Here is a 144179-nt window from a genome sequence, read left to right on the forward strand (position 1 = left end):
CAGGGTAAGTAGAGGGAGGTGCCCCAATTCCAGGCGAGGGTCAGAGTGCATGCTGTATCACAATCTTACATTTATAGCCGTGGCCTCTGGCTCCTGCGAGAATTCATGATTCTGCACTGTCAATGACCTATTTTTAACCTGGCACACTACATCTTACATAAGTTCACAGGTAAGGGAAAACCATGGAGGCCTCATGAGGTGGTTTTAAAAAAGGAAATGATTGACAGACTTCTTTAAAAAATTGATTCTCTTTATCTGCTATGCATGCGAGTAAAGAAGTTCATTTTTCTGTTGGGGAAAAAAAAAAACCTTTGGTCTCGTGCTCAATCTCTTATCAAAGCAAGTCATTATTTCACAAAATAAAAACGCTGCTCCCTTGCACAAACAGGCTATGACTGTTATTTCATACCCTGAGAAGTATGTGGCCATTATACAATGATTAACCATGCATGGATGTGTCAGCGATATCATGGAGATAGGAGATTTTTAGGATTCATAGCACAGCTAAAGCTGGCTTTTAACAGTGAGTGTACAGGTGAGACAGATACAGAGGCACTGGTATAAGTTGGGGTAGACCATGGCTTGTGACATACATTTTTTTGTGTACAGTCAAGCTAGAAAATAACGACTTATTGGGAGTGGCAAATAAAAGAAGCAAAATAATAATATTATATTAGTAATATATTATTTTAAAAAATGGTATTGCTACTATGACTGGTATACAGCCAACCTGACAAGGCATCCCAAAAACACAGTTTACTATGCTTCAGTTATGAATGAACACAGTGACTGATCTGTATCGATCACTCATTGTGTTCATTCAGGAAAGAAAGGGGCTGGTGAATATTACATATTTACTGGACCCTTTCCCCGCTCTCCATCCTGAAGGAAGGATCCTAATGTGTGCTTGCAGCTGCCAGTGGAGAGGAAGGAAGCCAGCAGCGCTGCGGGAATGGGGGCACACAGGTGGGCCTGGACAGCAGGGGAATATGTATAGTACACAGGGAGGGTAATGGGGGGGAGCAATTACTGAAAATAATCCCCTGTATGCGGCAGCTGAAAGCCAGCAGGTGGGAGAGGAGAAGAATCTGTTGCAGAGAGAGCCATGCAGGACATTGGTTCCAGTAATTGACCCCCTCCACCATGTCGATCATACTCCCTCCCCACATCCATTTGACTCAGCTGCCTGGGCCCCCATGCTGGCCTGGGCCCCGTACAGGAGGACTGGTGGTACCCCCTTATCTCTGGCCCTGACTGGTAGATTGCTATTAACAGGTTGTTTGCACTGGATAAAACAGATAGTAAAAAATTAAATGGCTATCTTCTAAGCAATATAAACACCATTTCAATCTCTCAGAAAATCGTATATTCCCTCAACACCAAACCATTAATACCATACATAATTTATAATTATATAAAACAACAAACATAACAAATAAGACCATCTGATCAACTTTATTGGCAAATGAACATTTTTGTTGGGGAAAATACAGCAGAACTATATACACTGCAAGGATGGTAGCAAACGCCATTGCAGATTCTTGCTTTTTTTTTTTTACTTAAAAAATAATGATATTTACCTTACTGTGTCTTCTCTCAAAATGAGTGCTAAATGGGAGGCTCCACACATCATCACCTGAGCAATCTCAGTGTTTTAATAAGAAAAGCTGCAGTGTCTGCATCTATTCTCTTGTAGAAGAGCATTAGAAAGTAATTCATCAAAACTGAAACTCCTGTTGTATGGGGATATCGGTGATTTGAATTCAATCTTAAAGTGGAACTTTACACAGTAAATCACCTTTTTATGTTTGTTTCTCCCCCATCACTCTTACAGAAATGTAAAAAAATATGTAATTTTTATCTTTTTTACCGATTTTATTTGGCAGCCTAGGCTGGACCCCTATGTCTCCTGGAATTGCTGTGATGTAGCAATTACAGGAGGCAGTGAATTACTAAAGGCATACAAATGCATGCTTCAAGATGCTGTGCATAGGCAGAACACTATATCTGCTCTACCACAGTATACAGGACATGGAAATGCAATTATTTTAGTAAATATAAACTAAATACCTTTTCTGATCTGCAGTTAGAGCAGTCTTCTGACTTCTATCAGTGTGCAGCAGAGCACTGGTTAAAGCTTGTAGGAGGAGTTTTCTTTCTGCTCTAGGAGGATGCAAAACCCCTGACCTCTGTCTGGACAGTGCTGATTGACCCTGTGCTGATCACATGCACTCTCTCAAGAAAAAAAACAAAAAAACTATCTAGCAATACACACCAAACTGAGCATGTGCATATGGCTACGGGTTCAGTCTGTCTTCTCAGGTGGACATTTGAACAAGAGGAGAGGCATAGAAAACAGGACCAAGCAGCCTTTTTACACAATGAGGAGGATTAACCCCTTAGGTTCCACAGTGAGTATAACAAGCATGCTTTACTGTATATACAGACTAATTTTACTGTTGTAGGTTTAGTAACACTTTAAGGACCGCTATAGTGCTCAGCTGCTAGAAATCGGAAAGCTTATGCATATGCACAGAAATCTGTTACACATGCGAAGTTGTGCCTCTGGTCTCTGTCAGATTCAAATGAAATGGCAGAGGGTGGCGGCATATCTGCACATACACCAGATTTTGATATATGGTGGCACAGAAAACAGGTGGGGGAGGAGGTTTTTTAAGCAGTTGAGTTCTGCTTTAAGAAAATTAGATTTACATGTGAATTCTTTACACAAACAGTATTCAGAATTCTTCAGGTTGTCAAGGAAGCCACATATGAATTTGCATTAATCTATTCATATATCATAGCATCTTATACTCATATACAATAATTTTGCATTTAAAGGCCTTATAATTCTTAATTGAGTCAAAAAATATTCACCATCTACTAAAAACTAAATTAAGAATGTTGTATAGAACTGAAAAGTTTTTGTATAAATCCATTTTATTATGACAATACTTCATTCAGGGATAGGTGAAAGCCATCACTTTCAGTTACTGTAGCTAATATCTTGATAAGGGTTACCAGAGGGAATCCCAGCTGGAACACTTGTTTTTTGTATTTATCCATTAACAGTATACAATATTTATATAATCTACTTCAGGGCTAGAAGTAGCATATTGTACTGAAAAAAGAAACTGAGAGTGCCAGTGATATAAAACAAAATGTCTACTTCACAATTTCATTCAAGGAAAGGAATATTTAGCATTTAAATTGGGGTGTATAAACTAGATTCTTCAGTAGTAACTCCCAGCATAGATGTTGGTGTCTAAAATTATAACCCCCTGCAGAAGTAAGTAATGCAGAGTTCAAGGGTCAGGAGTGAGTAATGCAGAAAACACCGGCTAGGAGTACATAATGCAAAGTGCAGAGGGTAGGAGTACGTTTTGCAGAGGGCAGGAGTAAGTTATGCAGAGTGTGGAGGTGAGGGGCAAGTAATATAGGGTGCAGAGGTCAGGAGTAATTAATACAGGGTGCAGAGGTCAGGAGTAATTAATACAGGGTGCAGAGGTCAAAAGCAAGTCATGCAGAGGTCTTTAGTAAGTAATACAGAATGCAGGAGTCGTATGTAAATGATGTATAGTGTAGGGGTCTGGAGTGAGTACTGCAGCATGCAGAGGTCAGGAGTAGGTAATGCAGAATGCACAGTTCTGGAGTAAGTAATGCAGGGCAGGGGTCAGGAGTAAGGAGTGCAGAGAGCAGATGTTGTGGAATAAGTAATGCAGAACACAGACAGTTGCCACTTATGTGTATAACCTGCAGGAGACATATTTGTACCCTGACATGTCCTCTGTGCCAAAATGTCAGCATCCCCCTGTACACAGCACCACACCTCTGCTCTAGATTTGTTCTTTTGCTACCCCACAAGCCCCCTTCTTATAACTAATAGTGACTCTGCACACACCCCGGGCCTTTTAATACCCCCATTTCCACCATGCTTCTTTTTCATCTGTTCTCCAAATGCAGAGTGGTGCAGGCAAGGGACAGTGAAACACAACTACCTGTTCTAACATTCATCCCTGCTGATCTGTATCTTCTATCCAAGCACTTGTATATGATGTCACAAGAGATTGTATGGGATGAATGCAAGATCAGTCATTTTGGGTTTTTTTCAATGATTTGAAAAATGTTATAGATGTTTCCCACTATAAGATTGCAAACTACACTGCTCAAAAAATTAAAGGAACACTTTGAAAACAATTTGAAAAGAAAGTATGAAAATAAAAAACCTTCTTCCTTTACAACCACTTTAGTGACAGCAGGCAGCATTAGCCACTTATGCTGTCTGTGCCAGCCCAGCCATTGTAAGTGTGATGTGCAAGCATGATCCATGTCAGCTCAGTGGAAGAGGAGTAATTGGGTGTCAGAGGACCATGTCCTGGCTCTGACTATAAGTGTGGATTGCCTTATTTAATTTCTAGATACTGAATATTGTATACAGCTGTTGAGAATCATTCTACATAAGAAAAACTAACATAGCCAAGGTACTTTACATCATCATTTATTGTCAGTCTTTGTATTACCGTATTAAGGAAGGTGAAATATAGATGTGTTCAAACACTCTTTAAATCTATTGTCATTAAATTGTACTAGTTTAAATGTTGTACCATGGATTGCTTTGATGATTTCCTTATGTAAAAATTAATTAGACAACAGAAATATGCACACAACAATCTTAAAAACAAATCATAACTATAATTGATTAGTACATTGAGACACTAATACTTATAGAATCTAAATTTCTGCTGGGCAATTGAAAAGGTAGCTGGACTTTCAGAATGCATAGGTCAAAAATACCAGGAGTGGTTCCGAATGATCACATTGTATGTTATGAATGAAAAATCCATTCAGACAAAGCCAGATTGTGGCTCTGCAGGGGTAGTCTGGTAAATGGTCTGTGTCCCAAATTATTGGCATTATTTAATATACAGTAAATCTGGCTACCAGCACTCAGGCCCAGTAGATGGAGTGACCAGTGTGTGGACAATAACAAAGTTTGAAAAAAGTTTTCTTTATCTCCTTATAGATCATAGCAATGAGGAGAATGGAGTGATAGTTAAAGTGTATAAAGTATATGTAAACCTTGAAAAGGAAATCCTCGCATTTGCTACTTTTTGATTTGTTAAATAACCTTTGAGAGCATTTGTTATATCATTTCAAAAAGTGAGAAAAATATACCTGTTGATCAAGTCATAAATTCAGAGCTGCCCTGTGTTGTGTCCTATGTTATAAAGGAGTATTCCCAGTTCTTACCTTGGACTACAGAACAATTAAAGTGATATTAAAGCTTCCATTGTTTTTAAATAAAAAAATAAACATGTTATACTTACCTGCTCTGTGCAGTGGTTTTGTACAGAGCAGCCCTGCTCCTCCACTTCTCGGGTCACCTGCCAGAGCTCCTGGCTCCCCTGCCCCGCTCAGTGCCCCCACTCAGTGGGGGCACTCATGTGAGCTCACTCCCCAGCCACCCTGAATGCCTCTATTGACACAGACAATGGGGCACAGCCTGCCTCCACTCTCTCGTTACTAGATTTGTTTGACAGGAGCAGGAGCCAATGGCTCCTGCTACTATCAGTCTGCTCAGTGAGGAGAGACAAAGCCAGGAGAGGCACAGCTCTCTTGCACAGCGCTGGATCAAAATCAGGCTCAGGTAACTATAAGAGGGGTGAGAGGGGATGCTCTGCAACATCCAATGCATTAAGGTGAAAACATAGAATGCATTAAGGTGAAAAAATTTGAGGCTTCTGAACCACTTTAATCTGCTGGTTGTGGAGATGACGAGAATGGGAGTGATTCAGTAGTTTAATGACAGGCAACTGGGCAGGGCTAACTATTTATTGCAGTTTTATGTTGTGCCAAACCACAGAAATAAATTATGAGCATAGTGCATTCTGTCCACAGAAATAAATTATGAGCAGAGTGCATTCTGTCCACAGAAATAAATTATGAGCAGAGTGCATTCTGTCCACAGAAATAAATTATGAGCAGAGTGCATTCTGTCCACAGAAATAAATTATGAGCAGAGTGCATTCTGTCCACAGAAATAAATTATGAGCAGAGTGCATTCTGGCAGATCAACAGGTATTTTTCTGTACATGCATGGCCTTTAAAGGGACAAAACATGTGTAAATGTGCATTAATTACAGAGATGTACTACTTATGTTTTTATTTTTTTAATTTTTCCCTAACATACGCTTTGAGAAGTTTCCATGTGCATATAAATTATGAGCAGAGTGCATTCTGTCCACAGAAATAAATTATGAGCAGAGTGCATTCTGGCAGATCAACAGGTATTTTTCTGTACATGCATGGCCTTTAAAGGGACAAAACATGTGTAAATGTGCATTAATTACAGAGATGTACTACTTATGTTTTTATTTTTTTAATTTTTCCCTAACATACGCTTTGAGAAGTTTCCATGTGCATGTATTACAGAGATGTAGTGCATTTTTTTTATTTTGCCCTGATAACAATTTAACACGTTTCCATGTTCAGAGCTGGACCTGTGAATCAATTCATAATCCCATTCCTAAAATAACATAGATCAGAGAATTTGAAGGCAACAAATTGTCGCCCACTGTTTCAAAATGTGTATGACACACTTAGGCCCCTTTCACACAAACTGTCCAGTAGGGTATGCCTGTCTGTTTTTCATGCGGATCCAATTGGACCCTCCATTCTCCCCTATGGAGCAGTAGATGTAAATGGATTTGTGTCTGTTTACACCCGCCTACCTTCAATCCGATCCAGGAAAAACAAATGGAAGAGGATCCATTCCCGTCTGTCTGGCTGGATCAGAGGGCAGTTAGGTGTAAATGGACAGCCGTTCTGTTTACATTCGACTGCTCAAAGAGCAGAGTGGGCTGTGTCCATGTCCACTCTGCATAAGCGGAGCGGGCACGGACTTGTCATCCGCCCGCTCCACTCAGCTCAGCCCAGCTCAGCAGGGGATCAGCAGACAGATCCCCTGCTGAGAAATACAGATCTGAAAGGGGCCTAACTTTACCTAATCATTGAAGGTTTTAAGTGAACAGCAGATAGGTGAGGCTTGTTTACACATTATTTATCCCAAATACTCAGATACTTGAACACAATGAAGAAATAGTTCATATATGTAAACATATACCTGCCTCCTGCAAAAGGTTTATATAATATTCATTAAATAAATAGAGACTTTTGACGTGGACATAACACTGAGATCATGGCCTTTTGTCAATCGAGTAAGGTCAAGTTGTTTTCAGGTCCTCAGGCACTGACATTTACTACTTAGACACTATCTTGCCTTTAGTGAGAAGAAAGAAAACCTCTACATTTTTACATCACATTTCCAAGGACATCTTGATGACTCAGTAGTTGGTAATTATGCAGAAAACTTAATTAGTATGATATTGCTAATTAGCAGTATGGCAATGTTCAGTGGAGTTAAAGCTGCAGGAGAAAAAAATAAAACAAATTAATGTCAGTTTTAGAATATACCCTTTTAATTTTAAAGTGATTTGGCATAATTAAAAGAGGAGCTCTATTACTATAATTTCATTCTTGGAAAAAAGTTTTTTTTTTCTATTTTGAGCACTATGTGTCTTTGCCACTGCCTTCATAGCAATAGCATTGCATTGGTTTTCCTTATAGCTTACCAGCATCATAGTATGACATGAAGGCTGTAGATGTGTCTGAAGTCTTTTGATGACCATTTCCTGATCTTGACAATTTTAACAGGACTAATAAATAATTGCTATCTTTATAGGCTACTAGGATCAAAGTTGACACCCAGGTCACAGGTTCAGTGTCTCATTGAGTATGCTGCCTACAAGCCACTGCAGTAAATTTCTGTTCACAGCTGGATTTCCAGTGGCTTCCCTGTGTTTGTAAAGGCAAAGCACAAAGAGATCCAGCTCACACAATACACATTTGTATCTCTACAGTTTGTGAAACAAAAGAACATTTGGCACTCCAAGTGTCCTTGCATATCCTACAACCATCTAATGCCAAGCTTTATCTTTACTGACCTGTTCTTCACCTACACATTAGTCTACACCAATGGTCTCCAAACTGCAGCTCTTTGCTTGCTTCTATTTGGCCCTTGGCCACTATTTCATCCACTGATACGAAAAATGTGGTATAATTCCTCCCACTGACACCAACGAAGGGGCATAATTCCTCCAACTGACACCAACAATGGGGCCCACTGACACCAATGATGGGGCACTTATCCTCCCAATGGCACCAATGATGTGGAACAATTTCTTCCAATGACACCAAAAATGCGGTCAAATGAGCAATGATGGGGCACAATTCACCTCAATTACACCAATGATGGAGCACAATCCCTTCCACTGACAACAAAGATGGGGTCAGTGTTTTTTCACATTGATGTTGGGACCTTCTCTACTCCCAAGGGCCAAAGTTCGGCCCCCCTCTAAAGTCTGAAGGACAGAAATGAGCCAAATCCTCCTTTACACACTCCCGTTCACAGACACTGCAGCTCACAGGGGGAGGCTCTCAGCAACAGAGGCAGTAATGCCATCCCAGCCTACATGAAATTGGCAGCTCTGCTCTGAATTCAGGAGCAGCACAGCATCATTGCCACCCCATCAAAAGAAGCTGCATTAGGTGGATTTCATTGACAGGATTAACAAGTGTTCAGCTCCATTGTTCTGGAACAATATTGTACCTGGTAATTACTAACGTTGGCAGCATGTTGCCTTTAAGTGATCTCATAAACTGAGGGTAGATATACAGTATGTAGCAAGTACCTAAAGATGCCTGCAGGTATGCTTCCATAACCTTAATTTTTAGGAAGCCCTGAAGCCTAGTAACTCTATTATGTAAATAGCGACTTTAGTTTCTTGAATCATGCTTGGACATAGCCCCATCAATCTTACCAACTCACTATTGGTCACTAAGGTTGCAAATCATAACAATGAATTAACATTTTGGCTCAGAAGGCAGGATCAATCACAGTATTTAGGAACCTATTTTATGATTTACATATAAGCACTGCCTAAGATTTCAAGAAGTTCTACAAGGCATGTGGCAATTCGCCCAGGCACCTTTAGGTGTTCCTGAGTTTGCCTGTTTTTGGTGAACATTAGTTCACTTTAAAGAATTACAGTAATCACTACTGTTGTCTAAAATGGCCTCATAACATAACCTAATTGTTCTTTGTGGAAAAAAAACAACCTTTCTGTGATATACTTTTAATGTTAACACCATAGGGCATATTTATAAAGCAATGCATGTGTCATTTACCAAATATTCATTGTAGGTGAATTTTTGTGGTGCATGTGGTTTAAAATACAGGGTATGAATACCACCTGTGAAAGTTTGGTGAAAAGCACATTCACTGCCTTAAAAAAAATCCATAAATACAGCCATGTACAGCTAGTATAGAACCAACTATATTTATATATATATATATATATATATATATATATATATATATATATATATATATTGAAGGAAATAAGTATTTGATCCCCTGCTGATTTTGAATGTTTGCCCACTCACAAAGAAGTGATCAGTCTAAAAACCAAATGGTAGGTGTATTGTAACACTGAGTGACAGGAAAGCAACAAGACATTCACAACAAATGCATGTCTAACAAATTATGCACTGATTTGCATGTTCATGAGGGAAATAAGTATTTGATCCCCTATCATTCAGCAGGATTTCTGGCTACCAGGTGTCTTTCATACAGGTAACAAGCTGAGATTAGAAGCAGTCTCTTAAAGGGAGTGCTGCTAATCTCATTTTGTTACCTGTATAAAAGACACCTGTCCGCAGGAGTAATCAAACAATCAGATTCCAAACTCTCCACCATGGTAAAGAACAAAGAGCTGTCCAAGGATGTCAGGGACAAGATTGTAGACCTACACAAGGCTGGACTGGGCTACCAAACTATCGCCAAGCAGCTTGGTGAGAAGGTGACAACAGTTGGTGCAATCATTCGCAAATGGAAGAAACACAAAACAACTGTCAGTCTCCCTAGGTCTGGTGTACCATGCAAGATCTCACCTGGTGGAGTGCCAATGATCTTGAGAACAGTGAGGAATCATCCCAGAAGTACACCTGAGGATCTTGTCAATGATCTCCAGGCAGCTGGGACCACAGTTACCAAGAAATCAATTGGTAACACACTACGCCGACAAGCACTGAAATCCTGCGTGCCTGCAAGGTCCCTCTGCTCAAGAAAGCACATGTTCAGTCCCATCTGAAGTTTGCCACTGAACATCTGAATGATGCAGAGGAGGACTGCTTGAAAGTGTTGTGGTCAGATGAGACGAAAATCGAGCTCTTTAGCATCAACTCAACTCGCAGTGTTTGAAGTAGGAGGAATGCTGCCTATGACCCCAAGAACACCATCCCAACTGTCAAACATGGTGGTGGAAACATTCTGCTTTGGGGGGTGTTTTCTGCTAAGGGGACAAGACAACTGCACCGCATCAAAGGGATGATGGACGGAGCAATGTACCATCAAATCTTAGGTGAGAACCTTCTTCCCTCAGCCAGGGAATTGAAAATGGGTCATGGATGGGTGTTCCAGCATGACACAGCCAAGGCAACAAAGGAGTGGCTTAAGAAGAAGCACATTAAGATCCTGGAGTGGCCTAGCCAGTCTCCAGATCCTAAGCCGATTGAAAATCTGTGGAGGGAGCTGAAAGTTCGATTTGCCAAATGTCAGCCACCCAACCGTTAATGACTTGGAGAGGATCTGCCAAGAGGAGTGGACCAAAATCCCTCCTGAAATGTGTGCAAACCTGGTGGCCAACTACAGGAAACTTCTGACCTCTGTGGTTGCCAACAAGGGATTTGCCACCAAGTGCTAAGTCATGTTTTGTGAAGGGGATCAAATACTTATTTCCCTCATGAACATGCAAATCAGTGCATAATTTGTTAGACATGCATTTCTTTTGAATTTGTTGTTGCTATTCTGTCTCTCAGTGTTGCAATACACCTACCATTCGCTTTTTAGACTGATCATTTCTTTGTGAGTGGGTAAACATTCAAAATCAGCAGGGGATCAAATACTTATTTCTTTCACTGTATATAAATGTGTAGAAGTTTTAGGCAGGTGTGAAGAGTTACCATAAGAATGCTTTCAAAAATATATATTTTAATCATTCATTTCTATCAATTTACAAAATGCAAAGTGAGCAAACAGAAGAAAAATCTAAATCAATTCAATGTTTGGTGTCAAAGGGTAGTCACTGGTTTGAAGCCAAAGGGTAGTCACTACCCTTTGGCTCAAACCAGCATCAATTCTTACACTTGCATACTTTGTACACTTGAACAAAGTTAGGGATTTTGTAGGATTTGACACAGGTATATGATTAATCAATTATACCAAGCAGGTACTAATGATCATCAATTTCATGTATAGGTTGAAACACAGCAATTAATCGAAACAGAAACAGGTGCGTAAGAGGCTTAAAACTGGGTGATGAACAGCCATACTCTACGACTAAGATGAGATTAGGGAAGACAGTTTTGTGTCACAGGTCATACACCATGGCCAAACTAAGCACAAAAACAAGGCACAATACTGTATCAGCAAGGTCTCTTCCAGGCAAAGATTTCAAAGCAGACTGGGGTTTCATGTTATGTTGTTCAAGCACTTTTGAAGAAGCACAAATAAACAGGCAATGTTGAGGACCATAGACTCAGTGGTCAGCCAAGGAAACTTAATGCAGCAGATGAAAAACACATCATGCTTCCCTTCAACATCAAGCAGTGCCATTATCACAGAAGTGGCAGAAAACAGTGGTTCCCTGCTACACTCATCTACTGTTCAGGGATGTCTAGACAGAAGTGGTCTTTATGGAAGAATTACGGCTAAAAAAGCATACCTCCAACTTAGAAACAAGGCTAAGTGATTCAAATAGGCATGAAAATATAGGAACTAGGGTGCAAAATAATCACAGCAGGTGCTGTGGACTGGTAAGTAAAAATTTGAAATATTTTGCTGTAGCAGGAGGCAGCTTATTCACTGAAAGGCTGGAGAAGGGTACAATAATGAGTGTCTGCAGGCAACAGTGAAGCATGGAAGAGGTTCCTTGCAAGTTTGGGGCTGCATTTCTGTAAATGGAGTTAGAGATTTGGTCAGGATCAGTGGTGTCCTCAGTGCTGAGAAATACAGGCAGATACTTTTCCATCATGCCATACCATCAGAGAGGTGTGTGAATGGCCTCAAATTTATTCTGCAACAGAACATTGACCAAAAACATAGAGCCCATGTCATTAAGAACTATCTTCAGCACAAAGAAGAACAAGAAGTCCTTGAAGTGATGGTTTGGCTCCCACAGAGCCCTGATCTCAACATCATCAAGTCTGTCTGGGATTACATGAAGAGACAGAAGGATTTGAAGCAGCCTACATCCACAAAAGATCTGTGGTTAGTTCTCCAAGATGTTTGGAACAACCTTCCTTCAGAAATTGTACAAGTGTACCTAGAAGAATTGATGTTGTTTTGAAGGCAAAGGATGGTCACACCTAATATTGATTTGATTTGGATTTCTCTTCTGCTCATTTACTTTCCATTTTGTTAATTGATAAAAAAAACTATTAACACTTCTATTTCTGAAAGCATTCTTAACTTACAGCATGTTTTACACAGAACCTTTGCACAGTAGTGTGTATATACACAGTTAGGTCCATATATATTTGAACACCGGCATAATTTTAGTATTTTTCAGGAATTTACCAAAACATATTCAAGCTATAGTTATATAATGGATATGGACTGAAAGTGCACACTCTCAGGTTTAATTTCAGGGTATGTACATCCAAATTGGAGGAAGGGTTTAGGAATTACAGCTCAGCTGGCCAAGTGTGGGCTACACCTTCATTATTTCTTCACTAATTAAGCAGGTAAAAGGTCTGGAGTTGATTCTAAGAGTGGTATTTGCATTAGAAATCTATTGCTGTGAACCTACATCATGGCTTCAAAGGAGCTGTCCATGCAAGTGAAACAAGCCATTGTAAGGCTTCAAAAATGAAACAAATCCATCAGAGAGATAGCAGCAGCATTAGGAGTGGCCAAATCAACAGTTTGGTACATTCTGAGGAAAGAAGAACACACTGGTGAGCTCTGCAACATAAAAAGGCATGGACATCCATGGAAGACAACAGTGGTGGATGATCGCAGGATCCTCTCTATGGTAAAGAAAAACCCATTCACAACATCCAGATAAGTGAAGGACACTCTCCAGGAGGTGTCAAAGTCTACAATCAAGAGAAGACTTCACAAGAGCAAATAGAGAAGGCTTGAAACAGCTCATTATCCAAAGCACACAAAGTCATCTGTAAAACATGGTGGAGGGAGTGTGATGGCATGGGCATACATGGCTTCCAGTGGCACTGGGTCATTGGTGTTTATTGATGATGTTATAGAAGACAGAAGCAGCCGGATGAATTCTGCAGTGTTTAGAGATATACTGTCAGCCCAGATTCAGCCAAATGCAGCAAAGTTGACTGGACAGCGCTTCACAGTATAGATGGACAATGATCCAAAACACACTGTAAAAGCAACCCAGGAGCTTTTGAAGGAAAAGAAGTGGAATATTCTGCAATGGCCGAGTCTATCACCTGATCACAACCCAATTGAGCATGCATTTCACTTGCTGAAGGCAAAACTAAAGGCAGAAAGACCCACAAACAAAGAACAACTGAAGATAGTTGCAGGCAGTTCCAGACTTCAGGCAGTCATTGCCAGTAAAGGATTCTCAACAAAATATTAAAAATAACATTTTATTTATGATTATATTTATTTGTCCAATTACATTTGAGCCCCTGAAAATGTAGGGACTGTGTATAAAAATGGTCACAGTTCCTAAAATTTGTACTTGATATTTACGTTCAACCCCTTGAATTACAGCTGAAAGTCTGCACTTCAAGTTCAATTGGAATGTTTTGTTTTAATATATTCTGGTGGCATACAGAGCCAAAATTATGAAAATTGTGCCTGTGTCCAAATATATATGGACATAACTATATATATATATATATATATATATATGTATATACAAATAATTTTATGGTATCAGTCTGAAACATCTCTTAATGCTGTAAATGAACAGAAGAAATACATACATTGTTTGTTCTTACCATTACTGGATGAGCACTGTAGACCTTCTAAAGATTCTATATAATTTCTACCTAGCCACTCTTCATATGTTTTCTTTTCTTTGACTGGAACAATTTTATATGTAGAGTCCTTGAAGATCAAATCTGTTCGATTATAACGTGAAGAATTAAACATTTTAAATTCATAGCTGCTCTCTCTCCCGTAATATTCCTGTAGAGTAAAAATAAAGAATATAAATAATAGACAACACATTAAACAAGAACAAGCTTCATAAATAGGGCATTGCTTAATTGTTTATAGCTACAGCACTGGCTGCATGCATAAGAGTTTTCATTTCAGTTTTGTAATGGGTTACAACAAACCAGAAATGTACATAACCTCTACAGAAATACAGAAAAGTTCAAGAGAACCAGTAATTCCTAATACAATGTTAATGTGTCAAGAAAAAAAGGTGGAAGGAAGCCTTCATCTATGTTATTTCTAAGGGAGAAAGTTGTAGTTGTTTTCAATTATTATGGTTTGCGCCAATCAGTTTACAAAATTAGAATGTGGAAAAGGTTGATCTCACTTACACCCTACTTTGTCACAACCTATCCTTGCTGCCATGGCATGGTAAGAAGCAGGTAGAATGAAGGCATGCAAGACTAACAGGCCATGTTATTTGAGGCGTTGCACCCCTAAGGGTTTGGAGTTAAAAATGAAAAGATATGCCTTGATTCTCAAGCTGAAACTCTAAAATATGGGTTTTTGCAAAGATTTTCATATGGAAACATGCAGAATATTTAAAAAATGAATATACAGATTACTGGAAGAATCAAGTTCAATATCTGTCTTTCCAATGCTTCCCTCTTCAGATTATTAATACAGTAGGCTCAGTTTTTTAATTGAATACTTTAATTTCCAATGAGCAGTGAAAACTGGACATCTAGACACAATTTAGCATAGTTAGTATGTGCTGTTTAACTTATAACTAACGCTATGGCTAATTTGCTTCCCTAATAGTACTGACATTATTTTTTGGTATGCTGTTTTAATAAATACCTTGCTCGTGTTTTTTTTAAATAATTTTTTATTATTATTAGCTCACGAATAGACAAAAAAACAAACAATTTTTAAAACCAAATAATTTTTTTTACTCATTGTATTGTATTGTATAGAAAAGCAGAGGATACAAGGCTACCCTGATTATGTCTCTGGTCCAACTGCATTCCACGTCAGACTTATTGGACCGTTTAGATGTACTAGATATTTTCCTAATCCCTTTATCATGACTTATTTGGACCCCACCATGCTTAGGTCTTAAATGTCTTAACTTGAACCTAGCCTATACTCTGTCTGTTTGGGAATCCATTAGATATTCATCCAAACTAATAGATGATACTCGCAGCTCCAAATGGGGGATTTCACATGGATTCATTACTGTTTATTTTCTGCTGACCATTCATGGTATTTGAACATCCATGCAAATCCGGGAATCTCACTTAGTAGAGAATTGTTTCAACATATACAATTGAGACACTTAGTAGAATCTTTACTTAAGAATCATGACTCACCTATGTCTCCTACAACATTTTAATCAATTGCCAAAGCCAACTCTATAACAAAGGGGTTGTTATCTTCTCTACGAACCAATAGACACATCCCTTGGCACTGTTGAACTCCTATAACACACATGTTAATAACTACTAAACAAATGATTGCCCAAGTGTGGAATTTCCCATATCCTCAATTTCAAGGAGTTAAATGTAGGATCCAGGGTACATTCATCAATAAAACAAGTGACTGCTATCTTGGAGGGCACCACAATAAATCTATCTCAAAATGGCAACCATGGATTGACTATTCCCCCCTTTTTAAACACACTTTGCATCTCTTACAACTCTGGTAACAAGAGGATAATCCTCACTCCCTCCATTTTAATTTATATAACCCTCCCAAGCAGTCTCTATGGTTCTCTCCCTTACTTCTTCCTCCACTTCCCTATCCCTTCTTTTCCTAACACACTTTCCTTCTCATCTCTTGCTCTTTTTCTGACTTTCTTCTTTCTATCCAGTCTCTCACTGGCATTCTGTACACTAAATTCTGCTCATTCCTTACTCTTTTTCTTCTGTTCCACCCTATTTCTCTTTATGTTGGTTCTTGAGCTTACAGTTTACTCACCCAAATTTTATTGGGGGAACCCATTTCTTTTTACATTTTCCTTATTCAGACTTAAATAGGCTCATTGGTTAATATCATGATACAATCACCCTTTGACAATGTACTTGGTATATACAAATGTGTTCTTCTACAACATTCTCAGTTCCTGTGCTTTCTCCATGCCTGAATCCAACAGCAATGATTGTTTATTGTAAATTCATGTTTTCAGTAATAAATCCTTAAACATGTGTAAGCCCTCTGTAACAATATGCTGCAACTACTACTGTATACTCTGAGAAAACAACGTATGTAATGGTCTGCATTTTTAAAAACAATTCTTTGGTAACAGAAAAGAAGAGAGCATTTGTGTGCTCTGACAGTTTTGCAACACTATATAGATTAATGTTTTTTCAGCACAGAGGCACCATAAGCAAACTATACGTTATTACCGCCATAACTATTGGTGAGATTTTCATGGTTGGTCCCTGGTAAATGCCTGTTTTATGTTGTTGCCCATTTATTAAAATTTATTTTTGTAATTGAAAATGGGCATAAGTAAAAAAAAGAAAAAAAAGAAAAAAGGAAAACAAAAAAAAATACATATAAAAAATAGAACATATTCACTGTTTTTATGTTGATCCCTGTATGGTGTTGCCACAGCTAGGCCCTAGATGGACTGCTTTTCAATTTAATGTTAAAATATTTAATTTTTTTTTTTACAAAATAGTTTAATGCAGGGATGGCATGTGACTTAAAATGTAATGAAAATTCAAATCATTATAAAAATAATTGTGCCGTTGTAATCTTAAAGGATAAGTTCACCTTTGGGAACATGTTACATGTTCCACCCATTCCCATAGCTGCAGCCATGCCTGTCACCCCTCCTCCCTCTGACAGATAATACAGGGAGAAGTTTCCCCGTACTATATGTCAAATTTGAAAACAGCGTGGTCGTGTGGGGATCTGCCCACGCAGCCGCATCATTCAATCACAGACTTCCATGAATGAATGAACTGCAAGTCCCGGCATCCTTATCGGCTGTGGGCTTATAGTTTTCAATGAACTACCATGGCGCTGTGGAGCGCCATGGTACTTCATTGAAGCTTCCTGTCAGGATATCTGCTTGGCCGTACATCCGTACGGCAAGCTGATATTCTGACAGGTCTGCAGGAGACTTGCATGGCATTAGCGATTTGATATTGATCGCTGGTGCAATGCTTTCCAGGCTCCTGTAGACAAAAATAATTTACCTGCAAAAACGTGTGCATTTATTATTTTTGTCTAAAAGATGAACTTATCCTTTAAAGTGCAATTAAAGGTAAAACCTTTTTTTTTTTTGAATAGATTAGAGGGGGATAAAAAAACCTACTAGGTTTTTATTGCTGCCTATGTCCCCATTAGGGTCTTCAGGCTGATTTGTCCTGTTTATCATTATCATCGAAAGTGAAAGTAAACGAAAATCCCACATTTTGAGTTGTCCCTAGAAAGGTAATAGAGGGGAAATTGTCCAGGAGGGACACTAGTTATGGTGGCCTGGGGGTCCCCAAGGAATTCCCCTAATTTACAGGGATTTCCTCCCACTTCCTGTTTTGACTATGGGACAGGAAGTGAAGGGAAATCTCCCCAATGGGACACAGATGACAACAAAGAAACCTTTTTTCTTACCAAAATGAAAAAAAAAAACTAAAACATTTGCCTATAGTTTTACTTTAAGTCAAGTTGTATAAGAAATATTTACACTATGCGTGATTGTAAGCATAAAAAGAGATACAAAGTAGTAATTCTTCATAGAGAAACTACAAAAAGAAAATATGAAAGTTAAAAGGAACTTACTGATGGCATTGTAGAGAGAAAATATAATGATTTATCATAGCATATACTTATACTTACATGGATACCAAACTCAAAATTCTGCCCATCTATCGAAGTGTGTTTTGGGGGATTTGGACAGCAATAGAGCTGAACAGGACTGCAACATCATCTGCACCCACTTTATATTACCATGCTATCAGCAAAAGAAAGGCTTGTAAATGATGTTCAGTGATGTCTATGTGCCTAGCCTTTAATTTGAGACTAGATTATCTCCATTTAAAATTAATTAGTGTCCAAAGATATCATAAAGAACCTACCTGAGCTTTATCCAACAGGCCAAACAATGCATGTCTATTAGTGTCTGGATGAACCATAACTGCATGAGCAGGGACCTGTGCCCAGTTACAGTATTCATACTGTGTCACCTCTGCCCTGGCACCATTAGGACACAACAACTGAAAATCACTGGACTTTAAATTCTTTGCCCACTCGGCTTTATTTTTTCCTAAAAAGAATTAAAATAAATCATACCATATGTCATTATATTATATTTACCAATGAAATATCTCATTTAATATTAACATGCAGTAATGACATAAGTAATAATGTAAAAAACTATTGGTGCCCTTCAAGTTTAGCATCTCATATAGTCCTGAATTTATGGTCTTAAAGAGCAGAAAGGGAACCCCTTGAGCATCTGTTGCCAATTTTTCACACCAGCAGAGGATAGGAAAAAAACTTTCTTACCCCTCAAAGGTAGTCAGATTTAAATATGTTCATATTATTCTTTAACTTTAGGAAATTAAAACAATTCTTTAGTAATCATATCCTTTTCATTTCATTACTGATTTTGGCATTACTGGGTTATGTGGTAAAGCAATCTAGATGTGGCCATACATGTGATTTATACTGCAACAGTACTGTACTAATACCTAATCTTTTAGGACTGATATCAATACCATTCAATATGCCAGTGCTGGTAGCAGCCTCCTCCTTCTTTGCTGCTTCCACATCCACGTTACATTGGCATGAACTTGAAATTGTTAGTAGCACATTCAACTGCACTCTAAAGTCTAGGGCCACATTGAGACTCGATAAGGTAATCAGGGCATTTCCTTCCTCATTGAAAGTGTATGCCAAACCTTGGATGTGGTAGCTGCACTGGTTTTCTTTTCTTTAGCTTTCTTTTCCTTTATTTTACCAGGTCCAGCAAGCAATTCACTGTCTGTCTTAGGATGGCAGCACTCACTTCTCCACCGTATCTATGGAGGAGTAACATAGCCACCCTTGAACAGCAGCATTGCCAACCTAGGAGATGGTAGTTGGCATTAGAGAGACTGGTAGACTTAGATGGACTTTACATTAGCGACTAACAAATTAAACCTTTTATTTTTTAGGTTTCTGATCCTTTTTTATCTAGCGAACCAGCCAGCCATATACTTACTGTCTTAGGGTGGCAATACTCACTTCTCCACTGTATCTATGGAGGAGCAACAAAGCCACTGTTAAACAGCAGCATTGTCAACATACGGAGATGGTAGTTGGCGGAAGAGAGACTGGTAGACTTAGAAGGACTTTACATAGGCAGCTAACAAATTAAACCCTAACTTCAGATAAAACTTGTTAAGCAGTTACAAAAATAGCTTTTTTCCTATTGTTTTACACATTTTAAATAAAAGCTGACCATTGTAAGCACCCCTGTCAGTGTTAAATGAATTGTCTCAACCCTCTAACTGCCACTCGTGCTTACCACCTTGGTCTGTTAAAGAACGTTTTAAAATAACAGACTTATTGGTCCGATCACCATGTAATAAAACTATGTTACATGAGGACATCATCATACATGTAAATTTTTAACTTTGCCTATGGTTCTATTTTAAATCTTTCCAGTAATGAACACAGAACTGATGGTGGGGCAACCTTTCTAAAAACAAGTGATATACAGTTGTGCTCAAAAGTTTACATACCCTGGCGGAAATTGTGAAATTTTGGCATTGATATTGAAAATATGACTGATCATGCCAAAAAATGCTCTTTTATTGAAGGATGATGATCATATGAAGCCATTTATTATCAAATAGTTGTTTGGCTCCTTTTTAAATCATAATGATAACAGAAATCACCCAATTGGCCCGGATCAAAAGTTTACATGTCCTGGAATGTTTGGCCTTGGTACAGACACACAAGGTGACACACACGGGCTAAAATGCCAATTAGAGGTTAATGTTCCACATCTGTGGCTTTTTAAATTGCAATTAGTGTCAGTGTATAAATAGTCAATGAGTTTTTTAGCTCTTACAAGGAAGCACTGACTAGGCTAGATACTGAGCCATGGGGATCAGAAAAGAGCTGTCAAAGGTCCTGCGTAACAAGGTAATGGAACTTTATAAAGATGGAAAAGGACATAAAAAGATGTCCAAAGTCTTGAATATGCCAATCAGTACTGTTAAATCACCTATTAACCACCTCCCGTCCGGCCGTTGTATATAAACGGCCGGTCGGTGGCACTGCAGGGTTGGGTGGCCATTTATAAACGGCGATCCGGTGCCCGCTGTGTCCTCCAGATCGTCAGACGGGACTTCTGTACGAGGTCCCGATCATGTGATCGCTGATTGGCCAATCAGTGATCACATGCAAAGTAGTAAGCAAGATGTCACTTGTGACATCATTGCTTACTACGTGTGAAATCTGTGAATAATCACAGAGGTCACATGGTACAAGGCTATTCACAACAGCCTTGTACCATGTGACAAGCTGTGACCAATCAAAGAAGCTATTACTGCACCAATGCCACAATAAAGCCTGGTTACAATATGCCTGACAACACCATGACATGCCTAACCGGGCCTTTTTGTGTCACTGATGCAGTAAAGGCTTCTTTCTGGCACCTCGACCATGCAGCTAATTTTTGTTCAAGTTTCATCATACTGTGCTCCTTCAAAACAAACACACTGTCTTTTTCCAGGGCAGCCTGTGTTTTTCTTGTGCTTACCTATGGGTTTCCTTTTGTATCCCAAACAATTCTTCTGGCAGTTGTGACTGCAATCTTTCTTGGCCTACCTGACCTTAGCTTGGTATCAAGAGATCCCAGAACTTTCCACTTCTTAATAGGTGATTTAACAGTACTGATTGGCATATTCAAGGCTTTGGACATCTTTTTATGTCCTTTTCCATCTTTATAAAGCTCCATTACCTTGTTACGCAGGACTTTTGACAGTTTTTTTCTGATCCCCATGGCTCAGTATCTAGCCTAGTCAGTGCTTCCACATAAGAGCTAACAAACTCCCTGACTATTTATACACTGACACTAATTGCAACTTAAAAAGCCACAGATGTGGGACATTAACCTATTATTGGCATCGTAACCCGTGTGTCTCACTTGAGTGTCTGTACAAAGGCCAAACATTGTAGAGTATGTAAACTTTTGATCATGGCCATTTGGGTGATTTCTGTTATCATTATGATTTAAAAAGGAGCCAAACAACTATTTGATAATAAATGGCTTCATATGATCATTATCCTTCAATAAAAGAGCATTTTTTGGCATGATCAGTCATATTTTCAATATCAATGCCAAAATTTCACAATTTCTGCCAGGGTATGCAAACTTTTGAGCACAACTGTAATAATGGTTAGTGTGAGCAATGGAGTCGGGGCATTTTGGTTATAAACAACTGTCTGGCTGGACTTAGTCTTTAGACCTCATGCACATGGGCAGAAAACTGGTGCTTTTAGTGAGATTTTTCATATTAATGTCACAAAAATGCCCCAAATCTGTATTCTGCGAAGAGGTGACTGGCATAATGTTTGCACATACACATATGTGCGTAAAAACATCAACATGTGCAAATGCACACGTATGTGAGTACATTAATTCTAGTGGCTAATGTAAATGAATATTCCAGCCAATATAATACGTTTATGGGTGTATGCTTCTAGACACCGTATGCTTCCTAATGTGTATAAGCACGTGTAATTACATGCCAAAAAGAGCATTATTTACACAGAATTTTTCTGCCAGCTCCTGGCAGAAAGATCCAGCGTAGATGCGAATAATTTAATACATCTGTTTGCATGCAACCTGAAGTTTATTTTCCTTGCTACTTTATCATTTTTATTTGTAGTTTTGGTATAATAGAATTATGGTTATAATTGTCCAATACTATTGAATCAGATGTGCTAAAAGAAGCAGTTAAATTGAATAATTAATGCAACAGTGATCGTTGAAAATTAAATTTGCCAGATCATAGGATGGCAAATTGACATAAATGAAGCAACGCAGCAGCAGACATCGATCCACACTTTCCAGACATGCCACTGAAATGGCATCTGACAGGTCTTCTTCCACTGCTTTGTAATTTGTAAAAGGTAATGTATACAGTCAGATAAATACCGTCAGAATGATCAAAAACCGTTGTGTGCTTCACGAATGCCACATCTCCTACTTCTATCAAACACCTACAATAATACATAGGAAAAAAAAATTGTTCATTTTTGGTAAAAGCTGCAAGAATGTACAAAATGCATTATGCTTAGCATGTTATAAATATTCACTGTCATAAACCCTGGATAAATGACTGAAATAGTAGTATGTATGTGCCCTACACTGGTATATTGTTCCTTATTGTAATGTACTTTTTATACACATACAAATGTCTCAAAGCCTAAGGCTACATGCACACTTCTACAAATTTCACATCAGATGTCGAATGGTTCTCTTTCGATGCGTTTTACATTTAGAGTAATAAATATATCCAAAGCATAGGATTTGGGCTCTGTTCCCATTTACAAGCTGCTATCATTTGTGTGGGTACAGTCTATATACTCAAGCAGATTCTAGCCATTTATGTATCAAGATTTTTGAAACCAAAAAAGCAAAAAGACTTATTTACTCCAGTGCATCCTAAAACTGGGTTTCTATATATTATGATCCTAGTGATCAGAAGCCACCCAAATATATGCCTTTCCTTCTGAGGTAAAAACATATTTAAATAGGTGAGATTCATACAGTAATAATCCATCAGCATGGATCGCATTTCTCAGATGTGACTGGCATAAAACTACACATTTGAAAAGTTTTCGCAAGAAAAAAAGAAGAAACCCATTTTTTGGTCAAGGTTTAGCATCTTAGGTAAGCTATATAGAAGTTACATAGTTAGTCTGGTTGAAAAAAGACAAAAGTCCATCCAGTTCAACCATTAAAAAAAAAAATTATAATCCTACACCCACAGTTGATCCAGAGGAAGGCAAAAAAAAACCAGCAAAGCATGATCCAATTTGCTCCTGCAGGAGAAAAAATTCCTTCCTGATCCCCCGAGAGGCAATCGGATATTCCCTGGATCAACTTTACCTATAAATGTTAGTATCCGGTTATATTCTGTGTATCTAAGAAAGAATCCAGGGCTTTTTTAAAGCAATCCACTGGGCTGGCCAGAACCAACTCTTGAGGGAGTCTGTTCCACATTTTCACAGCTCTAACTGTGAAGAAACCTTTCTGTGTTTGGAGATTAAATTTCTTTTCCTCCAGATGTAAAGAGTGCCCCCTTGTCCTCTGTGATGACCTCGGGGTGAATAACTCTACACCGAGTTCACTATATGAACCACTGATGTATTTATACATGTTGATCATATCCCCCCTTAATCTCCTCTTCTCAAGAGAGAATAAATTCAGTTCCTCTAATTTTTACTTATAGCTGAGCTCCTCCATGCCTCTTATCAGTTTGGTTGCCCTTCTCTGTACTTTCTCCAGTTCCCCAATGTTCTTTTTGTGAATTGGTGCCCAAAACTGAACTGCATATTCCAGATGAGGTCTTACTAATGATTTGTACAGGGGTAATATGATATCTCTCTCCGGAGTCTATACCTCTTTTAATACAAGAGAGAATTTTTGCTGCTCGCTTTAGAAACCGCAGCTTGGTATTGCATGCCATTATTAAGCTTGTGACCTACCAGAACTCCCAGATCCTTCTCCACCATTGATTCCCCCAGTTGTACTCCCCCTAGTATGTATGATGCATGCATATTCTTAGCCCCCAAGTGCATAACCTTACATTTATCAACATTAAACCTCATTTGCCACATAGTTGCCCAATTAAACAGTGCATTGAGGTCGGCTTGTAAATTGGAGACATCCTGTAAGGATGTTATTCCACTGCACAGCTTGGTGTCATCTGCAAACACTGAAATGGGATTTATAATCCCAGACCCTATATTGTTTATAAATATATTAAAAAGTAAGGGTCCCAACACTGAGCATTGGGGTACACCACTGATGACCCCAGACCATTCAGAGTATGAATCATTAACTACTACTTTCTGAATACGATCTTTTAGCCAGTTTTCTATCCATTTACATACTGATTTTTTCCAAGCCTGTAGACCTCACCTTACACATTAGCCATGTGTGGGGAACGGAGTCAAACGCTTTTGCAAAATCCAAGTATACCACGTCCCCCGCCACCCCTCTGTCCAAGGTTTTGCTCAGTAGAAGTGGCTACTAAATAAGTGTTTTTGGAGTCTTGCTTATACTTTATCTGAGTGTCACCATTTTTTGTCAGAGCGGCCTACTTGTGAGTAGTAGTGTGGTTTCATAAGTTCAGTAATAAATAGCAACAAATCGGAATCCATTTTGTGTTTTTTGTTTTTGTGGTCTAACATCAGCACTGAATTCGGATTGGTTACTCTGTGTTGCTTCACTAATGGGATAGCACAAGTGGTTGTAAACCTGAAGGTTTTTGTACCTTCATGCATTCTATGCACTCTCCCAGGAAGAAAAAAACCTCTCTAGCAATACACACCAAACTGAGCATGTGCAGAGTGACTCCACACGATATGTCTTATCAGGAGATAAGAGGGGGACACTGGAAGAAGGGGAGGATCAGAGAAGTCAGAATCAAACAGCATTTTTATACAATGCAGATGATTAACCCCTTAGGTTCCACAGTGAGTATACCAAGCATGCCTTACTGCATGTGCAGACTGATTTTACTGTTGTGGGTTTAGTAACACTTTAAGATCTCATTTTTCTCCGCCATTATTATGAAAATACTACAGGCGTTGTGTGTTTGCTACCTGAATGCTCCGTCATATCCATAGTATCGTTCCTCAGGCTTGCTTTCACACTTGTTATCTCCTTTTTCATCACCTTTACAAAGCTGACAGAGGTTGCTTGGAAACTCCTTTTTCTTCATCCCCGGCACACAACTTTCAGAGAAGAAGTCACCTACAGCTTTTGTGGAAAGCGAAAAGGCTTGTCACCATCCTGTTAATATTTATGTTAATATTATATTTGTATTTTCCACCATTGTCTGCTATACACAGTGAGTGTTTTAAAAAGAGGGTAAAATAAATGCCATGACAGATCACCTTGCCCCCCCCCCCCCCCAGCACTTGTCCCTATCAAAATCCATGCAGGAGTTGCTGAGCTGTGTTGTCAGATAGCTGGCGCCACCCACCTAGCTATTCAACAACAATGATCACCTCTTGACAGGTCAGTAGGGAAGAGAGTGTGACAGGCAGCGCACACAGAGGCCACAAAATATTGCCCTCCTCTTAAACTGCCAGACAAAACATTGCTGTGCTGTCCCCTTATCTCTTGTCTTTGGCGAACACAGAGTCTGGACCTGCAGCCTGTTGCAGGCAATGCTGCTGGAGAAAAGGGTTTGATTCACAAAAGCACAAGCTGACAACAGCACAAGACAGGTACAACACTAGGCGGACTCAGAGAACAGTAGTAGCCATTATATGCTATTGTCAGCTTGTGTTTTTGTGACTGAAGGCACTCATTCCCAGCTGCAGTCATTCACAACAAAAGCTGACAGTTTCCACTCTCTGTGCCTCGAACAGTGGGCTGCAGCTCTGGACTCTGTGTAAATTAAATAGGAAAGAGGAGGAGCCACAACAGTGCAAAACAGAGAGGGTTTGTCAGCAATCACGGCGGCGCACGGGTCTGCGCATGCGCAGAACACCAATGCGCTCAAATCGGCAGGCGCTAGGACCTAGGCAGCTGCGGCGGCCGCGCATGCGCACTCGCGATTGTGGACGCACGCCTGGCACCAATGACAGCACAGGGCGCACTATTTAAACCAGCCCTGCACAGACACTAGTTGCTGTATGGTCTTATTACCCTGTTCCTGCTCTTGTGTTCCTGCTGATTGACTTGTTGCCGACCCTGCTTGATCCTGACCTCTGCTGACTATCTCCTGCTCTGATCCCTGGCTCGTTTGAATACTCTTCTGGATATCCCTATTGATCTGAACTCTTGTTACCGAAACCGGCGAGTGACCTGACTACTCTTTGTCTGCTGCCTTGTACTGTACTGTCCCCACTGTTACCAAACCGGCCTGTCTGACCACGCTTCTCTACCCTGCCATCCATCCATCCTGTACGGATCCGGTCACCCCTGCTCAGGCCTATCCGCCTCTTCACGTCAGGCTCTCTACCAGTATATACCTCTGGCGGATCCCTCTACCACAGGCGGGTGTACTCAGGGGCCGTGACCTGGTCTCTGTCTGCTCCAAGTCCATCCCCACCATCAGGGGCCCTGGTGAACAAGCAGACTGGGGTTTAGACCCTGCGCCCTGGGGAATCCTGTCCTGTGGATCGCTAGAGGTACCGCCAGGCAGTGTCTGACAGGGTTGGATCTCAGTGCTGACCAGGAGTGGACTGACAACTCATGGGGCCCCCGGGCAATAGGGGATCATGGGGCCCCTGTGTCCTCACCCACACTCAAACCACACCCAAAAAAGCCTATGAAAGGTACCAGGGGCATCTCATGGGGCCCCTTACTAACCCCGGGCCCTCGGGCAGTGCCCGAGTTCCCAAATGGTCAGTCCGCCCCTGGTGCTGACTGTTACTCCCTCCTTGGGAATGCCCATATTTTTAGGTCTCATGAACGCAGGGCGTTTGCAGTCATTTTTAGGGGTGTCAGGATTTTTTATACTGCTTCCAAACAGCCCTCCATGCTATTCTATGTGTGCACACATAGGGGTTTATTTACTAAAGCTGGTTCACTCAGAATCTCGTGTACTTCTGCACAGAAACCAATCAGCTTCCAGGTTTTATTGCTAAAGCTTAATTGAACAAGCTGAGGTCAGAGGCTGATTGGCTACCATGCACAGGTGCACCAGATTCTGAGTATTCCAGCTTTAGTAAATAAACCCCATAGACTTTTAGTTCTCATGCACACTGGATGTTTTGATAACGCTGGTAACGTTAGCTGTGTAAAGTCACGTTAAAAACTTGAGTTTTTCAGCTTTTTTTTAGCAGTTTTTCAGTAGCGTTTAGCAGGGTTTTGCCACGTGTAGTGGTGTTTTCCCACGTTTTCCCGCAATTGCTTTTTTAGCATTTTTTTCCAAAAAAGAAAATTTTTTTTGGTCAAAAAAACACCAGTTTGTGGCATTTTATCGCGTTTTGCCACGTTTTTCAGCATTAGAGCATTTGTACAGCTAAAAAACTCCTCTAGTTTTTTTCCAGTCAAAAAACATTGATTACAGTCTATGTGTGCTTGGACACAGGATAACACGCTGGGGGGTTTACTAGCTGTAGAAAAAAACATCAAAAGCCAAAAACAGCCGCTGTAAAAACGTCCAGTGTGCATGAGGACTTTGAAACCTTTAGTAGCAGTAGTGTTTACCAGGGGAAAAAAACCCAGGAGCAGCAGTGTTTTGGCAGCAGGGGCGGACTGACCATTTGGAAACTCGGGCACTGCCCGAGGGCCCGGGGTCAGTAGGGGGCCCCATGAGATGCCCCTGGTACCTTTTTCATAGGCTTTTTTGAGTTTGGGCAAGGACACAGGGGCCCCATGATCCCCTATTGCCCGGGGGCCCCATGAGTTATCAGTCCACCCCTGTTTGTCAGAGAAAATGCTTGACGCATGTAAACATGCCTAAACACACCTAAACGTGTGTTAGCACTAGGTGCGTTTAGCATTAAAAGCGTTTATTCATTTTAATGGCCAGATAAATTATTATTCTGGCCAATTAAATTAATTAACGCCCAAGCGCTTGACACTTGTAAACAAGCCTAAACGCATGTAAAAAACGTTAGACATTTTGAAAAGTGTCAGGTGTTTTTTCTGTCAAAACGCTGCTGCCAAGAGGTGGAGTGTTTTTAAAATATCCTGTGTGCATGAGGCCTGAAAGCTTCAGCAGTGGCTGAGCTAAAGTCAGCAATGACAAAAAATAAAGAATTATTTTCTTCCACTGCTCGGATGTTAATGTGGACAAAAACTATGTGCACAGGGACCCCCTGGGGGATTTAAAAAGATTTTCTAATGGTGATACTTCTTCTTTAAAGACCAAATCTAAGGCTAGGTTCACACATATGCAGGTTACGTTTGACCCATTTCTTCATTGCGTTTTGCATTTTTGCACCTGCGTTTTTGATGTGTTTTTGATGCATTTTGCTTTTTTGTTTTAATTTTTTCACATTTTTCTTGGCTAGGCAGATTTAAAACACAAAACACATAAACAAAACAGCAAAAATGCACTACATGCTTTTCTGCAGCATTTCCATTGAAGTCTATAGAACCAAAAACGCAACTTTTTGCGTTCAAAAAAGTCCCTGACCCTTTCCAAAAAACACACTGGGTGAAAACACGAAGATGTGAACATGTCCCATAGGAAATCATGTTAAATGGACTGTACTGTGTTTCTGCAAAATTCAGAAAGCATTCTGAAAACGCTTAGGTGTGTACCTAGGGTAAGTAATAACTCAAAGTGATCAACATTAAGACTGTTTAGTTGTTTCTCTTTATGGCCCCAATAGCTGGCAAGAAGACTTCTCCATCCTGTTAGTTTGTGGCTGGCATCCTGACCCGTCTGCTTTTAGTGCTTGTAGCTCCCTGGTGTGGACTGGGTTTTGCTCATTGCCTTTGAGCATCTGGAACTTTTTTTTCTGGTAACCTTCTTATATCTTGTATTTGTGCCCATACCCCCCCCCCCCCTTTACATTTAGTATATCCAGCCTGTATGGAGCTAAAAGTTGCACCGTACATTCTAAGGCTCCATGCACACTAGCATTTTTTTAAGCTCCTAGAAGCTGTTATTAGCATTTTTTCTACTCCTAGAAGCTAAATTGTATTACCCTATGTGTCCATGCACACTACTTTACGCTAGTAGCGTTTTTTGAGCTTCAGCGTCTAGGAGCAGAAACAAATTTGGTTTTGTAGAGTTTTTGGAGCATTTTTTTTCTGCTCCTAGAAGTTAAATTGTATTACCCTATGTGTCCATACACACTACCTTTACGCTAGTAGCGTTTTGTGAGCTTCAGCGTCTAGGAGCAGAAAACAATTTGGTTTTGTAGAGTTTTTGGAGCGTTTTTCCAGTAGAAAAAAAAACCGAAACGTTCCTAAATGCTACTAAAACACTCCTAGCAGCTTTTTTCTACATGTTCTGTAAATACGCTAATAAAATGTTAACGCTCTTAAATGCTTCTAAACTCTACTAAAACAGTACTTAGGCTCCATGCACACTTGCATTTTCTTTTTAAGCTCAAAAAAAGCAAATTTTTTTCTGCTCCTAGATGCTGAAGCACACAAAATGCTAATAGCATAAAGCAGTGTGCAAGGACACATAGGATAACACTAGCTTCTAGGAGCAGAAAAAAATATGCTGATAATAGCTTCTAGGAGCTATTAAAAAGAACTGCTAGTGTGAATGGAACCTAAAAAACGCAATTACCAGTATTTTTTTTAGCTTAAAACAATGTCAGTGTGGATGGAGCCTTAAACTTTTACTCCTGTTCCACAAACTTGGTGGATAAATGTGTGTGTATGTGTATACCATAGGTGGTGTGGTGGTTTTTTTTTTTTTTTTTTTATGTGGCCAAATATAACCCCCCATTACCTCTACCCACCCCCCCCCCCTTCCCTGAACCTCATAACATTGGTGGTTCAGTCCTATGTTTCACTGTGTAGAATTTCCCCCATTCAGACCACAAATGAGTTACTGTTTCAATAGTTCCTCTCATAAAGAATAAGGTAAGGTTCAGCAATGTTCTTTGTGCTCTGTACAGCATCTGTACTATCCTCCAGACAGGTCACTGCAACATTTGAGGTCTGAGTAAGTGGAATATTTCCTTCCTTCATCACAAACTGGGATACTTAAATCAACCAATAACTGACATAGGAGGACTGGTGTGGTACAGCAATGTCAGCAAGAAAAACCAAAGTACTATGTAGGTAGCCCATGTTCTCTGAATGCATTGACTGGAATGATCCTCTAATGTAAAAAAAAATCTATAATTGTTAATGCACTTAAAATGTACATCTACATTACGTTTTTATATATATATATTTATATATATATATATATACACAGGGCTTGAAAAAGCCACTAGCCCGCTCGCCAAATGCGAGGAGAAATTCTTCTGTGGCGAGCGGCGAGCAGCGAGCACTGATGAAGCATGGAGCGACTGCACCTGCGCTTCAAACCTCATTGTGAAGCCGAGTTCCGGTTTACAACTTCCGGTTTCCGGCTTCTTCGGCTCCGCTGAGAGGAGACACCCTCTCCACCGCCACAGGTGGACTCAGGGGGACTAGGAGTAAGTATTGTATACAACATGTCATATCACTATAACGGAGTACAGGAGAGCTGTGATATACATTACTGTGTACAGTTTTATATTTTGGACTCTTTATTCTAAAGAAAAATTTAATTTCATAAGCTTTAAGGGGGCGTGGTTGGGGGCGGGCGGGGGTGGGGTTGGGGGCGGACCTGGGCAATTTTGGGTGGGGCAACTGGTGGAGAGTAAGTTTTGTGATCGGCTAGTCGGTGTGGACTCGAAATTTTAACCCCTGTATAAACCCGCAGGGACTTCGTCGCTGCTCAAACTCCCTCCAACTCCGTTCCCCCTCACTCAGCTACCCCCTCATCACCCCTCTCCCACGGCCCCACCACTGCTCTGACCTCCACTTCCACCCCACCCTTCATTCCTCATACTGAAGCCCCCCCAACACTTCACACCTTTGACCTTTCTACCATCGAGGAAGTCTCCGAGATCCTCTCTGATGCCTGCCTCACCACCTGCCCCCTCAACCCTATCCCCTCACAACTCCTACGACCTCCCTCCCCCTCCATCCTACGCTCCCTCACCCACATCTTTATTCTCTCCCTCTCCTCCGGCACTTTCCCCTCCCCTCTGAAACATGCACACATCACCCCCATACTTAAAAAGCCCTCCCTGGACCCCAATGACCCAAACAACCTCAGACCCATGTCCCTGCTCCCATTTACATCCAAACTCCTCAAGCGCGTAGTCTACACCCGCCTATGCTCTCACCTCAATGACAACAACCTCCTCGACCCCCTACAGTCCGGTTTCCGTCCTCTACACTCCACCGAAACTTCCTTACTCAAACTCTCAAACGACCTGCTAATCGCCAAAGCTAATGGCCGCTATTCAGTGCTCCTACTCCTTGACCTCTCTCGACCACCCCCTCCTCCTCAAAAAACTACACTCCCTCGGCCTCAGAGATTCTGCTCTCTCCTGGCTCTCATCCTACCTGTCACAACGCTCTTTCATCATTACCTATAATGCTACCACCTCCCCCTCACTCCCCCTCTCTGTTGGGGTCCCTCAAGGCTCCGTCCTCGGGCCCCTTCTCTTCTCCATCTACACCTCCTCCCTTGGCCAACTCATACACTCTCACGGCTTCAACTACCACCTATATGCCGACGACACACAAATCTATCTCTCAACCCCACACCTTACCCCCTCAGTCTCTGCCCGAATCACACACCTACTGAGCGACATATCTGACTGGATGTCACTCCACTTCCTTAAACTGAACCTCTCCAAAACCGAGTTTCTTGTCTTCCCCCCAGCCCGGACACCACCCCCCATTGACTTCTCCATCATGTCCAACAACGCCACCATTAAACCCGCCCCGCAGGCCAGAGTACTTGGTGTCATTCTGGACTCCAACCTATCCTTCCAGCCCCAAGTCCAATCTTTAACAAGCTCGTGCAGACTCCACCTCCGCAACATCGCCAAAATCTGCACGTTCCTAACCCCAGAAACCACTAAACAGCTCACCCACTCCCTCATCATATCACGACTCGACTACTGCAACTCCCTCCTCACTGGCCTGCCTCGCCGCTGGCTATCCCCACTTCAGTCGATCCTGAATACGGCTGCCAGACTCATTCACCTTTCCAACCGCTCCATCTCCGCCACCCCCCTCTGCCAATCCCTCCACTGGATTCCAATTGCGCAACGGATCAAATTCAAAATCCTAACACTGACGTACAAAGCCGTCCACCATACTGCCCCGAACTACATCACTGACCTAATATCCAAGTACCGCCCAGCATGCACACTCCGCTCCTCACAAGACCTCCTTCTCTCTAGTTCCCTGGTCTCCTCCTCCCATGCCCGCCTCCAGGACTTCTCCAGGGTGTCACCCATCCTCTGGAACTCCCTGCCCCAACCCATCAGATTATCACCTACTCTCCTCTCCTTTAGGTGCACCCTGAAAACCCATCTCTTCAGGGAAGCCTACCCCACCCCCTGCTAACTTGCCGACCTCCTCCACTCTTCCTACCACTCCATCCCCCATAGCTTTCTCCTCCTGTGCCACCATCCCCTCCCTCCTAGATTGTAAGCTCGAAAGAGCAGGGCTCTCAATCCCCTCATGTTTTGCATTGTATTGTTATTGTTCTGTCACATGTTCTGTCCCTCTTTGTAATGTAGAGCGCTGAGCGAACTATCGGCGCTTTATAAATACTGTATAATAATAATAATAATATATATATAGATATACATACTAACCGGCCACTTTAGTAGGTATACCTTGCTACTGCCAAGTAAGTATCCCCCACACCATTACAGCACCACCACCAGCCTGGACCGTTGATCCCAGGGGCGGACTGACAACTCAAAGGGCCCCCAGACAATAGGGGATAATAGGGCCCCTGTGTCGTTGCCCACACCCAAAAAAGCCTATGAAAAAGGTACCAGGGGCATCTCATGGGGCCACCTATTCACCTCAGGCAGTGCCCGAGTGTCCAAATGGTCAGTCCACCCCTGGTTGATACAGGCCAGGATGGATCCATGCTTTCATGCTGTTTACTTCAAATTCTGACCCATCTGAAATTTGCAGTGACTAGTCTGCCCATTCTCCTCTGACATCAAGAAGGCATTTTCCTCCACACAACTGCCGCTCACTGAATATTTTCTCTTTTTCAGACCATTCTCTGTAAACCCTAGAGATGGTTATGCATGAAAATCTCAGCAGTTTTTGAAATACTCAGAACAGCCCGTCTGGCACCAGCAACCATGCCACGTTCAGTTAAATCCCCTTTCCTCCCCATTCTGATGCTCGGTTTGACCTTCAGCAAGTCGTCTTCACTACATCTAGATGCTTAAATGCATTGGGTTGCTGCCATGTGATTGGCTGATTAGCAATTTCTGTTACTAAGCAATTGAACAGGTGTACCTAATAAAGTGGCCAGTGAGTGTATATAAACAACGCAACAGCAATGTTTGCTCAGTACATAAGCAGGTTCTGCTTCCTGCTTAGCAGTAAATGCACAGTATACTGAGTAACTTATCTTCTTAACTCATTGAAAGTCTACCATTGTGTGTCTGAAAACAGCCCTCGAATACCATGTAAAGCCTGATATGCATATTGAGTTTTTTTTTTGCTCAACCCAGTTGGCTGAATGAAGAGGAAACTGAGAGACCACTGTACTAAGTGATGTTAGTGCAGCGATATTTCCTGCTGTGCCTTTGTGTTCTGACAGGGGGACTCCCCCCTGCCAGAATACAATAATCAGTGCTTGCAGCCATTGGCTGCGAGTGATGATCGGATGTTGGTTTTCCAGCATGTCCCTTTGACAAAAGCCAGTTCTTAGACCGGCTTCTGTAGGAGGGACAGCTGTACACACGGTCTGAATATTGGCCAGTTCCTGCTGAACCAGCTGATATTTGGACCCTGTGTACCCAGCCTAAAAATCAGAGAAGATTATGGTACCTAGTTACCTTAAGGGCAAGCTCTAATGGGCAGCACAGTGGCTAAATGGTTAGCACTTCCACCTGGCAGTACTAGGGTTGTTGGTTCAAATCCCAACCACGGCACCACCTGCCTGGAGTTTGCATGTTCTCCCTGTGCCTGTGTGGGTTTCCACAGGATACTCCAGTTTTCTCCCATACTCAAAAGACATGCTGGTAGGTGAATTGGATCCTGTCTAAATTGTCCCTAGTATGTGTATGTATGAATGTTAGGGACCTTAGATTGTACGCCCCTTGAGGGTTAGGGACCGATGTGAATGTACAACATATATGTAAAGCGACAGCGCTATATATGTACCTGAAATAAATATTTGTCTTACCTTTGGCAAAATTACAACCTTCTGGTCTGATTAGACCATACTTCTTCAGGATTCCTATAGGGACATTCCAGCCAGCTGTGCGGTTGTACCCTGTGTGGCAAGATTTTCTGCCCTTCAGTTCATAAATTGTGAAGGCATCATAAGGGGTCTTATGGACAACAGCCACTGCATAGTAATTATCAAATGAATCATTTACTAGAAAAACAAACAAAGAGAACAATTATAGTTCAGTAGGTTCTGTTAAATTAGTTCTCCACGTTAAAAAGCACTCTTGGGAATAAGTGAACTCCATCAGTGAAATTCTAATCCTATCCATAAAACATCACAGCAGCGCCAGAAAGTCCACTCAACTTCAAAGCTATTGTGAAGGGAAGGACACCAGAAGCTCTAGGGATTTCAGTCATATTTTAAACACAAAAACAGGCCTGGTAAGCTGCAATATATTACATTTTTTCTTTTTTTGGCTTAGATATACAGCACTTTAGCAGGAAGAACCGTCAGGTGCAGAAGATGAATGCTACAATGAAAATGACAGCCATTAAACAGGTAGGCTGTGTGCCTTGAGTCAGTCTGAATGTAAAATGTTTCTGCTGGTTTGGAGTTTCTCCAAACACATTAGCGGTCTGTGTGATTTAAGTAAAGTTCATGCAAATGCAATGTGAAATATATTTCTCTAATGAAAAAAACGGGATTTTGAAATGTTCAGCCCATTCGTGTTCTTATTTTACATTTCTATATTAAAGTGGTGGTAAACCCACTGAAGTCGCTAGTCTCAGGTGATACACAGAGATAAAACAAATCCTCCTACTTAAAGTGTTACTAAACCCACAACAGTAAAATTAGTCTGTATATGCTGTACACTTGTTATACTCACTGTGGAACCTAAGGGGTTAATCCTCTGTACTGTATAAAAATGCAGATTGATCCTTCCCTTATTCCAGTGTCTCCCTCTTATCTCCTGATAAAACATATTGTGTAGAGACACTGCACATGCTCAGTTTGGTGTGTATTGCTAGAGAGGTTTTTGTTTTTTTTTTCTTGAGAGAGTGCATGTGATCAGCACAGGGTCAATCAGCACTGTCCAGACAGAGGTCAGGGGTTTTGCATCCTCCTAGAGCAGAAAGAAAACTCCTCCTACAAGCTTTAACCAGTGCTCTGCTGCACACTGATAGAAGTCAGAAGACTGCTCTAACTTTTTTTGGGGGGGGAGAGTGCATGTGATCAGCACAGGGCTAATCAGCACTCTCCAGACAGAGGTCAGGGGTCCTGCATCTTCCTAGAGAAAACTCCTCTTACAAGATTTAATTAGCACTGAACACTGATAGAAATCCCAAGACTGCTCTGTTGAGAAAAGGTATTTAGCAGTTTATATATACTAAAATAATTGCATTTCCATGTTCTGTGTACTGTGGGAGACCATATAGAGTGAATGCAGGGTCCTGGGTTTAGTAACACTATAAGTTGTACTTAATTATCTGAAGTCATCTCTCCTCTATAGCTTTCTAGAACACAGAATTCAGACACAACCTGTCAGCAGCACAAAGCAAGGGGCAGATCTGATTTCACACTCTACAGAGTTTAGAGAGAAGAGCTCTGAGACTGATGGGAGGGAAGCTGCACCCCCCCCTCTCTCCTCAAACTACATAGAGAATAAGCATAGCTGTGGCTGTCAATCACAGGCTGTGTGCTGATGCTGTCCTCCCCCACAGCCTTTTTTCAATTTGTGTACAGAAAGCTGTCAGAGGTGGCTCATACAGATAACAGAAGAACAAAGCAGCAGAGAGAAATCACACTCAGTGCTTTGGATAGAGACAAGTACACAGTATAGAAGGATGTGCTTTGTTCAGATTTCGTCTGAGGTTTACAACCACTTTAAGATCTCAGCATTGCGACATATAAATAATGATGGCAAATTCTCCCACATAATCTATACCTGTTTATCTGCAGTCCCTTCTCCTCCAGAGCCTCTCAAAGTACACATATCAAATTGTATTTCTCAGCTTCTAGGAGGCAGGCGGAATCTGATGTCATACATTACGCAGCAAAGAGCTGATTGTAATCTGACACCTGATTGGAGGGAATTGACACACTCCCTTCTACACAGTTTCAGAGAGAAACATGCACATATGAGGTTGTCAATCTGTCAAACACCTTCTGTGTATTGGTGATGGAGTGGGGGGGATGGCATCGCCATGGAGTGCCTGGTGTTGGAGAATACTGTCAAAGTTGATTCATGCAGATAGCAGAGGAAGGGGAGAGCAGCCAAGATCTATACAGGCGTACCTCTGTTTATGAAAGCCTCGGTTAACGTAATTTTCGATTTACGAATGAAAATACATTGAAAATAATGCCTCGGATTACAAATTTTTTTTTCACAATACAAACTGATTAATTGGTTTTCAGTGCATTTACAATTTTTTTTAATCATGTCCCGGTACAGTACTATGCCTTTAAAGTGCACTTTATAAAGAGTTTTGAACAGATAAGACTTTTATTTACTTTTTTCTGACCTCCAGAATGGATTAACTGGTTTTCAATGCATTTGCGATTTTCTTTTTAATCATGTCCCTTTATGCCTTTATAGTGCACTTTATAAAGAGTTTTGAACAGATAAAACTTTTTGGCTACTCTTAAGAGCTGTAACTCCTAAACCCTTCCTCCAATTTGGATGTACATACCCTCAAATTAAACCTGAGAGTGTGCACTTTCAGCCCATATCCATTATATAACTATAGCTTGAATATGTTTTGGTAAATACCTGAAAAAAAACTAACATTGTGCCTGTGTCCAAATACATATGGACCTAACTGTATACGTGATTTTGCGCACCTGTTCCGCCCTGTAGCAGTACTTCTGCTATAGGGCGGACGGAAGCAGTTAAATTAGCCTCAGAACCTGTGTAATTAATATGTGTTCAGTTTTAAAGGGACGAAGTGGCAACCCTACTCCTCCCCAACAATTTTATTCTGGTTAGGAAGTCGTGTGGGCATGATCTTGTAATATTGGCTATCAACTGTAGGATTTTAGTGTGTGTTAGTTGTTTCTGGTTAGTACCTTTGTCTGAATTGGGGGACTTTGGGGTTGATTTACTAAAACTGAAGAGTACAAAATCTGGTGCAGCTCTGCATAGAAACCAATCAGCTTCCAGATTTTGTCATTGAAAGAGCTGAAGTCAGAGGCTGATTGACTGCCATGCAGAGCTGTACCAGGTTTTGCACTCTCCAGTTTTAGTAAATCAACCCCTTTGGGTTCTTGTGAAAATATTCCAGTTTGTTGGTCAATTTCTAAGGAAATGCAATGGATGGTGATACCTTGCACATCCTCTGGCCTCCCTTGCCCAGTTCTCTCTTTATGTGGAAATTTTAAATTGTCATCAAAGAAGGAAGAAAGGAGAAAAACTCCATTTGGGACACCTGTTCTTCTGACAACTCTCTAAGGCGATTCTATTCATTTTGGAGAGATTTGCTGTTATTTCCTGTTGTTTCTCAGGGACAGGCAATGAATTGAAGTGTACAGGCAACCCCCCCAAAAAAAATCTGATAAGAGATTTTAAAATGTCCTACCTTTTCTAAATGTTGTCTTTACTTATGCTTTACATGTCTGGCTCTAGCACCATGTTTTTGGGGTGGGGAGTATGACTTATACTAAAAACCATGTCATAATAATCAAATAAAGCATAGATGGAGAATTTAGAAAGTTCAACATTAAAGTGTATCTAAAGCCAAAGCAATTTTTTTTAAGTTTTGGATCGATAAGGGCAGGGTTAGCATCTTTGTCAGGTTTTGCACTTCCTTTCCTAAAGACACAACCAGATGAGGAAATATAATGAAAAGCAAGGCCTCATATCCACCCTAACAGTTGCTGCAAGACAAATGTTGAGGTTAGATCTTCCAATGAGCACACAGACAGCAATAAAAACTTGGTCAAGATTCTAATTTTTTTCCACTCTGTATAAAACTAGAAAAAAAAGGAAATTTGACTTCATTATGCTTAAACTATTGTGACAGTGTGAGGCTAGGGTTGGCACCTCATCCCTTTAAAACCAACACATTAATTACACAGGTTCTGGGGCTGATTAAGGTGGTAATTAACCACCTCCCGCCTCCAGCTCCCAATGGAGCTGTACAGGAATCACCTGTGTCAGGGGAGACAAGGAAGAACTCCGTAGGACGAACACCCTTGTTTTAACCACTTCAATACCGGGCACTTTTACCCTCTTCCTGCCCAGGCCAATTTTCAGGTTTCAGCGCTTTCACAATTTGAATGACAATTGCACGGTCATGCAACACTGTACCCAAACTAAAATTTTATAATTTTGTTCACACAACTAGAGCTTTCTTTTGGTGGTATTTAATCACTGCTGGGGTTTTTATTTTTTGCTAAATTAACAAAAAAATTCTCAAAATTATGAAAAAAACCCACATTTTTCTTTGTTTCTGTTATAAAAGTTTGCAAATAAATAATTGTTCTTCATAAATTTAGGCCAAGATGTATTCTGCTACATTTCTTTGGTGAAAATAACTTAAATCAGGATTTATTATTTAGTCTGTAGGAAAGTTGTAGAGTTCACAAACTATGGGATATATCTGAAAATTGACCAATCCTGAAGTACTGACAGCCAGTCTAATTTCTTGAGGCCCAAAAATGTCAGAACAGTACAGATATCCCCCAAATGACCCCTTTTTGCAAAGTAGACAGTGTGACGTATTTCATAAGAAGCATGGCGAGTTTCTTGAAGTTGTAATTTTTTTGTCATAATATTTCGGGAAATTAAAAGATTAAAAAAATTATTTTTTACATACTGTTACCAGTGCAGTACAGCGTCAGCATATAACTGGTGTGGCGGTGATCAGGGACATTGACTGGTGACAAAAAATGTTTTTTTCAATTTACCATAGTAACATTGTACTACTTTTGGGAAAAGTAATTTTTTTTTTTACACAATTTGATTGATTCTAGCAAATAATTTCTTTGCTATAAGCAAGCATTTAACTGATTGAAATCGATTCATTCAGGTTTCTTTTGTTGTGATTAGCTGTGATTGGCCATGGCTAATCACATGACACAGATGGGCTGTGATTGGCCTAGCCTGAGCCCATGATGGCTGTGACCATTCACAGCTAGACACACTTGTATACAATGGATGGCATGAAAGGAAGCCATCCATTGTATACAACTGTCATGTGACCTGCTGTGATCGGTCACAGCAGGTCACATGGTACTGGCAACAGGGCCGGTACACAGATATGTCATCGGCCATGTCCAATGTACACGACTGGTGTCAGATCTCGTCAAAGCGTGGCTCTGCAGGCACGCGCAAAGCGTGATCCGGGAAAGACGCCATACGATGCCCTCCCGGAGGGATGGGGTGTTCGCTCGGCCGTCATTTGAACAACTTGGGAGCCTGTCTCAAACAGAGCACGGGTGTATGATTGTTGACTTTAATAACTAATTAAATAACTTTAATAACTAATTTAGTAAACTAATTTAATAACTAACTTTAATTAGAGTCTATAAGAGGTCTCTTGGCTTTGGGCTGAAATGCCCACCTCTGAATCTTTACTTCTGTATGGGGAATACCACACTTAGCACTTTTCCTTCAGAGTCCTCATGACACTGTTGGCAGAGTTGGCACTGTTGGCAGAATGAGACTTAGAATGGTGATCCTTTTTTGCAACACTGTAGAATTTTATAGAGTTTACAGGCCCCTTGGCAGCTTCAGATAATTCTATATAGTACAAATATGATAGAGTTTCTACAAGTACTGAGGTGAAGGGGTGTTGCTTGAACTCCAGAAAAAGACTACACTGGGGGATCTCAAATTCAGCCTTCAGAAGTGTTGCCTGCCCGCCGCTGTGGCAATTTGTCACAGCTTTATTGGCGGTTGGAACTTGCCAACAATTAACATTGCTTCAGCCCCCAACACCAATGCAATTTGACAGTTAAAAATCGCATGATAAGTCACACCTTATTTGTGCCTATGGAACTGTTCAAATTGTTGCGACTCCAACTTGCACCGATTTTGAAAAATATTTCTGCACCATTTTTGGCGATTTCATGTACGTCTTGAAGTCGTGCAGATGTCTGCAAACTGCACATGAAATAGCACTGACTGTTGGCTTTTAAATCGAGCTACTTCAGCTGAAGTAGTGCGATTTCAAAGCCACAATCGGTGTGAACCAGGGTTTAATAGGTTATGCCCTCAAGTTGAATGTTGGATCAATCTAATGCCTGACTGACACTGATGGTAAGGACAGGCCTCTTAGACTATGTCAGATATTTGTGTACGTGTGCTCACAGTATAGCTCTACCTGGTGCTAGTTATTTGTTATATTTGAAAATTTCAATAAAGTTGTGGCCTTGCTCTTTTCCAACGTATTCAGCCTCTGTGTCACTTTTGGGCAAAGTATAGCTACTATTACAAGAAGGGGAGCCTGGAGACCCACCATATGAGAGCCTGCAGTTTGGAATCCATATGTCATTTGATTATCCTAGCGTTATTTGACCACCCAGAGTTAGGATCAACACCTTCTGGTGTGTGGGAAATTCACTTATTACTCACAAATGGTGGAGAAGAACCTATTGGATCAATGTGACACCCTAATATGGGACTCTCATTTATTTACATTTTCTGGACTTTACCATACACTGTATTAGGCTGACTATTACATGTGGAGTTGGGAGAGCACTTTATATATATATATATTTGTATTTCAACTTTCATGTTACATAACATATATGTACTGTATATGTTGTAATTTTATTGAGCAAGCGCCTGCCTATTTATGGTTTTGGTATATAGAGTGTGTATTCACTTAATAGGGGCAGCTACCAGCACTGCCTTTTTGGCAGAATTTGTAGCTTTATTTTAGTACATTAACCCTTAGGCTCAGTTCACACTAGATTTGTAAGCAGGCGTTTTTAACTTTCCTCAAATGACTATGAAAAGTATACACAAGGCAGCACACAGTGTTGTTCACACTGAAGCGTTAGTGTCGCAGCAAAATTGATGCCTCATGTCAAGTCAGGAGGAGTTGAAGCCTTTCAATGCCTCCCATTCAAGTCTATAGTGATGCTCCTCAAACACCTGGCAGGCGTTTGCAGGGCGTTTGCGAGGCATTAATACAATTAACTTCATAATAGGTGTTTGTGGTGCGGTTTTAACGCTTGGAAAACTCCAAAAACGCGCATAGGGCATTTGGGAAGCATTAAAAACGCTCCCCAAATGCCTGTCTAACTCCTGTATAACGCCTATCAAACACTATAGGGGCGGTTGGGAAGAAGTCAAGTGTGAACAAACCCTTACAAGGTCACACAGGTGCCACGATATTGTTTTTTGATTTATAGTTCTTAGTTGGTCTTGACTGAGCCTAGGCATCTCAGCAGTCAATAAAATGTTTCTGAGAGGGTATAGAGAACGATTATTTATTCAAGTTTCTGAATGAGGAAAATCTATTATATTGGTAAAAGAAAAATGAGTTGCGTGCTAGGAATATTTCAGCACTGTTTTTTTGTTCTTTGGGTTTTTTTACTGAAGGAAAATATCTTTTGAAAGTACTATAAAGGCTTGTGGTGCGCATTTTAAAAGAAAGAGACTTCAGATAAACAAGGTGTGTTATTCTTCCTGCATCCTGCAAATGAATTAAATATACTTAATTTGAATAAATATATATTGTATACAGTATTTCCAGTCTTCTTAACATTGGCAACATCTTCATATTAATGGCAGTATCACTTAATAAAGTATAAGGGATACGACTCATTAAATGATTAATTTCAGGTCCATGATTACAGACAATTACTTTGGAAAGTATTGGTTTCCGTTAAAAAAATGTATAGTCATAGTCTAAGCAACATGGATATTTCTTTAGAACTGAATATATAGAAATCAATGCATTTAAATGCAACTCAGAGAAAGACTTTCCACAGGGTATGTTTAAAAATATAAATTCTGTCATTCTCGATTAAACGCTTACCAGAATAACTCTCTGCAGCGGCTGGCACTAACTCATACGTCTTCCCGGCTGTGTAGATATCACCTCCGTCTAATGTTACTGCATCAACTTCTTTTTGCTGAACAGAAAATAGAAGGAACAAATGACCATTGCACATTATACTGATGTTTTATTAGAAGTGGAGCGTGACAGCTGTTGGTTTTATGACAAATTCTCGCTCCTCTCTAAGGCTAGGTTCACATCTGTGCGAGTTGTGCCGCTGCGGATCCGCATGAAAATCCGTGCAGCCGCGGCACTCGCACAGAGGAATGCAGACCCGCGGGCGGGTGCCGTTAGTTCTAATGGCACGCTGCCCGCACTGGAAAACATAACCGTACTGGGAACCAAGGTTCCCGTGCGAGCTGCATTTTTAGAAGAAGTTTAGGGACTTCTTCTCTGCGTGCCACGGGGCACAGGAGTCCATTCAAATGAATGGGCTCTCGTGTCCGTGCAAAACACAGCCCACACTGCGGCATTTATGTGAACCAGGGCTAAAGGCCCATGTACAACCCGTTACGGGTCCTATCTTCCCACACAGTGCACCAAGTGCACTTGCTCACCGCTCTGCCTCTTCCCCACTGGCAGGTGATCACCCCTGGGGCATCGACTTCCATGCATTAGGCTGCTGGAGGAGATGCCCTGCCCCTAAACACACTGCATACTGCACCCGCAGATATCTGTTCCTTCCCTGTCCCACAGTGAGTACAGAGGTAGAGAGACTCTGTGGGAGCGGATGGTGCTGTCACTTTAGCCACGGTTCTGTGTTTATAAGAGACAGTAGATATGAGTGTGCGCAGGGTCAGTGCCGGAGGTGGCGGAATGGCATTCCGCCATGTTCCAGCTGAAAAAAAGCTCTGATCACAACTAGGTCTTATTTTCGGGGTAGGTCTTATACTTTAGCAATTCCCAAAAATAGCACTAGGTCTTATTTTCGGGGTAGATCCTATTTTAGGGGAAACAGGGTATATAAAATTTGGTATAAGTGTAGCGCTACCCTCATGAGGGCCACTTATATGTCTGCCCAGGTTTCACCTTATTTCTCCCCGCAGCCAGGCACAATATTTCATCAGCTAAATACACACAAACACTTACGCTCCTTGTCTTCAATGACCAGTCTAGGGGATGTTTGTTTTTGAGTTTTATTGTAGAACTGGGGATGGGGAATCAGAACTATTCACATTGAGGACACCTGAACCTATCCCTTAATTGAGTATTATTGAAGTCCTGGCTGAGAGCAGATAGCAGACTTCTCTTTAAAATATAGCAGCAAGTAGTTTAGGAGTGAACAAAGTCCCTTTTTACAGTAGTAGTAGTTACAGGGCTGAGCTCCTCAGGTACAAGCCAGTTACAACAGACTGCGGCAGCCTAAAGTATTGATAGGAAAAGGAGAGAGCAGGAGATGGAGACCCAACATAAGGTCTCCCCCCCCACCCCCTTGCTAAAGGGATTTATTGTAGCCACCCCCCTTATTGATAAGACACTGAAAATAACATATCCCTAACTGAGCGCCTCTTTGGGGGTTGCACAAGGTTGTGTGGAGGGCCGACTTGTCCGATCCACGTTCTGGGTAACCCTTGCTTTCCACTGGAGATTTTGGATGGGAGATTTCAGTGTTTATCTGTGGGCGGTAATTTCCATCTTCGTGATTTTATGACTGGGCCATGGCTGAAGTCCCTGATGGAAATACGGCAGATGTTTGTTCCTCCCTTGGACAGTTAGAGGTTACAACAACTTTTTTTTCATTTTTTGCCTTCCTTGACTCATAAGGGATTGGACTTGGGTCCTAGTACTTCTTTTGAGGATACTCCTGAGCCCACTTCACATGCCATCTTGTTAGCTTACAAGTTGTTAAGTCAACCGGATAACATGTTTGTGACACCATTTCTTCTCAAATGGGAGGAGAAGTTGCACAGGACATTTTCGACCGAGCAGAGGGACCATATCTTGTATTTTGCCCATCGATCCTCCGTGTCCAGTAAATATCAGGAATTGGGGTATACATTGCTTACAAGGTGATATAGGGTTCCACTCATCCTGCATAAGATCTTCCCTGAGGCCATGAAAGTATGCTGGCACTGTAAGGAGGATGGCTCGTTCTTACATATCTTTTGGTCTTGTAGGAAATTGACTGTCTTTTGGGCGCAGGTTAGGGACCTTATTAAACGCCTGACTGAGTTTGATCTGGGGGATGATCCTGCCGGATATCTGCTGCTCCATTCCCATCTTTCTAGGAAACGTATCAAATGCTCCTTGTTGAAGCATTTGCTCAATGCTGCTTGGGCCTGTATACCGGCTCTTTGGAAGCAGGAGGCTCCCCCCTCTATTTCTATGTGGTTATCTAGGGTAGAGGACATACACTGAATGGAAAATATTATGGCGATGGTTCGGGGTCAAGAGGCCCAGTTTTGCCAGAGATGGATCCACTGGTCTCTCTTCACCTGCTCAAATGAATATGGTTCCCTGCTGCGCTCGATGGCTTGAAGTCCCTTCGTCATTCTCTTTTTGCCCCTTTGCTGTGGCTTTTATCCCTTCTTCCTCTCTCTGTTGTATTAGAGCGTATGCAGTTTTTTATGGTGGTGTTCTAACCACTGTTTTTATGTATACAATTGAAAAGCCTTCATCAAGTCAAACTTCATGTATATGCATGATTCTAAAGTATACTAACCTGAATCATTTTCATACATTCTTCATGATTTTCAGCAGAGACACATTGGATTGATGGGTATAGAGTCTGGTTTTTAAATGCCTTGGCCATATCTGCACATTTCCACACCTCCTCTGAGCTTATGCTACACCACCGCAAAACTTTCGGTAGTTCTGAAAGATACTACTATAAATTACAACAATCAGGAATTTTACATTTTTTTTCATCTTGCTTGTGTTACATTAGTTTTATTACTTATATGTATTTATTATTATTATATATATAGTCTTATTTATTTTGAAACCCAGCAATGTAATATATTGCAGTTTACTAATCAATTACTGTGATGGCTGCATTAGTATTCTGGTGATCTGGCTAGTAATTCACTTCCTGTCTTCGGGTGGCTTCACTCTATGAAGGAGCAATTGAGCCAGCCTTAGGCTACGTTCACACTAGCTTTGTCAGCAGGCGTCAGACAGGCTTTTGGGAAGCATTTTTAACGCTTCTCAAATGCCTACGAAAATTCTGCACATGGCAGCACACAGTGCTGTTCACACGGAAGCGTTAGCATCGGGTTGCGGAAAAACTGACGCCGCGGGTCGAGTCAGGAGGAGTTGAAGCCTCCCATTCAAGTATATGGTACCGCTCCACAAACGCCTGACAGGCGTTTGCGGTGCGATTGCAGTGCGGTTGCGAGGCGGTTGCAGAGCGTTAATACCATTTAATTTCATTATAAGAGTTTGTGGTGCGGTTTTAACGCTTGGCAAACGCCTATCAACCGCCTCAAAACCGCACATGGGGCGTTTTGGGAGCGTTTGAGGAGCATTAAAAACGCTTCACAAATGCCTGTCTAACGCTATAGGGGCGTTTGGCAAGAATTAGAAATAAAGTCAAGTGTGAACGAGCCCTAAATCTTGCCAAATGTCCCTATAGCGTTTGACTTGAATGGGAGGCTTCAACTCCTCCTGAGGCTACGTTCACACTAGCTTTGTCAGCAGGCGTCAGAGAGGCCTTTGGGAAGTGTTTTTAACGCTTCTCAAACGCCTATGAAAATTCTGCACATGGCAACGCACAGTGCTGGTCACATGGAAGCGTTAGCGTTGCGTCACGGCAAAACTGACGCCGCGGGTCGAATCAGGAGGAGTTGAAGCCTCCCATTCGAGTCTATGGTACAGGTCCGCAAACGCCTGGCAGGCGTTTGTGGTGCAGTTTCAATGCAGTTGCGAGGCATTTGCGGAGCGTTAATACCATTTAACTTCATTCTAAGAGTTTGTGGTGCGGTTTTAACTCTTGGCACACGCCTATCAACTGCCTCAAAACTGCGCATGGGGCATTTTGGGAGCGTTTGAGGAGCATTAAAAACGCTTCCTAAACGCCTGTCTAACGCTTGTCAAACGCTATAGGGGCATTAGGGGCATTTGGCAAGAGTTAGAAATAAAGTTAAGTGTGAACGAGCCCTTAGACAGAAGCATGGTCAACCTGTGCAGAGTTTAGTGTTGGATGCTCATGCAAATTTGGTTAGACTTGACTAACAATTGAAAGCTGAATTCCAGCAAACAGCAGTAATAACAGTAACATTTTTTAAAATACTTTTGGGACAAAGGTTTTACATAAATGAAAAAAATCTGACCATTGTAAGCACCCCTGTCAATGTTATCTGACTTCTGCCCAGATCGCCAGGTGGAAAAAGCTTAACCTCCCTGGCGGTATTCCCGAGTGTAGCTCGGGGTAAAGTTTCAGTACCAAAAGCGGTAACCCCAAGCTACACTCAGCATGGCGGAGGGATTCCCTGCAGCGCTTACCTTGTCCTTCGCTCCCGCGATGTGTCCCCTGCAGCGTCCCCGGCCATCTCCTCTGGCCGATGCCGGCATCCGGCTTCCGTGTTCCGGTCCCTGCGAGCGTCGGGACGTTCGGGGGCCGGAACCGGCAGGAAATTAAAAAATTTTAGAAACTGTCATTTTCTAATAAACGAAAATGACATAGTAAAACATTACTGTATCAAAGCATTTCACATACATTTTGTCCCTACTCCTTTGTCCTGTGCCCTGCCTGCATTTTGACTGTTCTTTCTGCCTTGGCACTGAGAAATGTCCATGGCATCCAAAAAGCGTCCCTTTAGGTCAAAAGCAGTTTTAGACCAGCTAGAGAACAGCGATAGTAAATCAGAACCACTTGCAGAATTCAGTGATAATGATTCGTGGGGAAATTCGTCATCAGATACTGAAAACGATTTTGCGACTTTGCTCAGTGATGTGTGAACTTGGCGCTATATTTCAAATTTCAGTGTTTTTGATTTGATTATATTATTGAATTAAATTTATTATTATTATTATTATATTATTATTATTTTTTATGATTATTTATTAAATTATAATTTATGATTTCGTGTTTCAAGTTTTATCCTACCCGGAATGTTCACTAGACTCTTGTTTGAACAGGTTTCAGTGAGTTATTCCTAAAAATTACAGGCCTAAAAGGCCTACCATATAAAACGCCAAATTTCCATGCAAAATAATGGTACTGCTTTCAGCACCAAAAATCTGAAATAATCATACCACTAGGGAGGTTAAAAAAGAAAATGAACGCAGTCACTATATTTAAAGATTGGTCAGCTGCGATATAGTCAAACTTTGCTTTTTAGTTTAGATGTACTTTACAGTGGTTCTAAAGGCATGAGGTTTTTTTCTATATTTCATGCAATCTCTGCATTGAGGTAAAAAAAACCTTCAATGATCAGCTCCCCCAGCCTTCCCCTTAAAATACTTACCTGAATCCTCTTTTGATCCAGCGCTGTATCCGTCTATAGCAGCGCTTGTCTTCTCTCCCTCTTGCTCTCAGATACAGAGACTGCAATAAGTATAATTTGCTCCTGCTGCTGTTAATCAAATCCTGTGAGGAGGGAGTGGGGTCAAGCCACACTGTGTGTCTATGGATGCACATAGCCCTGCTCGGGGAGCGAGCCTGCATGATTTACCCTCATAGCAAGCAGCTTGCTATGGGGGCACTCAAAGAAAAGGAGGAGCGAAGAGTGCCAGCAGGGACCCCAGAAGAGTAGGTATATTATTATTTTAAGTTAAAAAAAACCTTTATAACCACTTTAAATGTATACATTTCCAAACCAATTTTAAATACACACACACATTATTTGTTTTACAAACATTCAACATGTATGTAAAGATATCTTCCAAAGTTTTGGCTAGAGTGAGGGGGTGTTAATACCCCTGTCAGAATGTATTGTTATTGCTCTGTGTCCCTGCTAGCGAGATTCACCGTCTTTGTTCTGGTGACAATTGTTTCCAGTATAGAAAGTGCTGGGAAATTGAAAATGTTTCCCAGAGTATTACTGGCTTTCCAAAGAGAGCAAAGCAGATATTCTGCTTTTAGGCACACTGGGGGAAATTACTAACACTGGAATGGACAGAATGTGGAGCAGCTGTGCACAGTAACCAAATAGCTAACACTTTGTTGTACATTATACTCCTCACTCCTGCACTGTATACACTATGTTATGCATTATACTCAGAAACTCTAAAATGTGCTGTTGTACATCATACCCTGCACTGTATACACTATGTTGTATGTTATATTCATGACCCCTGCACTGTATATGCTAAGTGGGACTTTTTACTCCTGATATCTGAATTTTATACACTATTTTGTATGTTATAGTACTGACCCCTTCAATGTACTGTATATGCTATATTGTACTGTATACTCCTCCCTCTGCACTGTGTACATCATGTCATACATTATATTGCTGAACTCTATGTTGTACATTATAGTCCTAAACCCAGCATTGTTATTTTATATATTATACCCCTGCACTGTACACGCTATTACTCCTGACCCCTGCACCCTATACAGTATGCTATGTTGTACCTTTTACTCCTAACTCCTGCGCTGCATATGCTATGTTATATACTCCTAAACCCTGCACTGTATACAGTATGTGGGATGTTGTGCTGCCCCCAACAGTATATGGAAAATGCATTTGCTTGTTTACATTTATAGTCTATGCTGTTCTTTAGTTCATTATTTTTGATTATGCTGTCTGCTTATTACCATTGTTGGTATTACTTGTAATTAACTGTATTCTCTCTCCTTTTCTGTGATGTAATTTCCTCTTCCTCATGTGTGGGTTTCTGTATCCTCCTCCTCATGACACACACTGGGGCTAGAAAACGCTTTGAATATTAAATCTACCCGGTCTTGCTGTATTGCTTTCTGCAACATTCTGTATACGTCCCAACTTTTTGAGGAGGGAATGAGGGACACCTATTAGTAAAAGTATATAGGCGTAGGACCCCCCCCCCCCACCACGCCCCCTTAAAGAAGATTTAAAAAAAAAAATGATTAGTTAAACCCACTTTTTGCTTTTTTGTAAAACTACTTTTCCTTTTTACTGGCTTTTGAAATTTACAAAGGCAGAAATTTAGAAATTAGCACTGGGAAACACTTTTTTTGAAAGTTAAAAAGTGTGTTTTATGTACAGCTGTATACATCAGACCAAAATAAGGGACATAGGAGGAGGAAAGAGGGACAGAGGGACTTTGTTCCAGATCAGGGACAGTCCCTAGAAATCAGGGATAGTAGGGAGTTATTAATTCTGTATTCAATAAAGATATTTTAGATGCCATTGATGAAGACTGGGGTGATTGTCTCTGCTATGATCAGGCCAGGCATAGAGGTCCCAGGAAGAAATAGTCACTATTACAATTGGAGTCAAAATAGACATTTATACTCCTGAACTGTATAGGCTATGTTTTATGTTATACTCCTGACCTCTGCACTGTTTGCCCTGTGTGCTATGTTACGCCTGAATCCTGCAGTGTATATGTTATACATTATAATCATAACCCTGCACTATACAGTATAGTCTATGTCAGGGCTTAAAATTTCAAGTCCTGAGCTACTAGCCATGCCTTAAGAGTTACTCGCCACCAACAAACACACACAGACAGAGACACCTGTACACACACACAGACATGTACATACACACACATACAGAAACATGTACACACACGCACAGAGACACATGTACACACACATACAGACACATGTATACACACACAGGCACGTACAGACACACATACACACAGATACATGTACATACACAGAAATACATACGCACAGACACATGTACATACACACAGACACATGTACATACATACACACACATGTACACACAGACACATGTACATACATACACAGAAACACACACACACATGTACATGCACACACACACAGACACATGTACACATACATGTACATACACGCAGATACATGTACAGATACACACATGTACATACACACAGACACATGTACATGCATACACAGACTCACACAAACACACATGTACACACACGCATGCACGCACACTGTTAAGTGCTCTCTCCTCTCCCCTGAAGCCACCACTGGCTGACATAGAGGATCATGTGACCAGAGTGAGCTGAAATTAGGTAGGCACACACACACACTCACATCCCTATAAAAAGTTGCAGTACTTCGTTGTTCACTCACATAGCCAGGTACTGCACTCTAGGGGGAGGCAGAGAGCACAGCACACACTCCTTCCTCTGCTTTCACTGAGCTCAGCTATTAAGCAGTCTGACAGTTCCCAGTGCCAGTGACAGATCCAGCCTGAGCTCCGAGCCTGCTCAGCAAGATGGCCCTGGGGGACACACCATAATTTCCACTCACCACTGGCGAGCAGGCGAGTGGAAATTTCAAGGCCTGGTCTATGTTGTTAATTATACTCCTAAATTCTATGCTGTACATTAACGTACTGTATACACTTTTTTATATATTATACTCTATACTATACACATGTTGAACATTATACTCCTGATCCTGCTCTGTATATGCTTAATTGTGTGTTATACTCTTAACTCCTGCACTGTATATGCTTTGTTGCACATCATTCTCCTGCCTCTGCACTGTATATTCTACATTGTACGATTAGTCCTTACTCCTGGACCATGTGTTATACTTCTGACCCCTGCACGTCATTCACTAAAATGTACACTGTAAACACTATGTTGTGCATTACACTTCTGACCCCTGCACTGTATGTGCCCTGTTGTACATTATACTCCTGACCCAGCACTGTGTGCATTATGTTGTACATTATATTAAGGTAGGAGACAGAATCCTAACTAGTTTAATTACACCAGACTTTTGTCAAACATTCAACCTGTCAGCAGTCACAACAGGAGTCACAGAGTAGCAGTACTCAGCACAAAAGTCATTGTCAAATAATTTCTAAAAAATGTATGCAAAATGTGTTCACAGTGTAATTTGATGTGTATCACTGTATTCTCTGCAAGAGCAGTGGGGTTAACTTTAACAGCTAAACAAATACATAAATACTTTTACTAATGAAGATTACCTGACTGTGTTTCTGTGCTTAATATGATAAATTTACCAGCACTAGGTGGTTCTTATCAAGCAAGTATATATTTAAACTACACCTATATTGTCACAATCAAAGACTGGTTGATATTGATACTTCATATTACAGCTTATGGGAGGTAACAAGGAGCCTGCAGTGACTGTTACACCATCACCAGTAGCCATGTTTCAGGACCAGGGTTGTAGGATGAAAAACTGGAGTAAGAAACAAGTAGGATATTTTCCCCATGTCCTATGTTATTAAAATTCTCTGCTTTATACTATTCCCGGTGTCTTCATACCCTTAAAATCATGATGAGCTGAAAATGATAATTACTTATTTTATGGAAAAACCTTAGGAGTAAAGCATTCAAAGTAAATTCATTACCAAGACAATCTAAAAATCTTAACAGGCTAAATTGCTTTTGTTTGTTTTTAGAGACCTTTTGGCTATTCCCAGCATAAAAGTCATCAATCATAAGCACATTTGAAATTTAGGAAGCAGTCTATGCATTGGCTAATATGAAACAACATCATCCTTACTGTCAGGATCACAGTCTATTCCTGTCATTGCTTGCAGAAATTCATCACCAAGCCAGGCCTGATATGTCTGGTTAGAGACAGATCGAAGTTCTGTTGTGGCATCTCTGAAGATTAGATTACTGCCACCGTAGGCAGAAGAGTCAAACATCTTGAAGCCAGAACTAAAATCATTGTATTTTTGCTGTAGGAAGAAGAAGAAGAATTAATCCATTGTATAAAACTATAAAAAAAAAATATAATGTTTTTTTTCTGTTACATATAAGTATTCATAGGTTTCAAAAGTATTTACCCATGGACGCATAAAATTCCAAAAAATTATTGAAGATTTTAATTTCACATAGTTACACAAATTAGTAAAGAAGGTTGGAATGGAAAAATGTACACATTTTTCCAATTAAATTACAAATAAAAAGCCTGATTGCATTTATTCACTTTGTCTTTGCCACATAACCACTAAGGTGTCCTTTTATGAAACAGAGATCAGTGACAATCCTGAGGATCGTTGCTGAACTCCGATCATTAGTAGTTTAGGAAACAGAGATGATCAGCAGAGAACATGTTCTCTGCTGATCCTCTCAGCACACAGATGGCCAGTATATGAAGGAGCAATGTCAGCCCTTCACTGGCGATCTGTGTTCTCTCTCCAGATTCTCCAGCTCAGAGCTGGAGAATCAGAGGAACTGCAAACGAAGCAGCAGTAATTTACCGCTGCTTACTTACTGTAATCTCGCGAGATTATAGTAACAGCAGCCGTTTTCCATCGTTCAAAGCATCTGTAGATCGCTTCTTCCTTCATTCGGAGAAGCGATTTACACCACTTCATAAAAAGGCATTCAGAGAACTCTCTCCTCTGAAAATGCCGGAGAACTGAGCAGCGGTCATTTACCATTTAAAAGAACACCTAAATAAGCTCTGGTGCAATCAGTTGCATCTAGAAGCCACATGATTACTTGTAAGGGATCCACCTATGTGCAGTTAAAAAGCTCAACTTATGTGTTTTTGTAGAAAGTCACATAATTTGTTAGCAGACACATTTAAACAAGCAGCACCACCGTTATTATGTTTCACCACTGAGTTGTGTAGTTGTTCACCTTGTTGTACAGTACCTCCGACTAGGGAATGCAGAGATGGCCATGTCTTGTACTTTTGTAAAAATTTAATAGCAATAATTTATATTAAAAAAAGACAACAAACAGCACCATGAAGACCAAACAGATTTTGGAATACAAATCTGATGAAGCACCAATCAAGATTGAATTATTAGGCTTTACTCGAACATACGTGGGCATTTTTGTGCACACACATTGACCCACTCTTTTGATGCATCAACATATGGTGCCATGCAATGCTTATTCATTTTTAAAAGGCCTTCAATGCACCAGAAGATGCACCAGCCTTATTTTTCCAGTGACTCCACCAGAAGATGCACCAGCCTTATTTTTACAGGGATTACACCAGAAGATGTACCAGCCTTATTTTTCCAGTGACTGCACCAGAAGATTCACCAGGCTTATTTTTCCAATGACTATACCAGAAGATACACCTGCATTAGTTTTCCAGGGACTACACCGGACGATGCACAAGCCTAATTTTTTCAGTTACTGCACCAGAAGATACACCAGCCTTATTTTTCCAGTGACTACACCAGAAGATATACCAGCCTTATTTTTCCAGTGACTACACCAGAAGATGTATCAGCCTTATTTTTCCAGTGACTGCACCAGAAGATACACCAGCCTTATTTTTCCAGTGACTACACCAGAAGATGTATCAGCCTTATTTTTCCAGTGACTACACCAGAAGATGTATCAGCCTTATTTTTCCAGTGACTACACCAGAAGATGTATCAGCCTTATTTTTCCAGTGACTACACCAGAAGATGTATCAGCCTTATTTTTCCAGTGACTACACCAGAAGATGTATCAGCCTTATTTTTCCAGTGACTACACCAGAAGATGTATCAGCCTTATTTTTTCAGTGACTGCAACAAGTATTCTTAATTATGAGTATACACATTCTGCTATGTGCTTGCACTAACATGGATTATAACACATATGCATAGAGGGGAATAGAGCATCAAAACATATTCCGCATTCTGAACTCTCCCCAGAGCACTGTTAAACTCTTTAAAAAAACTTGTAAGAATATTGAAAAATTACAACTGTTTAGAAAAAGCTGTCTGCAAAACTCAGTGATTGTGTAAGTAGGGCATTAGCCTGATAAGCAGCCACAAGGCCAAAGGTAAAGCTTAGTGAGCTGCAGAGATCCACAACTGAAAAATAAGAAACCATTCATGGGTAACCTTCATATAACTCAAACTCTGCACAATACTGGAAAGTGAAAAAAGTGAGCAATTACTGCAAAAATAAACATATTAAATCTTATTTCACCACTGAGAGATAAAGAAAATGTTCAAAAGGGTTTTTTGGTTTGATAAAAACAACACTGATTTTTTGTTATAGTATAAAACACTATGGGTTTCATTTAAAAAGCAATAGTATGATCTGATCACAGCCAAAGGCCCCTCTGTGTGGTGCAATGCCAACACAGGTTTTCACCCTAAGAATACCATGCCTACACTGAAGCTTGGGAGTGGTAAAATTAATTAGTGGGGATTCTTTTCAATGCTAGGGACTGAGAAAGTAGTCGAGACTGGTGCAAGATGGATGAATCCAAATACATGGTAATTCTAAAAGTTTCTTTCTGTAAGAGATTGGGGTAGCAGTGTAGCTTCGCCAAATGTCTTGCAATGACTCAATCAACTAAACCCCACTCCAGTTAAGACAACGAAAACGAACAGCGCTATGTTGTCTGATAGAGCATAAGCAATTTTCCATGAAGAATATTAAGCACGTTGCAAATATTTTACAAGCATGATAAAAACATTGCAGCAGGCCAAAGCTGCAAGATTCCGGAAGTATTCATATGGAGGAGGGTGGTACTTTAGGTCCAGGCAATAAGGCTAAATCCACTTTATCTGAGAGTGCTCCTATCCTTTAACATTATCTTTACTAAAATAAAATCTAGAGAAACTGTAAGTTCTTCTGTACTGAATCCAACATTCAATGAAAATTGGTCAAGTCTATGTGATTTAAGTTATGTATTATGTAACCTAGTAAGGTTGATCTCTATAAACTAGAAAAAACAGTCAGTAAAGTTTTTTTATTTTATCTAGACTACTGCCTTGATTGGTATTGGTACAAAATAAGAAAATAAACTATATATAAAATGTTTCTCTACCTGTCCTTCATGCAGAGTCTTGTAAATAAGAGAAGTGTCCACATCAGGTCTCACCATAACCGCTCGAGCAGGAACACGGGCTAGGTTGCACTCCCTCCACCTGCTGACAGGTGCTCTGGTACCGTCCCGACATAGCAGCTGGTAATCCGTAGATAAGATATCCTTTGCCCATGCATCAGGGTTTATGCCTACAGAATATTTAACAAATAACACCTATATTAATAGACACAAAAAGATCCTTTTCAAGGAATATGCAATCCTTTTAGTGAATAGTTACAAAATTGGAGTTGTATCTCACCCATCGAATATCTAATTCACCCTCCAAGCAATAATTCAGATACTTGCATGGATAGGTCCATTGAAAACATTTGTCATTCATAGATCTGTTATGCATCCAGTCTTGTGATTTATATATTTTATTCATATATTTTGCCACTCTGCATCGAAGTGTGAGAAACCAGCTACCTAGATCCTGCAGTTCCTCCATTTTCTGTGTTGCCTACCCACCATCAATTTTATCTTCTGGGATATATTCTCACCAGTCACAACATATGCACTATAAGGCATAAATATAAATTAGTGTAGCGCTAAAAATACACAAACTATTGTAATCCAATATATTGACTTTGTGATAAATACTATAATCTTCTCAGTGTTCTTAAATGCCACTTACTACATATATGTATATTCCAAATCCCCAAAATCAATACAAACTCCTATTGCATTAGTTAAATAAACATATTTAAGACGTAACTTCCGGTATCCGAAGTGTCGCACTTTCGGTGCGGGACGCCATTTTCCTGGTTATCAGGAAGCTCAAACACATGTGTGCAGTTTGCCCATATAGGGACAGAAGAATCGCTGTACAAACACATGTGAGTTACCTTTTGTTATTTCTACAATTAAACCCTGGTTATTGGAAATACTACACTATGGAGGATCTTTGTTTTTGACTCACTATTTGTGAGAGAGAGTTTGCAGAGAATCGCTGGTGAGGATCCTATGAGGCACAGCAGTGGAGGTGTGGAGGAGGCCAAATAGGAGGAATATCTGAGAGGTACCAAACCAGGATTCTTGAGGATCCAAAGTGATCCTAAAGGCTTGTGGGCCCTTAGGGGGTCACTGAAAGGAGGTGAGCGGGCATTGCAGCTGAAGTGGAAAGAGTGTGGTTTATTCACGAGTGGCACTTGATATATAAAGACACATTGCATGTATTTAAATATCACTTGGAATAGATTCGTTTGGATTTGAACATTGGACGTTGAATTAAGTTGAAGTGGCACCATCACATGATATTGATTTATATTGTTTTGAAGCGGCACTATCACATTATTTATATGTTTATTTAACTAATGCAATAGGAGTTTGTATTGATTTTGGGGATTTGGAATATACATATATCTAGTAAGTGGCATTTAAGAACACTGAGAAGATTATAGTATTTATCACGAAGTCAATATATTGGATTACAATAGTTTGTGTATTTTTAGCGCTACACTAATTTATATTTATGATTTATAATTGAGCACTGTTTTAGGTATCAGTTTGAGTGTTAGCAGCTTTAAAGTAGGAGGGGATTCCATAGAAGCGCAGGAGGATTTATAATAAGAATATGCACTATAAGGATCTCATCAGTTATGAAGCTGATATAGCCCAAGGACCCATTTACACGAGCAGATGAGTGTTATGCTTCGTATAATGTGCTGCATTTGTGTGTGCTAAAAAAGTAAGACATTTCAAAACAATTTAAAAAAAGTAACAGTGTGATGCAATTTATTAGTATATCACACCACCTCTACACAAAACACATTAGCAGGCACACGTTATACAGGACATAATGTGCACTTATTGTTGTGAATGCGACCTTAAACTATGAATGATCTTCCTGAGCTTCGTGATATCCTTACAGTGCTTTACTCCTGTAGGTCCAGCTATACACCTCCAGCCCCCAGTGCCCACAACAAGTTAGGTTTGTAAAAATAGGGAATATAATTCATTTTGTTCCATTATTCCCATTTTCCACCAAACGTCTGGTGTTCAGAGGCTTATCAAGGCTAATATATATATATATATTAGCTATACTAGCAGTATTTAAAAGCAATTGAATCATTTCAAATTATAAAGAGTTCTACACTGGTCATAGATTGTCTAATGTTCATATGTTGGAAATTGGAGACTCTCTATAGAGTGCTGCCTTCTTTCAGTATTTTAAAAGGAAATGACACCAACACGTCAGAAAAAAAATAAATAAATAAATAAAAAAAACAGAATCACTGAGTTGGAAAAAGGATCACCTCCTCCTAAAAATGACTTACATAGTTCTTACATAGTAAACTTAATCAGCTGTAAACTTAATCAGTTGTAGCTAATCACCTTAATGGCACACAAAGTCATTTGATTTTCAACTGTGATCAGTAGTGAAAGAGCTTTCCTGGAGCATTTCAGTCTCTTGTAGTGCAACTGAAGCAAACAATCAACTATGGGAGGCAAGGCACTGTCAAAAGATCTCCGAGATAAAGTGGTTGACAGACACAAGCCAGAAGATGGATACAAAAAAATATCCAAAGGCGATATCAATGCTTAGAAGCACAGTGAAGTCCATTATTAAGAAGTGGTATTTGGTACAACAAAGACCCTTCCTGGATCAGGACGACGCTCCAAACTGGATGAAAGAGCCAGGAGAAAACCAAGAGAGATTAGAGGTCAGAGTGGCTACCAAGAAGCCTACAGCAACTCTGAAGACGTTGCAGAAATTTATGACAAAGAGTGGTCATTGTGTGCATGTGACAACAATATCACAAATTCTTCAAAAATGTGGCTTGTATGGGAGGGTTGCAATAAAAAAGCCACTTCTCAACAAAGGCCATGTGCAGTCATGACTGAGTTTTGCCAAAACGCACCTTGAAGATTCTGGGGCCACATGGAAAAAGGTGCTATGATCAGATGAGACTAAAATTTAATTATTTGGTCTCAACACTAAATGACATGTCTGGCAGAAAGACAAGACAGCTCACCATTCAAATAACACCATTCCTACAGTAAAGCATGGAGGTGGTAATATCCTGTATGGGGGTGTTTCTCTGTAGCAGGGACTGGAGCACTTGTCAGGATAGAAGGAAAATGGATGGAACAAAATCTGCTGCCCTCTGCCAGAAGGTTGCCAATGGAAAGAAGATTTACCTCCCAACATGACAATTACCCAAAGCACACAGCAAAATGATCACATAGTGGTTGAAGGAGAAAAGGGCGAATGTCCTTGCAAGTCAGAGCCCCAACTGCAGTCTACAAACGGTCACCATCGAATTTTACTGAACTTGAGCAGTTCTCCAAAGAAGAGTGGGCAAATATTGCAAAGTTTAGATGTGCAAAGTTAGTAGAGACATATCCCAACAGACTAAAGGCTACAATTAAAGCAAAAGGTGGTTCAACAAAGTACTGACACAAGGGGGTGATCCTTATTCCAACTTAGTAATGTTGATTTTTATTTACTTTATTTTTTTCTGACATGTTGGTGTTATATCTTTCATTGGGTGTTATAAATTGCACTCAGTAAATACAGCTGGATAAAACAAAAACTTTGTCTGTCTTCATTTCAAGCTGTAAAGCAACAAAATTATTTTAAAGGGGGTGATGCTTTTCTATATCCACTGTAAAGGGAAAAGAGAAACCCTATGAACCAAGTTTGAAACATCCCCTTAGTCCAAAATATTTTAGGTCACAAACTGGAGAGGGTGTTTGTTCTGACTGCACAGCTGCCCAAGGGTCCTCCGGGCCTTAGAGACCTAGTTAAACTAGACAAGGATCTATCTCTCTTTCTATCTATCTATCTGTTATTTCTTGCACAGGCGACTTGGTCTGCACCCCTTTTAAGATGCAATTCAACCATTATCAACATGCCTTGCCATTTTGCTTGTTATATTGCCCAAAGCAATATGGCAAGGGTGATAAAACTAATAATATAGACGTAGTGCTAAAATAAATAAAATAAATTCAATGATAAATATATATATGACATACCATATCGCACAAAATTCAGTGAGCCTTTGTATAAGGGTGAGTGAATGGCTAAATAAATCCAATGATAAGAGAAGTCCAGAAGGCCAAAATGATAATCCAGATGGAAAGTTTGTTGAAGTCCTTTATCAGTAATATTATATTACAACAGTGAAGTTTCATGGGCACGACAGCCCTTTTTTATCAAGGTGACAAATTGTCTTAACATTTGATTCAATAATCAGTCAAATTGGCTCACAGACTTTTTCTTCTCACTAGGACATTGTACCCTTGACTTCCCTGAGCTCTAGATCCCCCCTCCTCCCCCTTCCCCACCCCAGATTCTTCCATAGTTACTCTTCTGGAACAGAAAAATGGTTTTGGAAGAATAAAAATATTACTTGCCATCAGAGTTGTCATGCACTGTGCTGTGTTTTACAAAAGCCACATCTCCACCTTCAACCAGACACCTAGATAAGACAAACAAGAAAAAAGACTTGTGGCCAGTGGCTGCCAAAACAGACCAGTTTCCATGCACCCAAGTATTCTCTTTTGAGACCAAAAGTAAAAATACAAATATATTTAAAATTACTTTGAATTGATATGCTTCTTGCAGACCAATGAATATCCAGTATCCACATCACATTTGTACCTACCTAAAAGCCCCCTTATAATCTTGATACAACTCTGTCCCATTGGTGAGACACATGTATTGACCAGTGCCATCTCCCTTGCACAGCTCACACAGCGAAGGATATAAAGCTTTGTCAGCTCCAGGCACGCAACTTCTGGAGAAGAAGCTGGCCACTCCTATAGATACCACATGTTAGGTTTTCAAAAACATTTCATTAAAATTGTAAGCATGTAAAGCAGTGCTAGAAAAAGAACTTGATCTTACCTTTCTGAATATCACAGGCCATAGCAGACATTCTTCCACTGTCAATAAGAAAGCCAATGGGCACATTCCATCCAGCAGTCTTCTGGAGGCCAGTATGACAAGATTTGGCGCCTTTCAAACTATTTATTGTGAGAGTGGAGTTCTTCCTGACAACAGCCACAGCATAGTATGAAGTACCCATACCTGGAAATCATAATACACCACTGTGATCACACCCAAAGACGTGTAGACATAAGAACATTCACTCAGTCAGTCTCACCCATCTCATGACCATTGTTTGTAGACAAAGCAGTTGGCCAGGACAATCTTCCCTCTCATTTAAGACAAACATGCATATTCGTAAGTAATCTTTAGTAAGAACAGTTGTTCATTGGCCAAATGCATCCCTGACATTTGAGGTCTGTAGTCACCTTAAAATGATTTTTTGAAATAAAAACAATGCCTCCTGAATAAAATAAAAAACACCTTCTATGAAATTATTGGAAAGAGTTCCTAGTCCACAGTCCAGCAATCCAGGTCTTGCTGCTATTTGTATCCATTGTGCAGATGTAGTGTGTAACTGAAGCTCCCAGTTTTGCTGTACAAGTACACAGAAGAGTCCAAACCATTTAGCAATATGTTCTTTTTTTACAGGTCTTATTAAAACAAAATTTATTTTCACATGTGTAACTTCAAAGTTTTGGTCCATTTGGTTTTTTATCTTTAATATCTGAAAACACAAAGTGATCTAGCAGTTGTAGAGCTGGCATGGTAAATTTAATGCAGTTACCTGTGGATTCACTGGAAGCCCCATGAAAATTCTATATGGCAAACTTGCACACTCCCTTTTCTTTGTGTCAGAGTGCTATTGCTATGCCTAAGCATTGCCGCATGAGGATGTGTCCAGCCATTTGCAAATGCCAACTTTTTTAAAAAGTCAGTTTTTGGGTCTAGAGAGTCTGAAGCAATGTGTTTGGGGATTAAATGGAAGCACTGAGCACACATCCTTACCTTGTAAAACAACCATTCAGTTTAAAATAGAATTAGGAGGCAAAATATTTTTGTATATATATAGATGGATGGCTAGATAGACAGACAGACAGACAGACAGCTAGACAGATAGATAGACAGACAGACAGACAGACAGACAGACAGACAGACAGATAGACAGACAGACAGACAGACAGACAGATAGATAGATAGATAGATAGATAGATAGATAGATAGATAGATAGATAGATAGATAGATAGATAGATAGATAAATTTGTGCTCAAAAGTTTGCATACCCTTGGAGATCTGATAATATGTATGTACCATTTTTAACACATTGCCGCCTGGCCTATAGCACATTGATGGCTGTGCGGTCCTCTTCTCCCTGTGACTTGGCGTCATATGATGTCCTGTGGATCACGCTGTGCATGCGCGCCCCCAGGGGTGCACAGCATGGCCGTTCCTGTCAGACTGTGTCCCTCGGACACAGCGCTTCCCCGCTGGAGGTAAAGAGCCAATTAAATTGGCTTTTTACCATCTGATCAGCTGTGACAGGTCACAGCCAATCATAAGTGTAAACACACAGGGATCACTCACTTTTACTATCTTCTCCTTCTCACACACCGATCTTGTGTGAGGAGAACCTAGGAACAGTAAGCTTTTCAAACCCTTTCACTATTGTGCACCACACTGCCTCTAATAAAAAGTCCCTGTCAGTGCCACCAGTGGATCTGTCAGATCAGCCCATCAGTGGATCTGTCAGTGGACCAATCAGTGGATTTGTCAGTGCTGCCATCAGTGGATCTGTCAGTGCCTCCATCAGTGAATCTGTCTGTGCTGCCATCAGTGCATCTGTCAGTGCAGCCCATCAGTACACAGCCCATCAGTGGATCTGTCAGTGCCGCCATCAGTGGATCTGTCAGTGTCGCCATCAGTGGATCTGTCAGTGCAACTCATCAGTACACAGCCCATCAGTGCATCTGTCAGTGCCACCATCAGTGCATCTGTCAGTGCTGCTATCAGTGCATCTGTCAATGCCGCCATCAGTGCATCAGTCAGTGCAGCCCATCAGTGCACAGCTCATCAGTGGACCTGTCAGTGCAGCCCATCAATATACTTGTCGGTGTACCTGTCAGGGCAGCGCATCAGTGCATCCATCAGTGGACCTGTCAGTGCATTCATCAGTGCAGCCCATCGGTGTACCTGTCACCACAGCCATCAGTGTACTTGTCACAGAGTCGACACAACTGCCGCCCATCAGCAGTGTACCCAGCATAGCCACCCATCAGCAGTTTACCCCTCATAAAGACACAATCACCAGAGCTGCAATGTCAAAAAAAAAAAGCAGGGAGCTCTCACCATCCGATTCTGATTCGGAATACGAGCCAGCAGAAAGTAGTGGGTCAGTGACTGAATCAGAAGAGGAAGCAGTCTCTCCTGAAAGGATATTGTGCTCTGAATCAGGCAACAAGCACGCCGTACACCCCAATGGTCAATCAGCAGTCACCAATGCGGCTAGACTAGACCCCAGGATGAAAGGCCCAGTACCAGCACTGCAATATCCCACCAGACTCCAAGAATTAGGGCCCAAACATGTCTTTCTGACACCCTGGCAAACCCACTATGGCTACCTTCCAGCTCAGGATCAGCTTCAATCCCACCTTTCATCGCACAGCCAGGTGTGCAGACTAATACTGAAAATTTTTCTGAAAATGAATTCTTTTATTTTTTTTTCCTGGCCGATTTACTGCAATACATTGTGGACCAGACAAACCTTTTTGCTCAGCAGTATATTGATAATAATCCCAGTACATCCTACGCTCGTCCTTTTCTATGGAGACGTCTCACAGTGGAGGAATTAAAATTGTTTTTGGGCCTTACGTTTAACATGGGGCTTACAAAAAATACCGAACTTCATGCTTACTGGTCCACCAACCCCATCCATCATATGCCCATCTATTCTGCTGTAATGTCCAGGTCACACTATGATCTGATTATGCGATTCCTGCATTTCAATGACAACTCACAGTGCCCTCCCAGAGATCATCCCAACTATGACAAGTTATACAAAATCCGCTCCCTAATAAATTCTTTTGCTAAGAGATTTGCGGAACTTTATGTCCCTGAGCAACAAATTTGTGTGGATGAATCCCTTGTCCTCTTCACTAGCTGGCTGGAATTCAAGCAATGCATCCCCAGTAAAAGGGCCAGGTATGGATTAAAGCTGAACAAGCTCTGCAACAGAGCTACAGGATATGTTCATGCATTCCGCGGGTACGAATGCAAAGAATCCCAGCTCCAGCCCCCTGAGTGCCCAACCTACATTGGCACAAGCGGCAAAATTGTTTGGGAACTGGCATTCCCACTGTTCCAAAATGGTTATCATATCTACCTTGGTAACTATTATACCGGTCTCCCCCTTTTCTGGCATCTGTACCGTAAGAAAACCTTAGCCTGTGGTACCACCCGAAAAAATAGAAAAGGCTTCCCGCAAAGTTTAGTAACCAGAAGGCTACAAAGGGGGGAATCCGCAAGTCTGAGAAACAAGGAAGTGTTGGCCATAAAGTGGAGGGACAAGAGAGATGTTTACTTCCTGTCCACCATCCACAATGACACCTCAGTGGAAATTCATGGAAGACGCGGTCCCATCCAAAAACCTGAATGTAAAGATAACACAGGGGTTTCACATATGTGAGGGGCTTCAGAGTAGAGAAAAACAATTTTTGGTTTTCACCGGGTTTTGTAATTCCCGGATCAGGGTCTGTTAATCCAGAGGCTTTGAAGAGATTGGGTGGGATGAAGCCTCTACCCCTGTGGCCAGGTCTTACCTGACTGAGGCCCTAAGCCTGATGTTCCTTCCTGCTGCCTGGACCAAACCGTGCTGACCATATCTTTGCCTGCTGCCTGTAATGACCCTGGACTTTTTATGAACCATGTTCTTGCCTGCTACCTGAACCAGTACTTTGGCTGTGCTGACCATATCTCTGCCTACTGCCTGTAATGACCCAGGAGTATTTATGGACCACGTTCTTGCCTGCTACCTGAACTAGAACTTTGGCTGTGCTGACCATATCTCTGCCTGCTGCCTGTAATGACCCAGGATTTTTTTGGACTATGTTCTTGCCTGCTACCTGAACTAGTACTTTGGCTGTGCTCACCATATTTCTGCTGCCTGTAACGACCCAGGAGATTTTATGGACCATGTTCTTTGCCTGCTATCTGAACTAGTACTTTGGCTGTGCTGACCATATCTCTACCATTTTTGGACTATGTTCCTGCCTGCTGCCTGGACTATTCATTTGGCTATTGCTGACCACATCTCTACCTGCTTCCTGGACCACTGCTCTCCACTGCAGACAACTACTCTACTAAAAACACAGGTAATCTTCTGTTTACCCATTGTTTAGCTAGGCTGTGAAAAAGTCTCATGCATGTGGTATCACCAAACTCAGGACAAGTAGCAGAATGTATTTTGAGGTGTAATTCTTGGTATGTACATGCTATGCGTTAGAAATATTTTATAAATTGACAAATTTGTTTAAAAAAATATGTTTTCATTTTCTTTCCACATTTTTCAAAAACTTGTGGAAAAAAATTACACATTCAAAAGACTCATTATGCCTCATAGAATATACGTTGGGGTGTTTTCTTTCCAAAATGGGGTAATTTTGTGGGTAATTCCATTGTCCTGGTGGTCCAGGTCCTTCAAAAATGTGATAGGTAGTCAGGAAATTAATAGTGTAATTTATGCCCCTAGAACGCCTAATGGTGCTCCTTGGATGTTGGGCCTCTGTATGTGGCCAGGCTGTGTAAATGTCCCACACATGTGGTATCGTCATATTCAGGGCAAGTAGCAGAATGTATTTTGAGGTGTAATTCTTGGTATGTACATGCTGTATGTTAGAAATATCTTATAAATTGACAAATTTGTGTAAAAAAATATATGTTTTAATTTTCTTTCCACATATGTCAAAAACGTGTGAAAAAAAATGACACATTCAAAAGACTCATTATGCCTAATAGAATATACATTGGGGTGTTTGCTTTCCAAAATGGGGTAATTTTGTGGGTAATTCTATTGTCCTGGTGGTCCAGGTCCTTCAAAAATGTGATAGGTAGTCAGGAAATTAAAAGTGTAACTTATGCCCCTAGAACGCCTGATGGTGCTACTTGGATGTTGGGCCTCTGTATGTGGCCAAGCTGTGTAAAAGTCCCACACATGTGGTATCATCATATTCAAGACAAGTAGCAGAATGTATTTTGAGGTGTAATTCTTGGTATGTACATGCTGTATGTTAGAAATATCTTATAAATTGACAACTTTTTGTAAAAAAAAAAGTTTTCATTTTCTTTCCACATTTTTCAAAAACTTGTGGAATAAAAAGACATGTTCAAAAGACCCATTATGCCTCATAGAATATATGTTGGGGTATTTGCTTTCCAAAATGGGCTAAATTTGTGGTAATTTCTTTGTCCTGGTGCTCCAGGGCCTTAAAAAATGTGATAGGTAGTCAGGAAATTAAAAGTGTAATTTATGTCTCTAGAATGCCTAATGGTGCTACTTGGATGTTGGGCCTCTGTATGTGGTCAGGCTTTGAAAAAGTCTCACACATGTGGTATCGCCATACTCAGGAGTAGCAGAATGTGTTTTGTGGTATAATTGCAACTTCAAAAAATTCACCATGCCTCTTACTAAATAGCTTGGATTCATATTCAGCTGTAGGTAATAACATATGACACAATCATAAAACAAAACATGGCAACAAGTAAACAAATGAAATGACCCCTGTTCAAAAGTCTGCTTACCCTTTGTTTTTAATATTGAGTATTGCCCTCTTTAATATGTTGATTATCATGTAATGAATTTATATTAATTGTACTAAATTTTGATTATTGTTATTGTTTTAGAATATTGATGTATAAATTGTCTCCTGAAGAAGTGGACAGTGTCCAAGAAACACGTTGGGCCTTTTCTTTGCACATTACTTCTTGAACCTGATATATCATATGAGTGAAATGTCCTTTTATTGTGTAAATCTGTTGCAACAGTTTTAGATGTAATTGATTATGTATTTTGGTTAAATACCTTCTCTTTTATATATGGATGAAAAATAAAAAAGGAATTTTAATGAATAATTTTGTGCCACAAATCCCATCTTATGACTTTTTTGATATTGTGACTCAGGGATGTGGCATATCTTTTTTGATATTACCATATCTTGGTTGGATGTAGATATATAGATATATTATAAATACTTTATTTTCTTTTTTACCACATAATTTCTGTTCTCTCTTGGCTATTGGAGGACAGGCAGGCTGTTCTCCCAACACAGCCGGAAAACTGACCACACTGGGAAGGATGTGCTTCTATGTCTAAGCTGGTCAGTTTGAAATAGGAAAGTAGGGGGACTGGAAGGATTACCAGGTATTTCACAACAAAAGCGATAAAAAAAGAACAGGATACTTTATTTTTTTATACAAGTACATATCAGGAATATGAAATGTTGGGGTAACATATTCTTCAATTCTGCCATGTATATGAAGTCAGAATCAAATTTGGAGGCCATTTTCACAGTAGGAAAACAAGAAAAAAAGTACCACCTGAAGCAGATCCAAATTTACTCCATACACTGACACCAGCAGAAAAAGCGAGAAAGAATGTGTGCCCCGATTAAAGTTACCCAAGTTGAAGAGACAATCATTACTGAGAAAGAAAAACCCCAGATTAGTTTTAGTGACAATGCATATATTTACGGACACCAGAAAACAAATGACGTTGGAGAAATAATGATTAGTTCTGTTGGATGTTTGATCAATATTTTTTTCCATGTACTAGGCCAATACAAAATGTAAATATTTGCCCTGCCAGCAAACTCCTTTGTTCATATTGGCATTTAACCCCATGTTATCCAAGTGTATACCTGAATACACTTGGCATGATGTTCAAACACCTACCTTGATCATATACCTCAGCCACCACAGGCTTTAGATTATATTGTTTTCCAGCTCGGTATATTAAATTACAATCAAGAACTACTGCATCTGCCAAATTATTCTGTATGAGACAAGAAGAGAACACATCAATTTATCTGTTTGAGCTTGGAGTTTTATTCATATCAGCATATAAAGTTTCAATTTTACAAAGAGAGCTGCCGAACTACTGTTGATAGAAAATTGTATTAATTGAAAGGAAGTAAATTGTATTAAATGAATTAGATCATAACAGCTGGCACTAATTTTTAGAATGCATGAACCTCATGTCTTAAGTAGTATAATCAGTCATTTGCAAATTTTCATGGTTGAAAGAAATTATATTATAGAATGTTAAAGTGGAACTATGGACACAATTATAAATGGCACACATGATACAGTCTGTCAGTAGCACTGACACCTTACCTTTGTTTCCCTCCTGTAACAAAACCCCTTGGGTCCCTGCTGTTAGCTATTGTTACTTGTTGCCTTTGCAGCTTAAGAGGGAGTTGGTGGTAATTTATGGTTTAAAGTGTAGGTTAACCTAAAATGTCAGTTTTTATATATGCCTGTGTTTTTTCTCCTGTGGATGTCAGTAAATAAACCATCTTCTCTTTTGATGCCTTTGACTGGTGCATCCTGCTTTTGAAATCTGACCAGCATAGAAGCAGATCCATGCTGGTGTGATCAGTATGCATATTGAAGTCTCCTTTTCGAGATGCAGGACACCGTGCTCACACACAGCGTGCTTGTATCTCCTATAGTCAGTATGGTGGCCACAGACCCAAACCCCCCACCTGTCTTTTGCAGCTGCAGCCTGTAGGAACACAGCATGCAGAGACAAGAAATGTATTCCCCACTGAGTGTGATGTAATACTCTGCCTACCCACTTGCTTTAGAAGCATGCCCTCACTGTGAAGAAGAAGGTTGTGTGCTCCTGTGTCTGCCAAATAAAGAAAAAAAATAAGATACCCAATGTTTACTTTGTTTCTGCCTCAGTCCATTTCAAACTACCTATCCATCTAAGGCTACCCTATCCACAGGTTAACAACACTGCCAGGCAAGTTGTCACCATATTACAAGAAACTGGGAATATAACAAACTGACCGACAGGATCAACAGATAATAAAACTATGTTACAGTTTGACTGCTGTGGTAATACTAAAGATAAACTGCATCATATCATTTTTATTTGTCTCATAGTTACACCTTAATGTAAACCTGTACGTAAAGTAATAAAGCGGTTGCCATTGCTGACTCCTTTCTAAAAATGCTAGTTGTCTGAATGGCAACTGGGATAGGAGAGCCTAGAAAAGCACCAGAAGACAGTGGGAGAGAGGGGATTCCTTCTGCCACATGTAGAAATGATCCAGTGGCTAATTAGCTGCTAGGATCACTTTTACATAAAAGTGCTTTGCCAGCTGAAATAAAAGATACCAGGATGATGCCTGAAGCTGGTTAAATCTAGTTTTTGGCTCTATTGTACTAAGTGGAGTGGTGAGTTGTTGTTTTGGTCTGGTCAGGTTTCCGTAAGCTTAGTGATTGATTACTCCTGCCTGTCTCTGAAAAAAACTTCCAAAATATAGTGTGGAAGGATTAGTCCCTGAGATACGATGTGCTTGACTGAGGGCTTGGAGGGCATCACCTACAGAAACTGACATAAAGCGGGATCTTTTTCATTACAGGAGAATGTTGCATGAAACCTGATAGGTGTCCTTGGACATTGTGCTTATAGAAAAGCATTCTTGAGCGACACTTAAGAGTCGCTTAAGAAAGCTTTTCTATAGGGAGGGTGGAGCAGAGTAATACAGCGCAGGTGCGCTGTAAGGTGCTGGCACCACTGCGATTTACCAGCCAAGTTGAGAACTATGTGTGACATTTGACTTGATTAGCAGTAGCTCGCTTTGAGCTGCAATACTCAGTGCAGGTCGCTCCCCCTAGATAGGCCACAGTCTCTCATCCTCTCCCGAATACAGAGCTCCCCCCTCCTCGCAACCCCCCATTACAGAGCTCCCCTCTCCCCCTAGCCCCCCAATACACAGAGCACCTCCCTCCTCCCATCCCCTCAGTACATAGAGCTCCCCTCTCCCCCCAGTATAGAGCTTCCATCACACCCTACCTCCCCCCGTACACAGAGTTCCTCCCTTCTCCCACTTCCCCAGTACATAGAGCTTCCCCCTCCTCCCACTCCTTCACCAGTACAGTGCTTGCCCCCACACCCTAGCCCCAACAAACAGAGCACCCCCTCCTCTAACCCCCCAGTACACAGAACTCCCCCTACCCTCTAGTCCTCCAGTACAGAGCCTCCATTGCAGCTTGGTCAAACTTGCCCCCACATGGATCACTGGACAATGAATGAACGGTAGCAGATAAGGAGTTATTCCTCTGCTCTCCCTGCATGTTCACTGCTACTACAGGTGGTATGTAACAGAGCCTATGGGCTGCTAGTCCTGTCTCTTCTTCTGTGAGAAAGAGTGCTGTTGTGCAGGGGAATAAGTAAGACAAATATCAAGGAATATTCCAGTATCTCTTGGTTTTAATTAAGCTGTAATGATCTTTAGTACAATTAAGTTCCAGTTTAGCTTCCAGAAGGACACAAAAGTGAAGATGCCTCCCTTTGATACACATATGCCTGTGAGTTCTTTTATTGTGTTTGTATAAATCATATATATATATATATATATATATATATATATATATCACATTTCAATATATTTAATGTGATTTGTAGGTAGCTGTTTGTAAGAAATGTGTTCATTGTATACATTTGTGAGACATGTACAAGCATATTGTAATTTCAGTTTATGTGATTGTATTGCAGTCTGTCAGTTTTGTTAGCTAGATGTTGGCTAACCATTAGTAAGACAGCATATATGTAGTAGAGAAGATGCACTTTTAAGTGTACAATAACATGTCTTACCTTTACCATTTGGGTACAGTTGAGTGAGGACTTCCCATCCACACAAGACAAAGGAGGTACAATCTGAGCCTGCGTAAAATACGTCTTCATATCATTGCATTTTTGCATCTCTAGCTCTGATATTGTGCACCACCGGATCTCACTGAGACAAGAGACTGCAAAAAGATAATAGCATAGGTAGAAACAAGTTAAGAAAAGTGTGACTCTTGTTCAGTAATTTTCCCATCCAAAATAATAACATTTGCATACTTTCAAAGCAGTCTTCATAAACTTTTTAACACGCAGGAAATCATTTTCAGGTCCCAGAGAACTCCTGCCAATAACTTCTGTATTTACAACAATCAGTACATTAGCATGACACATAATAGTTAACCAATAATGTCCGCTCACAGTACGTTTAGTGCCTGTACGCCACAGTGAACCTCCTGGTTTTTCGGCCATGCATGCCCCCCCGATGACCTGTGCTGTGATTGACTACAGCACATGTTTGTCAGCAGGTTTCGTCAAATGATTTTTGCCGTGAACCTGCTTATTGACTGTAGCCAATCACAGCACAGCCCTGTGTGTTGTTTGTAAACAGAAAACACGGGATCTGGCTGGTTCTTCCTCCCTGAACTCTTTTCCTTCAGAGAGAGAAGTAATCCAGGTCCTATGTGAGTAAAACAAGCACATATACACTTTCATACGCTTGTTGTCACCCTTGTTCCGTACAAGGTACCATTAGTACGTGGGCAAATGTTTATGTAAATATGCTACTTTTTAGACATTTGTTCATTAAAGAAATTGGCTGCTGTGGCACCATGCGAGCTAATCACAGGGGCTTCCCCCAACAACTTTTTAACATACCATTTATAAAGGGGAGAACTCCTGCTTGCAGAATGAAGAACTACTTACAGTAAAATGAAGGACAAATGCAATGTATTCATCCTGTCTTCCATTCATCCCGACATGACAGTCCTAATTAACACGGCATCTGGTGTCATTGAAAAGCCTCTCTGCATCTATACGACTACAACTATAATCTAAATATGAGAGATGTAGACCTCAACCACCAAATGATGAAGTTGTATTTAGCCTCCCACCGAGATAGACACTGGTACAAAAAAGTGTCTTTATATTTATTTCAGTTGGCTCTATATAATGCTTTTGTTATTTACAACGCTACTAGAAGAAGTGGATCCTTCCTAAAATTTCATGAAGTAATCATCTCAACCCTTTTGTATCTAGAAGGTGCAGCAGCCCAAAGCCCAAATCCAGATGCATTTAGCCAGCTGCATGAGAGGCATTTTCCAGATGTCCTCCAACCTACCCCGACACAAAAGTCACCCAAAAAAATATGTATCTGTGATAACTGCGGAATAAGACTTGACACCTGTTTTTTTTGTCCCTCCTGTCCTGGCCAACCTGGCCTCTGAAACAAGGACTGTTTCCGTCGCTACCACACTATTTATTTTTCACTTTTTTCTGGCAGAGATTTCTTCATCCGCATTGATCGATGTGAATGGAGAAATCTGTTTTCATTCATGTATGCCCAGCATTAGGAGTGTGGGATGGTCAACAGCCGGTAGCTCCTAGGCTTCGGCATATACTTTTTTCACTTTTTTCTGGCAGAGATTTCTTCATCTGCATTGATCGCTGAGAATAGTGGAATCTGTTAGAAAAAAGAAAATTACATGTATGCTTAACATTAGAAGAGTGGGTGGATTTGTGATGGAAGCTTTTAATGTTGGGCCTAAAATGAAGGGTGCCAGTACAATGAGATAATGAGATAAGGGCCCCAATATCATAGGCATAGCTAGCGCTGGACACCCAGAGCGCATGTTCCATATCTCCTAGGTGCTCAAGGTCACGGTACAAAAATCATCCACCACTAAAGCAGCTTGCATTTATGTCCTTGCCCAGGATGTAACATGTATGGGGGAGGAGCAAAGGGCGTGACATCATCTCGCTGCTGTCCTGCGGCAGCACGATTCCTGGCGTGTTGCTGGTGTGTGTGATATGCGATCCTAACTGGCACTCATTTAAGTGCCAAACACTAAGTGTTACTTGCGATTTATTCAGAGAGCATTAGATGCTGTATTCTGTTTTTGCACATATATCCTTGCCATTGAGTGTTCCATTTGGGGGTAAAGAAATCCTTGCTATTTAAAACTAGAAATGTACTGCCCCAGGAGGGAAAAAGTGCTCTATGACCTGACTAGTAGTGCAGGGGTCATGTATATGAGGTGAGCGCCCATCTGATATTTGGTGGTGGAAGCACGAAGAGCACTGGATTTTATGTTATGTGGATATCACTTTTAGTTACACACAGTGTGGATACATAATGGACTTTATCATTTATTTGGGTTGTGCTACACTATTCTGTTTTGTATTTTTGGAAAGCAGTATGAATCTACTTTGAAGTGTGTAGCTTGCAGCTTGCAAAATAATTGATAATTGTTTGGGAATTTTTTTGTTCAAATTTATTGTATTTTTTTGTCTGGTTGCGCTGTTTGATTTATATATATTTTCTTTAAGGTATAAGCCAAGAGGAATCTCTACTACAAGCAGTACTTTTTTAATCAGATGGGGAACAAACCATGCAACTGGGTGATATCAAATTTTACATTTAAATAATTTAAAGTACTTTTAATTCTTTTATTTTTTCACATAACCTCCTCACAATGTAGCATTGTTGAATAAAGTATCTTATAAATTGACATTGTTTCCTTTATTGTCTTTAGACTAGAGAAAAACAGAGTCCCATTGGTTAAATCTAGCTTAGAAAAGAGTAAAGATAAATCTACACCATAAAAACTTGATTGTACAATCTCCTACTACTGTATGTAGTGTGAGGACCTGCCTGACTTGATAAAAATTGCATAGATTAGTTTTGTCCTCATATTACACAGTTTTAGTAAGTCTGAAGGAGATTGTACAGAGATTGTACAATCAGATTGTATAGTGTATGGCTAGCCTAAGGGCTCATGTACATTGGCTTTTGTTATGTACATCTCTTTCCTATTAAATGGGAATGCAAAAGTCACTTGAAGTAAGAGGTCAACGCAGCTCACAAGCATCTTAAAGTGGTCATTATAGTAACTTTACAAGTCTGACAATGCAAGAAGGGCGCCATTAGCAGAGGCATAGCTAGCGCTAGACACCCAGAGCACATGCTCCATGTCTCCTGGGTGCCCCAGGTAAGAACACAGAGATCATCTGCCACTACAACATCTTTCCCTGCGCTGCCTTCAGGGCAATGCACATCTCTTTCCTATTAAATATCATTTTAAATGCAAAAGTCACTTAGTCACAAGTAAAGGGTCAATGCAGCTCACAAGCAGCTTAAAACAGAGCTACACCCAAAAGGAGAGGACCCTCCACTGCCACATTTGGTATCTGGTTTTGACAGGTACCTGCTCCCACTTCTGGCTCAGTTTGCTGCAACGAACTGAGCTGGAAGATCGACCCCCTCCTTCCCCCTACAGTCTTCTGGGATACTTCATATGTCCCAGAAGACTAGGGGACCAATCACAAGGCGCAGCGCGACTCGCACATACGCAGTAGGAAACCAGCTGTGAAGCCAAAAGGCTTCACTTACAGTATCCCTTACTTGCAATGCCAGCGCCGGGAACCCAGAGGCTAGTGAAGAACTAGCCTGGGTGACGCTGGATACCTGGACAGGTAAGTATCCTTGTATCAACAATATTTGTAGCTGCTGTCTTTTAATTTTTGGGGGGAGCCTGGAGCTCCTCTTTAACCACTTGCCTACTGGGCACTGTTACACCCTTCCTGCCCAGGCCAATTTTCACCTTTCAGCACTGTTGCATTTTAAATGACAATTGCGTAGTCATGCAATACTGTACCAATATAAAATTGTTATAATTTTTTCACACAAATAGAGATTTATTTTGGTGGTATTTAACCACCACTGGGGTTTTTCATTTTTAGCGCTAGAAACAAAAAAAAGACCAAAAATTTTGAAAAAAAATGCATTTTTCTTCATTTCTGTTATAACATTTTGCAAATAAAACATCTTTTTACACAAATTTAGGCCAAAATGTATTTTGCTACGTGTCTTTGTTATTATTTAGTCTGTAGGAAAGTTATAAACTCCATAAACTATGGTTTCATATCTAAAAATTTATAGATTCTGATGTACTAATGGCCAATCTCATTTCTTGAGGCCCAAAAACACCAGGACAGTACAAATACCCCCAAAATTACCGCTTTTCAGAAAGTAGACAGTCTGAGGTAATTAGTAAGCGGCATGGGGATTTGTTTGTCATATTTTGTCATAATTTTGTGGAAATTAAAGAAATTTAAAAAAATGTTCACTTTTTTTTTTTGTTTATTTACATACTGTCACAATGCAGTACGGCAGGGGTAGGCAACCTTAAAGAGGTGGAAGCGTATCGGAACAACATGGTAGAAGTCATAGATCACCGGGCACAGCATTGCCTCCGCACACCTGATATAAACCTCTAATTCCTGTACTACCGTGTCGTAATCGTGTGCATTACATGGCAATCATGGGTTTAAATCAGATGGTGAGCAGGCAACATATTACCTCCTCACCACCTGTGAAACACACTTGGATCACTTTTCAGAGAAGCAGCAGTGTCTGCTGCACTTGTAGGTGAGCCCTTAGTTGCATTCAGCAGCAGCACCCTTAGGGCTTGTTCATATGTAAATTTGGGGGGTGGTGAAATCCTGCAGTTGAGTCGCGTCAGTCAAAGGTGTACACATGCCACAGCAGGAATTAAACTTCCTGTTGCTTTTGGTGGGTGCTACCTCCTACCAGTCACGATCCATTTAAGTAAATGAGGCCACTATGCAAGTGCCCCATACTGCATGCTTCTGCAGGGTCCAAGGGGTTAAAGCAGGTGGTTATAAAGCAACACAATGCTGCCTGCTGTAACCCATTTTGCTGTACTGCACAAGTTTTCAGGACACTTGCAGAGTGGCGCCTCATTCACTTAAAAGGGTCATGCTTGGCAGGTGCTACAGCCACCAACCACAACAGTGCATATCACTCCTGCTGCAACTCAACATGTGTACACCCCTGGCTACTGCAGCTAAAGGAGGTGCAGTTGGGGCGAGTGTAGTAAAAACACATATTAACTATGAGGTTTTACCACCACCAAACTGAAAATGTAAACGAACCCGAAATAAGAGGTGGAATGCAGTTGGTATCCCTCTGCATTGGACAGGAGCCAACACTAAAGAGGAGGCATTGACTTATGAGGTTCCTGCTCCCTAATACAGCTCCAATTTTACAAGTAGTCCCTCTGCATTGTACTCTGTTTGATGCTCTGGGATGGCGGGTCAGCAAGCCCAGGCCGTGATCTATCAGTGACCTTGCTGAGATCTACTGGTAGATCGTGATCTACAGGTTGCTGACCCGCGCAGTACAGAGACATCATATAACTGGTGTGGCAGTGATCATGGACACTGACTGGCAACAGAATTTAAAAAAAAAACATTTTTAATTTTAATTACTTTTTTTTTATATTTTTTCTACTACTGTGACCAGAGCAATACAATGTTACCATAGTAACATTGTACTACTCTGGGCAAGTGATCAGGATTTTTTGATTTATTATTTGTACATATTATGACTGCTTATACCAACAAATTACATTGGTATAAGCAAGCATTTTTACTGAAAGAAACTGATTCATTCAGTAGTTTTTGTTGTGATCAGCTGTGATTGGCCATAGCTGATCACATGCTACAGATGCGCTGTGATTGGCCCAGTCTGTACATGTGATCACTGTGACTAATCAACAGCTCGCAGCACAGTTATAAGCAATGAATGGCATGAAAGAAAGCCATTCATTGTTTACAACTATCATGTGATCTATTGTGATTGGTGTAATGATCTGCCATCAGCCATGTCCTGTGAACACAGCCAGTGACAGATCTCAACGGACTAGCATGGCCCGATAACAGGATAACTGGGTTCTTGCTCAGCCGTCATTGTACAATAGGCCAGGCGAGAAGAAGTTAAAATGGTCCTTTTTCATAGAATCAATACCATTTAATATTATAAACTAGTCCTTGAAATCCATTCAAGTGATTGTGTCCAGGCTGAGATGATGTCATCAGATGTCTGCAGACAGAAAGAAGCACTTCTTCAATCTCCTCTTCTCCAGTGACTGGACCGCAACATTGTAAATTTTTAAACAAGGTGAAGATGAAAGACTGCAGGTAAAAGGTTTGACAACTTGAGCAACTAAACAAAACAAAGCAACTCAAATAAAATCAGAGTTTCTAAGAAGCAGCTTAAAGCACATTCAAATAGAATGGATGAGTTTGAAGCCATCTCCACACAAACCTTAAGCCTAGGGTTTTCCATAGACAATAAATGCTTCACTGGGAATGATGGAAAATCATCTAACAATGTCTCTAAACTTACCCAAGCATCACACTGAAATGTTAAATTGGGGGTAGGATTGCATTGTTGATGGTCACAAGAATAACCATTTCAATAAGTGCCGGTGTGACCCGCATCCAAACCGCATGGCATGTGAAATAACTTTGCTTCCTGTTCACATATGCCCAGATTGAAAAAGAGTGCTGACCGATTTCTGCGCAGTGCCTTCATGTTCAGGTGCGGGTTACAGACTAGTGATTTCTTTGGGAACCATTTCTAAACTGCACATGTGTGATCAGGAAAAAATTCTGACCTAATCCTGTCCTGAACCTGATGTAAACCTGACCTGAACCGCTGAACAACTACTGTGCTAAATAGCTGTCAAACCTGAGCTTTAATCTGCAATGCACATACAGTATGTGAATCAGCTCGAAATGAGCAAAAGCCACAGTAACTTTTTCTTTCTTAGACATACTTGTGGCATGTGGTAAGCAAACCACCAAAGTATATACCCATTCACTATAATTTTATATAAGCTTCAACATGGTAATGAAACTCAAAAGTTATTTTCAATCTTCTCAATTTTCAGTTTTGTTAATTCAATACCTGTTGCTCTTGCCATTAATGGTCCTTATTCCGCTACTTCCTGTTATAGGTGAAAATACTGTGCCCTGTCTCTAAATTGTTCTCTTGTGTTGTCACCATCTCACACAGGTTTTTGATTGAAGCAAAAAATATATAAGGCGCTACTAAAATTAACGAATATGATACAAATGACCTCTTAAATCAATAATCCTGATGATGTGATTCCGCTAAACGCATTAAGGCCTGGCCTTCACTTTTGGTCCCTTTTCACGTCGCTTCCGGTGGGTTGGATTTGGTCCGTGGAATGCATGTTGGCTCCGACGGAGTGCGGTGTGGAGTGCTCAATTCCATCCTATTCTTTATGTTAGTGCTGCTGGCACAATTAAATGTGAGTGTATTCATGTTATCCATTTTCCTATCTTAATAAACTACACTATAGAAGTTCTCTTTTCTCTGAGTGTTTGTGTTGTCATATTCCGTTCATGAGAGAGTACTCATGAGAAGATGGTGGTGTTATTTGCTCCCCCTTTCTTTGGCGCTGGTCACAACTGAGGAGTGTGATATGCTCATTGATGATTAAAATCTGGCAAGTTGCTAACCTTACCACATGTGGTAGATCAAAGGATTTTACCATTGGACCGATCAAAGGATTTTACCATTGGATCGAATATTTGTCACTGCTTTTGGGAACACGGTGCACAGAATCTTTGTGGAGTTACTGTATGGACTATTTACATTATGGACATTCTTTGTTTTTTATGGAAATTGTTTTGATTTTTCATGAGATAATGGTCAATGATTCCTTATAGTTTTTTGCACTCTTATTTGCACCATTATTGATTTAAGAGGTCATTTGTATAATATTCATTGGTTTGAGTAGTGCCTTTTATATTTTTTGATTTATATAGTGTGGGTCACACTTAAGAGGGGGTTTCTCTTGAATTCAATTTAGGATTCTAGGTTGGCGCCAGGGACAGACTGACAACTCATGGGGCCCCCGGGCAATAGGGGATCATGGGGCCCCTGTGTCCTTGCCCAAACTCAAAAAAGCCTATGAAAAAGGTACCAGGGGCATCTCATGGGGCCCCCTATTGACCCCGGGCCCTCGGGCAGTGCCCGAGTTTCTAAATGGTCAGTCCGCCCCTGGTTGGCACCCTCTCTTTTTCTCACTCACCAATTTCAATAGAAAGGTTTTTGATTGAGACTGCAATGGCCGTTTAAACACAAATTATGAAAGTGTGGGCCACTGTTGTCTCTAACAGGAAACTCAGCCTGAGAAATGCTATGCTGCCATTGCTGGTGGTACATGTATATAGGAAGTGCTAACATTCAACTCAGAGAGAAAATGTCCTAACAACATTTGATTTTGCTCCTATACAATGGAAAAATACACTCCTATGCTTTTAGCAAAGTTGATTAAGGTTTACTTCAACTTAAAAAAAAAGTCCTGTTAAATAATTCAATAAACTAGCTGATTTTATGAGAGCTGATGGGAAAGATAAAATACAACAAGCTTGCAGTTTTTCTGTTAATATGCAAACCATAGCAGGTTATTACACCATGCAGGAGGAAGACTAGCTGTACTGATAGATCATAGAGATTTTATCTAGACCTGAAAAGAAGTCTGCAAAGCAAAATCTCTTTAATGTATTTATGATGACAGATTTGGGGGACTGAATCGCAGCAGAAGATTATATGTCAATAAACAGACAACACTCTATTGTCTAAGGAAAACAGATTTATTCTGTTTGCAAGAACAAGCAACTCTTACTACACCACTGTGGCAAGGAAAAAGAAAGAAAGAGAGAAAGAGAGAAAGAAAGAAAGAAAGAAAGAAAGAAAGAAAGAAAGAAAGAAAGAAAGAGAGAGAGAGAGAGAAAGAAAGAAAGAAAGAAAGAAAGAGAGAGAGAGAAAAAAAGAAAGAAAGAGCGAGAGAAAGAAAGGAAGAAAGAAAGAAAGAAAGAAAGAAAGAAAGAAAGAAAGAAAAGAAAGGAAGAAAGAAAGAAAGAGAAAGGAAAAAGAGAGAAAGAAAAAGAAAGAAAGAGAGAGAGGGAAAAATAAAGAAAGAAATAAAGAAAGAAAGAGAGAGAGAGAGAGAAAGAGAGAAAGAAAGAAAGAAAGAAAGAAAGAAAGAAAGAAAGAAAGAAAGAAAGAAAGAGAGAGGGAAAAATAAAGAAAGAGTGAGAAAGCGAGAGCGAGAGAGAGAGAGAAAGAAAGAAAGAAAAAGAAAGAGAGAGAAAGAAAGAAAGAGGGAGAGAGAGAGAGAGAGCGCAAGAAAGAAAGAGAGAGAGAGAGAAATAAGAAAGAAAGAGAAAGAGAGAGAGAGAAAGAAAGAAAGAAAGAAAGAGTGATGGTGAAAAAGAAAGAGAGAGAGAAAAAGAGAGAGAACGAAAGATTCTTTATTATTTCCATTATGTAACAATAGTATAAAGAACCTCTTAAAAAGATGAAGAAGGTTCCACAGATGTTTATCACAACCAGTGAAACTCTGAATCTAAAACTAGCAGGTTTTTGAACAAACATTTGTATGAAAATTTGCAGTGCATGCAAAGACTCAATGAATGTAGTTCAAAAATACTTTAAAATTATGTTTATTTTTAACTTTCCATTTTGGAGTGAATGGACTTTACTGCACAAAAATAACATTCACAGTTAAAAATGTGCTTGTTCGAGAAAAAATTTCCATCCTGCTTTCTTCGAATTTTCCTATCACTGCAGTCAAAAATAAACATTGGTTTGAACCCACTAATAATTATAAAATTGTACAAACATTCTTCAAATTTTGAATAAAACTCTATTAGTGTATGGCCAGCTTAGCAGAGGTTGTGAGGTGAAAACACTTAGCTGCTCACTTGTATAGCTGCTCCACATTAAAATGATGTACACATCCACATACACTAGAAATTATTTTTAGATTTAAAAAAATACATTTCACAATACAAAGAAGCCACCAATTTGAAAATAAGAGGGCATTGCAAAGAAAACATCTGTCGACCATAACCAAGCATGTGTAAGTTAGACTTTGGACAGGAAATCCATTCAGTAGACCTGGTGTGAACACGACATAGCAAGTGCTTATACCTGACATGAACAAAGTGCAGGCACACTGAAAGCTCCTCTCCCCTTACTAGAGGGCAAGATGACACAACTGATATGCAAAAGAGTGCTGTGTCAGGGGCTCGAATAGAAGCCTTTAAGTGCTGGAAATGTTTTAGCTGATGGATGCTATACAAAGAAGATTAAACAGTGTAGATGTCATACATTCCCAATCTGGAAAATAAATGACAGATAATGCAAAATGGACTGTCACATAACACACTGTAATGGACAGGTACTAGTGAGGAAAACTATCTGTCTGACATCAGCCAGTCTTATTATAAAGGGAATGGATAATATTGTTTTAACTTTTTCAATGTAAAGGAATTGCTGTATGTTGTATACCAATATCATTTTTTTTTACTTTTAATAGTTTTTTGTATTGAAAAATGTAGGTTTTTAGAAGATACAGTGGCAACCACAGTCATGTATACAGGTAGAAGTATGAAATCATTGATTAACAAATCGAACGATAATTGACATTGCAGAAGATACAGTGGTATACCAATATAATTTTTGTTTTAAATATATAAATGGCACATTGTTCTTTTTTTTTAAGCTTGCCACCTGCTGGTGACTGTTGGTAAATATAGAATAGTCATACACAAATATTTAACTGGACTATGTATATAGGTGAATACAGGGCTTTTTTTCAGCAGGAACTCAGTTCCGCCACATCCAGAACCTGCAGAATGTATGTAATTGCAAAGGGGGCTGGGGTGTGCTGGAGGGTCTATTGATGATGGCTGCAGGGGGATCTATCTATAGTTGCTGGGGTGGGGAGATCCTATGTTGCTGGGGGTCAATAGTTGCTTGGGGGATCTACTGTTAAGGGAGAGATCTATTGATGCTGGCTACTGGGAGATCTATTGTTGCTTGGGTGGGATTTTCTTGAGGAGTATCATTGTTGCTGGGGGAGTTTATTGTTTCTGGGGGGATATATTGTTGCTGGGGGGTCTGTTGTTTCTGGGGAGGTCTGTTATTGCTGGTGGGAAACCTATTGTTCCTGGGGGAGCGGGGTCTTATTTTGCTGGGGGTGTCTTATGTTGCTGGGTGGGATCTACTGTTGAGATAGAAGTCTATTGATGCTGGCTGCTTGGAGATCTGTTGTTGCTGTCGGTGGGGGGGGGCTATTGTTGCAAGGGTGGTATTTTGTTGCAGGGGGTTCATTGTTGCTGGGGGAGTCTAGTGTTGTCAGGGGGTTTATTGTTGGGGGATCTATTGTTGCTGGGGAGGGGTTCTGTTGTTGCTAACTGCAGTGGATCTAACTTACTGGTATTTCACAAAATGAAACTTGGTTCTGATACTTGATTGTATGGTGCTTAGAGGTGGGTAAGGGGTGGAGACAAGGGGTTACTCAGAAAAGGGGAGTTCCTGCACCTAGTCTTTGAGAATAAAAAGCCCTGGGTGAATATATACCAATTCCCCATAACTTTATGACCACTGAAAGGCAAAATGAGCAACATTGATAATCTCATTACCAAAGTATCTGAAAGTCTAGGGAATATATTAGGAAGCAAGTGAACATGTTGTCCCTGAAGCTGATGTGTTGAAAGCAGAAAAAATGGCCAAGTGTAAGGATTTGAGCAACTCTGATAAGGGTCAAATTGTAATGGGTCAGACCAGCTCCAAAACTGCAGCTTTTGTGGAATGTTCCCAGTCTGATGTGATCAGGATATATCAAAACTGGTCAAAGGAAGAAAAACCAGCGAACCCCTGACATGTCATGGGTGGTCAAGGCTCACTGATGCACATGAGGAGTGATGTCTGGCCCATGAAGTCTGATCCAATAGAAGGCCTACTGTAGCTAAAATTGCTGAACAATTTGATGCTGATTCCGACAGAAAGGTGTCAAAACACACAGTGAACTCCAACTTGATCAGGGTGCCCATGTTGACTCGTGTCCATAGCCAAAAGTGCCTACAATGGCCACATGAGCATCAAAAATGGACCACAGAGCAATGGAAGAAGGAGGCCTGGTCTGATTCATTCAAGACTGATTTGAGGAACACAACAACGAATTTGAGGTTTTGGCTTGACCTCCAAATTCTCCAGATCTCAATCCAATTAAGCATCTGTAGGATGTACAGAAAAAACATGTCCGATCCAAGGAGGTCCTACTTTGCAACATACAGGACATAAAGGATCTGCTACTGATAGCTTGGTGCCAGATACCACAGCATACCTTCAAAGGTCTTGAGGCATTCATGCCTCGCTGGGTTATGGTGGGTGGCCATAATGTTATGGCTGATTGGTGTATGGTTTACCTAGTGTGTAGTATGACACCCAGTAGCACAAAGCCATGTGGTGACTGCTGTGTAGAATAATAGTAAAAAACAAAAAAATAGAACCAGTATTTACTAAAATGTAATACCCATCTAGCAATTTTCATGCAGCAGAAAAACACATCTATATTTCAATGCATAGTTCATCCATACATCAATGTGGAAGACAGATAGATAGATAGATAGATAGATAGATAGATAGATAGATAGATAGACAGACAGACAGACAGACAGACAGACAGACAGACAGACAGACAGATAGACAGACAGATAGACAGATAGACAGATAGATAGATAGATAGATAGATAGATAGATAGATAGATAGATAGATAGATAGATAGATAGATAGATAGATAGATAGATAGTAGATAGATACAGTTGTGTTCAAAATATCAAAATAATAGCAGTCAGACATCACTAACCTGATCAATCACTGTTTTTGGTAGAAATGATATTTCTACATGGCAAATAATTTACTAGTAGGTGTAGTAGAGTAATAGAAATCCAACAGACCCAACAGTCATGACATGCATGCTGCTGATTCTGTGTAATTGAATCAATAATTGAAAGGGGCATGTTCAAAATAATAGCAGTGTGGAGTTCTATTAGTGAGGTCATTCATTCTTTGAAAAACAGGTGGCAATTATTGCCCTTATTTAAGGAAGGAAGGCAGCAAATGTTGTACATGCTGGTTACAGTGCATTTCTCTCTGAAATTCTGAGGAAAATGGGTCGTTCCAGACATTGTTCAGAAGAACAGCGTACCTTGATTAAAAAGTTGATTGGAGAGGGGAAAACATATAAAGAAGTGCAGAAAATGATAGGCTGCTCAGCTAAAATTATTGCAAATGCTTTAAAATGGCAACCAAAACCTGAAAGACGTGGAAGAAAGCGAAAAACTACCATTCGAATGGATAGAAGAATAGCCAAAATGGCAAGGACTCAGCCAACAATCAGCTTCAGGAAGATCAAAGAAGGTCTAAAGTTACCTGTGAGTACTGTTACAATTAGAAGACGCCTATGTGAAGCCAAGCTATTGCAAGAAGCCCCCGCAAAGTCCCACTGTTGAAAAAAAGACATGTGCTGAAGAGGTTACAATTTGTCAAAGAGCACATTGACTGGCCTACAGAGAAATGGCGCAACATTTTGTGGACTGATGAAAGTAAGACCCCCAAACACTGAATTCAAGCCACAGTACACTGTGAAGACAGTGAAGCATGGGGATTTTTCTCATACTACGGTGTTGGGCCTATTTATCGCATACCAGGGATCATGGATCAGTTTGAATACATCAGAATACTTGAAGAGGTCATGCTGCCTTATGCTGAAGAGGAAATGCCTTTGAAATGGGTGTTCCAACAAGACAACGACCCCAAACACACCAGTAAACGTGCAACATCTTGGTTCCAAACCCACAAGATTGACTTTATGGAGTGGCCAGCCAAATCCCCGGATCTTAATCCAATAGAAAACTTGTGGGGTGACATCAAAAATGCAGTTTCTGAGGCAAAACCAAGAAATAGAGAAGAACTGTGGAATGTAGTCCAATCATCCTGGGCTGGAATACCTGTTCACAGGTGCCAGAAGTTGGTTGACTCCATGCAACACAGATGTTCAGCAGTTCTCAGAAACAGTGCTTATACGACTAAATATTAATTAAGTGATTCAAAGGAAAGCAAAATCTTCAAACATTTTTCAGTTTATATAGTGAATGTTTGAGTTTGTAAAGAAGAATACAAACACTGCTATTTTTTTGAACAGTCTAATATTCACTTTTCTTCCATTTTTTTTAGAGGAACAACACAAATTTGATATATTTTTCTTCATGTTTTGATTTGGAATAAAATGTGTAGTGTTCCCAATGCATTTGTGTGTATGGAAATAAAAGCTATTAGAAGGGTTTTGAGCTTTATTCACTTTTTTCAACATACTGCTATTATTTTGAACACAACTGTAGATAGATAGATAGATAGATAGATAGATAGATAGATAGATAGATACTGTACATTGATAGCTTTTATTGTCTGAATGACTTGAAATACCATTTACTGTGTCTATGTATATAGTTATAGTAAACTTGGATCTATTTTATAATAATTTAAAGGATTAGGTAGAGATATATGAATTTCTGTTAATAATTAGATTTTGCTCAGTTGTCTTCTAGCTCTGTCTGTTAATCATTGCTGATTTGGTTAAAAGAACACCCTAACTGCAGTAGATAACCTCCTGGTGTAAATGTCAGACAGACTAAACTGGAAGTTAGTATTACTTTTCATTTACATGACTTTCTAAACTATCCATTTCCACTAGTCAACCTGCCCTGCTATTATGAATACGCCATAAAAAAAAAAACTATTTATACAATACAGCAAACAGGCACAATGTGCTGTATATTGTAAAGTTTATATGTCTAAAAAAGTACGTCCAGATAATTGCTAATATATGGCTACTCATCATCAAACTGAATTCTGTAATGATAACTATAGTATATGTAAATCCAATCACTCAATTTTTTTAATATAATCATTATAGTGTTAATGCAACCTTAAAAGTCATTTTATTTCTGCAGCTTTTTTTTATGCATTCCTTCATTTTTAAAGAGAAACATTAAGAAATGCTACAAAACAGTTCAGTGAAAGTAGAACTACTTTTATGTTTATTTTTTTAAGTCCGCGAACGTGCGAAAAACAAAAAACCCATAAGTGAACAAAAAAACGTGCTAGTGCAAAACCAACACAAAAAAGTGCACTTAGGGGTATGCTTTGTCCACCCCCCAAAGAAGTAGGACCTCTACACTGATCCCCCGGGGCACGAAGCTCCTGACAGGGACTAAAGTTCCCATGTGGTCCACCTGGCCAAAAGGTCTGGCGGACCCCTTTCCTTGTGGCGAGCCTAAACCAGCCACCAAGTACTTGGTAAGGGGGCTCTCCCGAAGAGAAGCCACCCTATGGACAGGGGAGGAAGGAACCAAAAGGCCACACATCCTCCCCCTAGACTTCAGGTTTAGGCCCGAGAACCCACATCCTACAATCCGTGAGGAAAAAAACACACACATAAGTAAAAGTGACAAAACATGGGAGAAAAAATAAATTAAATAAATAAGTAAAAATAAAAAAGTGGCCGTGCAACTGTGCACTGGCTAGGCCCTGAGGCCTGTAGCATAAAAATTGCCCTGGACTTAGCCAAAAGGCCTAGCCCTAAAAGGTGCAGTGCAGAAAAAGTGTTTTGGAACAGTGACCATGTGCACGTTTCACACTTGGGATCCCATCCCCATGTGCTACTAAGAGCACCCCTGAGGCGACCACTCAGGGGGCACTGGTCTGCGGACTCTCTGCCTCCCCAGCCCCTGGTCAGACAAGGTAGATCCGTTCAAACCAGAAGGAACTGGGCCCCTCTGGTTTTCCAGGGGGAGTTACTCCCGGGCCCCAACTACCTGTGGGTGCCTCGGTTTCTGTTCCAGCCTGTACTAACCATTAGGACCCCCATCCTACCAGCAGGGGTACTATACAACCTATCATCCCCGCAAGCAGGAATGATGGTGGAGCACTCCTACTGGACACTGATAAGAACAGATACTGCACTTGATCTTTGCCAAAAGGTGAGAAGTGAAAGTAGAACTACTGAATAGGCAAAACTGTATTTTTCGTTTTTGGATAGAGTAAGGAAGTAATATCACCCCGTCAGTTCTTTTTGCCATCTGTGTCGCATTGGGGAGATTTCAATTCACTTCCTGTCTCATGGTCAAAATAATTCCTGCAAAGTGATGGAATACCTCAGTGTCACCAGGGCCACCTGAACTCCACATTGGAAGATTTTACCTCCATTACTACCCTGGGGACAACCCAAAATTTGGGGATTTACTTTCAACAATGATGGTAAGCAGGACAAATAGAGAGGGCAAATCTCCTTAACAAAGCAGAGGAAGCAATAAAAACCTGACAGGTGTTCTAGTTCATCTCCATTCACAGGCATCTCCTGGTCTCTGTTCAAGATCTGGAGTTGGTGGGATGGGTTCCTCAATATGTGACCCTTGTGACAGCCAATCGCAGTGATCACATGATTAGGAAGTCTGTGCTGCCTTCTTAAGAGAGCAGCCTCTATTTCTTTAGTAAATTTACCCAACAGATTTGATGAAACCTAGATTTACACTATATTCAGCATTTATTGTAAATTGGGCTATGAATATAGGGTTGAACTTAAAATTCAATAATGTAATATTGAGTAAGATATAGAACAGGAGTTTGTCAAACATTTTATTACAGATCTTATACCTTTTACCCCTTTGCGTCGGCGCCTCCCTGCCCTTTAAGAGGTTTCAGAAGCCGGGAGGTGGGGAGGGGTTTTAGGGTCATCTGACTGCCATAATTCGCTGTCACGGTGGTCACATTATCAGAAAAGATACCGATCGCAAGGGGAGATCTGGACCTTTCCGTGAATCACGGACATATAGGTGAAACTCGAAAAATTTGAATATCGTGCAAAAGTTCATTTATTTCAGTAATGCAACTTAAAAGGTGAAACTAATATATGAGAGAGACTCATTACATGCAAAGCAAGATAGTTCAAGCTGTGATTTGTCATAATTGTGATGATTATGGCTTACAGCTCATGAAAACCCCAAATCCACAATCTCAGAAAATTAGAATATTGTGAAAAGGTGCAATATTCTAGGCTCAAAGTGTCCCACTCTAATCAGCTAATTAAGCCATAACTCCTGCAAAGGGTTCCTGAGCCTTTAAATGGTCTCTCAGTCTGGTTCAGTAGGAATCACAATCATGGGAAAGATTGCTGACCTGACAGTTGTGCAGAAAACCATCATTGACACCCTCCATAAGGAGGGAAAGTCTCAAAAGGTAATTGCAAAAGAAGTTGGATGTTCCCAAAGTGCTGTATCAAAGCACATAGAATAGAAAGTTATGTGGAAGGGAAAAGTGTGGAAGAAAAAGGTGCACAAGCAGCAGGGATGACCGCAGCCTGGAGAGGATTGTCAGGAAAAGGCCATTTAAAAGTGTTGGGGACTTTCACAAGGAGTGGACTGAGGCTGGAGTCAGTGCATCAAGAGCCACCACACACAGACGGATCCTGGACATAGGCTTCAAATGTCGTATTCCTCTTGTCAAGCCGCTGCTGAACAACAAACAATGTCAGAAGCGTCTTACCTGGGCTAAAGAAAAACAGACCTGGTCTGTTGCTCAGTGGTCCAAAGTCCTCTTTTCTGATGAGAGCAACTTTTGCATCTCATTTGGAAACCAAGGACCCAGAGTATGGAGGAAGAATGGAGAGGCATACACTGAAAGATGCTTGAAGTCCAGTGTGAAGTTTCCACAGTCTGTGTTGATTTGGGGAGCCATTTCATCTGTTGGTGTTGGTCCACTGTGCTTCATTAAGTCCAGGGTCAAAGCATCCGTCTACTAGGAGATTTTGGAGCACTTCATGCTTCCTTCCACAGACGAGCTTTATGGGGATGCTGACTTCATTTTCCAGCAGGACTTGGCATGTGCCCACACTGCCAAAAGCACCAAAACCTGGTTCAATGACCTTGGGATTAATGAGCTTGATTGGCCAGCAAACTCGCCTGACCTGAACCCCATGAATCTATGGGGCATTGCCAAGAGAAAAATGAGAGACATGAGACCGAACAATGCAGAAGAGCTGAAGGCCGCTATTGAAGCATCCTGATCTTCCATAACACCTCAGCAGTGCCACAGGCTGATAGCTTTTATGCCATGCCGCATTGAGGCAGTAATTGCTGCAAAAGGGGCCCAAACCAAGTACTGAGTACATATGCATGCTTAGAATTTTCAGAGGTCCGATATTGTTCTATGTACAATCCTTGTGTTATTGATTGCATGTAATATTCTGATTTTCTGAGCTTGTGGATTTGGGGTTTTCATGATCTGTAAGCCATAATCATCACAATTATGACAAATCATGGCTTGAACTAGCTTGCTTTCCATGTAATGAGTCTATCTCATATATTAGTTTCACCTTTTAATTTGCATTACTGAAATAAATGAACTTTTGCACGATATTCTAATTTTTCGAGTTTCACCTGTATGTGCTGGGAGCGTGCAGGGCACGCACTCTCAGCACATATGTGTTTTCAAACGGTACGCAAATACAACAAGAGAAATAAATGTTTCAGCTATGAAAAATTTCACTGTAGGTGTCGTCGTGTGCTGATCATGTGACCAAAAGCCTAGGCATATGGTTATGTCACCTTTGTTGAAGGGGAGGATCAGTTTAGACTGACTAATCTTCCTTTGTGGGAAAGATCACACAGCCAAAAGGATAGACTTATTGTCATACGACCAGCATAAAAAGAATCCTGTAGCAGCATTTTCTCCAGTAAAAGTATTTCAGCCCTTTTTACTCTGTTTCCTAGTACAACAAGACTGGGGGTGGTTTACTAAAGACAAATAGCCTGTACACTTTGTAAAGGAATTTCCCTTAGTTAGTGAATATGGTGAGGCTCTGCTGACTGACCTCATCCAATCATGTGCAAGCAAATACAATTTGTTATGTTCTTCGCAAGTGATACTTTGCAAAATTAATTTTTACCACATCCACTAAGCTCCCTTACAAAGTGAAAACTCCATTGCAAAGTGAAAAGCCTATTTTCTTTAAAGAAACCTATGCTTTATAAAGCCATCCACAACTCAGCTCCCAGCTACATCACTAACCTTGTGTCAAAATACCAACCAAATCGTTCTCTCCGTTCCTCCCAAGACCTCCTGTTCTCTAGCTCCCTTGTCACCTCCTCCCATGCTTGCCTTCTGGACTTCTCCAGAGCTGCTCTCATCCTCTGGAACTCCCTTCCCCAATATGACCGACTATCTTCTACTCTGTCCGATTTTAGAAGATCCCTAAAAATTCATCTCTTCAGAGTGGCCTATCCTGGCCCCACCTAGCAACTGTAAATGTATTTTTTCCATCAGCCCATCCCCAGAGTTATTACTTTTTTATCAATTGACCCTCCCTCTTAGATTGTAAGCTCTAACGACCAGGGCCCTCTGATCCCGCCTGTATTAATTTTTGTTGTAATTGTACTGTCTGCCCTTATGTTGTATGAACTATACAAACTGTTGGCACTATATAAATCCTGTATAATAATAATAATGCTGATGATGACCCCTGCTTCTGAAAATACTAGCTTTTAGGCTGCCATATTGACTTGAGCACTTTTTAAGTCACATGCCTGAATGCTTGTTTCGGGATGTCCAGGAATCAAATTCAGGTGATCAGAATGAATGCCAAGCATTCATTAGAATGGCAGTGATAACTGCCCCCACATTTCTTTCATCATGAGCTTCTTTTAAGAGTAAGCAGAAAAATAGACAGAAATTAACAGAAAATATGTGAATTAATCATGTGCATAGAAAGTACTGTACTGTATATGTTATAAAAAGGAACCTTCTTGGCACATTATCATATTCTTTGCCCCTAACACATCCCTTTCCAGCCTAGGGCTAGTGCTCTTGCTTATACGCTGCAATTTATGGAACTTATATTTTTATTAATGTTGATGTTACTGTGCAGCATAAATGTAAAAAAATCAAAATCTAAAAAAAGATTTTGCCCAGCAATTTTGTAAACTCTGGCTCCTTCCTCCAACATTGTATTTATTCAGGGCCTGTAAAGCATAACTTAACCCCTTTACGCTGAGCGCAAGCAAATATGCAGCCTGTTGGTGTCTGGGCCTTCACACCGAGCGGCTGCATATTTGCGTGCAATTTGAAAATACATATGTGCTGAGAGTGCGTGCCCTGCACATTCCCAGCAGATATGTCCGTGCCTCGCGGAAAGGTCCCGATCTCCGATCATGTGACCACCGTGATGGCGAATCACAGCGGTCACATGACCCTAAAATCCCGCCTCCCGGCTTCGCAGGGAGGCGACGGCGAAGAGGTTAAGATTGTCCTTTGTACATTTATGTATTTAAATACACACAGGGGTGGACTGACAACTCATGGGGCCCCCGGGCAATAGGGGATCATGGGGCCCCTGTGTCCTTGTCCAAACTCAAAAAAGCCTTTGAAAAAGGTACCAGGGTCATCTCATGGGGCCCCCTACTGACCCCAGTCCCTCGGGCAGTGCCCGAGTTTACAAATGGTAAGTCCGCCCCTGAATACACATTATATAGGTAAAAATTTTCAGCCTATATTATCACTTCTACATAGCACTCTCATTATGACAGCGCTGAACGCAGACTGTGGAGAGAGGAGGGAGAGAGTGGGAGCGGGAGCATGAGGCTGATGCAGGAGGTGACATCCAGTGTATGGCAGCTCTAAAAGCAGACTGTGGAGAAGGGGAGCAGAGTGCGGGAGCACGCATCTGAATGAGACTGAATGTAGCAGGAGTTGACAGTTATGGCATAACATAAAGCTATTATGATCTCACATCCTGCTACATTCAATCTGACATGTACTTCCGCTCTTTGCAGACTTCATACACAGGATGTCACCTTCCACTACATCAGGGGCGGACTGACCATTTGGAAACTCGGGCACTGCCTGAGGGCCCAGGGTCAGTAGGGGACCCCATGGGATGCCCCGGTACCTATTTCATAGGCTTTTTTGAGTTTGGGCAAGGACACAGGGGCCCCATGATCCCCTATTGCCTGGGGGCCCCATGAGTTGTCAGTCCGCGTCTGCACTACATTAAACCATGTGATTCAGCTCTCTGCTCCCGCTCTCTCTGCATTTAGCGTTGCCATACAGAGCACTCACCTCCTGCTTCAGCTTCATGTTCCTGCTCTCTCCACTCCTCCTGGTGCCACCCTTTGAGTTCACAGGAGCTGGAACTACAGAGAGGGCATTAGGTACCTCATTGTCAGCAGTGGTGTATTTAGGTTTTGTGCTGCCCTAGGCAACACAAAAATTGGTTGCCTTACATCAACACACCCCCCCACCACTACCACCACCACTACCCCCCTTGGCTGAGAGAGCCTTCTACTTAGACTCGCCAAAAGCCGCCCCCCCCTCCCGCCTGTCAAGAGAGCCGTCCACTTCCACCACCCCCCATACACCGCCACCCTTCACAGTTCCAGACATTCCAGGGAACGAGAGTCGGGTTCTGCATACAACGTCAAACAGCCTTTCTTGGATCCCTCTTGGTCCCAATGCTGCATGTGTCCCTTGTTCCAGGGGGCGGTGCTGCCCCACTGAAAAATGATGCCCCAGGCAAATGCCTTGTTTGCCTAGCAGTAAATACACCTCTGACTGTCAGTACTGTCAGTGCGCATTGAAAACAGCATTGGGAGGATATACTGTTCATCTGCCACAATGTTGATTTGTGGCAGACCCCTGGGGGCTTTGGGTTCTAGAAAACCCTGTTGAGGAACCCAGACATAGAGCTTTATTTATACTTCATTTAGAATCACTTGTCCAGTTCTTTGAGATCAATTGCAGAAGTTTTTTACACTCTTCTCACCAGCACAGTGGAACAGCACAGTGGCTAAAAGGTTAGCACTTCCACCTGGTAGTACCACGGTCCTTGGTTCAAATCCCAAACCTGCTTGGAGTTTGCATGTTCTCCCTGTGCCTCCGTGGGTTTCCTCTGGGTACTCCGGTTTCCCACCACACTCCAAAGACATGCTGGTAGGTTAATTGGATCCTGTCTAAATTGGCCCTAATATGTGAATGTATGGATGTAAGTTAGGGACTTTAGATTGTTCACCCCTTGAGGGTTAGGGACTGATGTGAATGTACAATATATATGTAAAGCACTGTGTAAATTGATGGTGCTATATAAGTACATGTAATAAATAAATAATAATAAATCTAAATAATCAATAGTAGTGAAATTGAATCTCCCGAGCATTGGAGGTCAGTGGTTTCTTACCTGATCCCATGCCTGACATTACCAGCGTATTTTCAGTGGCTGGTGGTTGAACACTGAGCATTTTTTGCACTCTGCAAAGAGGGCAACAAGTGGGAGACCCAGCCTGGGACACAGAGAGCTGGCAGTCCAACTACTGGGCACCAGCAGTCAATCCTTTAGATTGTAAGCTCCACGAGCAGGGCCCTCACATCCCTTCTGTACTGAAATGTATTGTAATTGTACTGTCTCCCTTATATTGTAAAGCGCTGCGCAAGCTGTTGGCGCTATATAAATCCTGTATAATAATAATAAAAATACTTAGAAAAAATTGTAAAAACAAAAACCAAAAAAGAGCAGATTTGATGGACCACTTGGTCTTTTTCTGTTGTCACTCTCCTGTGTTTCTATTTTAAAACTAGGTTGAAAAGACAATACATTGCCTTTAAAGCACTTTTTTTACACAATTTATTTTGTATTTGTAAATTTCAGAGCAATCTACATAAAGAGAGAAAGAAGAGATAGTGATCGTGCAGATTGAAGTCTGTGCAGTGAAACATCAAGAAATAATGCAGCTCAGCTAATTTCTATGTGGTCACTTAGACCTTCATCATAAGGCTACTGTCAAACCATATAGGAAATCTCTGGCGTCAGACCTTTCTATATGAAACAAAGTTATTCATCCAACTTGGGTTTTTGCCTAATGTCTCTGAGAAGTCATTAGGCATTTGGATCTCATACATAGATGGATGGCTGATCTCTACATTACTCTGAAAGTATGAGTCTAGTTTTCTGGCATGGAGCCTGAATGTAACAGAGGATGTACTGTAAACATGGTAGGGGCAATCATTTTATTTAATTTACAAGTAGAAAGACATCCTGTGGTAAACATCACCAGAAGAGTGAATGCCTAAAAAGAAAGCTATTATGTAGTGTTTACATGAAGTACTGCAGGAAAAACTGGTATACATGTACAGAACATTACATCTTACCCTACAAAACAGATCTGTAATGCACAAGTTAAGCTACCCATGCATAGGATTCATTATATGTCTTAGCACAAGTAGAAGTCTAGCTATTACATCATTCCAGTATACTTTCCAGATTGCCCCAAAGTGACTTTTCCATACAGAAAAACAGGTTACATAACTTGAAATGATACAAAGTGGAGCAGCTCACTGCAGTTCTGCAATATTAGAGGTACATACTCCCTCTAAATTATTCATTTTATTAATGTACTCTGGCACAGCAAGAGTATGAGGGACCTATTCAAAGCTACACACACTAAAGCAGGCCATACATGAGTCGAAAAACGAACAAAATTTCATGTTGAAAGAATCAGTTGTTCAATTTTGAAATCATGTGCGCCCACAGCAACAGCTAATTTTCATGCATCCATAAAAATTGATAGATCCAACACATTGGAAATTTTTTGTGTTTGATTCTCTAACTGTCTATAGGGTTATCATTTGAAAAAAAAAAAATAAAACTGAAATGCGCATGAGCAAAAAGAACGTTCTCAGTCACTAAAGTTCTGTCATATCCTATGTTGATGACCATAGTGTAATATTTGTGTTTTTAAACTATAATAAATAAAAGAATTCCTGCAGCCAGAGGTGGCCATAGGGGACCAGCACATTCAACAATTGGTGTATTGCAGCCTTGTAGTCACAACAAGAAATCCAGATATATGGGTCTGGAAGTGTGTTATTTAACATTATAAACCCAATATTAATATTAAACGTTCAAGCCAATATCTCAGATTACTGTACATTGCATCATTCTGCAGATGAAGAAAAACATTTTTCACAGGGAAAATTCCGAAACAATTGATAGCACAATCGTATGAAACACCAAATGACAATTTAAATTTTAGTTCAACAGGTTGTGTTTTGTTTTTCCACTTGCCTATGGCTAGCCTTACTCAATTAGTACATAACACCTGTATATACTGTATGTACTTGTAGATATAGTAGACATCTAGACTTGCCCTTTAAGCAATCATTTAACAGATTTCTATATGTTAGTTTTCTGCATGGAAATAAGTGATTTTATCAGGAAGGTGAAGATATTCATGGCTGCTGCCTCTCCCTTCTTTCTCTTAATATTCTAATAATATAAAAAAAACTAATGGTCATAATTTTCCATTACAGTGTTATTACTAGTAATACATAAACCGCAGGAAATTCAGCTATTTGTTCAATGGGCTGAATAATCACTATCTATTTAGAAGGCAACAGACTATTAACCAGGCCTTTTAATTCCCTATTGGGTTGCTGGAAGAGCTCATGGTCCCTGTTCTGGAGAACAGACTTTTCTCCCATCACTGTTGGTATCTGGATGAATCAGTATCTTATACTGGTGTTTTGAAACATGCAAAAGATAATTTTTGCTTGTAAATTTTTAGAGCATTGCTGTGTTTTTGTGTCTAGACTGACTTTCATTGTCCTTTAGAATTTTTACAATTCATGCATGTCAAGTGTGTCCTGCAGTGACTAAGGGTCAGCAGTAGCAAGGACAGTGGTCAGCAGATGGACACATTTTTCACTAATCCAACTGAATTGGAGCTCTGCTACAGAGTGAACTTTCAGGAAACAAGCCGATATACAGGAATGTATAGCACTACAGTCTTTTTTTTCCTCAAATGATGAACCTTATAAGGCTTTCTCCAAGCATTGCATTGGACATCTACTCACACTGCACTGGATTAATCTACTGCATATCTACATAAAATTATAACTTAACAAAAGGCATTAATACCACAAGTTGCCAGCTGTCCTTTGGTCCTAGTGCTAGGCCTGGCTAAATGGGGATAATCCTCCTCCACCTTAGAAGGTGCCATGAGCATCAAGTCTGTGAGTCACCCTTATTGGTGGTAAATTGGCACCATTGTTGTTATCTGTGGCTTTGAAAACTAAAGAGTGCTATGTATACCATATATTTTTAATTTAAGAGTTCTCATGGTCCTTCAATAACACACACTCCTCACTATCTGCAGTACACACTGGGGGAAATATACTAAAACTGGCGCACATAGAATTTGGTTCAACTCTGTGTGGTAGCCAATCAGCTTCTAACTTCAGCTTGTTCAATTAGGCTTCAGCAATAAAACATGGAAGCTGTTTGGTTTATTGGTTTCTATACAGAGCTGCACAAGATTTTGCATTCTTCAGTTCCAGTAAATAACACCCCCCAATCTTCTAAGTGCCTTTGACTCTCCTTGTAAATTGAATCTGTATATACTGTACACGTGAAAAGAGTATGGCTCTAGACATCATTATGTCAAACCCTTATGAACACAACACAACTGCCTTTACAATTGTCCTTTAAACATTGCTGGGGCTTTACAATGTTGTTGAAATACTTTGTAATACTAATAAATCTTAATTTATCAGCATCTGGAAGTCTATGTCCACCAACTAGTGTCTGTCTATATACAGTGGCGAAAATAATTTTGGCCTAGCCAGTCTCAAGACCTTAATCTTATAGAAAATTTATGGAGGGAGCTGAAACTTTGAGTTGCCAAGCGACAGCCAAGAAACCTTAAGGATTGAGAGAAGAATGGACCAAAATTCCTCCTGAGATATGTGCAAACATGGTAACCAAATACAAGAATAGTCTTACCTCTGTGCTTGCCAACAAGGGTATCATGTTTGTTTCTGGATTTTTGGTTAACATTCAGTCTCTATCATTTAAAATGCACCTATGATAAAAATTATAGACCCTTCATTTCTTTGTAAGTGGGCAAACTTACAAAATCTGCAGGGAATCAAATAATATTTTCCCCACTGTGTGTATGTATATATATATGTGTGTGTGTGTATGTATATATATATATATATATATATATATATATATAGTATCTCACAGACATGATTACATCCCTCAAATTTTTGTAAATATTTTATTATATCTTATCATGTGACAACACTGAAGAAATGACTCTTTGCTACAATGTAAAGCAGTGAGTGCACAGCTTGTATAACAGTGTAAATTTGCTGTCCCCTCAAAATAACTCAACACACAGCCATTAATGTCTAAACTGCTGGCAACAAAAGTGAGTACACCCCTAAGTGAAAATGTCCAAATTGGGCCCAAAGTGTCAATATTTTGTGTGGCCACCATTATTTTCCAGCACTGCCTTAACCCTCTTGGGCATGGAGTTCACCAGAGCTTCTCAGGTTGCCATTGGAGTCCTCTTCCACTCTTCCATGAGGACATCATGGAGCTGGTGGATGTTAGAGACCTTGCGCTCCTCCACCTTCCGTTTGAGGATGCCTCACAGATGCTCAATAGGGTTTAGGTCGGTAGACATGCTTGGCCAGTCTATCACCTTTACCCTCAGCTTCTTTAACAAGGCAGTGGTCGTCTTGGAGGTGTGTTTGGGGTCGTTATCATGTTGGAATACTGCCTTGCGGCCCAGTCTCTGAAGGGAGGGGATCATGCTCTGCTTCAGTATGTCACAGTACATGTTGGCTATCATGGTTCCCTCAATGAACTATAGCTCCCCAGTGCTGGCACCACTCATGCAGCCCCAGACCATGACACTTCTACCACCATGCTTGACTGTAGGCAAGACACCCTTGTCTTTGTACTCCTCACCTGGTTGCCACCACACACACTTGACAACATCTGAACCACATAAGTTTATCTTGGTCTCAGCAGACCACAGGACATGGTTCCAGTAATCCATCCTTAGTCTGCTTGTCTTCAGCAAACTGTTGGGCTTTCTTTTGCATAATCGTTAGAAGAGGCTTCCTTCTGGGCCGACAGCCATGCAGACCAATTTGATGCAATGTGCGGCGTATGGTCTGAGCACTGACAGGCTGACCCCCCCCCTTCAACCTCTGCAGCAATGCTGGCAGCACTCATATGTCTATTTCTCAAAGACAACCCCTGGATATGACACTGAGCACGTGCACTCAACTTCTTTGGTCGACCATGGCGAGGCCTGTTCTGAGTGGAACCTATCCTGTTAAACCGCTGTATGGTCTTGGCCACCATACTGCAGCACAGTTTCAGTCTTGGTAATCTTCTTATAGCCTAGGCCATCTTTATGTAGAGCAACAATTCTTTTTTTTCAGACCCTGAGGAGGTGCGATGTTGAACTTCCAGTGGCAAGTATAAGAGAGTGAGAGAGATAACACCAAATTTAACACACCTGCTCCCCATTCACACCTGAGACCTTGTAACACTGAGTCACATGACATCGGGGAGGGAAAATGGCTAATTGGGCCCAATTTGGACATTTTCCCTTAGGGGTGCACTCACTTTTGTTGCCAGTGGTTTAGACATTAATGGCTGTGTGTTGAGTTATTTTGAGGGGACAGCAAATTTACACTGTTATACAAGCTGTACACTCACTACTGTACATTGTAGCAAAGTGTCATTTCTTCAGTGTTGTCGAATAAAAATTATAATAAAATATTTACAAAAATGTGAGGGGTGTACTCACTTCTGGGAGATACTGTATATATATATATATATATATATATATATATATATATATATATATAGGGCTTTTTTCAGTGGGGATCGCAGTTCTGACACCTCCAGCACTGAATGTGTGTAATGGCAAAGGATCTTCTGTTGAGGGAGAGGTCTATTGTTGCTGGCTGCTAGGAGATCTGTTGTTGCTGCTGAGGGCCCATTGTTGCTGGGGTGGTATTTTGTTGTGGGGCATCCATTGTTGCTGGGAGGGGAGTCTATTGTGTGTGTGGGGGGGGTCTATTGTTGCTCATTGCAGGGGATCTATTTTATTGTCTTGTTATCATGATCAAATTCCATACAAATGACTTAGTAGCACAAAATGATACTTCGTTCTCTATTCTCCTAAAAGGGCAGTACTGGGAGGTGGGTGGGGGTTGGAACTAGGGGACAGTGCTCAGAGGTTGGAAGGGGGGGGGAACCAAGGGATGGTGCTCAGAGGTGGGTAGAGGGGTGGAGACAAAAGGTGACTCTGAAGGGGGGAGTTCCTGCACCTATTTTCTGAGAAAAAATCCCTGTGTGTGTGTATATGTATATATATATATATATATATATATATATATATATATATATATATATATTCTAAATATACTTACCCCAAATTAACTACTTCTATCTGTATTTCTTATTGTATGAGTTTCTGCAGCAGCAAGTAATGGCACTGTTAACCTATTACAATATGTGTATGTCTCTGGGAAAAGCAGTCACAGCAGCTGTCTGTGAATGGTTGTAATTACATACAGGTGTAAGGTAAGAATACTTATTTAATGTACATATTTATATGGTGCCATAAATTAGACTTGCAGTTTGCATTGAATCTATCACTGATCTTCTAGTACCAGTTTGGTAGCATCTAGTGTACTTTGTACTCTGGGTAAACACTTAGATTACGTGTGCCCCTCTGATAAAGACATGGGATCAGGGGCGGACTGACAACTCATGGGGCCCCCGGGCAATAGGGGATCATGGGGCCCCTGTGTCCTTGCCCAAACTCAAAAAAGCCTATGAAAAAGGTACCAGGGGCATCTCATGGGGCCCCCTACTGACCCCGGGCAGTGCTCGAGTTTCCAAATGGTCAGTCTGCCCCTGCATGGGATTAAGAAATCGTACAGTATTATGTGACACTAAACAGCTGATTCACACATGTGCAGTGCAGATTGAAGCTCAGGCTTCACACCTAATTGACACAGTTGTTGTTCAGAGGTTCAGGTCAGGTTTACATCAGGTTCAGGATAGTTCCAGGTCAGAATTTTTTTCTGTTCACACATGTGGGATTTAGAAACACTTCCCATAGAAGTCAATAGCGTGTAATCTGCACCTGAAACAGACCTCACTGCTCAGAAATCGGACATGACTCATTTTCAATCCACACTGAATCCGTACTGCCAGTGCACCGGGCATATGTGAACAGGCATCATAGGAAGCAATGGTATTTCACCGCATCCAATCCACTTATATGTGAACTGGCATTACTTAAAACATGTCTGATCACTCTACCTGCTTATGAGAACTTGGAAATGCAGACACCAAATATCATAATATTAAACCCTATTGAACTTTATTAATTACTTTAGAGACCCACTTTGAACTAAATACACAGATTTTTGAGGAAAATTGCTATCTCCTTATTAGATACCTGTGATGCAATATTTGTTTCTTTAAAGCTGGCCATACACCCATAGAGTTATTTTATCAACTGGCAGAACAAAAAAATCTAAACACATTATTCCATCCATGTTAAACAGTGTGGCTGGACGAATCTCCCCCTGTATCTATTGCTGTCAGAATACCCAAACAGTGCCTGCATCTGATTGAATGCAGGCACTGTTCAGTTGACAATTTTCCATCCAGCTCCTTCGATTTTTCAGTTGAGGGATGTCAGGCAGAGAGGTGCCAACAGGACTATCTGCTGATCAAATTTGAGATGGTAATTTGAACTAGCCAGAAAACATTATATGGCCAGTTTAAGGTCTTGTGCACACGGACATACTACAACCACTCTCCATGCAAGGGCCATGTTTGTCTGCCCGGGGATGCACAGGCATTCTCTGCATCCCCATGTAGGCAGTCCCATTCATGTTAGTTGGGAAGCAGCGGCTGCACAGAGAAAGCTTCTGCTCTCAATTTGAAATTCATGTGTTTGCATGGCCCTGAACACAGACCATGGGGTTGATTTATTAAAGGTAAATATACTGTGGACTGCAAGTGCAGTTGCTTTATATCCAAAGGGAAGCTCTGAAATGAGGTGAAGCTTTGCCGATTTCTTTCATCCACTCATGTGCAAGCAAAATGTTGTTTTTTTTTATTTTCACTTTCAGTGCTCTTGCAGTGCACTTGAAGTGCACAGCCTATTTGCCTTGAGTAAATCAACCCCCGTGTGTGATCAGGGATGCTCACCCGCACCCGCACGGAATGTGCCCATGCAGCCACTGCATCCCAATTGATATGAATAGGACTGCCTGCACTAGGAATGCACGGAACAACTGTGAGGAAACAAGGCCCTCGCATGGATATACACTTAAGTACACCAGTGTGAATGAGGCCTAACTTTGTCTAGGTTTTAAATACATAGATGTTTATTTATTAATTTTTTTAACATCTACAGGTGTTCACATTATGTGAAGATTGTATTTTTATACCTCTGTCACGTACAACAATGCAAAGTATACCAGGTGCTTGGTAAATAGTCTTTATTACGTAGGACAAACTAGCAGTCCTAAAACAAACAGGAATTAAAAAGGTTACTTTAAATGTAAAATGTGTAATTTAATTATGTTCCTAAAATGTACTGCTGAATTAGAATGAGGCCCACATCATCACCTTATGGACTTGAGTTATCGAACCCGGAAGTGAGCTGAAGTCAAATGTTCTTGGTAAAGTGAAATGAAGAGTTTTCTTTTAATTCCCTACCACGATTAGGTGTCTGATGTGAACACAAGTACATTTCACCTTACTTAACACTTAGATAAAGTGAATCATCATATGAAGATTTATTCTTTTTAAATTCAAGTAATAATTCTCAGTGAAATGGTAAAAGAAAACACATTTGTATGGCTACAGTTAAGTGGTGGCTGAACCATATATACAGAACTGACAATTTTCAATAATGTGACCAAGCATTTATGCACCAGGTATGAAAGGTCCACAGTTATCTATTTTTTTCTATGTACTTCCATGTTCCTTATAACCGCAGAGATCATTAACTCATAGAGCCAAACTAGAATTTTTCGACATCAACACGCTAGTTAGAGCAGTTACAACGCCTCTTTTTTGAAAAACATAAGCTATTGATGAAAACAGCTTTTTTCCTTACAAGTTTTATATGTGCTAAAATCACCTACGCCTGCTCTCTCACACATTATGTAATGTATACTATATTTCTAGAACTTGTGCACAGTCACAATGCATTGTAATAAGGGAACACTCACTTGTTTGGACGATACAAAAGAAGAATATCCAACTTTTCCCGACCATCTCTCCGGGAGCTCTGAACTGCGCCCTCCCCAAGCTTCTTCCAAAGAAAGAGACTGTTATATTCCAGCAGTTCACTTATGAAAAGGTGTTTAGTGATCATGCCTGCTCCCTGCTGGCCAGGTTCCACATCAAGGAGTGTTTGACTAAAGGGCAAAGAGGAGCTGGCAGATGGAAAACACCAGGGAAAAATACCTCAACTCACACTGGCCACGGTCGACTGCCAACTTTTTTCCTGTACGTTTGATATTTAATGTAAAAGTAACAAATGTGCTCATTATATAGACAGCGATAAGCAAGTTAAAAAGAAAAGGGTATATTTGTTTAATACATGTTTATTAAACAAAAGATTAAATGTAATGTGAAGACCAACAAATGTTAAAAAAAAAACATTATTTGACTGCATGAAAAGTGAGATATAAATTGTAAGTCTTTTATTGGACTTGATGGAATTGTTCTGTCTTTGTTTAAATTTTACTATATTTACATATCAAGTTTTTTTTTGTTTTGTTTTTTAGAAAATTCCTCACATGGGACTTTAAAAGCAAAAATAGCACATGCTGTTAAAAGACATATATGTCAATCTTTATTGTGTTACAATTCAATAAAAATAGAAAAAATAGAAAGAAACAGTAATGCGGCTGCTTTTTTCATACATATTACACTGTGTCATTGTCAATACATATTTCGACAGTTGAAAAAATATCTTCTCTCATGAAGACTTGATATGCAGATGTTACCAAATTGTCTCCAACGTGTTTCAGAGTCATAAAGCTCCTTCTTCAGGGAGTAATATCCATTAAATATAGCATATAAGGCGGTTAAACAGAAGAAAAAGATGAAAATACAGCTGTTTCTTAAAATTATATATGTAGTTGCCATTATCCGCCCTGCCACCTCCCTTGAAAGGTCCTGTGGTACAGCTACACCATGCCACATGCCTGTTTGGAAAACTTTATCTGGTTACTGGAGAATTTGGAGGACATGTCTAATCGCACTGCACTAGAGACATTTTGGTGGCTACTCCCATATTAAAAGTCTCCCTCCTTTACATGCATGAATGTTTTACACTCAAATGAAGGCAGGTTTTGCAACAAAAAGTGTTTGGTGGCTTCATTAACTGTCCAATGGCCCACGACGGAACGGGATCTTTCAGAGATTTATTGGACATTATACACTCTCTTGTTAAACAGAAACTTCCCTCCCCTTTTTATTTTCTATCCCATCTTACCTGGGTTGTCTTAATAAAACAGTCACTGGCCCAGCAAATCCAGCACTGTCGCTGTAATCCTTCGCTCCATCACCACATACTGCTACCTAAACATTTTTTACCTTACTTCGAGAGGCTTTAGAACCATTTTAATGTTGCTGAGCCTTTTTCAGCCACTTGTGAAAATGCTCTAAACGTCAGGTTTGGCCCCGCTCTTCTACACAGAATAGATCCCTCTATTTCAGACACTTGCTGAAATTTTTTACAGGGTCTTGGCAATATGACGCATATCTGGGGTACTTGCCTCATACTTCTCCCTTTTTGGGATAAACACTTACATTTGTATGATAAACTGGTTGGAGATCAATACCCGAACGATCCCCGGATTACAGTGGTATTCATGCTGCCAGACTCCTATAAACAGACTAAAAAGAGCTTAATTAGATGTTTTATTATGGCGGCCCGCTCTATAATTACCAGACATTGGCATAAAACTGAAGTCCCATAATTGGCTGAACGGGCTTGTGAACTGAACCACACTGTGGAACGTATGATTGCATGGGATGATGACAAAACTGAACCCTAAAACTTCATGTGGACAGTGTGGTCCCACTTCAGATACTCTTCTGCTTTTGACTTCTTTGTTTCTTCAACGAATTGAGGATTCAGCTGTTCCTGGAGCTTCCCATGTATATTGGCCATTCTGATCTTTATTCCATTATGCCTGGCATCCTCCCCCCCTCCCCTTTTTTTCCTTTCCTCCTTCTCTCTATTTCTATTTCTCTTTCTCAGCTCTTTTTGCTATGTATATCCATCCCTCTGGGTTATCTTGTATCAGATGTCAGAATCACACACTCATGGCAAGATTCAAGCACATAATCTCACTCTGGCTGTATGTATTTGGTCAACTCTCTACTGAATACCTGGTAGTTTTTCACTGTTACTACACTATTCCTGGGTAGTGATTCGTGCATATACTGTTATTTCAGATAATATACAGTACCTGAATGGTTTGCCTCACTGAGAGTGAACATTTCTACTTTTCATACTCCCTGTACTCTACAGGTTTTGTTCCTGCCTCTGTGTGTATTGATATATTACTGGCATGAGGTACCTGTCTGCTTTTGTCTCAGATTACCTGTGATATTTTGAAATTGAATTCCACATAAACTCCAGTTTTGGATCCACCCCATTGGTCTGGTCCAGTTTCCTGATAGTGCCAATGGTAGACATTTCCTGCGCAGTCGTATCGAAAGTTGCATGTAACAGGGTGTTAATGCAGAAACACAATGGGGAGTTATTAACCCACACCAGGAAGTGTGCGAAGAAATAGCTTCATGTCAGTATCACCAATGATTATTTCATAATAGAAAAGACAAAGCTCTATTTGTGTGAAACAAAAGACAATTCCAAAAAAATAAAAATGATTCTGCAGTATTTAATGTAAAATTAAAAATGTGTCTGTAAATACTGTAAAAAAATAGTGTGGTAACATGTTAAGCCAAATTCACAAAAGGACCAGGAAGTGAAAAAACGTGCGATATTTATCACCAGGGTTTTGGTGGCAGTATCACATGAGGTATTTCTTGTTCCTGTGAGGGTATAGGAAGTGGTTCAAGATGGAGGTGTTTGAATGCAATCTGCTGGAATTCAACATGCTGAGAATGTGTATGAGGAGACAGAGAAGAGTGGTGGTAATGGCTCTAAGGCTACCAGGCATAACTAAATTGCTGCCTGTTCCACATTTCCTTGGCTAAACCTCCTACCAGGTGGTTGCCGTTGATGTTATCGGATTGTCTCAGGCATCCTTTTCTCAACTCCATGGCACAGCCCTACAGGGCTTCCGGCAAATTGCACCATCCTATATTTACATGCCCTCATCACGGCTGGAGTGGGATCAAATTAAGGGAGGATTCTACAGCATGGCATCGATTGCCAATGTAATGGGTGCTCTCATCTGCTCTCTCCACTCTAAACTGCAACTTCAGCAACGCATAGACTCCTGCTATCTCTGGGTAAATTGCTGCTCTCATCTGCTCTCCACTCTAAACTGCAACTTTAGCAATGCATAGTCTTTCTGCAAATCTCAGAACAAATAGTGTATATATTTTTGTCTGTTTGTGTTGATTGATTCTTACCTCTTGTTGCACTTCTTTTATGACTGTGGCCTTTATCTGGTCTGTGTTTGAGAAACATCCCCCCCAAATCATGTGATCTTTATCAGTTCCTAATTGGGGTGGAAAAGAGTGCTCATTTGACCATCTCCCTATAAATTTAGATAAGCTCATGGGGAGAGGTGAGAGTCACAGATGGAGTGCAGTTTTCTGTGTGAGTGCAGTATTTGTTGGAGTGCGGAGATGCAGTTGAACACAGCAGTTGAACTAAAGCAGGATAACTCAAGCAGCAGGAAGATACAACAGCAAGAAACTCTACTGCGCACTGGATAGACTGCAAGCAAATACCCTGGGAAACATCTCCTACAAATCTGAGTCCCACTCCATGTACCTTTGTAATATGTCCCCTCTGCTCCTCCTTTTCATATTACTATCCTGCATTCCCAAAATCTCATTTCTTTACCCCTCTGCTCCACCCCAAAACTTATACATCTCACCCTCACTGCTACCATCTCCCTACTACTGCTCTCATCACCTCCTGCTGATACTTTACTCTCCTGCTGACCCAAACATCAGCACAGGAAGGCATGTACACTTGTGTACATCCCACTCCCATGTTACTTTCCTCACCCTCCTTCTTCTCCTAACCTCTGGGGATATCTCCCCAAACCCTGGTCCTCCAGTATCTCACCCCCACACAAGGCATTCTCTTTCTTCCAGGAATAGCCACAATCCCCTCAATTTAATATCAGTCCTCATGCTCCCAAAAACCACCCTCCCTTTTTCATGTGCGCTCTGGAATGCTCTGTCTGTAATAAGCTCACCTCTGTCCATGACCTTTTTGTCTCCCGCTCCCTTAACCTAGTAGCAATTACAGAAACCTGGCTTCAAGCAGCAGATTCTTCTTCTACCGCAGCACTTTCCTATGGAGGCCTCCTCTGGACCCACTCACCCAGACCCAGTGATCGGAAAGGTGGTGGGGTTGGTTTGCTTCTATCCCCACTGAGCACCTTTCAAGTCCTCCATAACCCTCCCTCTCTATGCTTCTCTTCTTTTGAGACTCACTGCATTCGGTTGTTTTCTCCCATTTCTCTGAGGATTGCAGTGATCTATCAGCCTCCTGGACCGGTGTCGCACTTTCTTGATGATTTCTCCACCTGGCTACCCTACTTTCTCTCCTCTGAACTACCTGCTATCATTCTCGGAGATTTTAACATCCCCATTAATGTCAACAACCCGGCTACATCCCAACTCTTCAACTTAACTTCATCTTTTGCATTAGCACAATGTATACAGTCCTCCATTCACTCTGATGGGAATACATTAGACCTTGTTTTCTCCCATTGTTGCACTCCCTACAACCTCACAAAAAAACCCTTTTCTCTCATTGATCACAATCTCATCACCTTCACAGTCTCCTCGTCTTCAAACCCTTATCCCTCCAAGCAGCAAACAATTACCCACAGAAACCTTCACAACTTGAACCCTGCTCCTTTCCACTCTGCAACTGACCAACTCTATGACAGAATCTCTCCCCTGTCCTGCCCTGACCTGGCAACTGCTGTCTACAACAGTTTGCTTTCATCCACATTAGACTCACTTGCTCCTCTAACAACACAAAGTATTAGGCCCCAACCATTACAACCGTGGCAGACTGACGACACCAGAAATCTTAAACAACATAGTCGTGCGCTTGAGAGATTGTGGCGTAAAACCAAATCTCACCAAGCATTCACCTTATATAAATCTGCTTTCTTAACCCCTTGACGCCGATGTAACACAAATATGCGGCCTCACAGAACTGGGCTTTTTTCCGTGGGGCCACATATTTGCTGTGATAGCCTCTGATTGGCTATCACAGTGATCAGTCACTGTACAGCCCGGCCCCCTTGTTTTTTTCTCTCTCTATGAATGGAGAAGAGAGATAAATTGTATCTCTCTAACTCCTGGCATAGAGGGGAAAAAAAACATGTTTGTTTAAAAAAAAAAAAAAAAAAAGATAAGTAAGTATTAAAAAAATCAAGAAAAAATACCTAGATCAAGGTTTGATCTAGTTCAGTGCGCACTATTGTTTCTGGACTGTACTATGGGTACAAACAACAAATACATATATGATATCGCTGAAATTGTCAAGAGCTGGAGAATTTATTTTGGGTTGTTCTTTAGGGGTAGATTATGGTAATAACAAGAAACACACAGCTAAATAAAAAAAAATATTTTTTTTTTACTATTTTGGCCCAGTTTTCCTTTGATAATAAAAAAAAATCAGGAGATATCCATTACGATTTACCACCAAATGAAAGCCCAATTTGTCCTGAAAAAAACGCGGTATAATTCACCTGGATGTACAAAGTAGTTGTGATGATATGTACGGTTTTACTAGCACATGTCAACATTGCAAAATTGTGCTTAGGCGTTAAGATTTGTTTTACCTTTAGGCGTGAAGGGGTTAACATACAATTCTTCCCTCCATGCTGCCAAACAAGCCTACTATGTCACTCTCATCAATAGCTTGTCATTCAGTCCTCGTCGTCTCTTCTCTACTTTTAACTCTACTTTATCCACCTCCACCCAGTACCTCACTCACTGCTCACGAGATTGCAAATCATTTCAAAAACAAGATTGATGAAATTCGTAGGGGCATCGCCACTGCACAGACATCCATCCCACTTGGCATACCTTATACTAAACCTCCCTCAACACTTTCCTCTTTTGACCTTGCTACTACTGAAGAGGTCACTAAGGTTTTCTCAGAAGCCCGTCTCACTACCTGCCCCCTGGATCCTGTCCCCTCACAACTACTACGGTCACCCTCTTCTTCCATCCTATGCTCCCTCACTCACATCTTCAATCTCTCCCTCTCTAACGGTGCCTTCCCCTCCCCTCTAAAGTATGCACACATCACTCCCATACTTAAAAAGTCCTCCCTGGATCCCACCAACATGAACAACGTAAGACCCATCTCCCTGCTGCCATTTACCTCTAAACTCCTAGAACACTTAGTCTACAATAGCCTGAGCTCCTACCTCACTGACAACAACCTTCTTGACCCTTTACAGTCTGGCTTTCGCTCTCTACAGTCCACTGAAACTGCCCTACTAAAACTCACTAATGATCTACTAACTGCTAAAACCAATGGCCACTATTCTATACACTTACTACTTGACCTCTCTGTGGCTTTTGATATGGTTCACCATCCCCTCCTCAAAAAACTCCACTCTCTTGGCCTCCGAGACTCTGCTCTCTCCTGGTTCTCCTCCTACATATCGCAGCGCTCCTTCAGCATTACCTATAACTCATCCTCCTCTTCTCCCATTCCTATTTCTGTGGGCGTCCCTCAAGGTTCCGTCCTTGGACCCCTACTCTTCTCCATCTACAACCCCTCCCTTGGTCACTTGATAAACTCCTTACTAACCTACTAAGCGACATATCGGCATGGACGTCACTCCACTTCCTCAAACACAATCTTTCCAAAACTGAGCTCTTAGTATTCCTTCCAGCCCGTGCCCCCTCCCCTGACTTCTCCATCAAGATCAATAACACAATCATCAGTCCCTCCCCTCATGCCAGGGTGCTAGGTGTAATCCTAGACTCCCATCTGTCCTTTCAGTTCCAAATCCAATCACTGTCCAAATCTTGTAGACTTCACTTCCGCAACATCTCCAAGATATGGCTGTTCTTAACCTCTGAAACTACTAAGCAACTTATTCACTCCCTTGTTATATCTCGCCTTGACTATTGTAACTCCCTCCTCATTGACCTACCTAATCGCAGACTATCCCCTCTTCAGTCTATCATGAATGCTGCTGCCAGACTCATCCACCTTACTAACCGTTCTGTATCAGCCACCCCTCTCTGCCAATCCCTCCACTGGCTTCCCGTTGCCCAACGGATAAAATTCAAAACATTAACAATAACATATAAAGCCATTTATAACTCTGCCGCAAATTACATCACCGATTTTGTCTCCAAATATCACCCAAACCGTACTCTCCACTCCTCGCACGACCTCCTGCTCTCTAGCTCCCTTATCTCCTCCTCCCATGCTCGTCTCCAGGACTTCTCCAGAGCTTCCCCCGTCCTCTGGAACTCTCTACCCCAATTTATCAGACCATCGCCTACTCTGCTCACTTTTAGGCGATCTCTGAAAACCTATTTCTTCAGGGAAGCCTATCCTGCCCTCAGCTAATAATGGAATCTTTTACTCTTTCTACCAGTCCATCCCCCACAGTTACTACCTTTTGTACCACTAGCCCCTCCCTCCTAGATTGTAAGCTCCCTCTTGTATTGAACTGTATTGTTGCTGTATTGTCTCCCATTATATGTTAAAGCGCTGAGCAAACTGTTGGTGCTATATAAATTCTGTATAATAATAATAACAATAATATTGATTGTACACATGTCCCCCTATTCCCTCCCAGTCACAAGGAGCACATCTACTGAAACCGAAAGGGGTATCATTCTATGAACATTCAGGTGATATGTGATTCCCAGCTTTTGATCCGTGATGTGGTGACTGGTTTCTGTGGATCAGTACACGATGCCCATATACTACGGCAGTTGCACCAAAATTTTGCGAAGGGAACATTTCATGGTGGCTGGCTACTTGGTAAGTGGATGAGTGTGCAGTGTCAGTGTGTGCCTCTCTCTCTCTCTCTCTCCCCCCCCCTCTCTCTCTCTCTCTCTCTCTCTCTCTCTCTATATATATATATATATATATATATATATATATATATATATAATGTGTTTGTGTGTGTCCCAAATTAAATTACAGCATGGTTTTTATAATATATTTGTGTGTAATTTCCATGCTGTCTTCAAGCTTCTTACTAATCTCTCATCTCTGCCAAGCTTGTATGACTCTCCTGTTATGTCCACAGCTGAAGGCCCATAGTAAAAAATACCCCCCCCCCCCAAAAAAAAAATAAAATAAAAAAGCATATATATATACATATATATACACACACACACACACACACACACACACTATATTGCCAAACGTATTGGGACACCCCTCCAAATCATTGGATTCAGGTGTTCCACTCACCTCCATGGCAACATGTGTATTAAACCAAGCACCTAGGCATGCAGACTGCTTCTACAAACATTTGTGAAAGAATGGGTCGTTCTCAGGAGCAATTCATGCGTGCTATCGTGATAGGTTGCCACCTGTGCAATAAGTCTATCCGTGAAATTTCCTTGCTACTAAATATACCACAGTCAACTGTTAGTGGTCTTATACCAAAGTGGAAACAACTGGGAACAACAGCAACTCAGCCATGAAGTGGTAGGCCACATAAAATGACAGAGCGGGGTCACTGCATGCTGAAGCGCACAGAAGTAGCCAGCTGTCTGCAGAATTAGAACCTAAAGACCTCCAAACTTCATGTGGCCTTCAGATTAGCTCAACAGTGCGTAGAGAGCTTTATGGAATGGGTTTTCATGGCTGAGCAGCTGCATCCAAGCCTTGCATCAACAAGTGCAATGCAAAGCGTCGGATGCAATGGTGTAAAGCACATGGCCACTGGACTCTGCAGCAGTGGAGATGTGTTCTCTGGAGTGATGAATCACGCTTCTCTGTCTGGCAATCCTATGGATGTGTCTGGGTTTGGTTGCCAGGAGAACAGTACTTGCCTGACTGCATTTTTCAGGGATTGGGCTTGGCCCCTTAGTTGCAGTGAAAGGAACTCTTAAGGCGTCAGAATACCAAGACATTTTAGGACAATATCATGCTCCCAACTTTGTGGGAACAGTTTGTGGATGGCCCCTTCCTGTTCCAACATGACTGTGCACCAGTGCACAAAGCAAGGTTCATAAAGACAGGGATGAGAGTTTGGGGTGGAGGAACTTGACTGGCCTACACAAAGTCCTGACCTCAACCTGATGGAACACCTTTGGGAAGAATTAGAGCGGAGACTGCGAGCCAGGCTATCTCATCTGACATCAGTGCCTGACCTCACAAATGCGCTTCTGGAAGAATGGTCAAACATTCCCATAGACACATTCCTAAACCTTGTGGACAGCCTTCCCATTAGATTTGAAGCTGTTTAAGCTGCAAAGGGTAGGTAAAATCAATATTGAACCCTACATACTAAACCTGAGATGCCATTAAAGTTCAAAGGCAGGCATCCCAATACTTCTGGCAATATAGTATATATATATATATATATATATATATATATATATATATATAATCCAAAATTCTAATTTTTTCCCTGTTTCATAAATGTGGTGTGGTATTTTATTTCACTATTTAACAGAAACCATATTTTTTCATTAGGTGATTCAGGATATGCTTGCCTACCCTGGCTATTGGCACCCATGTCATACTGCATCACTGTGGCCCACTCATGGTACAACTCAGCACATTCCAGAACCCCAACAGTGACTGAGCTGACCTTTGGTGTTCTAAAGAGTTAGTTTCGTTGCATTTCCCTGTCCAGTGGTTTTCTGAGGTATGCTCCAAGAAAAGTTGGGAACATGTTCCTGACATGTTGCATACTGCACAACATTGCCTGGCGCACTGGTCTGCTGCAGGATATTGATCTGGAGCAGCACATGTGCACATGGCTGGATAATAGGAGGTAGGTATGGGGGGTGTTGTTGTTGGATGGGCAAACAAACCTTATTAACCAAAATGCAAGAAATGCATTAAGCCTAATAATGTTTACTTTGCATTTGTAAATTGGGAGTAATCACAGCGTACCACAGCCTTTGTTTGTTTGGCAAGTACAGTTAATTAACAAGAATGCAGCACAAAAATTGCACAATGCACTGTGTAAAGAAGTAATACAAAAGAAAACACAAAGGTCACTTTTGAAGCTTTTTAGTTTTTCAGCCACTTAAAAAAGTGCTAACACGTTTCAAAAGAACAGTGGCCTTCAAACTATGGCCCTTTTCTTTATTCTAACAACCCCATTGGGGTATTCAAACAACAATAATGATGCATTATGGGGCAGAATTCCTATCAAGGACACCAGCAATGTGGCACAATTCCTCCCAATGGACACCCAGAAAGGAGCTCAGTTCCTCCCAAGGACAAATGGCATTACCTTTAAAATAGATACCCAGAAAAAGGCTCAATTCCTAGCAAGGACGTGCCACATTACCTCCAAAGAAAAATAGCAATGTAGCACAGTTCCTTCCAATGACATCAACAATGGTGTACAAATAATAACAACAATGGGACACAATTCCAACACCAAAATCTCAATATTGTTTGAAACACCCGATGAAAGTGAACATTCACATATTTATCTTTTAAATAACTTACATAACATAAAATCTGTCAAGTACCTGTTTTACAAAAGTGCTACAATGGAGCATGCAAAATTCTGCTATTTCTACAGCTTCATTTTCTCAGTAGCATTGGCCATTTTTTTTAAAGTGCACATATCAATAATACAATATTATTGGTTTGGCCAAAAAAAAAAACAACCCCCCCAATAAAATTACACAGGAAACACACTGAGCTTGGATCCCAAGCAGCAATTAAAGGAGACATAAATTTGAAGTTGCAGTTCAGATTTAAATGTCTCCTTCTACAGATTACTGTATTAACAGTATGTAACATAAAAATAAACAATTGTAAACATCCATGCGACAGCAGAAATGCAGAACTTCAGGTCAACATTAAAAAAACTATAACATAAAATGTTATAATATTAAAATGAACAGCTCTCAATCATTAAAGAAATGTAAAATATAATAAATATATATCTCTTAAAGATAGACTTTCAACCCCTGAATCATTCCTATTACTGCTGATACTGGAATAATGCTTCTGACAGTAAGCACAAGCTGTCTTAGACTGTTTTAAGAAAGAAATTGTTTTGTTTCCGATACTCTGTTGTAATATTTTGAAACTCTTTCAGGAAAACATTAATACAATTTAGATGGTTCAAATTATTTTCCAGCATTTTTCTGTTTTCTCCTGAATTTGGTGAAAACGTTGACTTTGTTCCTGATCAAATAATAACTGCTCCCTGTCTAGATTTCTTGTTCTGCAGATTGTATGGCTTCTCCCTCTCTCTGCACTTTTTCTGGTCTTCTTTTTATTGGTGGAAGAGTGATGGCCTTAGTAATTGTGCTATGTGTCATGAAAGGTCCATCTTGTACTGCATACTTGTCATTCTCAAAGAGGGGTGTAGGAATATCTATAGCAACATCTTCATTTTCTGAGGTTTGTTTTTTTGGAGAATATCATTGACTTGGGAATACCACAGTGACCTAGTCGGGGGTTGTGTCTGCTTCCATATAACTGGGATTCAAGCCTTGGCCGCATTCACCAAATGGATAGTAAGAGAAGTGAGGATTGGTTTTGGATGGTTGAGTCTTCCCTTTCTGAAAAGAGTAGTAATATGCCTGGATCAACATTGGGACCTGTGAACGAACAGTACACAATAGGCATTTGACAATGATATTAACTGGTTAAAACTAAGGAAAAAGAATAAAGGAAATTAAATATATTTTCCTAGAAAGGTGAAAAATGGAAATGAAAGGAAAAAAAGGGGGTTGCTGCAACTGTTTTACCTCGTCTTAAAAGGTCCTATGCAGATATTGCATATTGCAATATTACTTGGACAAAAAAGAAATAAATAAATAAATTTATATATATTTATTTATATATATATATATATATATATATATATATATATATATATAAATTGATATCTATGTGTAGCTGCAACTGTAACACTTTGTTTATCTAAAGTGTTGTACTTACCTACAGTTTCTGCTACAGTTGTGAAAAAAGTTAAAATATTGGGTGACCAAAAATTACAAAGAAACTACAGTGCTCACCTTTACTCTGACTGGAAGTATCAAATCCTTTTCCAATACCAGAAACTGGTCTCCTGATCTATGTATAGCATGAGCATTTCCTCATAGTCTGTGAATTGAACTGTTTTTGCAATTCTGGAACCAGTATTTGTTTCTGCATTGAATACATGAAAAAAAAATTTGGAGAAAAATGTAATCAACATTTATTAATAATTCCTCAGCATAATCCTTTTTTAAATTAAAAACATTTATTTATATATCTTTCTTTATTATTCATTGCAATGTCTTCTATACAGTCCGCTTTATATCCTGGTAACGTTTTCTGTATGTGAGGCTATTCCAATTGCATTGACAGCGTTGCTAATCTGCCACTGCTTACGTTTCCATGTTGATTCAGTCTTCGACATTTTGGAGCCAAGCAATTTGGTGAAGACTGGGACAATATTTTCGATGATGGTGAGGTTTTCAGCATGCGTGAATTTAAAATTTCTTATATGGCCCTCTGGTTTTTTCTGCATTTTTTTCTGCAAGAGCAAGCTTGTTTCTTCTAAACTGTCACTGCTTCTACTCTCCTGTCTCCTTTTTTTAAAACTTTTTGGTGGATATTGCTGTTCTCTTGTCTTCAGTGCTGTCACTGCTCTCTTCCTCCAATGGTTGGTATGTCTTGTCTTCAACATCATCATCATCTATTTCTGTACTGCTGCCAAGTTCTTGTTTTCCCTTTGCACTGAGGTCTTTCCTTTTCCATCTCCTCTTCACTACTACTGTTGATAGTTATTCTTACATAACCCTATAAAATAAAGATTGATTCATTTTTTGTATATCACATCATTTCATTATAATATTTTAGGTAATGTTCACAAACCTTTTATTTTTTTTTTCCAGATGATCCTGTTGGGACCACACTCCCCATGTCCATTCCGACAGATGTTTGGTGCCTCATATATGTCCACTGCTAAAATAAGCAGATAATTGTTGTTAAGCTTGAAAATTGTAGGGCTTTGATATTATCAACAACGCCATTATACATACATTTGTTTTGTTAGGTTTGATTATTTGTATTTTCTCAAGACCTGTGGGATTTTCAAATGTCCTTTGAATCTGTGTGAAAATTATTACATTAAAAAAAATCTATTGACTTTTTGTTTATCATTCAAATATAGTCATCTACCTTTGTTGACTGTTTCTCCAGATTTTCCTTCCCTTTTTTTTATGAAACAATCCTGATGTTGTCTAATGCAGAGATATAACATTTCAGTATTTACTGCATTAAATGGAGATAGAAGAGAAAAAGGACAGAGAGAAAAAAGAGAAGATATTTGGGACAGAGGTTAGTAGATCACAATGTGAAAGGAGAGAGAATGGTGAGTGAGAAGGAGATAGTATAGGGTTAAGATAGAGAGAAATAGGAGAGAGGGAGGGCTAGGAACTGGAATATAGAGGAAATTAGGTTAGGGGGGAGGCGGAATGGGGGAGAGAGAGGGGGGAGAGTGAACGAGAGAGAGGGAGAGAGTGAATGAGGGAGAGAGAGGGGGGGTGAGAGAGAGAGGGGGAGGGGGGAGGGGATGAGAGAGGGGATGAGAGAGAGAGAGAATGAGAGGGAGAGAATGAGAGGAAGAGAGAGAGGGAGGGGGAGAGGGAGGGGGGGAGAGAGAGGGGGGAGGGGGAGAGAGAGGGAGAGAACGAGAGGGAGAGGGAGAGGGAGAGAACGAGAGAGAGAGAGAGTGAGGGGGAGTAAGAGAGAGAGACAGAGAGAGAGGCAGGGAGAGAGAGAATGAGAGAGAAAGAATGAGAGAGAGACAGAGAGAGAAAGAATAAGAGAGAGAGACAGAGAGAGAAAGAATAAGAGAGAGAAAGAAAATGGGGGGAGGAGAGCTAATGGGGGGGGGCAGAGCAAGAGAAGAAAGATGATAGAGGATGAGGGAGATAGAAGAGGGAGGGCAGGCAAGTGGCAATAGAGGGAGTGCATGTGAAATGTATAGAAGCAAGTATAACATACGTTACTTTGACCATTAGAACACTCTTTTCTTGGTCACTTCTTTCAGCAAGACCCTGATTATAGATAGCCAATTGGTTGGTAGCATAAAACAACAATTAAAAAAATATATAATGTGTTTGAACATTCAAATCGAGTACCTTGACTGTACTGCATGGAGTCTCACAATCTAACGGACTTGGGCAATATAATGACACAATTGGAATCAATCAATTGTAAGCAATGAATGACATTTATAAAACAGGAAACACGATACACACTAGGTTACATTTATACATCGCAATTTTTTTTGGGTGGCTAACAATACTGCAAAAGTAACACTTTTACCAGTAATTTTTTACACACACATAAAGAAAAAACTGTATGCTTCTGCACAGCACTGCCATAGATTGAACTTTTACCATTAATGCAGTCATGCATCCCACTACTGGTGTGTGTGGTGTGGACACTGTCTGTATAGTTGCTTTGCATGGGACATGTGCATAGGTAGAACATTAACACAAGGAACAAGCAATCTTGGACAAGCTTATGTCATTGCCTAAAGTTTTTACAGTTCTGACATGCAGAGTTAGGCAGCTGTGGTGACTTCAGTGTTATCTAGTGATGACTTGCATGTTTGCTGCAATATGCTTAGTGGTGGCTTGCATGTTTGTTAGCTGGTGGTGGCTTGCATGTTTACAGAGAGTTGTTTGCAGAGTTTGTATGCAGTGAACGGGCTTGTTTGCACTTACCATAATTTGTTCAGCCAGGTCCAGCATATTGGGCTTCTGTTCCTGGGCTGTCTGTCTCTCCAGCGAAAGTGATATACTGCATGGCTCCACCCACCAGAAAATGACCTTCGACACAGGGACGTGCGGTAACGTAACACATGAAAATATGCCATGTTGCCAGTTTCTGCTCAGGGAAATGTGACTCTCCCGGTTTTGGGAGGTGGGGGTTTGGGTGTGGGGTGGCTGGCTTGGTTATGTTTTATGGGAGTTTGTAGTTTTTTTCTTAAAATGAAAGGTACATTCTCTATTTCAAGTGGTCCATTTCCTGGAAAGTATCAAGTATGTTTTTTATGCTACCTGATCTGCATTTCTGTGCTTTCTTCTCGGGATTTCAGCCTGAGGGGCCGTATACTCATTTTAGAACATCCTGGATTCTTTCTTAGATACAAAGAATATAACTGGATACTAACATTTATAGGTAAAGTTGATCCAGGGAATATCCAATTGCCTCTCGGGAATCAGGAAGGAATTTTTTCCCCTGCAGAAGCAAATTGGATCATGCTTTGCTGGGGTTTTTTGCCTTCCTCTGGATCAACTGTGGGTGTAGGATTATAACTTTTTTTTTTTTTTAATGGTTGAACTGGATGGACTTTTGTCTTTTTTCAGCCAGACTAACCATGTAATGGCGTCCCCTGGTTTAAAATGTATTTTGTGGAATATGTGCGGCCTCAACTCCCCTGTGAAGCGTTCCTTGGTCTTCCAATTTCTCAATTTGGATCGGATACTACTACAATACTGCTTATTCTTCATACACCCGGGGGGTTAGTGTCCTTATTCATAAATCACTGCCATTTACTCTCAGGCTGGATCCTGAGGGTAAATATATTCTGGTGCATGCAATGATTGTTTTGAACTGGTAATGGTTGGCTTCTTTCTTCCTCCTCCTGCCTCCGCACATTCATTGGCCTCTCTGGCCCTGCTCTGGGCTTCGTACTCTGCGTCCCATATTCTCTAATCTTATTCCTGGTCCTAGTGTGGATAAATTATATCCTGAAGCCTACAGAGTTGGACCTGGCCAAATGGGTGGTGCTTTATCAGTTCACGGACGTGTGGTGGTGGAAGAATCCTGAGACCAGGGCCTATACCTGCCACTTGGCCTCACATAGAACAATGTCTAAAATTGACCTTTGCTATGTTACACCTCAATTTTTAGAGAGAGTCCAGGAGATTATAAGTCTACCTAGGGGGATATCAGACCATGCCCCACTTCTCTTCCCCCCTTTGATCATTTCCGATCCCCCCTCTAACAAGCTCTGGAGACTCTCCCGTTATTGGATTACTGACCCGGAGATTGAATCCCTCATATGGGAGGCCATGGAGCAATACCGGGTCTCTAATGCTGATACCACTGAACCTCCAGTGACTTGGGAGGCTTGTAAGGCTACCCATAGAGGCCAGTATCACACCCTGATTAGAGGACTGCAGGCCAAAAGAAGGGCTGAAATGGAGATAGTGGACAGACAGGTGCAAGAATCTGAATCCAGATATGTGTCCAAACCTGACAGTGTTAACCATCATAACTTGCAACTGGCCATTAGAGGAGACAGCCAGAAAGGCATTACTCCAACAGAAGCAACGCATTTTCGAATAAGGGGACAAATCTGGGAGACTTCTGGCTTGGTTTTCTAGGAAACAAACTCCTATGACTAACGTTGCCCTCATTCAAGCTGTGGATGGATCTGTGATCCTTGACCCAGTCTTGATTAACCACCATTTTACTGAATACTATGTAACCTTATATTCTTACAAAGTGACCTGTACCTCACAGAAGTTGTCCCAGTAGCTGGATCTTGCTGATCTTTTTCCGGCCCCGAGGGAAAAATTGGAGGCTTCTATCTCTTTGGAAGAGATCCAGCATGCAATTGGTGCTCCTTAACCTGGTAAAACACCGGGCCCAGATAGCTACCCAGTTGAGTTTTATAAAACTTACATTGATCAGCTGGCTCCCCGTTTCCATTGCCTTTTCAATACCCTACAGGAGACAAGAAATTTGCCCCCCTCTATGCTGCAGACAGTGATAGTGATTTTAGCCTGGAAAGGATCCGATACAATGCTCCTCTTACCGTCCAATCTCCCTGTTGAATGCTGACGTGAAAATCCTCACTAAAGTGCTTGCTGGGAGACTGTGTTTGGTTATTTCTACTTTAGTACATAATGATCAGACAGGCTTCATGGCAGCTACAGGCAATGACATTAACATTCACAGGTTATTCATTCACAGCTCTATTGCCAGTACCAGAGACAGCCCAGGTGGCATGCTGTCCCTTGACACTGAAAAAAGACCTTTGACTCAGTCGAATGGGAATACCTGTGGGAGGCTCTTGGGCATTACGGATTTGGTCCCAATTTCATCTCCTGGGCCAAATACCTCTAAAACTCACCATATGCGAGAGTCCGTACTAATAATGCTCTCTCTCTCCCTTTTGCTGTCCACAGAGGCACTCGACAGGAATGTCCCCTTTTGCCAGGTCTTTTTACCCAGGCGATCGAGCCCTTGGCCCGTCTGATCTGCTCCTCTAAGACCTTGCGAGGGCTCCTGTGGGTGATTATCGATCGCTTCGGCCAGTAGTCTGGAGTACGCATAAACTGGGAAAAAAATCAATATTATTCCCTTTTGTGTCAGGAACCCTACTTGTCATTTCTTTTGCCCCTATAAAATCGGTCTCCAAATTTAAATATCTAGGCGTGGTGGTTCAGTGAGGCCTAATTAAATATGTTTCAGACAATCTTCTTCCCCTTTTGCAACAGCTGCAGACTAAATGTAGTGCCTGGTCTTCCCTTCCTATTAGTACCATTGGCCAAGTAAATCTTTTTAAAATTATTTTTTTACCTAAATTTCTCCATTTCTTTTTTTACAAACGCCTATAGAGATTCCACAATCCTTTTTCCGTTGTGTGGATGGTATTATCTCTGTGTTTCTCTGGGCTGTGGCAGCTTCTAGACTTTCCCGATCTACCTTACACTTACCAATTAATTGTGATGGCCTGGCACTGCCTAAGCTCCTACTGTACTACTGGGCAGCTGTCTTAGTTAGCTGGTGGTTCTGCCAGCCTGGGGACAACGCAGCGGTGATCCTGGAAGCAGCTATACTGGGCTCTTATGCAGAGCTCAATAACCTTGTTTATAGGGGCTCGAAGTCCAACCCCACCATCACCACCTCTATGCACACATCCTTAACAGTATGGAGGCAGGCTAGGGTTCAATATGGCATAAATACCACCTACTCCCCTTACAAACCACTCTGGGGCAACCCTACACTTCCTCATCTGCACACAGGGCCAGATCCTGCAGTGTGGGCTAGGTATGGTATTAAAAATTAAAACTAAAATATTGCGACACATCATGCCTTGAGGTGTCTTGAGGTGTCTCTCTCTTTTGATGATCTCAAACACGCTTACGGTTTGCCTAACCAGATGTTTTTCTAATTTCTACAATTGTGCCATGCAATTGCTGCTCAATTCTCATCTTCCCTGCTATACAAACTGACCCCCTGTAAAGTTTATTGATAGAGGAACACCTGCCTAAACCTTCTCTGTTCTCTATCCACTCCTTGCCATCCCCTCTGACTACCCCTAGAATGGAGTCACTCTATAATAAATGGAATGCGGACCACCCAACCCTGACAGAAGATGACTGAGAGGACTGCCTTTTGCAATATCTCCCTATTATGATCTCTGCCAGAGATCACTTTATACAACTGAAATGTATCCATAGAGTATATTATACCCCTCAGAAACTGGCTGCAATTTATCCTGGCAGACCAGCAGCATGTCCCCACTGTGATATGGCTGAGGGCACATTTACCCATATGCTTTGGTTATGTTTGAAGCTGCATCCCCTTGGACCTGGGGTATTGGACACTATCAACACAGTTGCCAACCAACCTGTCTGTTCCTATGGACCCACTGACAATGCTGTTGGGACTTATTGATCTTGTGGAGCAAGCATAGTAAGCTGCTTGTTATCTTCTCTAATTATTAAGCTAGACGAGAAATTTTGTTGAGATGGAAGCTACCAGCCCCACCATTGGTCTATTGTTTGGAAGGCAGCAATTAATGGTGCACATCTTCTCTATAAGCTTACGTACATAAGCCGCAACTGTCCAGCAAAATTTGATAAAATCTGGGCTGGGTGAGTGGAGGCACAGGATCTCACAATATAGAGTGTGATTTCTCCAGTTGTTTATTAAAAAATGTTTGTAGTACCCGAACAATGTGTTTTCTCTTTGAACCGCCTACTCTCCTCTCTTGCCCTTTGTCTCTCCATTCTTCCTCCTGCCCCCCACTCTTACCCTTCCACCCCCTCTCTCCCTGCTTTATTTTCCTCATCCTCCTTGTTTCCTATCTCGCTCCCCTTCCCTGGCTGGACATTGGCCTTTGGGTCACACTAAGTCCCTGTTTGACAAGCTTGCTTGGGCTGTGTCTTGGGTGGAACACAACATTTTATCAGGATGCTATTATAGGACTCTTCTGTTTAAGGATACTAGTGTATTCTGTTTACCTTGTCGAATATTGATTTGGTTTTATGTACCTTTGCTTGTCTGTACCACTGTACATTTTCAATAAACGCAACTGTTAAAATAAAAAACCAAAGGAACAACAAAGGATCTTTACTGGAGTAGTTAAGAATAACACAAGAGCAGTTCTTAAACAACATTTTTACACAAATTCCTGTACAGAATGCTCTAGTGCCCCATAAAGTCACTGTACCTTAGGCAGATGGCAAGTACATAAAAGCAATCCTTTCAAGGCAATGGACATTTGGACAGTAAATCCACAAAAGGCAGCAAGTAATTCCTTAGAGTCCATGATCTGGTGATAATCTCTAAAAGGCAGTACGTCTATGATTGGCAACTATAAGTCCTCAGGTTTCAACCCCCATAGAGAACAGAGAATGATCTCCCCCCCCCCTTCCCTGATGGGGTCACACCTACAAAGTAATGCTACATCTTGGCAGTCTTTCCCCAACTGACCAACAGAAGCACTAAGTGATATCAAAGAGTGGGAAAATCCAGCTAGCAGTGTTAATCCTTCCCTCTCAGATGCACCACCCCAGCAAGTCAACCAAGGACAAATGTTGCAGAAAGATATATTGCAACATCTCATCTGAACACATAAACACAGTTGACCTGAGCAACCCCAGAGAATGCAAACAACAGTAGAAAACCTTTTAACCACTTGCCCCCCAGAGGCTTCCCCCCCCCCCCCTTCCTGACCAGGCCATTTTTTGTGTCAAAGGCGCTGCGTTACTTTGACAATTGCGCGGTCATGCAAAGCTGCACCCAAATTAAATGTATGTTCTTTTTTTCCCACAAATAGAGATTTCTTTCGGTGGTATTTGATTGCCTGTGCAGTTTTTATTTTTTGAGCTATAAAAAAAAAATGAGACCGACAATTTTGAGAAAAAAAGACAATATTTTTTACTTTTTGCTATTAAACATGTCCAGTAAAAAAATCAAATTTCGTCAGAAGTTTAGGCCAAACTGTATTCTGCTACATTTCTATGCTAAAAAAAATCCCAATACATGTAAATTAATTGGTTTACTTGAAAGTTATAGCATTTACAAATGGCATATATACTGGGCTATTTTTTATTTTTACTAGCGATCAGTGACTTATAGCAGGATTGTGGCGGGAACTGACTTGGTGTCACTGATATCCCCAGTGACACCAATACAGTGATGCTAATAAAAAGCACTGACACTGTACTAATGGCACTGGGCATGAAGGGGTTAACATGTATGGCGATCAAAGGGTTAACTGTGTGCTGTTTTACATCATGTTCTGTGTTTGTGCTTCACTGTAAGCACACTGTTTTGCATGGCTGTGCTGTGCATATATATATATATGTGTGTGTGATTTTGCACACAGCTGCCAGCAGTATTTCTGCTATGGGGCGGAGCTAAAGAGGTTAACACACCTGCTCACAGGTGGATATTATTTAGTCTGTGAACATTATAGAGTCTACAAACTATACAGTGGGTAAAATAAGTATTGAACATGTCATAATTTTTCTAGGTGAATATATTTCTAAAGGTGCTATTGACATGAAATTTTCACCACGCATTGGTAACAACCCATGCAATCCATACATACAAAGAAACCAAAACAAATAAGTTAAGATATTAAGTTATGTGTAATAAAATGAAATGACACGGTGGAAAATTATTGAACGCATGAAGAAAGGGAGGTGCAAAAAGTCATGGAAAGCTAAGACACCATCTGAAATCTATTAGTAATTGGAAAGCAACCCTGCCCCTGGTCAGTGCAGATTAATATCAGCTGGTTCAGTCCCTACTTATGGTCTATAAAAAGGTGTCTCATTACCAAGGTATCACACAAGACACATCTCATGATGGGTAAAAGCAAAAAGCTCTCTCAATCTTTGCAACCTTATTGTTTCAAAAACACATACAAATGGCAGTGGTTACAGAAGGATTTCTAAACTTCTGAATGTTCCAGTAAGTACTGTTGGGGCCATAATCCAGAAGTGGAAAGAACATAATTTCACCATAAATTTGCCACGACCAGGTGATCCATGCAAAATTTCTGACAGGAGTGAAAATAATTATCAGAAGAGTTGTCCAAGAGCCAACACCACTTGTGGAGAGCTTCAGAAAGACCTGGAATTAGCAGGCACAATTGTTTCAAAGAAAACACTAAGTAATGCACTCAACCGTCATAGCCTGTATGCACCAAACAAGACTCCATTGCTGAAGAAAAGGCATGTTGAAGCTAGTTTAAAGTTTGCTGCACAACATTTTGACAAGCCTGTGAAATACTGGGAGAATATAATCTGATCAGATGAGACCAATATTGAACTCTTTGGATGCCTTAACCTCTTGCCGTCCGCCTGCTGTTTATAAACGGCAGGGCGGTGGCAGTCCAGGGACGGGTTGCCGTTCCTAAACGGCACCCGCCTTTTCTAGCTGTGCGCGCTCCCTGGGAGCGCGCACCACCGCGATCCGGTGTCCGCTGTGTCCTCCGGACACAGTGAAACACCGATCGTCGGACGGGACCTCTGTATGAGGTCCCGATCATGTGATCACTGATTGACGAATCAGTGATCACATGCAAAGTAGTAAGCAAGATGTCACTTGTGACATCATTGCTTACTACGTGTGAAATCTGTGAATGATCACAGAGGTCACATGGTACAAGGCTATTCACAACAGCCTTGTACCATGTGACAAGCTGTGACCAATCACAGCTCACTCAGTACTTCTCAATGACTGCAAGAATGCAGACAGAGAGAAAGAGAAATGATTGTTTTTACATCCTATATGGGTGTAAAAACAATCAGTGTAAAAAAAAAAAAAAAATCTGCTAGGGTGACAGTATGTAAAAAAAAAAATAAAAATAAAAAATAATAATATAAAAATGTAAAAAAAAATGTTTAAAAATTATAATTTTTGGTTATAAACTAATTTGGATTTTTTTTTTTTACTAAAAAAATAACGGAATAAATTTTGGCCAAGATTTATGATGAAATATTATTTATTTGCAAAATTTTATTTAAAAAAAACACCTTTTTTCCAAATTTTTGGACTTTTTCATTTACATAGTAAAAAAAATAAAAATCCCAGCGGTGAATAAATACCACCAAAATAAAGCTTTATCTGTCTCAAAAAAATGTTAAAAAATTCATATGGGTACAGTATTGCATGACCGCGCAATTGTCATTCAAAGTGTGATAGCGCTGAAAGCTGAAAATTGCCCTGGACAGGAAGGGGGTAAAAGTGTCCGGACAGGAAGTAGTTAATACACACCATGTTTGGAGGGCAAATGGCACTGCACATCACCCCAAAAACATCATACCAACAGTGAAGTTTGGAGGTGGGAACATCATGGTGTTGGGCTGTTTTTCAGCATACGGTACTGGCAAAATTCATATTGTTAAAGGAACAATGAATAGAAAAATGTACTAAGACATTCTTGATAAAAATCCACTGCCATCTACCAGGATGGTGAAGATGAAACGAGGGTGGACATTTCAGCACGACAATGATCCCAAACACAAAGCCAAGGAAACTCTCAATTGGTTTCAAAGAAAGAATATAAAGCTGCTAGAATGGCCAGTCAATAACCTGGCTTGAATCCAGTAGAAAATCTATGGAAATGAACTAAAGAGCAGAGTTCATAGAAGAGGCCCACGGAACCTTCAAGATTTGAAGACTGTTTATGTGGAAAATGGGCCAAAATCACACCTGAGCAGTGCATGCGACTAGTTTGTCCATGTGATGGGAGTCACTTTGGGTGGGGGGCCCATGGAACCCAGCTCACTTTGGAGAGGTGGGGAGACCCTTGTCTCAGCTCCCCATATCCCTCTTACAGTATGTGTAAATCACCCTGTGCCTGTTAGCGCAGTCTGGGTCAGTTCCGTTACATTCCATACAGGAGGTGTCTTGAAGCTGCCATTACCAACAAAGGATTTTGTACAAAGTATTAAATAAATTTTAGTTTGTGTGTTCAATACTTTTTCCCTGTCATTCCATTTTATTACACATAACTTCATTTCTGAACTTATTTGTTTTGGTTTCTTTGTATGTATGGATTGCATGGGTTGTTACCGACATGTGCTAAAAATTTCATTTCAATAGCACCTTATAAATATATTTACCTAGAAAAATGGTATATGCTGTATATTTAAAAATTGGTCAGTCCTGATATACTGACAGTCTATCTCATTTCTTGAGGTACTAAAATGCCAGGACAATACAAATACCCCAAAATTACCCCTTTTTGGAAAGTAGACAGTCTAAGGTATTTAGTAAGAGGCATGCGAGTTTTTTGAAATTGTAATTTTTTTTGTCACTTTTTTTGGATAATGAAGATTTTTTTTCACAAAGTTGTTAATTGAATAGGATTTTTCTCACACATAGCCTAGGCATACTTAGAATTACACACCAAACACATTCTGCTACTCCTCCCGCATAGGCGGCAGGCAGAAGCAACACTGCACTGGTGTGGTCGTGATCAGAAATGTTATTGCTGGCATACACTGGTCTGGTGACACTGTGACTGGCTGCACTATTACAGCTTGTTTTATGGTCTCTCAACCACTGGCCAGGGGTGTAAACATTCCGTGGCTGTGAAGCTTTGCTTTGCAGTTTTGGCAGAAATTATATCCCCTATACGCCCTGGTTTCTTGAGATCAAGTGAATCGTGTTAAGGAGGGGTAGTCACAGGGCTGGAACAACATGGATGCATTTGTATCACTAACAGCAAAATAAAGAGCTTTGAAGGAATAGAGAATTTTGCATTTGGCTCTGATTGACGGATATTCAGAGTTCAATGGTTAAGATAAGGTAACAAAGAGTTCAGGTATCAGAATTTAGTAAAGCAGAGAGTTAAGGGTCAGGATTAAGTAATGCAGAGAGTTCAGGGGTTAAGATTAGGTAATGCAGACAGTTTAGGGTTCAGGATAAAGCAATACCTAGAGTGGAAGGGTCAGGATATCTTGGGAGGCCAGGATATTCACTCACAAAGTCCCTGATCTAGGACATATCATGCTGAAGATGTCAGTGTGACAATTCTTATTGGTCCAGGCAGTGATTACTGAGGTATTCTACCCTCCAATTGTACACTTTTGGCTGTGGACATCAGAAATTGCTGGACAGTGTTTTTCCATCTGTGAGATTCATCGTGATTGATTTAGGCCATAGCTGGGGTGTTGTCTGATTGCACCTGATTGGCTGTCCCTGAAGAAGAGGGGTTTAGTGGTGCGTAGCCATTTTGATGGTTCTGAGCTCAAGTATGTTGATGAAAAACTTGGCATCCTGTGTTGACCATGTTCCCTGAACTGTGAGAGATTGGAACACCTGTTATAATAACCTTCCAATGGTATGGTAGAAATTGCTGCCCTATTGTTAATGCCGGGTTGGAACTCTACCAAACTGTTAAGGAGTTCTACGCTTGGTTGGATAGAATCATTAGTAGGTCAAAAGGGGGAGCATGGTTGTTCCATGCCAACAGAACGCTGTGTTGTTCTTGAATGGAATTGGGCAAATAGAACAGCCTTGAAGTGGGGTCACAAAAGGAGTCTCACAGAGGCCTGAACATGCAGCTGAGAGGTGGCAGTTTGCGTTCTGGAAGAAAAAATTTTGACTTACTTTTAAATTCCATATCTGGAGTATAGTACAGGAGACATTATAGAAAGAACCTCTACGCTTTAAGATATACTACCCACCTCCTAGTAGAGCTGTCAACACTCAAAAGGCTTGTAATATTAAGCCTAAATTAACAAACAGTAAATAATAATAATGTGGCGCTAAATAGAAAGACTAAAATAGTGAAGAATAATTGTGTTCGTGAAAAAATAATATTGTCTCATAACCAATGTATATCTGTCAGGGATCCTGTTGCGATGCAGCCGTGCAACGGATCCCCTCAGGCCGTGGCGGTGCGAGTGCGCAGGCGCGCATGTGCAGAAGCGCGGAAACTCGCGCATGGGCAGTAGCATACACGTGACCATTAGGCGGGCTATTTAAACCTGCAGAATAGTAAAATCATTGCCTTCTGGTCTACAACGTTCCTGCACATAATACCTGACCCTGTTGCCTGTATTCTGATTTGCCTGAGTAAGAAAGAACTCCGTCTGCACTGACCTCGGCTATCCCTTACCATCCACTTGCCTGCTCCCTTGTACTTTATCTGCCCGCTTAATAGTGACCCGGCTTGTCTGATTCTGCTATGTCCACTTACCTGCACCTGGCTTGCATCCTGACGGCAACCATACTTACCTGCCGCTGCACCCACGGTCCTGCAACCGGAGTGCATCCTGGTCACAGCCATACTTACATGCCGCTGCACCCATGGTCCTGCAACCGGCCTGCATCCTGGTCACAGCATACTTACCTGCCGCTGCACCCATGGTCCTGCATCCGGCCTGCATCCTGGTCACAGCCATACTTATCTGCCACTGCACCCACAGTCCTGCACCCAGCCTGCATCCTGATTGCCGCCATACCTGCCTGCTTCTGCACCTACATTCCTGCATCTGCACCTGGCCTGCATCCGGATCTCCTGGGTCTTCAGCTACCTGCCGTCAGCTCCAGATCTACCCGGCACTCATGCCACTCTTGGCTCTGCGCCCTCTGTTCCCACTATCAGGGGCTCCGAGCGGGAGTCATAAGAGGACGCCTTCTCTCCACATCAGGCTCCCCAACCAGGTACGTGACAATATCTATGTATGTCTCATAACAAGCACATACGGAACAGATAAAATACTCAACTTTAAGAGAGATAATTTTCCAAGGATGAGGGCTACTCTCCAAGATTTAGAAGGAAGGGAATGTTGGCATGAATGAACACAGAATCGAAATGGGAGTTCTTCAAAAAGACTGTACGCAAACACTCTGCAATATATTATATTTCAATGGGTAACAAGCTTAAAAATAAAACCTATGTGCCTTACAGCTAAAGTGAAAAAAGCTATATATAAGAAAAGAGCTTTTATAAAATATAAAAATGAAGGAACATTATCATCTTTTAAGTATTACAAAGAATATAACAGAATATGTAAAAAGGAAATCAAGCCTGCAAAAATTGAAAACGAACAACAGACTGCAAAAGATGGCAGGACAATCCCCCAAACATTCTTCAAATATATTAATAGTAAAAAAGTCCAGTGCGAGCATGTAGGCTGCAAAATAATCTAGAGTTGGTGACTGGGGACAAAGAGAAGACAAATTTATTAAATTTCTTCTTCAGCTCTGTGTATACAAAGGAGCATAGGGGAGCTCATGTCCATAATAGGGATGGTTTTGACACAGCTCCGGCTGATCCACATTGGCTCAGAATTGATATGGCCCAAAAATATTTAGACAGAATAAAGGTGAATGAAACAGCTGGACCGGATGACATACACCCACGAGTCCTTAAAGAATTGAGCTCTGTCATTTCAAATCCATTGTTTCTACTTTTTAGGAACTCTTTAATGGCTGGCATAGTACCACTGGATTGGCGTAGTGCCAATGTGATGTCTATATTTAAAAAAGGATCAAAGTCTTTGTTAAGTAACTATAGATCTGTTACTTTAACTTCTAAAGTTGTGAAAATACTGGAGAGCTTAATAACAGGCCACAGAGATGAGTTCTTGCTGGAAAAAAGTATTTTAACAACAGGCTGCATGGATTCATGAAAGACAGAAGTTGTCAAATGAATCTTATTTTTTTTTATAAGGAGGTGAGCAAAACCTTGGACAGAGGGGTGGCGGGGGACGTGGTATACTTGGATTCTGCAAAAGCGTTTGACACAGTTCCCCATACATGGCTAATGTGTAAGGTAAAGTCTACGGGCTTGGAAAAAAAAGTCTGTAAATGGATAGAAAACTGGCTACAAGATCGTATTCAGAGAGTAGTGGGTAATGATTCATACTCTGAATGGTCTAGGGTTGTCAGTTATGTACCCCAAGGTTCAGTGTTGGGACCCTTACTTTTTAATATATTTATAAACAATATAGGGTCTGGGATTAAAAATCCCATTTCAGTCTTTGCAGATGACACCAAGCAGTGCAGTGGAATAATGTCCTTACAGGATGTCTCCAACTTACAAGCCGACCTTAGTGCACTGTTTGTTGAGTGGCAACTGAGGTTTAATGTTGATAAATGTAAGGTTATGCACTTGCGGGCTAAGAATATTCATGCATCATACATACTAGGGGGGGTACAACTGGGGGAATCAATGGCGGAGAAGGATCTGGGAGTTCTGGTAGATCATAAGCGTAATAATGGCATGCAACGCATTTAGCGCTTGGGAATTTATTCATTTGATTGGCCAGAGTATTTGCCATTGATATAAATAAACGCCCAAACGTTTACACGTGTTTTTGCCACGTTTAGTGTTTTTTGGACAAAACATTCCTCTCCTGAACGCAATTCTTCTACGTTCAGTAGAGGAACGTTTTAGGCCTCATGTAATCGGTAGAAGGGTTAGCCGCACACCGGAGCATTTATGAAATATTTATTGATCCATAGGACACACAAAACACCAGGACATGTGTACAGAAATTGTTAACACGTTTCATATGATCACGTGCGGTGTGCGGCTAACCCTTCTTCCGATTGCATCACATGTGGTGGCGAGTCAGAGTCTGCACCTGCTTTGGTTTGATTTGTATCGTTTGCCTGAGCGGTAATACCTTTGCTCTTTGGATTTAGGCCTCATGTACACATGAACTTACCTGTTTGTTAAACTTTCCTGGCATCAGGAAAACCCTACACACAGCAAAAACGTTTGTAAACGCAGTACTGCGTTTAGCGCTTGGGCGTTTATTCATTTGATTGGCCTGAGTATTTTCCATTAACATGGATAAACGATCAAGCGTTAAATGCAGCTAGCATTTAGTCACGTTTACGCGTGTTTGTTGGCCAAAACGTTCCTCTCCTGAATGTGATTATTGTGCGTTCAGAAGAGGAACGTTTAACTGCCCCTAAACTCTGCTGCTTATAAACTCTGGTACATGGCTGATAGGCTTTTATTCAGTTGAGTTCAGGGACTTTGGCAAAAAAACGCCAAAAGCTCCTGAACGCACATTTAGGAGCAGCATTGTACATGATGCCTAACTAGGTAACTAGGTATAGTATTACATAGTGCTATCACAACAAATATATATTCCACAAAAAGACATAAAAATACTTAATATAAGTCCAAAGAGTCCTCCAGAAGAAGTGCAGTGCTGAGGAATCTTCACAAAAACACCTGGGACCTTAACTTTGTTTCTGTCAGGCCTAAGCCCCCCATTTAACCACCGCTATAAACGGTCAGCAGGATCCGGCCAAGATTCGAACTTCAAAAAGTATGAGCAGAAGACCAGGTTGCAGTCTAACAAAGGTGAGCCTAGAGACTCAGTGTCTAAAAGCCCAGGATGCTCCAACAAATGTGGTGCATAACAGTCAGGAGGAGGTGTTCAGTTTTGAGTTTCAGCCCTAGCAATCAAACACATTACCCACCTAGAAATAGTGGGTTTTCGGGAAGAACAAATAAGTGGAGCAGATATCAGGTATGCTCTGACAATGTCGAGAGACTTCCTTAAGATGTTTAGGAACAGGTCACAAAAGTGGCAGAGATCCTTGCCAGAGATGGAGTTTTGAAATCATTTGAAAGCAGGATGATCTTGGGTGTACTACAATCTAGTGCCATGACCTTCAAGTAATGGGTCATGACCCAAAAGTGGGGAGTGACCAGGGGCAGACTGGGCTGCAGGGCAAGTGCCCCCCAAGCCTCTCTAATGCCCCAATAAAACATCCAGCGCTTTAACAACATAGCTTAATAAAGACGGCCAGGACCACAACCATGGCTGGCCTTAATATTTGTATTTTTGCGGCCAGCCTTTCCCAATAAGGTGGTGCACACTGTGCTCTCACAAAGAGGTCCCATGGACCTCGTGCTCATTCCTCCGAGGCAGTGCTGGGAGGAAATTACATACACTATAGCTACACTTCCTTCCAGCAAGCCAGCCACGCAGGAGGGAAGAAAAGTACCACTGGTTGCCAGGGAGTGACTCCGCTAGGTATTTTTCCTGAGTTGTGGCTGGGTGATGGAGAGCACATTTTGAAAGGCATGAACGAAACCAGGAAAGTGATGGTGATGGTGAGAGAATGAAAGTGTGCATGAAAGGGGAGGACTGATGGAATCCATGAAGGGAGGGCATGAAAAAGGGGTCAAGGTGGGTATTAAAGGAGGGTGAGAAAGGGGAATAAAGAAAGAGCATATAGGGGGAAAGGAAGGAGAGCATGAAAGTGTGGGCTAAAGCAGGACATGGAAGAGGGTATTGAAGGAGTGCATGAAATGGGGGGACCAAAAACCCTCACACAAATATTGCACAAACTATATTGTCTGTTTAAAAAGCCACTGAAGACTTTAATACTCTTAACCACTTGCTCTCCAGAGGATTTACCCCCCTTCCTGGCCAGGCCATTTTTTGCCATACTTTGCTGCATTACGTTAACTGACAATTGCACGGTCATGAAACACTGTACATAAATGAAATTTATGTCCTTTTTCCCACAAATAGAAGTTTCTTTCAGTGGTATTTGATCACCTGTGTGGTTATTTTTTGTGCTATAAACAAAAAAAAGTTTTGTATTTTTGACTTTTCTGCTATAAAACATATCCAGTAAAAAAAATGTAAAAAATGAAATTTCTTCATAAATTTAGGCTAAAATGTATTGGGATTTTATTTTTAGCAAAGACATGTAGCAGAATACATATAAATTAATTGGTTTACATGAAAGTTATAGCGTCTACAAATTGCTGTATATATACAGAATTTTTTTTTTATATACTAGTAAAGGTGGCGATCAGCTACTTATAGTGGAACTGCAGCGGGCGTTCTGACACTGGGTGGGAACTGACTAAACGACACTAATACAGTGATCAGTGCTAATAAGAAGCACTGACACTGTACTGACATTGGGCAGGAAGGGGTTAACATCTGGGTGATCAAAGGGTTAACTGCATGCTGTGTGCCTTGTTTACTAAGTGTGTTGTGTTTTACTAGGGAGACATACTGCTGTGTATTTCTCTGCTGTGCAGAGAAAAACGCAGTAGCATGTTACAGCTGGCAGGAGAGAGACCTGCTTTTTTACACACAGGTCTCTCCCCTGTCAGTGATACTCAGTGATTGACATCTGTAGCCACCAATGGCAGCGTGGAAATGCAAATTCCCATATATATATATATATGTGATTTTGCGCAGCCATGCCGCCTTGTTGCAGTAGTTCTGCTATAGGGCGGTTGGGAAGCAGTAAACTTAGTGTGCCTTTGAGAGAATGAGAGGTAGAGGCATTGCTCAGCTTAATGGGCTATTAGTGTGAGGTAGAGGGGACATTGCTTAAAGTTAGGTGTTATGTGTGGATTTTTGTGTTTTTCTGTATGCTTAAAACATTTTTTTTTATTTTAAAAGTCTAAAGAAGTGTTTTATTTTGTAATTTTCTTGCAATGTTTTTTTTTAAACGGGAAGGGGGGTGTGGTACTCACCCCCCAGGTCAAAAGTTGCCAGTTAGCCCGTTTTAATGTGCACATTAGCATCCAGGATGGTCAGATCTATCTGACCGTCATTCCCGTAGGTGACAGTCGAGCTGGATGGCCAACTGGATGAGGCCTTCAAGGGTAGTAGGAGCCTCAACTCTGGCCAGTTCATCTTTAAGCCCTTCAGAGAGGCCAAGCCAGTACTGGTATTTGAAGGCAGCCTCATTCCAACCTGTGTCTGCTGACCATTTACGAAATTCCACTGTATAATCTTCCACCGGGTGACGACCTTGTTGGAGGGAGTGAAGGGCAGTTTCTGCTGTAGCCATGCGTTGCGGGTCATCATAGAGCTGAGACATAGCATAAAAGAAGGTAGCAACTGAGTTTAGAAAAGGGCTCTTTTGTTCCAGGAGGTGATGTGCCCAGGACTGGAGTTAATCAGTAAGTAGTAAAAAAATGAATCCCACCTGCACAGTCTCTATGGAGAAAGTTCTGGGTTGGAGTGCTAGATATAACTGACATGCGTTTTTGAAAGCCCGGAACTTTCGTTGATCCCCTGAAAAGCATTCAGGAACTGGTACTCTTGGCTCTGGCAGTGGTATAATCACCATGGGAGCAACCGTGGGGCATTCTTGAACTGAAGCAGTAGATGCAGAGGATACAATGGGCGGGTTTTGATCGACAGGAGCAGAGGAGGTAGGAAGATTCTGCAGGCGATCTTTCAGCTGGAAATAGCCCTCTTGTAAATTCTTGACCACTTGCGTGAGGGAAGCAACCTGTTGGCAGAGAGCCTCTATTGGAGAGACACCTCTCTCAGCCTCTGACATTATGGCTGGATTATGCTGTCACGTACCTGCTAAGAGGCTGAGGTGAAGAGAGGGCTCCCTTTACTGCTGAGTGCAATGCAATTTATGCAAAGGCACCAAATGCAATTTGGAACCATTGTTTTTGCACAGGGAGACATTAGCAGTCAAGGATATGGTGCCAGTGCTTCACAAAACTTTGAAAGATGTTGTCAAAGTGGTGAACTACATTAAACAATGTGCTAAAAATGCCAGGTGTTTTCAAAAGCTGATTAAAGGCCTGGGCAGTGAACATGTACAAGTGCTGCATCATGTGGAGGTGCACTAATGTCATGAACCTGCCCGGAGGCTGAGGTGAAGAGAGGGCTCCCCTTACGGCTGAGTGCAATGCACCCCTGAAGGTGGAAACAGAATGTGCAGTGCCCAAAGGACGGGTTGCCAATGGTATGGATGCCTGGTGATGCACGATGAGATGATACCCGTGGGTGAACCAGATACAGGAGGGGGGTCCTCCAGAGGACTGGCAGATCCAGGTGGATGGGTGAAGCAGGAAGCGAAGTCTGAAGCCATAGCCAGGGTCACACAACATCAATCAGGAGAAAAGGCAGGAGGTAGGTCAGGATCAAGTTATACACTGGTAATCGATCAGGAGTAGGCAGGAGTAGATCCAAGGGACAAACCGAAGAGAAAGCCAGGAGAAGAGCCAAAGCAGGTCAGGGTCAAGCCAGGTTGGTAACAGATAATCAGCAAATGAATACACACAGGAACAGGAAGCTGATGATAATCCAGCAATTATTGTGAGGCGCTGCAGTCCACGGAGTGCCAGCAATTATTGTACCCTGCCTGTGCTGTGATGCGTGATTACGTGCCATGCGCCTATGCGCACATTTTAGCATTGCCATACTGGGCATTGAAGCAATTGCCAGGGCTTCCTCATTTTTTTCCCTGACAGTTGGCTTTGCAGGGGCAAAGTCCTCTCACATTTATATTAACTGGGTACTGAAATTGCGACCTTCCTCTGTGAATGCAACTTGCCTCTTGCTGATTTGTTTAACAGTGATATGTGGCTTGCACAGCTGCTTATCTGGCAGATGTGTTTGAGCAACTGATCACATTAAATGTGTCTATGCAAGGGAAGGGGCACAATATTTTTGACAGACTGAAAAAATTGAGGCTTTCAAAAAGAAAATGGCATTGTGGACAAGTCATGTTTCCAAAGAGAGATTTGATATGTGCCCCAATGCTTGTCATGAGCTTACACACCTGGACGCCATAGGCAGAAATGAACTGAGGAAAACTATAATAGCACATCTCACAAAACTGCAAGAACGTTTCAATGAGCAGCAAAGGAATGATGGCTGGATACATGATCCCTTTAGAATCAAATTGGAAAGCATTATGTTGCCAAGGAACGAAGAGAGTCAGCTTGTAGTGCTCTTCTGATCAGATGCTAAAAAAGAAATGTACCGAGGTAACCCTCTCTCAGTTCTGGTGTAGCGTCATGACTGAATATCCCTCCATCACAACCCATGCTATCAAAATCATCCTACCATTCAGCACAACCTATCTTTGTGAGAGTGGCTTCTCAGTTCTGGTTCAGCTGAAGACAAAAATAGGAACAAAATGAACATTGAACACGAAGTTGCATTGTCTATCATCACTCCAGACTTTCACTTATTAAGATTATGAAGCATCTGCCGTTTTCCCATTAGTTCTAATTAATTTCATGTTTCAATTACCATTTTATTGGGTTTTTAGCTCAACAGCATTTGCATTTTCACCAACGCTGCGATTACTGTACTATACATTTTGCAAGGAAGCCATTTGTTTACGGTTTAAAAAAGTACCATATATATTGTAGAATACTGCTCAAGTTGTTTTGTGGAATAAATTCTGTTTTGTATATTAAATTATTTTTGGGTCACAATTTAATGATCAAGGACAAATGTGGGTCCTGAGGTTCCACAGGTTGAGATCTACTGATTTAGGGTGTCTTTTAGAGGCAGCTTCAGCTGACCAGGCTTTGAGCTATAGGCCTCTGTGCATGTGAATAGAAATAAAAACCATTTGTGGACATTAGGAAATCCACACAAGGCAGAAGGTAATTGTTGTAATTGCTCAGCCAAGGTATGGTCCTGCAATACAGGATTGTGCTTGTAGTTCACTGCCCTGGTCCAATTTGTTGCAGTTTGACAAACAGGGATTGGATCAATAGCTGGCTGCACAGCTGAGCTTGCAAGAGTAAAGAGCCTTTAAGAGCATCTTAAATTCTGTCAGCAGAATCTTTTAATGAAGAAGCATCTTCCATAAGTACAGTGAGTTGTTTAGAACTTTGTGAACTCTTGCAGGCCTTATGCCAAAATAGAGGGAGGAAGTGCCTGAGTACTTTTTCTCTTTTAAATAGAATTTACAATTTTATTGAGTTTTAACAAACACGTTGCACAGGAATTTGAAAGGCAGGACTATTGGATAACACCAATACACTCAGTGTGCAGGTGGGTAAGAAGTAGGTTAATGGGTATTGGTGAATTAAGCAAGTAATGCCATATAACAGAAAAGACATAAAAATGGACTTATTGCCTAATGCTACAGAAATAGGTGGACACTGCATCCCTTGGGCTAAACAAAGATTGACAATATCGTAGTACAAAGGTTAAATACGTATTAAAAGAAAGCCTGGAGTACTTTTTAAAGGACTGAAGTGTGAAGTTTTCACTGTTTAAGTGAATAAATTTCAAACAAAATCCTTGTTTCCAGTTTTTAACATACAGAGAAAATGCATACTGATCAGGGTACACATAAGTGTAAAGCAAGTAATAGAGATTTTACCTCATACTTACACTGGCACTACAATTGTGAAAACATACAGGGTGACCCTGTCTTATCTGTTCATTGTGCTGGTCCGTATTTAGGGAACAGCCTTCATCCCATCATGATGGGCATAGCCACGAGGGGGTCTTCAGTGTGTGGGTTCAATAGGGATAGGACCATGTAGCACCCTACGGTTAACTAGACATGTTGCACCAAGTGCTGAGGTAAGGTACAGCTTCCCATGGTTTTAACAAGGTTGCAGGGATCTGTATTCACTTCTATTGTAATAGAAGACATTGAAGGGTTGATTGCAGAATCCAAAGATCCAATAAACAAGTTAAGCTAAGTGTGATTTACCCATAAGGGAGAAGAGGTACATCACCCTAGGACACTATCAAAAAACCATAGAGTGATATAGGGTTATAGGGGGAAGCCCAGGAGGCTTGATCCCCCATAATTTTTGCCAGTGTCCAATCACCTGAAGGTACCAACCTATAACCCAAGGTCTATAAACACTCAGCTTATGTCCTGAATGCTTAAAATGGAGCTCCACCCAAAAGGGGAAGTTCCGCTTAAAGGACTGCTCCCCCACTCCCCATTAAGGGATTGGCACCTTTGGGGGGTGGGGGAGCGGGTACCCAAATTTGACAGGTACCTACTTCCAGTCTGATCGGAAGGTGACCTCCCTCCCTCCCTGTAGTCTTTTGGGACACGTGACAGGTACCAGAAGACTATAGGACCATTCATGAAGTGCAGCGCTACTCGAGCATGCGCAGTGGGCACCCGGCTGTGAAGCAGCAAGCTGCACAGCTGGGTGCCCACACTGAAGATGCCAGCCTCCTGGAATACAGGACGGCCGGTAAAATGGGCTGTGGGGGACACACCGCGGGACAGGTAAGTGGCTGTTTTTTTAAAAGTCAGCAGCTACAGTTTTTGTAGCTGCGGACTTTTATTTGTTGACAGGGTGAGTGGAACTCCACTTTAAGATATCGCACACCCAGGTTTCTTATCTCATGTTCATGATCAGTTCACTGCATTAACTTTGGAGGCAGCCCTGCAAAAAGAGTATTTTGCTGAGGTGCTGTCTAAGACTGTATGGCTTAAGGCATGTAGATGGTGCTCAGGCAGACCCTTCCAGTAACCCCATCAGTTTGAGAAAGGGCATGATGAGGCAAACCTCAATTTCTTCAGAGCGGAGAAAGATATGACTCTGGAATATCTAGTCTTTGGAATAAGGTCTTGCCATGTGTAATCTTCTTTTCTCTATGAATCACAATTTACACATATACAGTATAGAAACAGGTGATTTAAAGCCCAACTTCATTAAAAATGTAAAAATAGAGAAAGTAAAGGTTACAATCTCTCTACAAAATATTTTTTTCTTACATTTGGTGGGATTTCAAAGGCAACCTTAATTTACACAAGAAACTACTTCTTTAAAAGAATCAACATTTTATTTATACATCCAATATATCATTAAACATTTTTGCTCTACAGGCACACACAAAATGGATAAAGTATTTCCAGATTCATTCCAAAGCAACTGAAGCTACTTATTGAGTTCAAATATTATAATGTGTTCCAACATTGATCTGATGGTATCCCCCACAACTGATTTCCATCTTGCAACCTCTAGGTTGGATTACAGATATATTCAGCCTGGGACCCAACGCATTTTGAATATTTATCATAAATTCTTCTTCAGGAATATGATACCATTCTAAAATCTAAAAGCCATATAAAGTAAAAAAAAAAACAAAAAACTTACATAACTACCATAGATATTTTGAAACATGTCGAGATAAATCCCCTCCAGAACTGAAGTCGTCATTTTATATATACATATACACACACACAGTGAGGAACAGAAGTATTTGAACACCCTGCGATTTTGCAAGTTCTCCCACTTAGAAATCACGGAGGGGACTGAAATTCACATTGTAGGTGCATTCCCACTCAGAGACAGAATTAAAAAAAAAAATTCAGGAAATCACATTGTATGATTTTAAAAGAATTTATTTGGCTTGCACTGCTGAACATAAGTATTTGAACACCTAAGAAACAGCAAGAATTCTGGCTCTCAAAGACCTGTTACTGTGCCTTTAAAAAGTCCCCCTCTACTCCACTCATTAATCTAACTTAGTAGCACCTGTCTGAGCTCTTTAAAGACACCTGTCCACCCCACAGTCAGTCAGACGCCAACTACTACCATGGGCAAGACTAAAGAGCGGTCAAAAGACACCAGAGACACAATTGTGGACCTCCACAAGGCTGGAAAGGGCTACAGGGCAATTGCCAAGCAGCTTGGTGAAAATAGATCAACTGTTGGAGAAATTGTTAGAAAATGGAAGAGGCTAAAGACGACTGTCAGTCTCCCTCGGACTGCGGATTCATGCAAGATCTCACCTCGTGGGGTATCACTGATAAGAAAGGTGAGGAATCAGCCCAGAACTACAAGGGAGGAGCTGGTCAATGACATGAAGAGAGCTGGGACCACAGTTTCACCAAAGGTCACTGTCAGTAGAACACTACGCCGTCATGGTTTCAAGTCATGCATTGCACGGAAGGTTCCCCTGCTCAAGTCATCACATGTCCAGGTCCATCTGAAGTTTGCCAATGACCATCTGGATGATCCAGAGGAGGCATGGGAGAAAGTCATGTGGTCAGAGGAGACCAAAGTAGAACGTTTTGGTCTAAACTTCACTCGTCGTGTTTGGAGGAAAAAGAAGGATGAGTTGCATCCCAAGAACACCATCCCTACTGTGAAGCATGGGGGTGGTAACATCATGCTTTGGGGGTGCTTTTCTGCGAAGGGGACAAGATGACTGCACTGTATTAAGAAGAGGATGAATGGGGCCATTTGTGAGATTTTGAGCAATAACCTCCTTCCCTCAGTCAGAGCATTGAAGATGGGTCATGGCTGGGTCTTCCAACATGACAACGACCCGAAGCACACAGCCAGGATAACCAAGGAGTGGCTCCGTAAGAAGCATATCAAGGTTCTGGAGTGGCCTAGCCAGTCTCCAGACCTAAATCCAATAGAACATCTTTGGAGGGAGCTGAAATTCCGTGTTGCTCAGCGACAGCCCCGAAACCTGACAGATCTAGAGGAGATCTGTGTGGAGGAGTGGGCCAAAATCCCTGTTGCAGTGTGTGCAAACCTGGTCAAGAACTACAGGAAACGTTTGACCTCTGTAATTGCAAACAAAGGCTTCTGTACCAAATATTAACACTGTTTATCTCAGGTGTTCAAATACTTTTGTTCAGCAGTGCAAGACAAATAAATTCTTTAAAAATCATACAATGTGATTTCATGATTTTTCTTTTTTAATTCTGTCTCTCTGAGGGGGAATGCACCTGCAATGTGAATTTCAGACCCCTCCATGATTTCTAAGTGGGAGAACTTGCAAAATCGCAGGGTGTTCAAACACTTCTGTTCCTCACTGTATATATCTGGTATACTATAAGATAATGAATAATAAATAGCTAGGAGCACAGGTAAGTAGCATCACCATTAGCAAGTAATGTATGTAGATCAATAAAGGTTAATATCAAAATACTCATCAATGTATGAACCCCTTTATTAGATGTTAATAAGGGCTTACACACCAACTAATTTTGTGCTTCCCATCAATTAATAACCAAGGAGGCATAAAGTAAGACATACGAGCTCAAACATTATATGATTATCTACTAAAGTTTAAAAAAGTTACTATAATTGTCAGCAAACCGTGCCCATGCCTGTTTCCCAACTCACCAATGATCGCAATAAAGGTAGAATGGCGTTCCTCCAAGACATCCAGCAGCATGAAAAAGTCACTCCAACTGAGTTCTGATATGCTTACCCAGTTGCTCGAATTGTGGCCTTAAATATGGTAAATGGTGGGTGTGGTGCTGCCTATTTCCTCCCTTAAGTGGACAAAGTACGCAAGATGTAAGGGGAGGAAGATGGCACCCATCATGTGGTCCCCGGCATTCTCCCGAACTGTGCATGTGTGACCGCGCTCTGCACATTGGCGTCACGTCCGACTACAGAATGACGTATTGCTGGAGACCGTACGGGAGCCATATTGGAGACCGCCGCCGACACGGCTTGCACAAAACTGTGCATGAGAACAAGAGGGAAGGAAATATTACCTCCCCCATTGATCTACAAGGCCATAAATGGGTCCCCTTCCGTAGAACAGGGATATGAGAGACCTTTTCTGTGCAAGGCACAGCAGTTGAAGATAGTCCTGACAAAAAGGGGCAACCAAAGCTCCCACATAAGAAACGGCCATACAGAACAATTTCAAAACATACCAAAAAATTGTCATACAATCCAGACAGTACATTAAGGGTCTATAACTTTCTGATTAGTTTAAACCAGGGAGTGAGTGGCATCAAAGAAATCTAATCCAGCGCATTTCTTGCTGGAGCAATACCTTGTTCCAGTCACCTACCCTTGCAGGAATAGGTATTCTTACAAGGGCTGAAAAAGCATCCTTTGGCATCCTATATTTGTGGAATTTGGCAACATGCCTTCATAAAATGTAAATAAAGATTGCCTATTTTCATAGCATGAACATGTTTAGAACTACATTTCCAAAGTTCTTGACGTATTTACCCACGTAAAAGGATCCACATTCACATTATATGAGGTATACTATTTGAATGTCTATTGGAGCAAATTAATAAGGATGTACAGACTCAGGAAATGAAATTTCATAAGAAATCTAATTTTTTCATCTTTTAAACAGAATCCAGCTATTGCTTTGTTTGTAAGACAGGTCACCAAGTATATTGAATCACTGAGATTTGATAATACTCACCAAAATTTAAGTGTAACTGAAAAGGTTGCATTGAAATTCCCATCAACAAATACAAGGATAACTATCAAATAATCTGATAAAAGGAGGCAATATCGTCCTGATGGACAATGCTATGTATGAAAATGTGCTTAAAAATCTTAAACAAAAAATGTTGTAGAAAACTTTCTGCTGCACTAGTGAATATATTTAATCTAGAGTTCTATGAGTTAGCAGATTCGGCATATAGAAATGGAACCATTCAGAAAGATATATGGGAACACATTAGAATTGGGCACCCTAGGATGCTAACATTCTAAGCACTTCCTAAAGTTCACAAAGATATAACCAATCCTTCAAGCAGGCCTATTATTTCAGGAAATGGTTGTATTCCTGAAGGTATCAGCCAAGTTATAGATCATTACCTTAGACCCCATGTTGTAAGCTTAGCGTCTTATGTTAAGGACTCTAATCATCTTTTGAAAGTTACTGAAAATCTTGACGTACCTCTATCAGCCTACTTAGTAACAGCTGATGTGGAATCCCTCTATAGCTGCATCCCACATAACAAAGGTGTTGCTGCAGTAAAATATGTTCTGCAGCAACGCAGGATGCATGAATAGGGATTTAATGAATTTATTCTATACTTGATTTTATCTTGAACCACGTCTTCTTGTTCCAAGGCTCCCACTACCTCCAGGTGCAGCGTGTAGTGATGGGGACTTGTGCCCTATCCTGTGCCAAGCTGTACCTGGGGGTGTGGGAGCAGGATTTTTTTGTCCAAGGAAAATTTTTCCAGATATACGCAACATATCTTCTGGCAAAGATATATAGATGACATATTTCTTGCCTGGGATGGACCTGAAGTGTTGTTGAAACAGTCCCTTTGGGTGATGAAACAAAATGATTCAAACCTTTTTTTCACTACGACTTACGATGAGGAGAAACTCAATTTTTTGAGCATCAATATCTCCAAGGGACAAGGTGGATGCCTGGAAAGTAGTCTCTTCAGGAAAAACTGCTGGCAATACCATTCTGCATGACAGCAGTTTCCACCTGGAACCTTTGAAGAGATCTATCCCGTATAGTCAATTTTTGCTTATTAAACGCAATTGTATATATGAAAGTGTTTCAGAAATAGGCAGATGAGCTTACAAAAAAAGATTAGCCCGAGGATACACAAAAATAGGTCTTAAAACCGCCTTTAATCCTGTAAAAAATTTATATAGACATGAACTCCTATTCAAGTCCAAAGATCATCAAAGGACTAATAAGGAGGAAGTTAGGGTCATTTTGAAGTATTCCAATGAACATGCGAAAATAAGAAAAATATAACAAAATCATTGGTCTGTCTTGGCAGAAGACCCGATTATTGGTAAACTAGTGGGTGATAATCCTTCAAATCACCAACAAAATGGCAGGGTCTTTAAAGGATCTTCTAGCACAAAGTGAATATAGGGGGAATCGGTGATCCATGTAAATATGCTGGCACCTACTTGAGCAATAAAAAAACAATTTACTCTCCCCAACTGAGAGAAATTTATCTCTAGACATTTTGTTAACTGTCAGACAAAGGGGGTAGCATACCTCATGCAATGCAATTGTGGATCCTTTTACGTAGGTAAAACACGTCAAGCATTTTGGAAACATATCTATAAACATGTTCATGCTATGGAAATAGGCAATCTTTATTTCCCTTAGAGAAGGCATGTTGCCAAATTCAACAAATATAGAATGCCAAAGACTGATTTTTCAGCTTTTGAAAGAATACATATTTCTACAAAGGAAAGGGACTGGAAAAAGATATTGCTCCAGCAAGAAAAGCGCTGGATTAGATGCCTTGATGCCACTCGCCAACCTGGTTTAAACTAATTAGAAAGCTATAGATACTTTTTAGAGGGTTTTACTTCTGGAAAAACTGATTGAGGATATGTAAAATATTAGAGTTGTTTCACTTTCTCTCTAATGTTTCATTCTCGTATCCCTACGTTAGGATTTTCCCTTTTCAATACAGATAGTTTCGCTAGTATATGTTATATTTCTGAAAAACTATGATGTACTGTCTGGATTGTATGAAAATTTTTTGGTAAGTTTTGCAATTATTCTGTATAGGCGTCGCTTATATGGGAGTTTTGGTTGCCTCTTTTTGTCAGGGCGGTCTTCAACTGGAATGCCTGGCACGAAATGGGTCTCTCATATCCATGTTCTACGGAAGGGGACCAGTTTATGGCCCTGTAGATCAATGGGGGAGGTAATATTTCCTTTCCTCTAGTTCTCGTGCAGTTTTGTGCAAGCCTTATTCTTTCCGTGTTGGCGGAGGTCTCCAATATGGCTCCCGCACGGTCTCCAGCAATACGTCATTCCGGAGCCGGATGTGATGTCGATGTGCAGAGCACAGTCACACATGCGCAGTTTGGGAGAATGCCAGAGATCACATGATGGGCATCATTTTCCTCCCCTTACATCTAGCAGACCTGGTCTGCGTAGCCTCCCTGGCGGTATTCCCGAGTGTAGCTCGGGGTAAAGTTTCAGTATCACAAGCGGTAACCCTGAGCTACACTCGGGCTTACCATGCGGCGCTGCTCTGGGATCCCTCGATCTCTTACCTTGTCCTGCGCTCCCGCGATGTCCCTCCTGCAGTGTCCCCGGCAATGTAATCCGGCGGATGCCGGCATCTGTTATCTGGGTGATGATTCGTGGGGAAATTTGTCATCAGACACTGAAAACGATTTTGCGACTTTGCTCAGTGATGTGGAAACTTGGCGCTATATTTCAAATTTCAGTGTTTTTGGTTTGATTATATTATTGAATTAAATGTATTATATTATTATTGTTTATGATTGTTTATTAAATTATAATTTATGATTTCACGTTTCAAATTTTAACATACCCGGGATGTTTACTAGACTCTTGTTCGGACAGATTTCAGTGAGTTATTCCTAAAAATGACAGGCCTACAATATAAAACGCCAAATTTCCATGCAAAATAATGGTACCGCTTTCAGCACCAAAAATCTGAAATAATCAGACCGCCAGGGAGGTTAAGGGAGGAAATAGGCAACACCACACATTTACCATATTTAAAGCCACAATTCGAGCAACTGGGTAAGGATATCAGGACTCAGTTGGAGTGACTTTCATGCTGCTGAATGTCTTGGAGGAATGCCATTCTACCTTATGGCAATCATTGGTGAGTTGGGAAACAGGCATGGGCACGGTTTGCTGATATTTATAGTAACTTTTTTGAACTTTAGTAGATAATCATATAATGTTTGAGCTCGTATGTCTTACTTTATGCCTCCTTGGGTATTAATTGATGGGAAGCACAAAATGAGTTGGAATGTAAGCCCTTATTAATATCTAATAAAGGGGTTCATACATTGATGAGTATTTTGATATTAACCTTTATTGATCTACATACATTACTTGCTAATGGTGATGCTAATTCCCTGTGCTCCTTGCTATTTATTCATTATTGTATATTATACTATACATATTTTTTTCATTATGGCAGTGTTGTGGTGCGGCACCAGTGGTCTTTGCACACCAAAATAATGGCTTCACTTCTGGAGGGAATTTATCTCCTGACATGTTGACACTTGGTTATGTAAATTTTTGACCTTATATGGCTTAGTCTTGTATTAACTCACAATTCTATATATAAAAAAAAAAACTTGCTAGACCTGGTTATCAAATATTTATATTTTAGAGTAGTATCATATCCCCGAAGAAGAATTTATGATAAATATTCATAACATGTTGGATCCCAGGTTAAAAATATATCTGTAATGAAACCTAGAGGTTGCAAGATGGAAATCCGCTATGCGGGATACCACCGGATCAACGTTGGAACACATAATATTTAAACTCAATAAGTAGCTTCAGTTGCTTTGAGGTGTATCTGTAAA

The 144179-nt window shown here is 40.9% G+C and overlaps 1 protein-coding gene and 1 long non-coding RNA gene across 3 annotated transcripts; both read right to left on the minus strand.

Annotated features, from left to right (window-relative positions):
- Positions 1–4482: 4482 nt before the first annotated feature.
- MELTF (melanotransferrin) lies at positions 4483–101105 on the minus strand. The gene is made up of 16 exons (XM_089675608.1): positions 100986–101105; positions 69928–70082; positions 66993–67092; positions 60068–60250; positions 59826–59979; positions 59575–59639; positions 55177–55364; positions 51937–52117; positions 45025–45176; positions 42342–42438; positions 34366–34560; positions 25103–25259; positions 22425–22489; positions 18349–18536; positions 14101–14290; positions 4483–7425 (listed from the first exon to the last, which is right to left on the minus strand). Exons 1-16 carry the CDS (start codon positions 101029–101031, stop codon positions 7358–7360), a joined length of 2184 nt encoding a protein of 727 aa, XP_089531734.1. The 5' UTR covers positions 101032–101105; the 3' UTR covers positions 4483–7357.
- Positions 101106–113312: 12207 nt separating this feature from the next.
- Positions 113313–115923, minus strand: LOC149463380 (uncharacterized). Of its 2 annotated transcripts, XR_016312492.1 has the most exons (6): positions 115861–115917; positions 115133–115185; positions 114305–114366; positions 114166–114234; positions 113999–114088; positions 113313–113923 (listed from the first exon to the last, which is right to left on the minus strand). It is a non-coding gene; the product is annotated as an uncharacterized LOC149463380 (long non-coding RNA). The 2 variants fall into 2 exon arrangements; XR_016312493.1 differs by lacking the exons at positions 114166–114234; positions 114305–114366; positions 115133–115185 and having other exon boundaries at positions 115861–115923.
- Positions 115924–144179: the final 28256 nt, after the last annotated feature.

The sequence above is a fragment of the Staurois parvus genome, unplaced genomic scaffold, assembly GCF_062004578.1.
Source record: "Staurois parvus isolate SC_StPar_1 unplaced genomic scaffold, SC_StPar_1.0 ptg000155l, whole genome shotgun sequence".
Lineage (NCBI taxonomy): Eukaryota > Metazoa > Chordata > Amphibia > Anura > Ranidae > Staurois > Staurois parvus.

Coding starts and splice junctions, on each gene's coding strand:
- MELTF (XM_089675608.1), bottom strand. CDS start 101,031: ATGGTCGGGAAAAGTTGGATATTCTTCTTTTGTATCGTCCAAACAA. Junction 59,980..60,067: donor GGCCTGTGATATTCAGAAAG/GTAAGATCAAGT, acceptor TGGTATCTATAG/GAGTGGCCAGCTTCTTCTCC. Junction 25,260..34,365: donor AGGTTGTAATTTTGCCAAAG/GTAAGACAAATA, acceptor TTTCCACAAAAG/CTGTAGGTGACTTCTTCTCT.